General features: G+C 46.7%; 2 protein-coding genes and 1 pseudogene across 2 annotated transcripts; all 3 read right to left on the bottom strand.

Annotated features, from left to right (window-relative positions):
• Positions 1-37,395: 37,395 nt before the first annotated feature.
• Positions 37,396-38,233, bottom strand: LOC121836383 (annotated as a pseudogene).
• Positions 38,234-80,541: 42,308 nt separating this feature from the next.
• On the bottom strand, positions 80,542-127,812 carry LOC8035546 (protein regulator of cytokinesis 1-like). The gene is made up of 8 exons (XM_042291469.1): positions 127,787-127,812; positions 127,206-127,449; positions 98,793-99,023; positions 91,582-91,752; positions 90,971-91,120; positions 84,343-84,476; positions 81,040-81,266; positions 80,542-80,613 (listed from the first exon to the last, which is right to left on the bottom strand). The coding sequence occupies exons 1-8, from the start codon at positions 127,810-127,812 to the stop codon at positions 80,591-80,593; spliced, it is 1,206 nt and encodes a 401-aa protein (XP_042147403.1). The 3' UTR covers positions 80,542-80,590.
• On the bottom strand, positions 88,252-89,091 carry LOC121836382. Its single transcript, XM_042291275.1, has one exon. It carries the CDS (start codon positions 89,089-89,091, stop codon positions 88,252-88,254), a length of 840 nt encoding a protein of 279 aa, XP_042147209.1.
• Positions 127,813-144,179: the final 16,367 nt, after the last annotated feature.

Raw genomic sequence — 144,179 nt, 5'->3', positions numbered from 1 at the left:
ACGGTAGTCAGCCGCGCGACCAGACACACATTATGAAAGCGATTGGTGCGAGCGACCAAGGCGATGAGCGACGTTTTGAGAAGCCCAAGAACCGAGCGGCGCAAGCAGCGAGAGTGAGAAATCTTCGTCGCTCGGCGCCGGCACTCGTAGCTTCTCGCCGTTGCTCGTCTCGTTGATCGCTATATTGCTTACATGCCGTTCAGAAAGGCGCTCTAAGTGCTTATCATTGCATTGGGACCAGCGTCGCATCCAACCGTAACCAGTCTTGACTTTTTTTCAAAGCCGCCGAGGTAGAAGTTAACATCGTACATGCATCGTTTTCAAGCATGGCTCCTCGTTCATTGCTCGATTTATATTTTCCGTAAATGACAAACCGCAATGAAGCACAATTATTCTAGTTCAAAATTGTTACGAACACTTGGCACGCATGCTTACACTGTAGCGCACCTAACGTAATTTAAAAGTAGAACGAAAACGGGACGAGATTCGCTTACCGCTTCACGGAGACGGACGTCTTCGGATCCTAGGCCTCACGGCCGAACTGGGAAGTCGCCTGCGGTCCGGCGATCGGACGAGTCGAGCCGGCCTGACACAGGTTGACCACGCCTGGTTGAACTATGAGAGGCGCCGTCGAGTTGAGAGCCAGAGACGCAGTAGAAACGGACCGTAAAACATCTGTCCCCCAAAACGCAGAACGAGCCAGCGATGCCAAAACCGCCAAAACCACTACGTCGCCATCTCCGCGACGACCGGAAGCGTGGAAGCCGGGAAGTCAGAAAAGGCGCGACAGCGGAAGCCACTGGGCGGAAGCTTTACGTTTCGGTTTCGCTTTTCTCCGACGCCGGGTTTGCGGCTGGTAGCGACGACGCGAGGGGCCACGAAAAGACGCCGAGTTGGCCGAGTACGAGTCACGGCCCACGATATGAGCAACGGGCCGTTTGCCGCTGTCGACCGGTGATGCGGTATCCGCGGCTTGGTGTCACGATCGGTTTGTTGCCGTACACGCTGACTCAAAGCTCGAAGTTACGCAGTTCCGTTCCGGCACCAGCCGCACCACGTTTTCCGGTGCATCGCACGTGGAGCACAGTGGAATCATAACCAGTGGTCCCACTCAAGGCCACTTCCGGTAATCGCGCATACACAGCGCTCCTCAAGCCGGATGGCGACAACTGAAGTTGTCAAACAAAAACAAACAAAAACACAGGGTAAAAAAGAATCGCAATTGACTAAATTGAGTGCGTTAATGTTAGTATTTTTAGAAAACATAATAAGCTAGGTAATAATAATAAACCAACATGGAAAGAAAAAATCGAGCCGTTACCGTTAGCTTCAAAAAGTTCATTGCCCTAACCGAAGCCATGTCGCCGGTCGCGTTGTCGGTGTTGTCGGTGTTGCTGTTCTGCGAATTTCTCTTTCCTAGTACATTTCCCTTTCGGTTGGATCCTCGCTTGGCGTTTTAATGTCACGTGAGTTACCGAATCGCGCTATGAATGTGTTCTAAATGGGCCTGCTCAGGCAAGAAGCCAAAAAGCCGGGGACTCACTTCGCCGTTCGAGATTCCGGGATTCAGCTTCAAGTTCGTTGCTGGTGAGTGCATACATTTTAAAGTGCTCGTGCTGTCCTTCGCGTCAGGCCATGGCACGATCGTCTTTTCTCCAACGCAGTGTATGTGACTCGATTAATTTCTTAGTCGTATGTACGTCGGACGTGACTTGTAAAACGGTCGAACGTAATGAATTGCTTGTTCACGCGCAACCTCCACGTATCGAAACTTTCACACCACTTTACTGGAAAAATATAAATATAGTAGCAAATGACGCGGATCAGGACCGAACCTTGGATTTGCTAATCTGTAAAATCATAAAAGAGAAGTTAGCATCATAGCATAAGATATAAAAAAAAAAACACGTAACATTATAAAAAGTGAATTTACCAGTTGTTATATATTTTCAAACAGGCTAAGCAAGTTGACTGGGCACATTGAACATAATTCTGAATTAACTAATCAGATGGATGTCCCTTGAAGGGAATTAACGGGAAGGCGCCTCTAAAAAAAGTGTTGCTCAAACATGCCAATTTCCTGGACTCACACCTGTCTTCTCTCTCTCGTCAGGATACCCTGTGGGTATGGCAGCATCTGGCACCTGTCGTCCAGCATGCGTCGAGACCCCTCCTCCCCCCGTCAAGCTCCAGACATTATTTATCTCCGCTTGGCACGTCATGCAGTAAGACCCACAGTACTTATCTAATTTAGAAGTATAAGCAGGGACAGATCCAAGGGGGAGATCCAAGGGGGGGCGACAGGGGCGGCCCCCCCCCCCCCCCCCCCCACAAACAAAGTCGACCCCCCCTCCCCCCATCTCGGAGGGCAATTTGACATGGCTGGACCCCCCGGTGCACACAAAAGAAGGGGAGAATAGCATTCTTACAAACTTTCTGCCCCCCCCCCCCCCCCCCCCCCCCCCCCCCCAAACGGAGTTCTGGATCTGCCCCTGAGTATAAGGTGTGTCTCGCTTTGTCCATTCACTGTATACTGTTACTTTCTTGTTCCAGTACGATGGTTCCTCGGAGAATCACAGTGAATACCACGAGGGCGACAAACGTGTGGAGGCAAGCTGCAAGGGCCGGACACCAGAGACAAGGACCATCAGTAACCAGGGGGTGAAGTGAGGAAACTCAAGAGGCAGCTCATCATCTGGGCCACAAGAAGAAAATCGGAGACCGTATGCTGGGAAATTTGTCGACCCTCATCCTTGGGTGGCATGAGCATTTTCTGGTCATATTCGTACGTGAGGTGAACTATTACTGGAACTAGGTTGACTCATCCTTCTGCAGCTTACAGGGCATTACCAAAGCTACGGCACCAACGAGACAATTGGAACATTTGGCTGAGGGACGGGACAACATATTGTGGGAGTATACACCTCCTACGGAGAGCTCTCACAAAACTTGCTTCGTTGCTCTGATTAGCTCCAAAGGGCGGCAGTGCTTTTCTTTGTAAAATTAGGCTGAAACAGATTATAGCTGTAATAGGGCCACCGAAATTGACATTGCGGCATAACATTCCTCATGAGGAATGTTATGAATGTCGCAGCCACAAGTGGTCACTTGACAATAATCTGCAACTTGTCATATAACAAACTGTGTAAATGGTTGGGTAAGTGCAGTAAAGGTAGTTCTGCATATCTGGGAAAAAAACAGTGGCTAGGAGGGCTCTAGCTCTTACTAAAGTGGCGAAGCGGGCGAGTTGGTTCATGATATAAAATTTAAAAGCGCTAAATGTTCAGTTGAGAGTAAGCGCTCGTCCTGTTCGCCTCCCTTTTTGTCCTCGTCTTTGTTAACGCTTTTAAATTTTATCTCTAGCTCTTCCTCATCACAATCTGTCTTGGGGATCAGCACGACAACCACAGCTGGTTGTCATGCCAGTAGACCTCGTTCTGAAGTCACCAGAAGAAAACAATAACCGGTTGCTCCCATCATGTTGTGTTAGCCAGTGGTCAAGAACAAGATTTTTTCTCTTGAGCTTGGACAAAGTGTTCTTCAATTAGTTTTTCCAAAGCCCCTTTGACACGCAATGGCACACATAACCTAGCTCAGTGGACACCCTACCTGTTGGTAGTGTTTCCAGTTCGTGCTAAATCACGAAAAGAGCCCTTGAAGAATAAGGTAGTGTGAAAAAGTAAATTTTTAATTCCTCATGCCGGAGATTCCCATCTGTTGGAGTTTGGATAGAAACAAGATGTGGTCTGCGCTGTTAAAAGCCTTTCTGAAGTCTAACTGGACGATCTCGCACGGAGTTCGGTTGTCGAGGCTGGTGCTGAGTGCATAAGTGAAAGCTGCAAGGGCCGATTCGCAGCTCCTGCCGGGCGGAAACCATATCGGCGGGGGCTCCATTGTTTGGTTTAGCCATCGCAAGCCTTCGGACGGAGAACGTCGTAGCAGTTGTCTGTGTCGCGAACTCAAGCCGAGTTTAGATAAAGTTATATGTGCCGGAACTAGTCCTGGGTACTGCCTCTCCTCAACGTCGGGCCCCGACGTTGAGGAGAGACAGTACCCAGGACTAGTTCGCGACACAGACAACTGCTACAACGTTCTCCGTCCGAAGGCTTGCAATGGCTAAACCGCCCTTTTTTTGCTGTCCCTCTTCTTTGTCCTCTTTTCTTCCCCTGGCCGTGAGGCAAGGATTCTTTGTAATCTGGCGCACGCACAGCACCGAATGAGTCGGTTATACACTCCGTCACAAGTGGATGTTAGACTTGAGGGGGCACCGTGTCCCTTTTTGAGAGGCGTTACTGACTCAACTTTCCAGGGTTTAGGAACAGAGCTGTGGGAGAGAAAATCGTTGAAGAGGCGAGTGAGGACGGGGGAGATACAGCCAGCACAGGATTTAAGCAATGCAGGGTGGAGGCTGTCTCATCTAGGGCGTTGAGAGGAGTTGTCACAGGCGAGGGCTTTGTAGGTTTCATTTTGAAGAATGACTATGGAAGAGAGTGTGATTGCTGGTGTGGCCTTGATTGGCTGAGTTGTGGGTTGGGTGGGACAAAGGTTAGGTGCGGTAGGGTCAAGTAATGCTACAGCCCGAGAAATGTGGTAAGAGAAGAGCTGTGCTATGTCGTCAAGATTAGAATAGGGCCTGCCGTGATGTGTGAAGACCGGCGCGTGGAACATTTTTTTATTATAGTGAAAACATGCCCAAGAGTTTGGGCTGGCGGGTTGCTTTTGCTCTTAGTTGGTAGGTAATAGTTATGGGAGATATGAATGAGATGCTTGACTTCGGTACGTGCCTGGTGGGCTTGGTAAAGATGAGTGGGATTTAGAGGCACTTTTTTGAATAGTCCGTGTTTACGTCTGATTAAGACTGCAATCCCCTTTGTCATCTATTGAAGGCTGCCGTGCCTCCTATTGATCCTTAGGGTGAACACATTTGTGCTGAATTGCTGATATGTTGAGTGAGAGGTCGTCGGCCTCGTCAGCCGATGGGTGATCAAACACGATGAACCAGGGAGCGAGGTGGATGAGCTGATTGAGATGAGGGAAATCGGTTTTTTAGAACTACTGGAACTTCTTGGCTTGATGACCTCGCTTAGGGCAATGGATATTAGTGAGGAGAGCACTGCGATCACTGCCTGGTAGGCTGGATTTCACTGTGCAGCGGTAGGATAAGGTGGGATTATTGGTGCAGACGAGGTCGAGGAATGTAGCGTTGCTGTTTTGAGAAATGTAGAATGAGGCGTCATGAAGTTGGGTGAGGCCAGCAGTTTCCAGTACGTCTTACAGCATGTCATCAAGTGGATCAGATGAACAGTGCAGAGAACTTGCTGGGGTCGACGCGCTCTAGGCTCTTTTGGAGGAGGGCGTACGATTGTTCATGGAGGGAGGGTGGGCAGTAGGTAGACACCAGAAGAAGCTTTCCATGTTTACAAAATGCCTCGACAAAGATGGCTTCTAGACCCGAAGGGGTGAGGTGGTCGAGACGTTGGCAGGGCAGGTGTTATGGCATGGCGAGGATGGACTCCTTCGCCCCAAGGAGGGACAGTTTTGCTGGAATAAAGAGAATTGTGCGAGATTGATCAATTCCCCATTAATTGCCCACCAAAGATAGGCGTCCAGCCATGTCTCGCACACAGCGAATATTGTATTCGGGAAAGATTACTTCAGCGCTTTAAAGTCAGGAAGGTTGTTTTTAAGGAAGCAAATGTTGGAAAACCAAACGGGATTGGAGTCTGTAGACTCCGATCGCGCATTTTTCACACGACAACTATGCCAAACGCGGAGTTGTCATGCGAACGGTGAATGCTGCCGATGTCGCTCGCCGTAGGCGGGTCGGAGAACTACTTGGTAGAGTTGGCGATGATGGTGGGGTACACAGGGGCTCTGTGCTGCTTAGGGGATGGAAAGAGGTCATCGGCCAGGGGTGGGAGCTGGCACGCCGCACAGAGCCACTCGGTTGATAATGAGGAGAGGCGTCTATACAAAGCGAGAGATATATCTTCACATTTCTGGTGGAACCACAAATCATAAATGTCACATTGGAGAGTGGCGACATTGTCGACAGACAGGAAACAGCAGGGGCAGGTGGGACGTGAGCCGGAGTTTGAAGGTACACCCGTGAGCGATATGAAGGTGAACAGCCCTCTTCTTGTTTTTGACGCTCCTGCAAGTTTTGCAACAAGCTATGTTCCAGAAGAAGGCTAGAACGCAAAGTTTACACCCCCAAGCCACATACTATTTGATACGTTGAGAGTCAGTATAGCTTTAGGGAGCCGTAAAACGGGCAAGAATCCAGGTAAGGTGTTCACTTTCATATTGCTGGCGGTTGTGCTTCACCAGTGATCAGCAATAACGAGATTAGGTGAGGTTGGCGAGGGCGATGAGTGAAGAATGCTGAGCCAGGAGGTTGCTTCCATGGATTACAATGTTCAATGGTGATGCTGCAGTCAGAAAGTGGCATTCTAGGTGCTTACGGTTTGTCGATGATAGGTGATATTTTTGTCGAAGGGCCAGTAGCCCCGTTAGGCAGATCAGGAGACGGAGAGTTGTAAAGGCGCGCTGTCATCGAACCTAACAGCTTAAAATTGTGCTGAAAAAATTGACTGGCTAGATCCAACATATCATAGAAAACTGACCAGGGGGGCAATGTTCGACAACAAATGTCTTGTTTCTCCTAAGAAGAAAGGGAAGTGATGGAAGTGACGATATTGCGTCTGATTAGTTAGAGGCTCAAATGACGAAAGCGGGAACTTTCATCATTTGAGCCTCTAACCAATCAGACGCAATATCTTCACTTCCATCACTTCCGTTTCTTTTTAGGAGAAACGAAACATTTGTCGTCGAACATACCCCCCAGGTGTGTTGAACATTCATCTTGGGGGGGGAAAGGACAGGCAGGTCAAATGCACCTCCAAGCACAGCTTTATTCTTTACCACATTAGCCTGTAGTTACTGTTAAAGCAACTGGTTTGTAATCGCACTCGTTGTGTAAAACCGTCGCGTCTGTTCAGATTTTTTTTTTTTTTTTGCATGGTTTATGAATAGCTGTTTTGAAATACCTTTACCGCGACTTTACTTCTACGTGTTTAGACTATGTTTGTTGATCTTGGGTTTATCATTGTTTATGCACATAGCTTGAAGGCTAACATTCAAACTGTTTGTACTACCGTGTATGTTCGATAATACCCGTCAGCAACCGCATCATTGCATGCCCTGTTTGTAACGTTTTATAAATTGTACTATGTAGAGCGAAAATAAACATTTGCCTGCTTGAAATAACTCTTGTGTGAATAAATTACCTGTGATTGTCGTCCAGTGGTGCGCACGTCACAACAAAAGCGCAACGCAAGCGGACGCGAGAACCGGGTACACAAAATGACATGGGGGCCGCCATCTTGAAAAGCAAAACAATAAAAACGAAGCATAAAATGTGGTTAGTTACCCCATCCGTGGTGAGAGGGCGCTTTTACGAGTTTAAATAATTGTTTAAGGAACTTTCGCTCTTTTTAAATTATTAGGTTATCAATATAATTAATATTGTGTGAGTAATATGTAATGAGTTTAGTTCTACAATGTACTTTTATTCACACAAGGCCCTCGATCACGTGGTTTGCGATTACCACAGGCTTATTCTACAGTGGGCAAACTGTGTATGATAAACTGTGACGTGGAGGCCTTTCGACGCATTTAGTGACCGTAAAGATGGTGCCCGTTGTCTTCGGTGCTGTAGAAGAAGTTGCGAGACGGAAGAAGCATCGAAACCAAGGCGTTTAGGACTCCAGGCCGGGCCGCCGGTTCACTCTGAACGAGAGGCGACATGTGTGTGCACGCTTTGAGGAAGCCTCGGTTCGCCGCGCCAGAACTCGCCGATCGCGACCGGACCAACCGGACCCCGAGTCCGAGAGGCTCTTGCGCAGCCGGGAACGGCACCGAGGTAGGAGCTGCTCGTTCTGCGCTACCATGCAGTGCTCAACAGTGCTCGGGGCTCTCGGTGTCGTTCGTGCTTGCACCGATGTCTTTGTGACTCCTTCGGACACGCAAGTCGTACTTCGCAAAGGTTTGGACGGGGCCGCCCACACCGAGCAGCTCCGCTATATTCCGCTTAGTTATGATCACAATAAAAGCTTGCGTTTGTTCTCGGGAAAAAAATTGCGGGACCGCTCTCCGCGCCGCCGACGAGATTGGACGCCTCCATGTTCTCAGCTGTTCACTCGCTCCCGCAGCGAGCGCCTTCCGATAATCCTCCCCGTTCCAAAATGCGATGCGATCTCCGTTTACATGGGCTGAATGAATGCGCACTCGACATCTCGATCCACCTCTGTCTAGCGACTTTAATGCGATGCGCTTTGCGCATTATGCCGTTTACATGACCGCATATGGAATGCGGCAACTGGATTCAATACGACTAAGTCGCATTCATGTAAACGCGGCTTATGTTCTTTTTCGACATGTATGGTGTATGTAACGATACCGGTGGTAAACGATGGACGTTATGTTGGAAGATGGCGGTCGTCTTTCTGCATGTATGATTTGGATATAACGGTGGTGGTGTGGTATAAGCGTTTTTTGTTGGAAAGATTGCGGTCGCCTACGTCATCGGCCGCAAAATCATGCCAGCACACCGAATCATATCGGCAAGCAAACTGGCTGCCAGTATAGACAGACCCGGAGCCATAGCGGTGCCGGTATCTCCAGTTATGCAGAAAGCCGAACCAAAGTAGCTGCATATATAATAACAAGAAATTACGTTGGTGTCATACCCGAACTGTACAAGCAGCAGGTTTGTTTCTTGTACGTTTTTCCAATAGGGATGTGACGTCAATGCAAGGAGCCTATACAAGAAAGAAAGAGGGCGAGGAGGACTTTCCGCCAGGCGGACGAATATTTCTGCAGGTCCTCCTTTAACCATTTACAACTCGTGTTTACCAGGATTGGGCAAAAACCAATATAGAACCCTATTTAAAACGTTTCCAGTGTCCTTGTGCTAGCGACTTGTGTATGCGGAAATCTCAATACTGGTGAGAAGGTAGCATGTTCCATACATCCGAAAAGTGTAGGTACGCACACATTTGCACACCAAGTAAAAGGAGGAGAGGGAAGCTGCTTTTGTAAGAATTTTGAGTGACGGGTTAATCTTCTATAATCTTCTGGGAGGAGAATAGCGACGCCTGTGCAAATCCGGAATGCACAAAGGAGGGTCCTGATAAGAGCGGAGCTCCTTCTCCCCCTCTTCTCTGGAGGGTATCGGAAATGACGTCATGTGCAAGGAGCCTATACGTGGCTTGCATATGACGTCATTTCCGATGCCCTCCAGAGAAAAGGGGAAGAAGGAGCTCCCCTCTAACCAGGAGCCTCCCGGATTTGCACGGGCGTCGCTATTCTCCTCCCAGAAGATTATAGAAGATTAACCTGGCACTCCAAATTCTTACAAAAGCCAGCTTCCCTCTCCTCCTTTTACTTGGTGTTCAAAAGTGTGCGATGTGACGTCAATGCAAGGAGCCTATTGTAACACGGCGAGGCGAGGGGAAAGGTCGCCTTTTGCGCCGGCTTCTTCTGAGAGGATAAGCCGAGAAAATCCCCCTTCTGAGCGACGGGCGATGGGTGCGGCAGCAGCGACATCGTGACTTACTGGTATCTTCAGCTCCTATCGCGTAATCTGCCCTATTTTTTTGGCTCTCGCCAAGCCTAGCCCCTCGGGTGTAGGTTTTACGGAGCCGCAAGGCTGGGCACTCGCGGTCACCGAATTAGAGCTGTCGAAGTTGTTTGGTTTAGCCCGTGGCAAAGTAAACGCATACTTGGGAGCTGCGTTGCATCCCCGCACCCATTGAAGGAACGTTCCAAAGATATTCTGGGTTGACCAAGGAGCTCCAAACACATGCGCGAGATGTGGTGACTTGAATATGTAAAGATGACATACATCTTCACGAAACATTCCATCTTCAAAAAAACAGCTGATCACGCTCAAACCTGCCTCAAATTGGGATCGATGGAAAATAAAACGATGTACCAGGCGCGGGCATCTTGTAGAAGGTCAGTTTTCTAGCAGCGAGCACAAATTATTGTGTGCGTAACTCACACTATATGGTGGCCAACGAATGTAGATGACATTCATATTTACGCATCCCAACAACCACATGAGGTGAGAAGGCAGCAATGCTGTGTGTCCATACTAAAAATTTTAGTGGATCGTCTTTAGCTCTTGGATAACCGTACCCTACAACAATATATAAGCTATAAGCCTATAACCTTTCTGTGAGCATTCTTTATCGAGTGCGGCTATCGAAGCGTGTCGTGTTATAGTTCAACGCTGCTTAAATCGGTGCTATAGCACGTGCTACTCCTTTAAAGTATTGTTGAATCATTAAGAAAAATCAAATGTAGCCGATTTTTTTTTAAACATGAAACGCGTTTGTAATTTGCCATTGCAAACACTTTTTGGGTATACTGCCGCACAGTTAGCACGGACAAACTATCACCGGTCTTTCTCATTTTGTTTTCTTAGAAGTGAATGATGTTTAAAAAACTGTTATGCAACTATCCAACCTAAGTGGCAGAGCTCAGTGCTAGACAATACATGTTGCTGGCAGAAATAGTAAAAAGCGCCAATGTCGCATTCGGGCTAACAGTGCCACGTAATGCACGCATACCACTACAAAATCAGAGCAATTAAGCATATTATGGTAATGGCTTTATTACAAGCCTTGTTTTAATAGATCAAAGGTTTCAAGAAATCGTCACAGCGACTTGATTATCACAGCTGACAACGATTCACACTTATTAACGACTTTGGCTTGCTTTATCAAGTCGTCAAAAGCAGTCATCTCCGTGGTTTCAGAAAAAGTGAGGTTCAGGCTTGATCGGAGATTGCTACGGTTACACTCGTATGCTTTTTTCAATTCTATCTCGTATATACACGCCTTTTGCTCAAATAAGCAGGGGCATCTTACTTTTCGTTCATCTTGGCCTTTAGCGCGACTTTTAGCAAGTTCTGAAACGGACAAAGCAAAAGTGATTTAATTAACTCAGCATTAGAGGTTGTGCGAAATATTTATAAAGTTCGAAGTTCCCCAAAGTCATATTTTGTATTCAAATCCCCCTCCCCTCACCATGACTTCCTTTCCTCCATATAAACAACGTAGATTATAGTATGAACCACAAGTAATAGAGCGTACTCGCAAGATGTATATTTGGCGTAAGAAAGGCCTTTAAATGTTCGAGCAATGAACGGGTCTTCTTACCGTGCGTGAAACAGCAAGCACAAACGAAATATTGACATTTTTACGCAAGGGCCATGCAGAATTTAGTGTATAAGAACAAATTGATGCCTCGTAAGTTGGTGCCCAATGGAAGCAGGCTTTACGGAATCGCTTGTATAAAAATAACTTTTCAACCATAAAAAGCAAACAAAATAACACCACTTTTTGGGGGGGCCACTAAACTTACTGATTCACTCCGTTAGCATTGATTGTGCAGCGGTATGCGTATATTACGCGACACTGTTAGCGCAAACACGACATCAGCGCTTGTTGCTATTTTCCCCAGCAATCTATTGGCTCGCACTAAAATCTACCGATTAGGTTAAATACTCGCATTAACAGTTTACTAAACATCATTCACTTCTAACAAGAAAAAAAAGTGGGAAACACCGCCGATAATTTGTTCGTGCTAACTGCGTGGCGTAGGGCAGCGGCGTAGACTTTCCATTTTCCCGGGGGGCTGGGGGGAGTGCTGCGTGTTAGCTTCTCGCCAGAACTGGAGATTGAAGCTAGCGTAAGCACGCTGGGATTCCATTTCCCATGTATTTTGTCAATAAAGGCAGCGTGGGCGTTATTTTGTTTACATGCCACTACTAGATGCTCGTTAAATGGCGCGAAACAGCATGTCGGTCAGGATCATGGCCCGGGGGGGGGGGCACGAGCCCCGATGCCCCCCCGTAGTCTACGCCTATGGTGTAGGGTACCTAAAAGTTTTTCACAATCTTAAATACAATTCTGTGTCACGTTAAAAAAAACTGTCTGCTTTTGCTTTAGTTTCTTTGAGACACCACAAATACTTCGAAGTGGCGGCCCGTGCTACGGTACCAATACAAGTAACGTTGAACCATAACACGACACGCTAGACTTGCCAAAAAGGGGTTTAATATTGTCTTTTGCGCTCCATAGCCGTACTCAATAACTAATGTAAACAGCGAGTCTAGCTTATATTTCGTTGTGGGGCAGGACCGTACGGTTATCGAAGTGGCTAAAAGCTACCCACTAAAACTTTCTAATATTGAATCCACCCTTGATGCCCTCTTACCTCAGGTGGTTGTTGGGAATGTGTAAATATGAATTTCATAGATTTTGCTGGCCATTATGTTGTGCGAGTTAGGCACACAACAAGGCATTTTAGTAAATCGTTTTCAAGGGCCCGCTGGCACTTCAGGCGCGCGCATTCAGAGAATGCATCGAAGTCGCAGCGCGAGCTCCCGCTAAATATAGCGTGGCCTGAAAACATAGTCTGCTAAAGTTCTTGAATAGTTTGTGCTCACGCTAGAAAATAGAGACCTTCTACAAGATGCCCTAGCCTGGTGCATCGTTTTCTTTTCCATCGATCCCAATTTGAGGAAGGCTTGAGCGTGATAAGCCGTTTTTTTTTTTTTGAAGATGGAATGTTTTGTGAAGATGTAAGTCATCCTTACATATTCAAGTCACCACATCTCGCGCATGTGTGTTGAGATTCTTGATCAACCGAGAATATCTATTAGACGTTCCTTCATTGGATGCGGGGATGCATCGCAGCTCCCAAATATGCGTTTACTTTGCCACGGGCTAAACCAAAGAGCTTTGACAGTTCAAATTCGGTGACTGCGAGGGCGCAGCCTTGCAGCTCCGTAAAACCTACCCTCATGGGGCTACGCTTGGCGAGAGCAAAAAAATAGGGCAGATTACGCGAGAGGAGCTGAAGATACCAGTTAGTCACGAGGTCGCTGCTGCCGCACCCATCGCCCGTCGCTCAGAAAGGGGATTTTCTCGGCTTATCCTCTCAGAAGAAGCCGGCGCAAAAGCGGACCTTTCCCCTCGCCTCGCCGTGTTACAATACAAGAAAGAAAGAGGGCGAGGAGGACTTTCCGCCAGGCGGAAGAATATTTCTGCAGGTCCTCCTTTAAAGCATAAACAGCTGTTACAATTCCTTCATATTATCCGGTACTTGCGCCCACTCTGGGGCCCGCTCTGCGGTAGCATGAATGCTCTTAATCCGGGTGATAATTTCACTTAAATACACATTTACAGGCTGAAGGGTGATGTCTGCATGTCTCAGTGCCATGCGTGATTTTCAAATACGGCGACGACCATAAAAAGGTCGTATGGAATCAATACTTGTTTGTCGACAGGGAGGAAACGAATGGAGTGTGGTGTGATGGGCAGATCTTTTCTTAAACTCCGCTTTAAGATATCCCAAAACAGAATAGCATCCCAACAGTTAATGAAAACACGTTATATACTCTCTGGTTGTTTACACAGCAAACAGTCGACTGACCACGGAACTAACATTCCTTTTTGTTCCATCCAAACCTTGACGGGCAACGTATTAGTGCGTAGCTTAAGAAATAAAGTTTTCACTGCAGGTGGAATATACATTTTTTTTCACTCGACATAGCACATCTTGACCCGGACCAGCACTAAAGAGTGCTCTATAGAGCGGGACCGGGAAAAGTGTCCAAAAGTGCTCTTGTAAGTTCCTTTCTGGTTACACAGGAGACGTATTCTCGTGAAAACCGTGCTGATAAAAAGTTAAACGATCCGAGTACTTCTTTTAGAAAACCTACGGTTGCCATAGGTTTTAAATTAGCGTATGAGACCAGAAATGATGGAAAGTGACAGGCTAATTTAGTTTGTATCATTTTACGCACAAATGGTTGTTCCTGATCCCGTAGAAAGAAAAACCGCGACACAAGTTGTCTAACATACAGGTGTGGTAAGCAGACGCCACCAAATGAAATGCGTCGAAAAAGGTTATCTCGTCTCATCGGCTCTGATCCGGACTTCAAAATAAACAAGGCACACACTCGGAATTTTTTTAAACATTCATGTGGGCACAATGTAGGATTTGCAGCACATACATAATTTTTACCATCAGAAAAATGTTGCAAGGCGTTGCTCTTGCAAAAATAGGCATATCACGAGAAGGCCACCGGAACACACGTTTTTTTTTCTTCAAATCGTTAGTAACATCAGACCAGTAAGACGGGCTGTTGTGAAATTGATGAAGTGGTACACCGAGATATTTATAAGGTTCCTCACTCCAATCGATGCCTTCATATCCTAAGGGCTTCGTCGCCCATAAACCATGCCAACACCCAGTGCATTTTCTCCAGTTCACTGCAGCTCCAGTTTCTTTGCAAAAGTTCTTGGATGAGACAACTGCTGCAGATACACTTTTTTTGTCAGTACAAAATATAGCAATGTCATCAGCGTACGCCAGGACTTTAATTTCTACAGAGTTTAATTTATAACCTCGGACGTTCTCACTTTTAACGATGTTCAAAAAAAAAAAAAAGGTTGCAGATAGAGGGCAAATAATAATGGTGAAGGTGGGCATCCTTGTCGGACAGAAGACAGCATTGGGATACGTGCAGGGAGATTATGGTTTGCAATAAGCTTCATTGCGCATCCTCTATAGGCCATTCTGACTCCATCAAAAATAACTTTTGCCACTCCAACATGTGTCAACATCTGCCAAAAATCCTCATGATTAGCTCTATCAAATGCTTTTTCGAGGTCTATCTGTAGCATGGCAACATGCTCCGTTTCATCTGATTAACATTCCAAAACACTCCTTGCGAAATGAATATTTGACTGCATTGTTCTTTTATGCCACACGTTTGGTGTTCCCCGACAATTTGACAAATTACATGTTAAAGCCTCTTCGTGAGATTTTCGCGAATATCTTATAATCCGTATTACATAATCTAATAGGCCGATAGTTGTTAACACAGCGAAGTTCAAAGGCCCGTTCACACTCTTGCAACCGGGTACGACCGAGAGAGACCGAGAGTTGTTAAAACCTCTTAAAATTTCTTAGGACGAGAGAACACACTTGCACGCTGGCGCCATCTATACGGTGACCCTGGAACTGCATTTCACAAGACCGAAGGTTTTGCGGTGTTTCCGAGGTAAAATGTGCGTAATACCTATAAGAAAGGCTCGTTTATTACGTTGACAAAAGTTTTCGAGCTAAGAAAGAAAGGATAATGCTCGAGAGAAATAGAAAATATGCCGGACCGCCAAGTTTACGCTGCTACCCAATAGATGGCGCCAGTGTATCATCTCGTCGTAAGAGGTTTTAAGGAACCCAGTTTTAAGAGGTCGCAAGATTGTGAACGGGCCTTTACAGTTTTTGACTTTAGAATTAGGATGGTGTGTGTTTTTAAAAAGACGGAGGGATCTCTTTCACGTCGTATGCCTTGCGTAATACGTCAAAAAGTACTGTGCAACTACGGGTTTTTCATGTTTTTTTTAGAATTCCGACATAATTCCATCAGGTCCTGGCGCCTTGTGACTGGTTAGTTCATCAACAGCTTTTTGAATTTCTCCTGGCGTGATTGGTTCTTCAAGCCATTCTGTTATATCGTGTTTCAATTGGGGAACATGGATCAGCAAATTCATCAAGCCCGTTGAGCCAGTATGTGGTGTTTCCGAAAAAGCTCGGTATAGTATTGAACAAAAGACTTTTCGATGCTGCTGGAATCAGTCTTGATCTGATTGTTAATTTAAATTTTATAAATATCCTTTGCTAGTGCATTTTGTTTTTCGGAAACCAAAGATCGTTTGGTAGGTTGCTCCCCAAAAAGAAATTTGTTATTTCGAGAACTTACAACCGCGCCTCCGTAGCGTTCTCATTGCAAAAGTTTCTCCAAGAACCCATGACCGGGGTCCTCACATTCCGTATCGTGAAGTATGCGCAAGTCTTGATTCAGTTGCCTCTCTTTAGCAGTTGCTTTTAACTTTATACTTCTTGATCTTCCAATTGCCACTTGCTTAAATTCCTCCTTAAAGTACTCCCATTTTGTTTGTAAAGAGAGGTAATTTGCTTCAGCATATTTTTCAAATAGTGCGTTTATGCTGGTAAAAAACTGCTAATCTTTTAGAAGCTTGGCATTGAGCTTCCAAAGTTCCCAAGTTAAATTATTTGTTGTACGTGCTCTGCTCCCAAATGTTGCAGTTACCAAGCAATGGTCGGTGAAATGAAGAGACTTCACTTCGTACTTTTGAAAATTACTTATTAAATCAAATGACACGTAAATTATATCAAGACGTGCATGTGTGCAAGCCTGGAAATGCATGTAATGAAGCTGTCCTTTTTTGCATTAATTCCCGCTACATCAATCATATTGTATTCATCTGCTATCTTGCTTAACAGGTTCGCACTACTGTCATTGACATTTCTTTGCATTGGCCTATCTGAAGCGTGGCAGACCCAATTGAAATCTCTAAGGAGGACAAAAATAGGTCACATTCTAAGTATGGGCGGAAATAATTGAAGCAGATTTCTCGTTCTTTCACCTTATTTGGAGCGTAGATACAAATAACTCGCCAGGACAGTTCGGACATAGTAAAATCCCATATAATGAAACGACCCTGATCATGAGAACTTACTGACAAATTCGAAATCGTTAAGGTATTTTTTAGAGAGAGAAAGCACCCTGTGACACACCAACGGCATGGCTGACAGAAACCTCATACCTCAAAAGAAATGGCTGCAATGCTCGCTCAACTTGTTCGTCTTCGGACATTTTTGTCTCTTGGGCTGCCAAAATATCCAGGTGTTCTTTAGCTAACAACCGCTGTTACTGGTACTGCTTTCGGCTGGAATTCAATCCATGGACATTCAAAAACGCAAATCGACAAGGTTCTTGCATCTCAAACATTTATAAGGGGAAAGGTTGCACATATGCGGGATACCTAGCATACTAATATTTTCTTTCCTTTCCCCAATTACTTGCCTAAGTTGATTGTTGTAAAGTGCCATCTGTAGATCAATCCAGCCTTTCATCTGGAATCATTACTGCGAGTTCTGTCGGGTACGAAGCACGCTATAACGACCTTTTTTTTTGTGGTAAACTTTTTCGCTGACTTGATCCTCGGTTTCCGGGATCTCGGGTTGATTTTTCCAGGGATCGCTTGCTAGCCTGACTCGCGTCAGGCATTTCGACGGCAAGTTCAGGGGACTCCTCTGTTGTCGATATGGTATTCCAAACTGCTATTTTCTTGAATTTGAGGCTCTGGTGAGCTTGATACTTCCTTCCCGTCTGTCGTAACAGATGTCTTCTTTATAGCATCTTCATCTTTACCAGCCTTTCGGTCTTGTTCTCCAGGACAAAGATCCCGGCCGTTGCATTCAGGACTCAGGACTGCAGGAGCGGTGCTGGCTGCTGTGCTCTCCGCCTCGTCAGCGTCCATGGTAATTTCATTTACCGGGTCAGTTTCTTGACGTCCGACAGCTGAAGCGTCGGTCCTCACGCAGTCTTCTGTCTCATGTCCGAAGCGAGAACACTTAGAACAACGCAGCACACGGCAGTCTCGTCATATGTGTCTAGTACGCTTGCAGCGCAAACATAACAGTGCGCGTTCAGGGACCAGAATCAAACAGTTTGCGCCCAAAAGCCGTAGCTGGTGCGGTAGGCTGCCGATCGTTGTCCCCTCCTGAAGGGTGATGCGCACAAGCCTTGTCGCATACTCGATGCCTTAGAAATCTTCGGCCATCCAAATGTCCCGTGTTACTTCTGTAATTTTACCGAAAGGCTCCAACGCCTTGGGTACTGCGTCGTTCGACACATGGAATGGGATCCAATGGATATTGACTCTTACTTCACTGTTGCTCGGATCAATGACTAGGCACCGCCTGTCCTTGATTTTGAGCTCCTTTGCAGCGACTAACCTGAGCGTGGCCACTGGCGATCTCAGGGTGACAACCCAGACGTGACTCATCTGGTATGCTCCTATTGAAGCCACTTCTCGAAGGACGTTCAGGCGTTCCAGCTTACGTTTGAAGTCTTCAGTCCTGTACGGGCGGTCCTTGACATCACAGTGCAGAAGTACAGTGTTTAGTGCTAGTGGACCACGAGGTAGTGGTGGCAGTACAACCTGGTTCTACTCGGTAGATGCAGAATCAGAAAATCCGCGGCCAGCAAGGGCCGTTGCAGACGCTCTCACGGAGCTCATGCTTCGAACGTCTTGCGCGTTCGGCGCGTGCGCTCGATCTCCCCGCCACGGGTCCCCCTTATCCTGTCTCGCCTTCCTCGTGACCTCGTTTTTAAGGCGCTTTACAAGTTATTAGACAGTTTTAGCATAGCGTTGCTGGACCTCACGTACGCAATACGCAATAGTATAGCGTACGCTAAAAATGACCTGCTGGGACCGAATTTAGTTGTGCGTTACGTTTTTGAGTGAACACCGCGCATGATCTTGGTTAAATTTGCTAGAGCCGTAGAATTCCGCGTGCTTATAGCGCAACCATGCTCCTGGAAAGAAATATTGAAAAAGAAACAGTGTCCAATCATTTTATTTCAGATTAAACCAAGCAACAGCTGTCTCGTCAAGCGCGCTTTTCTGCGGGGTACAGAGGCTACGAGTACGACTGCGTAGCCAAATTCGATCACGGAGCCTCCGTCAGTCGTCCCGTGGTAACGGCACCTTTTATCAATGCTATCGCGGAATGAAATTCATGACCCTGGTGTCCAGTGCATAGCGAGAACTTCGGCGATTTCTTTTAGAGTCGTTTGTCCGTCGGCAATGAACTGTGGGAATAGGCTTAGCGTTGAGCAGATCGCAGCGTCGACGCACACTGCGAGCGGCGAACATTTCCACTGTGCACTCCTTCAGCTGCAGGGCGTTCTGATTCGACCGCGGTAGGTCCCAGAAAGAATCGCCGAGCTGAACACCTCGCAATTTCCCGTAACACAGAACTTCGAAAACACCACGTCGCCTTTGCTGCGCCAGTCGAGGCAACCGCCATCTTGAAACTGGCGCTCTCGTTGGGTCCGTGATCTCTCGAGAGCGTCCCGCAAGGCCCGCTAGCCAGCAACGCAAAATCCCCAGCGTTGCGTGCGTACGCAATACGCTAGTCCTTCTATTGCGTTCTGCGCATGCGCACTCACGACCCGCAATCCCCTTGCGTACGCAAAGCTATAGCGTACGGTCCACTAAAACTGTCTATTCAGTCTAGTCCTCTGCAGTCGCATGAAGACTGACTTTCACTGAATTGCACTTTTTTTTCCTGCGATAGACAACGCTCTAACAGCCTTTTAGCGACTATATGAAAGTGACTTGTACTGTAATCCTCACACAGGTCTTTTTTTTTTTTTAATGCAAAAGCAATAATTTTTTTTTTTTTTTATGGAACCAAGGCCAAGATTCCGAGACATTCGGGCTAGTTTCAAAACTTCCCACCACGCGGCGCTCAAAGACCAACCTGCAGAATATTTTTCAACCAGAAAATAGTTCCCCTCGCCACACTTCCCATTTCCTCCTCTCCCACAGTTGACTTGACGGCGGGGAGACTCCTTTTGTTGCTGCATCTCGGGGCCAGATAAGCCAAGCTAAGCGCATAATGGGCGATTTGCGGCGGGAGGCACAGCGACCCCTTTCCTCCGGCGATACCAGAGAAGCGCCCGAAACCGAACTCTCCTTTCTGCAGCATTTCAGAGCCTAGCCTCTCGGTTTTGTCTCTGAATTTTTGTTTTGTTTTGCGATAAGCATGCTTGGCTACTCCGAGCATTTGACTGCTTCTGCCGTCCATGTAAAGTGACCCAAGGCCATGTGAGGATGGGCATAGGCCAAGAGCTATCGTCCAAGAACCCTAGAGTTCGAAGGAACTACCGCATTTTCCGGACTATAGCCCGGACCCTGTGCATAGTCCGCAGGGAAATATTTTGCGTCAAAAATAAAAGTGCTTGCTTAGATAGTCCGTACCCGGTACACAATCGGCACCCAGTGCAAAGCCCGCACTTAGCACCTAGTCCGAATGTAAAAAGTATCATACTCAGCAGACCTTGACAAACGCCTACTGTATTAGCTCACGATGAAGCTTTATCGTACGTAAATCAACATTAGTATAGTCCGTTACTCATAAAATCCTTCACGATTGTCATAGCGAAGGATCTAGAAAAATTAAATCATTGTATTGTCCGCACCTGTAGATAGTCCGCATCGGGTGAATTTTCAACTTTTCAACTTGTATAGTCCGGAAAATACGGTACTACAGAGTGTATTGTAACCCTGGGTACTTGAAGAGGAAGTGGCGAGCCTTACAAAAAGTGTTTACGGGACGGGAACTCATGCCAGCGTGCGTACTCTAACATGTCCGGTGCTTTTACCCCAACCCACCTGGTGTTGCCTAAATGGGACACACGTTGAAATAAACAGTGCTGGGGGCTGTCAGACCGTTGTTTTTGTTCTGAAATTTGACCGAAACTCCAAATACTGAGATCTGCAAAAATCCATAATACGAAGCAGAGCCCTTTTTTTTTTTTTCGGTTCCTTGCATTTTTATATTGCGTTTTGAGATCCTACTATAGTGACCAGTGCCGCGTTTAGACGTCATATTGCACGTGGCCACACCGGTGACTAAATTCCACCTTTCCGTAAGCAAAAGTTTAAAGTACAAGTTCACCCGTCAAATTTTGGGAGTATAATTACAATATTGCGTTAATTTTTCTCAACTCAATACCTCTTCTCGAAATGGTTAATCACTTTAGTACAGTCGCCCTCTTGAGATTTCTAGGCGAGAGATGGCAAAAGCATTTTCCAAAACTAACTGTTTTACATTACCGATTCCTTTCTTAAAAATCACTAAATTTAATTATATCACATTACAAATTACTGATTACTAAAACTATGGGCATTCTCTTATTACATTTAATTTTTGCAGGTAGAGTTTGCTTGTCGATAATGAAATATCAGTCTGCTGTTGCAAACAGTGCAATGTAGGCGCAATATAAAATATTACTGTCATGCCGCAACCTTGTTCAGGAAGCCGCCGATGACAACGAGGTTTTACGATGCGCTAGTAACTCCAAAGGATTTGAATCAGTGGTGTCGCCATGCTGTACTACAGCGCAACATATGAGATGAGACCATAACCGTGCTCTCGCAAGCTCGTTTTTAATAAAAAAAGAAGATAATATTTTTTCTTTAATTCTCTTGTGCTTGTAAGTTGCAACACAGCAAGAGCTACTCAAGTCTATTGTAATGTATCACTGATATACGATAAGCTGAGGTGGCGTAACCTGTGCAGCATTAAATGCTTTGACGGAATCTTTTGTTCTTAGGTTCACGCGTGAGGTGCGAGCTAACCTAACCTATACCTACAGCCAAGAATAAAGGCTCCGAGCATTAATTGGAATGCGACGGAGGCACTTCGACTTTCCGGACTGCCGTGACTATATCTGGAATAACTTCTCTAATCGAGGTCTCAGGGGCTCGGGTTTGCGTATAGATTATCATTTGCGCCGATACCCGGTTTTCGCTTTGCTAAAATATTTCAACAACTGCCAGTCTTGAACGGGTCAACGAAAGAACTGATCGTTTTCACGTAGTTGGGTTAAAACTATGTGGTTAGGCTACTGTATGGGTGCACTAATAAAACCAATTATAATGACATCTAAAGCGACAATCACTTTCCTGTGTACTTTATCTTGTAAATAACACTTTTTCGATTGACAAGTACTTTTGCGCGCGTGCACCGTCGGCAAAAGTCGCACCATTAAATGATCTCCCTTCTTTTTCTTTTCTTTTTTTCTGAGCGAGAAAAAAAAAGGGGGGGGGGGGGCGAGAGAAGGTTGTTGAGGGTAAAAAATGTTGGAGATATGTGCTTTGATTGTCATGATTGTGCATTTTTGATCACCCAACCTTTACAGCTCCCACATGAACGCGACGTCCCATGATGTCAACCGCAGAAACAGTTTGATCACTACTCGTACATCAGCCACTGCATTCGGCTTTCAGGTTATTGTGTACCTTCGTGCATGTGTGCGTGCGTGTAACTTTGATATTTGTATCTGATGTTTGCGAGTGCATATCTCGTAATATTTTCTAGATATAGTGTTGATTTTTTTTTTTGTATATCCTTTCCGGAACGGTAAATCATCTAAAAATATTTTTTTACTCGAGTTTATAACTGAAAATATTTACAACGCTTCAAACGTGCTTCAATGTGAAAAGTTCTCCAACTTCAGCGTGCAATTAAAAGAAAACTTCGTTTTTCTTTTTTTTCTCGAGGAAAATATTTTACACTATATCGCGTGGTGTTCCATTAACATGTTGCATTATTTTGTCTCCATGCAAAATGCAGCGCTTCGAAATACACGAACTAGGCCACTTTGAAATTTTTACCCAATATTTGTGAGTTGTTATCTGGCAATGTCTTCAAGATATAGCATTGAACTATTTCTAATGTGTTCTTCCCAAGAGTATCACCTACATGAAAATCATTGCACTAACTAATAACTGGACAAATTTACAGTGCGGCAAACAGCTCCCAGGGCCGAACTCGGTCCCAAGCAATAACAAAAGTTGCAAGTACAAAAAGAAAAACGGTACTGACATTTTCAGTGGCTTTTATTTCTACGCCACATAGTTTTATTGTGTCCAGAGTTTGCGAGCTCAGGCTGAACTCAAGCAGGATTTACCAATGAACCACTCTAAGCGATCCATTATTCGCAAACACAAAGCAGCGTAGTCTGTTACGATCCGTTCTACCTTAAAATGGACCGCAGCGGACGCTACGAGTCATCGGAGCTAAATCAGTTCTGAGTGTGTGACACGTGACATGCGCTGAGTGTGGAAACACGTGGAGCACGAGACCAAATGAAGCGCTCGCAGCGCTGCATTGGCTGGAACAACTTGCAGCGTCCGGTGTGGTCCATCCCTGGGTATACAGAACATAATCTTGTACCAAAGCAGCATGTCTGACTTCCCGGATCACCCCGAAGACATCTCCAAGCAGCTCACAAAAGTGTCATTGTATATTGTCAGAATGTCGAACCGGACAAAATCATTATCACGGAGTACCTTCCGCACAGGACAAGGCGAGGCGTTAAGTGCTCGTTCAAGCGTGGTGAGAGCCTGTCCTTTGAAGACAGGATATAAAGCTACGACCCTCGTGAGCCAATCGGGACATCGGAGCAAAGCACTTGACGATGTACCATTGAAACACGATCCTCCCACGGAGAGCTGTCTCGTGCGTCGCTCCTTTGCTCTGATTGGCAAACGGGGATCGTAGCTTTCGCCGTTTATCAAGTTATGGTGAAACGGAGATACACTCAGTCCGTGTAGCTTTTCTATCTGATCGTTTTTTCTGTTCCACGTATTTTTAAAGTCCAATGTAAGGGTATGAGCGGAGAACGTAACGTGGCTTTTCGAAGCTACTGGAGAATCCAGTGCATGTCTGTTATCTGTTTCAGCGGTCGTTTACTTACAAAAGCAAGCCGGGTGTTCCTGACAGAATAAAGTGCTCCTCGCCGACATTTACGATTCTGCCCCATTCCATAATCAGTTTAAGAAATAATCCAAATCCGAAAGCCCCGTTTCCATACCCCTGCCGCGAACCCCCGCGTTCTGTCACACATCTTCAAGATCCCCGGCTTTTAAAAACCAACGCCCGCTTAACAATTCTCCAAGCTTCTCCCCTTATATTGCTGTCAACGCGTTTCTTCCTACGCATTGTATACATGATTAAGCAAGGGATAGAGTTGACAACGCGACCACTGGGACCGGACATTTCATCGAACGCCGTTTCGTCGAACGCCGTTTTATCGAATGCCGTTTCATCGAACGCCGTTTCATCGAACACCGTTTCATCGAAGCCGTTTCATCGAACGCCGTTTCATCGAACACCGTTTCATCGAAGCCGTTTCATCGAACGCCGTTTTATCGAACGCCGTCTTATCGAACGCCAGGGTGGCATTCCCGCTTCCTGAAGCTGGTCGGAGGTGCCCATCCCGGGTTCTGGAAGTTTTGGACTTGCATCGCCGCAGAACGTCAACTGACAGAAGACAAGCTGGAGGCGATGCTGAGTTCCCAAGAGCCTCCTCGCCAGAAGAAGGCGATAGCGGCAAGAAATGAGAAGGTCTGCCTTTTTTATGAGAACCGACGGATCAGGGCTGTGGGGGACTTGTTGAGAGAAATTTCTCATGATTTGAAACGGTGAATAGCTGTCGCACGAACACATGAATCCCCGAAAGTTTTGAAATAAAATTTGAAGTGACGTACTTATTGTGGACTTCATCGAGTCTTAGAACTAAAAAAAAAGATATATATTTCGTTGTAGTTTCATAAATAGCACCTCAGCTTAAGCTACTGCAAGCTTCGGGCAGTAAAAAAAGTATCAATAGAAAGACATGAGAGGCTAGGAGGTTCACATGGCTAAAGTTGTTGCGCCTGTGCAAAACCTAAGTCGCCTTCTGGCCTCCATGAGTTGGAGTGCGCTCCTACTGGGAGTGTGGCGTTTTATTTATTTGTTACAATACCATCAAGGCCCATCGGGTAATACAGAGGGGGTGAACAGATAAGCACAATGTGCGAAACTAAGATAAAAATCGGTACAAATATCCTCATGGGTTACTTGCATCAAAATAAATTGTAACAGCTACAAGTTTGGAGAGTAAAAACCCTGACGATGAAATGGGGTGAATGACACGAAAATGCACTCGATCCGTGCATAAAAGATCATCTTTCACACTTTTTATATAAAAGACATTCGATGAAACGGCCGTCAGCGATTCGATGATACGGCGTTCGATGAAACGGCGTTCGATGAAACGTCCATTTTTTCGATGAAACGGCGTTCGACGAAACGGCGTTCGATGAAATGTCCGGGAACCCGCGACCACTATTACTACTTTTGTGTACTTGTTTATCGAATGCGCTCTCGTGGCCCGAAGTTGTTATAGAGCGGAAGGTAAATACACTGCCAAAATAGTCTGTACATCTCTAACAAATAATTACTGATAATTAACAGAAACAAAGAAGCAGGTCACGGGCCACCGCAAAAACGTCACTGATGGCATTTCTAATCAAGTTAGGTCATTGATATTAGCAACCAACCAGATGAGGTGGTTTTATCCGTGGACTGAGCAAGGTAGGAAAGATGAACTCGTATTTCAAATTAATGATGGTGATTGGGTCCGGACACTTCATCGAAGGCCGTCTCATCGAAGCCATTTCATCGAACGTTATTGAATCAAACGCCATTTCATAAAAGCCGTTTAATTGAATGCTTTAAAAAAGTATTTGGAGATCGTTTCTCGTTTTCGGAAATAGTTCCTTTTGCATCGAAGGATAACTATATTCTATGTCACATTTTCAATTAAATGTCAGGACCAAGAAAAGAACTGCTTTCTCCGGCAATATAATGGTAGTCGCATGAGGACAAGCACGCGTACACTATGCAGTGCTGACTACCCCGCGACAACCAGAAAGTTTCTGGCTCAGTGACTTGGTGTGCGCCGCCTATTTGTGTCACACTTGTGCTGTTAAGCTTGTCTAAAGTAGGGAACATCCAAGCTCACAATTGTTTTAAAGATGTCATTTACGCACGAGAAAACCAGAAAGTTTTAGATGAGGCGATGAAAGGGATAAAAAAAGGGTACAAATATTTTCGGACATTTCAGTATGCACGTAGTTCGTAGCTCAGGCTCAAATCAATCACGATTTGCACAAGAAGCTGTCTGGTTTTCGAAGCTTTTTCCCAAGCCTCCCCGTTATTTACAGACTTGGGCTTGAAACATTGAACCCAAACGCAAGAAAGAACGTAGTGGAGCCTCCTCTCCCCCCCCCCCCCCCCCCCCTTCCTTCCCCCTCGAGCGCCTCGATACCATGAGACATCGGAGGTGACTCAGTGCTGGGAAAAGTGACACGTGGCATTCGGATTTGGTGCAGCGATGCGCGCCAAAAAGCGACAAGTCATATGCAACTTAGGGAGCCTTCATGTGCGCTTTGCTAATGAAACCCTCACAGCAGTGCATCGCCTGGAACAGCTTGTAGCGTCCGGATGTCCTACTTCCATCAAGCCCCACCTCAGCGACCCGAAGGAATTCCCCAAGCAGGCTCTAAAGCGACCCCCCCCCCCCCCCCCCCCCCTCCATTGTGCGTTTCGAAAACCTTGAACGGGGCAATAACGTTATCACAGAGTTCCTGGTATACTGAACAAAGAAGAATGATAAGTGCACCCCCCCCCCCCCCCCCCCCCCGTCCTCGCTTTCAGCATAAATCACACACACCCCGTTCCAGTATTGCTTCTTTTTTTTTTTAACTCAATATTTCCAAGCGCGGGAGGCATGGGGTAGTGCGAGAGCGCCCTGTTTCAACGACCGCTCTTGTGAAAGTTTGCATAAGTTTTGTTTTTATATATTATTATGAAGCCGCCAGTCGCTGCAGTTATGGCTTAAAGCGCGAAACACATGTACGACGAAACCGTCCGATCCGACGTCCGACCGCGCAATACGACGGTCGGAGGCGAGGGTTTTCCACGCTCTCCGATGCTACGAAAACCCTCTCCCCCCAAGGTCATTCCGGCAGTCCGCACGTCGGATCGGAAGGTTTCGTCGTACATGTGTTTCGCGCTTAAATCTCTGATGAACCGGGATACTTGGCGTTTTACAAATTTAGAAAAATACAAGGAGAGCCAAATGGCTCTGTCTTTATTCGCAAGGTTGTTGGATTGTTCAGACTGGGGATCCGAACAATTCAGTGTAGGACGTTTCGGTGTAGGTCGTTTCGGTGCCGACATTTCGGAGCACGGACTTTTCGGTGCAAGGACTTTTTGCTGCATGGAGATTTTTGTGTAAATAGACGTTTGGAAGTTCAAATAGCTGAGCTTTCCAGCAGGCATTGCGGACATTTGAATGTTCAAATATTGTGGCGGCAGTGGCGCATAAAATATAATGGATGTAATTATCAAGATGTCTTATTTGACTATGTTTTTCCCCCTAATGAAAATATACGATACGTGTAATTAAGCAATTATTTGCCTGTGTGATCCAATGAGGACATGTTCATAAAAGACGTCAGGTACACGGATATTTCGGTGTAAACGGCCCGTCATTTCTGGCAATAGCATGCTTTAATATTCTAAAGGTTAGAATATACGTTTAGGACATCTTTATTAAGATTTGTCATAAATATGTCTGGATGATAGGTATGTAGCGTGCATAAGCATACGCATATGAAGTTATTCGCATGTGTGGCTTGATAATAATATATTCCGTAAAGAATGCCAGTTTCTAGCCCTCCCAAATACTATAACGCCCTCGTATCACAGGTGAGTCGTCGTATACGTAATAAAGTAGGAGTCTGAAGCCAGCTGCCTTCAAAAGAAATATAATCATGCACAAAGGGTAATGTGGACCCCTTTTATTTACAAAACGCTTGTTCTCACTGCTCTGTGACCTAATCGGCGTTGCTAGCAACGCTTCTGAGGAATCGTCGAGCATCATTGCAGTCCCTGATCCCGGCTTCCCAAAAGACGCTACACGGGGGTGCAAGTTTATTCATTGTGGTCGGAGGCGAGAAGACACATGCCCTAACGCCCTTGGGGCGCTGGTGTCTGCCAAAAAGTCGAGCAGAAAGAGAAGATGACATTTTTTTATGAAGTTCGGGCAAACAATAATCGTCAGATAAGGACAAAAGCGACTCTTTGCGTCGCTTTGTGTTCCACGACCATGCAACAAAAACTCCGCACACCGAATATTTCGAGCACCGAAATGTCCTAGCCTCTTCAGACAGCTAGATGAAGCCTAAAACAAACCATTGTACCATACATGGGCTGCACCTACGCCACAAAAGGACGTCGCACGCCGGTGTCGACCATGCTGGTGGTTGAGACGACCGCGATTTGCAACAGAGCTATGGAAGACGGTGGTGCGTTGGGCTGCAGCAAGCGCTCGCGCAACAAAAAAGAAGCGGAAACTACACGGCCAGCTTCTACCGTACTCCGGCGATCGCAACATCGGTGTGCACTGCGACGGAGATGCTGTCCAGAAAAAGAAGGCACGAATGGCATACAGAGGCGGCTTAGGACAGACGTCGATGAGGCGGCCGCTCATTATTGAGTTTGCGGGGCGCATTTATTTGTTAACGGTGTGTGACGCACTTTCATAACGTGTTTGTGAATGCTGTGAGGGCCAATGCGACACCGACGCGCTAAAGTTAGTGGCCCCAGTGATGACTTTCCACTACACCATAAGTTTGTGTGGTAGAGAAAAACAGTCTAGTGAGGTGCACCTTGTGTTGTTGAGCTGCGCTTCGCAAACTTGGAACTCAGAAAATGTGGTTATGGTTGAGTATGAAGTCACTTCCTAATGTACACAACTTCACCATTCGAAATAACATTCAATCTCGGCTCCTGCACCCAGCCGATCGTCAAGTGGTTCTGTGTGCTTTAAGGTGTTTGCGTACAATAAAGCTTCTTTTTCGGACAAGGTAATCAATCTCGTGACATGCGCTCTACTGGTCATGCGCTCTTGTGACGTGCACTCTAATGGGAAGCGCGCTCCTATCGCAGCGCTCTCGAGTCGCGCGTTCTAACGTCGGCGCTCTAGTTCCAGTGAACTAGAATATCGGGGCAGTGGAAAAAGTGTCGGCGGCGTCCCATCGGCCGTGTGAAGCCAGAAGTGCAGACTGCCGCGAGTGGCGCTGTTGTCGAAATCCGGAGGACATGGCTACTGTAACATGGGGTATGGCGTCGCGTACGTTTGGAGAGCGATAACTAAATAAATTCTGGGCCGCTTCAAAAGCACTCGGGCATACGTGTCATAGACCTAGAGGAGATTCCTTATAATGAATTACAGACTGCTGAGCGTCGCCATTGATGGTACAATTGACGGCGCGTATGCCCGAATCTGTGGGAAACGCCCGCTTTTTGGTTGATTTTGGCGTCTGAGGCAACCTTTGGAGAGCGATAACTAAATAAATTCTGGGCCGCTTCAAAAGCACTCGGGCATACGTGTCATAGACCTAGAGGAGATTCCTCATAATGAATTACAGACTGCTGAGCGTCGCCATTGATGGTACAATTGACGGCGCGTATGCCCGAATTTGTGGGAAACGCCCCCTTTTTGGTTGATTTTGGCGTCTGAGGCAACCTTTGGAGAGCGATAACTAAATAAATTCTGGGCCGCTTCAAAAGCACTCGGGCATACGTGTCATAGACCTAGAGGAGATTCCTCATAATGAATTACAGACTGCTGAGCGTCGCCATTGATGGTACAATTGACGGCGCGTATGCCCGAATTTGTGGGAAACGCCCCCTTTTTGGTTGATTTTGGCGTCTGAGGCAACCTTTGGAGAGCGATAACTAAATAAATTCTGGGCCGCTTCAAAAGCACTCGGGCATACGTGTCATAGACCTAGAGGAGATTCCTCATAATGAATTACAGACTGCTGAGCGTCGCCATTGATGGTACAATTGACGGCGCGTATGCCCGAATTTGTGGGAAACGCCCCCTTTTTGGTTGATTTTGGCGTCTGAGGCAACCTTTGGAGAGCGATAACTAAATAAATTCTGGGCCGCTTCAAAAGCACTCGGGCATACGTGTCATAGACCTAGAGGAGATTCCTCATAATGAATTACAGACTGCTGAGCGTCGCCATTGATGGTACAATTGACGGCGCGTATGCCCGAATTTGTGGGAAACGCCCCCTTTTTGGTTGATTTTGGCGTCTGAGGCAACCTTTGGAGAGCGATAACTAAATAAATTCTGGGCCGCTTCAAAAGCACTCGGGCATACGTGTCATAGACCTAGAGGAGATTCCTCATAATGAATTACAGACTGCTGAGCGTCGCCATTGATGGTACAATTGACGGCGCGTATGCCCGAATTTGTGGGAAACGCCCCCTTTTTGGTTGATTTTGGCGTCTGAGGCAACCTTTGGAGAGCGATAACTAAATAAATTCTGGGCCGCTTCAAAAGCACTCGGGCATACGTGTCATAGACCTAGAGGAGATTCCTCATAATGAATTACAGACTGCTGAGCGTCGCCATTGATGGTACAATTGACGGCGCGTATGCCCGAATTTGTGGGAAACGCCCCCTTTTTGGTTGATTTTGGCGTCTGAGGCAACCTTTGGAGAGCGATAACTAAATAAATTCTGGGCCGCTTCAAAAGCACTCGGGCATACGTGTCATAGACCTAGAGGAGATTCCTTATAATGAATTACAGACTGCTGAGCGTCGCCATTGATGGTACAATTGACGGCGCGTATGCCCGAATTTGTGGGAAACGCCCCCTTTTTGGTTGATTTTGGCGTCTGAGGCAACCTTTGGAGAGCGATAACTAAATAAATTCTGGGCCGCTTCAAAAGCACTCGGGCATACGTGTCATAGACCTAGAGGAGATTCCTCATAATGAATTACAGACTGCTGAGCGTCGCCATTGATGGTACAATTGACGGCGCGTATGCCCGAATTTGTGGGAAACGCCCCCTTTTTGGTTGATTTTGGCGTCTGAGGCAACCTTTGGAGAGCGATAACTAAATAAATTCTGGGCCGCTTCAAAAGCACTCGGGCATACGTGTCATAGACCTAGAGGAGATTCCTCATAATGAATTACAGACTGCTGAGCGTCGCCATTGATGGTACAATTGACGGCGCGTATGCCCGAATTTGTGGGAAACGCCCCCTTTTTGGTTGATTTTGGCGTCTGAGGCAACCTTTGGAGAGCGATAACTAAATAAATTCTGGGCCGCTTCAAAAGCACTCGGGCATACGTGTCATAGACCTAGAGGAGATTCCTCATAATGAATTACAGACTGCTGAGCGTCGCCATTGATGGTACAATTGACGGCGCGTATGCCCGAATTTGTGGGAAACGCCCCCTTTTTGGTTGATTTTGGCGTCTGAGGCAACCTTTGGAGAGCGATAACTAAATAAATTCTGGGCCGCTTCAAAAGCACTCGGGCATACGTGTCATAGACCTAGAGGAGATTCCTCATAATGAATTACAGACTGCTGAGCGTCGCCATTGATGGTACAATTGACGGCGCGTATGCCCGAATTTGTGGGAAACGCCCCCTTTTTGGTTGATTTTGGCGTCTGAGGCAACCTTTGGAGAGCGATAACTAAATAAATTCTGGGCCGCTTCAAAAGCACTCGGGCATACGTGTCATAGACCTAGAGGAGATTCCTTATAATGAATTACAGACTGCTGAGCGTCGCCATTGATGGTACAATTGACGGCGCGTATGCCCGTATTTGTGGGAAACGCCCCCTTTTTGGTTGATTTTGGCGTCTGAGGCAACCTTTGGAGAGCGATAACTAAATAAATTCAGGGCCGCTTCAAAAGCACTCGGGCATACGTGTCATAGACCTAGAGGAGATTCCTCATAATGAATTACAGACTGCTGAGCGGCGCCATTGATGGTACAATTGACGGCGCGTATGCCCGAATTTGTGGGAAACGCCCCCTTTTTGGTTGATTTTGGCGTCTGAGGCAACCTTTGGAGAGCGATAACTAAATAAATTCTGGGCCGCTTCAAAAGCACTTGGGCATACGTGTCATAGACCTAGAGGAGATTCCTCATAATGAATTACAGACTGCTGAGCGTCGCCATTGATGGTACAATTGACGGCGCGTATGCCCGAATTTGTGGGAAACGCCCCCTTTTTGGTTGATTTTGGCGTCTGAGGCAACCTTTGGAGAGCGATAACTAAATAAATTCTGGGCCGCTTTAAAAGCACTCGGGCATACGTGTCATAGACCTAGAGGAGATTCCTCATAATGAATTACAGACTGCTGAGCGTCGCCATTGATGGTACAATTGACGGCGCGTATGCCCGAATTTGTGGGAAACGCCCCCTTTTTGGCTGATTTTGGCGTCTGAGGCAACATTTGGAAAGCGATAATTAAATAAATTCTGGGCCGCTTCAAAAGCACTCGGGCATACGTGTCATAGACATAGAGGAGATTCCTTATAATGAATTACAGACTGCTGAGCGTCGCCATTGATGGTACAATTGACGGCGCGTATGCCCGAATTTGTGGGAAACGCCCCCTTTTTGGTTGATTTTGGCGTCTGAGGCAACCTTTGGAGAGCGATAACTAAATAAATTCAGGGCCGCTTCAAAAGCACTCGGGCATACGTGTCATAGACCTAGAGGAGATTCCTCATAATGAATTACAGACTGCTGAGCGTCGCCATTGATGGTACAATTGACGGCGCGTATGCCCGAATTTGTGGGAAACGCCCCCTTTTTGGTTGATTTTGGCGTCTGAGGCAACCTTTGGAGAGCGATAACTAAATAAATTCTGGGCCGCTTCAAAAGCACTTGGGCATACGTGTCATAGACCTAGAGGAGATTCCTCATAATGAATTACAGACTGCTGAGCGTCGCCATTGATGGTACAATTGACGGCGCGTATGCCCGAATTTGTGGGAAACGCCCCCTTTTTGGTTGATTTTGGCGTCTGAGGCAACCTTTGGAGAGCGATAACTAAATAAATTCTGGGCTGCTTTAAAAGCACTCGGGCATACGTGTCATAGACCTAGAGGAGATTCCTCATAATGAATTACAGACTGCTGAGCGTCGCCATTGATGGTACAATTGACGGCGCGTATGCCCGAATTCGTGGGAAACGCCCCCTTTTTGGCTGATTTTGGCGTCTGAGGCAACATTTGGAAAGCGATAATTAAATAAATTCTGGGCCGCTTCAAAAGCACTCGGGCATACGTGTCATAGACATAGAGGAGATTCCTTATAATGAATTACAGACTGCTGAGCGTCGCCATTGATGGTACAATTGACGGCGCGTATGCCCGAATTTGTGGGAAACGCCCCCTTTTTGGTTGATTTTGGCGTCTGAGGCAACCTTTGGAGAGCGATAACTAAATAAATTCTGGGCCGCTTTAAAAGCACTCGGGCATACGTGTCACAGACCTAGAGGAGATTCCTCATAATGAATTACAGACTGCTGAGCGTCGCCATTGATGGTACAATTGACGGCGCGTATGCCCGAATTTGTGGGAAACGCCCCCTTTTTGGCTGATTTTGGCGTCTGAGGCAACATTTGGAAAGCGATAACTAAATAAATTCTGGGCCGCTTCAAAAGCACTCGGGCATACGTGTCATAGACCTAGAGGAGATTCCTTATAATGAATTACAGACTGCTGAGCGTCGCCATTGGTGGTACAATTGACGGCGCGTATGTCCAAAATTGTGGGAAACGCCCCCTTTTGACGGTTGAGGCAAGTTTTGGAGAGCGATAGCTAAATAAATTCTGGGCCGCTTCAAAAGCACTCTGGCATATGCGTCGCAGAACTAGAGGAGATGCATTATTATGGCTTATAGAGTGCTGAGTGTCGCCATTGATGGTACAATTGGCGGCGCGTATGCCAAATTTCTGGGACACGCCCCTTTTTTGCCTGATTTTGACGTCTGAGGTTGTGATGACTTAAGAGATATTGGGCCGTTTCAAAAGCTCTTGGGTCGCACGCGCAGCAAACCTACATAAGATTGATTAATTAGCAGTAACAGCGTGCTAAATGTCGCCATAAATGGTACTTTTCATGTCGCGTTGGCCAAAATGTCCGGACCACGCCCACTCATTTTGGCATTTTTATTTTTAATACCATTCTTGGGGGGGGGGGAGGAAGTGGAATAGCTGGTGAAATGAAATTTGGACACTTTGTAAAATATAGTTCGGATCAAAAAACGTTTTGACTCCTTAATTATTCAGCGCTTTAAGTATAATGTATTTGAGCTAATTACGCGATTAGAACAAAAAAAAAGAAAAAAAAAAAACCTGCATTCAGGTTCTGTGTTTATCAATTAAGAAAATATTCAGTGTAGTTGCCGTTTTGTTATACATTACATATGTTGCTAAAAAATGTATTTAGGAACGCAACAACGTCACTGAATCCTCGAGTCTCTTCACCAACTGCGGATTCTTTTTGGTATTTAAAGTCCTGGGGAACCACTTTAAATTTAAGTAATTTGAAAATAAAAAAATGTTTCCATGGAGCTAGAGACATTGGTTATATATATAACAAAATGCAACTAAATTGATGGTGTGGTTCTCTTAGGGTTTGCATTGAATGTTGAAAAGACGTATGATTTTTCTGCGGTTCGCCATAGGAACCAATGTGTAAAAGTTTGGTTGCATTTTGGCCAGACTTAATATCAACCCAGGACCACGAAATTTCTCGTGGAGGTTGAGGGCAGCGTATTAAAACGTGACAATAAAGTGCAAAGCGATTGAGTGATTAGTTTTCTTTGTATAAAAAAAGATCGCTTTGGTCCATTGAGTTACGGGCGCCGGCGCAACGGCGGCCGCTAGATGGCGTAAGTAGTGGCGGCGCTCGCCTGTCCGAGAATCTTGGGGTTGAAACCGGCGTCATCAGCATTTTAAGCCTCGCCGAACGGCACCTAAACTCCCATACCCAATGGAGCGAAGCTTCTCGTCTGTAGCAGCGATTTGATGGATAGGCTCCCAATGGCTGGCACGCGTCATAGTTTCAAGGAATGAAGCTCCCACTGGCTCTCGCACGGCGTAGTTCCAAGGAAGGCCACAAAAGAAGCCCTCTCCACGGCTGGCCACTTTTATCTTAGGAATCCGCCCATTCCAATATGGTAAAAAGGGGCATCGTGAGTTTGTGCTTTTCGAATACCCTAAAGAAATCCTGCTTCCATCTGTTACAGGCGCTTTGCTGAAGTAAATTAAATTAGAAGGCGGTGAAAATGGGGGAAAACGCTACTAAAGATTAAAGTTGCTGTGGTCCCGTATTTACGTAGAGTTTCCCATGGATTAAAGAAAATAGGAAAGCGGGTAGACGTCACTGTGTTCTTTTCTGCCCCGAACAAGTTGTCTAAGCTTTGCAGAAATGTCACTCAGTCTACCGGTAGGCCTCTGGTGTATACAAAGAAACATTAAAGTCGGTTTGTTTATTGTACAGAAAAAGTTGTTTATTCCATTCCGCTATCCTGTGGTATTGGGGGTTGTGGGGATATTTATACAGCGTGTAGTTGGTCAGCCATTAAAGTTGTGACGAGTCACACGTTGTAGATGAGCAATTTAGCCAGTGGAGTACAACTCGAACCCAGGATCCCTGGGTTCTGCAGCCCGAGCTTTCGCTCCACGCGCGTCGAGCTGGGCGTGCGCTTTAGCCCACTCGGCCACCGATAGTAGTAGTTGGTGGTGAGGGTTGCAGAAAGCCGGAACATGTTGGCCACTCCTTTAGTGGGGGCGAGTTCATGGGCGTCCGCAGAGGGGTGCAAGGGGGGGCAGTTGCCCCCCCTTGGAATTTCGAGGGGGGCGCAGGAAGGGGGGGGGGGGGAGCTGCACCCACACCAGTTAAAGGGTACTCCGGTGGTTTTTTGACTACCCAAACTAACTACATTTTCTGAATAATATGGACTTACTGTTCCCGGCAGGCTATTTTTTATCTAGAAATTCAGAATGGCTATTGAAAAAACGGCAAATCTAAAGGGCAAAAAAAAAAAAGAAAAAAAAAGATAGTGTTAAGGAAGTTTTGACTACGTCGCGAGACCGGCAAAACTTGCTTTTGACGCGTTGTGTCTTTTTTCTGCGGCACCGCGCTTCCGTAAAAATTTCCACGTGTTCTCAACGGCAAGTCTCACGGCTTACGGAGGGTTTTAAAAACTCCTTCAACGAATGATGACGAACGAGTAGAAAATGTGTCTTCAGCACGCTGCCGCTAGCCTCCGCAACGCTCCAAAAACGCGATTTTTCGACATGCAGGATGGCCGCCCAGTGGCTATAATGGTTATAATGGTTATAATCTACGCTAGAGGTTATAATGCACGCTAGAGGTTCAACTGGCTCTAGTGTCTATGCGACTTCCAGGAGGCAAATTGAAGCAGACAGCATCCAGTCTACTTTTGCGGTGCTCCCGTGCATTCCTATGGGAAATCGTGCGTGAATTTTGTCTCTTCGCCAGAAGATAACACGAACAACTTCTGTTATTTTGGTTGTAAAGGATAGTATGTACCTTTAGTAATATTGTAAAAGTGTAATTGCTTTAATTACAGTATTTTTCTTCACCACTGAACGATGTTAAGCTGCTTTATATTTCAGGATTAAACCTCTGTTCCATGGCAGGTATGTTAGAACGAGCGACGATTCTAAGCAAACTAACGATCGAAAGGAGTGGAAAGTGTGTTCAAGCTTCGCTAGCATTCCGGTGGCGCTTATATGTTGCTAATATACCGGTCCTGTCACTCTATGAAAATGACTCCGTCGTGCATCTTTACGATCGGTTAAAAAACTTTCGAATGTAAAAAATAAAGTACGTGGGCTACGAAAGGTGCGTCTTTTTATTATTTCCTATGTCAGACAGTTTTTATCGGGCACTTTTTCTCTGACTTCTCCCTATTTGCGAAGATTTGCAGCGTGCGGTTGATGATTTGAACCCAGAACATGCATGTTGACACATATTCATGACCAGAAAGAATAAAGCAGCACTTATTTATTGCAAATCGAACTATACTACGTGGCTGTCAATTTATTTTGATCGCCTGCATGCACAAGGAGTTACTTATCCAGTGTTACTGCGTAGTTCTTGCCGTCTCTCTTGATTTCCTACATGGACTTCGTTCGTTTGACACGTATATCCCCCATGGTGGAAAGCGCCGACGCCGTGTTCGCGCTAACAGTGTCCGACAGTGCATAAAAGTACATGTACGGAGCGGTTTTAACACCGTTTTTCATGCCACGAATTTTAAGTAAAAACGCTGTAACTGACCAATTATTTCGTCTGCGTGACTGAGAAATGTTCCAGGCTACCTAGTACGTACGAATAATTCGTGATATTTGCTGTTATAATCGAGCGCAGAGAGAAAATGCACTCGCCTTTTCCCATAGAAATGCATTACCGGAAGTCAATTTTCGACTGGTTGCTGTTTGCTTCAATTTGCAGCAGCACTCTAGCGCCAGTTTAACCTCTAGCGTACATTATTATAACTTTATGGTGGCTTCACTCGCGGAAGCGGGAAGCGCGATCCAGCAATTGTCATAGAGATCAACGGGTGTGCAGTCCAAATTCCAGGGCGCGGCCGTGAAAGCAGGTGGAGAGTAACATGGAAACATGCTGAAAATAGCCAACATAGCTAACATCCCCCGGGGGGGGGGGGGGGGGGGGGGATAAGTGTGCACCCCCCTGGAAAAAGTTCTGCGGACGCCCATGGGCGAGTTAGTTCCGGGGAAGGGAAGGGGAGAAAAGGGGAGATCGGAAAAAGTTAAAGAAAGAAGAGAGGCAAAGAAAAAGAACGGATTGAAAAGAGAAGTGAGGATAAATGGGATGAAAAGAGATCAAAAAGAAAAAGGAAAAAAAAAAAGAACAAATGTCAGCAGTTTTTGTGGCTCGGTTGTTGATGTGTTGCCATCGCCCAGTGTATGTCAGACACCGGGGTTAGAGGCGGTCAAATAAACTGGTGTCCTCCAAGAACTTGAGTAGTGCGGCGAATGTTCTCGAGACATCGCGTGCAGAACCTGGGGGAAAAATAATGTCCTGTGTTGTAGCACTTGCTACGCCTGCTTGCCGCAGGCCGTCGAGAAGCGATTTTCTTTTGTCCGCTAGAGTAGGGCAGGTCCAGAGGAGATGGTCCTGGTCCTTGGGAACATCACAGGATGGACAGTTTGGGTTTATTGTTGGGTCCATACGGTGAAGGGCTTTCGCAGTAAAGGCACAACCAGTGCGAAGTCTGTGCAGTAGCGAAGCGGAGGCTCGGGACAGCTTTGGAGGCACGCGTGCGGGTGGCTTCCCGGTAGAGACGCGCGTGTCCGGATGTAGTTCCTCTATTTCTTTGTGAATAATAAGCCTGGCCTCATACATCTTTGGTATAACAAGTGTTGGTACATGAATGTGGTGAGCTGCATTAGCGAGGCGATCGGCTGTCTCATTGCCCGAGATACCGACGTGTGATGGCAGCCATTGGTATGCTATATGCCGTCCTTTAGACTCTAGGTTTCTTGTCATGTGTCCAATGTATCTGGCATATTGTGGGGCGTCTTCAAGGCTACCGAGAAGTTGTAAAGCTATTCTGGAATCTGTGAGGAACACTGCCTTTCCACTGTGAGGGATACTGTCGAGGATGTCAAGGCCTCCAAAGCGCGGCAAGTTCGGCAGTGGTAGATGTAGTGTGAAAGCTCAGTTTCCTTGATTTGGCCATTTTTAGTTCCGGTATAAAAACTGCTGCAGTGGATGATTTGCGGCTATGAAGTACCGAGCCGTCGGTATATACTCGCATCCATCCTAGAAAATCCACCTCAATTCGATATTCTGCGAGAGTCCGGGCGACAACTTGGGCTGTGAAGCGTTTGCTTCTGAGTTCCGGAATAGATTCATTGATGTTCAGCGGCGAGGCGTAAGGTGGTGGTGCCGGGTATATTGTATGTAAGGTGCCCACAATTCCTTCAAAGTCTCTAGCGAGAGATCCAAGGCGAGATTGAGGACAACTTCGAATATGGTTCAAGAGGGACTCTGTTGACCGGCAGGATGTTTGCCTTGCGAAGTGGCGAAGTGTCAGCTCTCTGCCGTGGTTCTCGACAAGGTCGACCCTCGCTTCAACCAGCGTTGGAATGTTCGGGGAGTATCTCGGTAAACCCAGACAGAAGCGAAGTGCAATCTTTTGCAGGGTCTCGATGGCTGCAGATCTGTGCATTGCTCACGTGAATCAGCGGCAAGGCGTATAATAATCTCGAAAGAATGAGGCCTCTGTATAGCTGAAGCATCATGACCTGAGACGTTCCCCACCTGCTGCCCATCATCATTCGAACGGCGTTGAGGTGGCGGCGACATCTGATCAGTGTTGCCTTGACTGCAGGCTTCCAGGAGATGCGGTCATCCAGAAGAAACCCCAGGTGGGAGTACTTTCGGACACGTGCTACATCTGTTCCGTTAATTGTGTAGATTTTGTTGATCGATGCTCTAGCCGTTGGATGGTATTGAAGGGCAGCTGTTTTGGAGGCGGAAAGCGTAAGGCCTAGTCCAGAGATTTCGTCCACAACTATAGTCAATCCGTCCTGGAGGGTTTGTTGCATCTTGCTATATATCTTAGTCGGGGCGGTAGTCCAGAGGGCCACGTCGTCAGCGTATATTGCGATGTTAATGACTGGTCCCGATGACTTCATACGCCGTAGAGCCTCAGGCAGTGCCGCCATAGCAGCGTTAAATAAGAGAGGGCTTATAACACTGCCCTGGGGAACGCCATGGGTTACCGTACGTTGGGAACTTCGAATTCCACCTAGGCGTACGTGCATAGACCTTCCTGTAAGAAAGGCGCGTACGAATGCCAGAGCTCGGCCTGCAACCCCGAGCCTTGTAAGCTGAGCAATTATGGTTTCGTGTGGAATTGCATCGAATGCTTTCTTAATATCGAGAAATATTGCTGTTGTTGCTTGCCTTGTTGCCTTCGATTGTTCCATGTCTGATACGAGGCTGCCGATCGTGTCTGTCGTACAACGTTGTTTGCGGGAGCCAGACAGCTGATTAGGCAGGGCGCCCGATGTTTCGAGCTGCCAGTCAAGGCGCCGTCTGACCATTCGCTCCATCACCTTCCCTAGACAACATGTAAGAGATATCGGTCTGTAGGAGCTGGTGATACCTATTGGTTTTCCTGGTTTATGGATGGGAACAACCTCAGATCTGAGCCAGGCAGAAGGAATATCAGACGAGCGCCAAATATTATTTAAGTATTCCAGAAGGCCAGGAAGCGTCGTATCATCAAGGTTTCGAAGCGCTTGAAAAGTTATCCCATGTGGGCCTGGTGCGGTGCGTTTCCGAGAAGAACGCTGAAGAGCATGCTGTAGTTCACTCAGCGTGAAATCGGAGTTGCTGGCAACCCGCGCTGGCGTGCTGGTAGCAGTGGCTGCGACAAATACCGGTGGCGGAGCGGGAGTAGAGGTGAATTCATCAGCAAGGAGTTCCGCGGCTTGAGGCAACGTGATGTTCTGCGCGATAGCAAGTCCAAGGACCGGTGAGCGGGGAACAGCATGACCCGCCAGGATGCGGGCCATTCGCCATGCTTGCCTTCCGCCACCGGGAGAGTGAAGGGTCTCACATCGCTGTCGCCATTGTTTCCGTTGTAAGCGCTTGGTATGCCTACGAAATGCCGCATCAATCCTTCGATACCGTTGTATATCCTCTTGTCTCGATGTTTTCAAGGCACGTCGTTGTGCTTTGCGGCGCGAGGCACGTAGCCTTAAGTATTTTAGGTCTGGGTTGGGTCTATATATAGGAACCGTAACTCTCCGTGTCGCTTTGCAGAGCGCCTGAGAGATGGCGGTCGTGTGATCAGTAGTGCCAGTAGATATTGTATCTTCGAAGTACACCCGGAAGGCATCCCAGTTTGTTACAGAACAAGTCTTGTGGGTGACAGGTCTTTTTTCTGGGGAAGTAATTATAATAGGGAGATGGTCACTGCCCCAGCTGTCGGGTTCGGCGAGCCAGAGCGCACGTACTGCAGCGGTGGCGAAACTCAGGTCGAGCACACTGTTCTCTACGCCAGGTCTCACAAAGGTTGCAGTGCCGTCATTCAGACATCAGAGGCCAATAGCTGTAGTGGTATCCTCTAGAGACCGGCCACGAGCGGACGTTTGCTTGTCCCCCCAGGCCTCGTTGTGGGCGTTAAAGTCTCCAAGGATCAGCGTGGCCGGCTTACACCGAGAAAGGATCGTGCGTAAGATGGAAGGATTCCAAGGAGAATTGGGCCGAATATATACCGATACGATTGTCATGGCGTCCGAGTTGTCTTTTTGTATCGTGACAGCCACGTATTCTGCGCTTTGGTCGCAGAGATCTGAAAGATCCACTTGGAACTGAGGTAAGTCTCTGTGTACAAATAGAGATGCCTTAGGTGCGTCTGTTGTTGTTGATGTTGTTCGGGGAGTACTAGTGTAGATAACGTAGGGAGATAGTCGGATCGCTCCTGACTTCAAGTTGGTTTCCTGAAGGGCGAGTACCTCGACTTCGTGTCTCCGTAAATGTTGCCGTAAGTCATTTATCTTGTTTCGAAGCCCATTGACATTCCACTGTATTATTGTGGGAAATAAGCTGCTTTTATTGCAGCAAGGAAGTGTGTTCTTTGTATGTTTCGTTTTTTTCACTTTGCGATGTGTTGTTCCCGATGAAGCAGTCTAGTTGCACCAGGAAGTGGCAAGTGGGACAACACTGTCGATAATTGTGATCATTGCTTGAGCGATGGGTGACTGGAGAGAAGTGAGGAAGGAGCGCAACAACGTAACAATTGTGCACAACGCATTACCAAGGCTTTGAGACTTGGGTGTTGCAACTGATCTTGGCTTCTTTTGAGCTGGGTGTTCTCTTGCCCATTTTCTTGGTACTTCTTGGTTCTTAGAAGTATTTTGGGTCGAAACAGCTTCTGCATTCTTGGGTGAAGACTCTGGCTGCTCTGCAGACGGGACCGTTGGCTTCGGCATGATTTCTGATGACAGCGTATCCAACGGAGGAAAATCGGTTTCATTCATCTCTGGGATGATAGCTTTCTTGTCTCCTTTCAAGCTTTGCTTTTGCTTGTGGGGAGTGCGGTGCTTCTCCAGTCCTCGAACCTTTTGTTCATTCGTGATGACAGTTTTGGCAGACGTATAGTCGACATTGTTCGAGCTTCTGTAGTTAGTTATCTGCTTTTCAGCTTTGTAGGCTGGGCAGTTCCGGGACGTGGCATCGTGGCCTCTCTTGCAGTTTATGTACCTTGGTTGCTTCGCTTCGCACTCGCTGACGACATGTTCTCCACCACATCGGCTGCAGCGTTGCGTTTTGGAGCATGTGCTCGCCAGATGTCCGAAGCGGTTACACTTAGGAGACTGCCGCGGTTTTTCGAGGTAGGAAAGGACGCTGTATCGTGTGTGCCCCACAAAGACGTATTCTGGTAAGGTTCTGGTGGAGAAGACAAGCTTTACCGCCTCTGTCTTGCCGAGTCTCCTCACTTGAATGACTGGTGCTTTTTCCCTTATTGATGCCCAGAGGTCCGCGTCTGTGATTTCTGTTGATACGCCGCGAATAACGCCAACATTGGAAGATGGGGGTGCTGGCTCATACGTCTGAACTTGGATTGTGCCAAGCTTCTTCAGTTGAAGGAGGGACTTCGTTGATTCTATATTTCTTGCATCTATGGCCAATAGGTTAAGGCGATAATTTGGTCGAATTTGGATTACTCCGTCTGGTGCCAGGTTTTCTAGCATCTGTTTCAGAGCCAGAGGATTCATGTTAGTGATGATCGTGGTCGGATTAGTAGGTTTGACAATGACCACAAGGTTGTGAGTCGGCTGAGTGATGATCGTCGCCTCACTCGAATTGGATCCGTGGCGTCGTTTCTTTGCTACTTTGGTGATCCATCCACCTTCGTCATCAGACTCCTCCATGACGTTATCGGGGGAGCACTCTGAGATGCTGGATGATTCGGCTGATTGGTCTGCGCTGCATGGTTGTGGCGGTGCGTTTAGATGGCTCATTTTCCTTAATCCCCGTTGGTCGGAGACGGGTCACTGCTTCAAGAGCCGAGGACAGCTGCCCCTCGTTGAAGAACGAGGGGTTGCGGAAGAATTAGTGGCAGATATATATATAAAATTGTCATTTACCTCTAGAGCAATGTAGACAATGGTCCTACCGGACTCGTCGTCGTCGTCGTTTTTTCGGCCACCGATACCCCCCCCCCCCCCCCCTATCCTGTGGTAAACGATACGTAGGCCTGATGGGCAGATGCCTCAGTGATAGGTGAAGAGAACATCGTTACAATGTAAACAGGGTAGTATAAGGACACTTGGCATTCATTGTCGTGACTGTGGTTGTGATGCGGAATTTTTAAAAAAAATGCACTATCATTTGAAGAAGTGCCAATGTACTGACGAGAGAGGTTAGGGAGGCAGAGACGATATCGCGCTTGGGGGATGAGTGTGTCAGCGCCCCGTCGGTTCTTTTGTCGGGTAAAGAATTAGATTTCCTTTCACGACGACAGCATGTGCGATGATAGTGCGGGTTTCAGTGGGGGAGTCATTGGCTGTGTGCTTCCTTTTGTTTGGTCGTGTATATAGGCTGCGCCTTGACGATTACAGCGCCGTTCACACATATGCAACCGAGTAAGACCGAGAGAGGCCAGACCGGTTTTTAAGCCTCTTGCGACGTCTTAGGACCAGCTCCGCTGCAGCGCATTCGGTCGTAAGACGTCGCAAGAGGCTCAAAGACCGGTCTGGTCTCTCTCGGTCGTACTTGGTTGCATATGTGTGAACGGCGCCTTAAAACTTCATTTATAAGTTCAGCGATTGTTTGTCTCCTTTCTTCCGTCCCGTCTGTTTCGCTGTACGTTTTAAATATTCACGCTCATGTTATATAAACAAAATAAAGAAAAAGGCGGACACTGCACAACAACCTCAATGAATGCTTGGTCATACACTTGACCGCTTAATAAAGCCATCTGCAATGCCATTAAGGTTTGTTCTGCGGCTGAGATATTTGTGGACCTGCAGAAGTGCAACATGATTTAAAGGGATACTGAACTGAGATTTGGAGCTTAACAAACAAGGCTGGGCGGATAGGCGGGACGCTGCAAGACCCCAAAACATCACTCATACAGCGATATATGTAACGGATCGCGGAATTGTTTTGAAAGGAAGTGCGCGATTAAAAACGGCCGACGAGGCCGACGAGACAAGTCACGTCACGGCGAGGAGAGAAGCGAGGCCGTTTCCTCTCATTCGCAAATTTTCCAGGCGGAAATGACGTCATAGCCCTCGCTTGATCGCGCCCTTCTTTTCCAAAAGTACGGCTATCCGTTTGAGACATCGACGTATGAGTGATGTTTTGGAGTTCATAGCATCCCGTTCAACGCTTCTGCGGCCTTATTCGCGAAATCCAAATTTCCGTTCAGTGTCCCTTTAAACGGGTCCGAGCACCGCCCTCCCCCCTCCCCCTTCCCCATAGTCTCCGCCTATCGTCGCGGGTTGCTCTGTTTTTCCACTGGCGCTTGACTTTGAGCACGCGGTGACGCACATGCTGAAGCTTTGTGGCGGCGCATTCGACCTGGCGTTTATTAGCCGTTCACACATCTACTCCTGGGCCAAACGGCGTTTAGGGTACAGAGCATGTGCTGTTGACCTCCAAATGCACAGTGAGTCTTTGGCGGATGAAGTGACCGGGAGGAGAGTTCTGCAGCCGTTACAGTGGTAAGTTGTAGTTAAGGCCTCGTTAAATGACGTTGCTCTTTCGACTCAATATAACAAGGCATTTTCTGCACTTCGCTCTCGTATGAGGCGAGACATTTCCCTAGCATCTTTTCTTCTCTGGTCTTAGTGGTGTTCCTTGTCTAACCTGATGTGTCCTGTTTGATCGAGTCTCTACTAAAACTTTGTCACACCGCGTGGCTCAATTGTCTGTGTTTCTTAAATGGGGATAGTCACTGTTTAGATGGAAAATATGTAATCATGCTCACGTATGCTGACAATATAGATGTATTGAGAAAATACGGCGTATACGGAGTAGAAAATTATCACAATGTTACCCCACTCTCTCTCTCTCTCTCTCTCTCTTTTACTATGATGTAGAATACAACCGCTGAAGCAGCAAGTGCGGGATTATCAAATACAATGAGAAACTAATAAAACTCCAGTGGACATTTTTAGGCTGTAACAAAATTTAAAAGAAGATTAATAGCTTTCGTTTTTGATATTTCAAAAATCAGTAGCCCGCACAATCAAACAACATAAAATCCCTCCCCCCCCAAGCCCTAATCATAACTCCGCCCCTGCTCAAATATCAGAATAATACTCGTCTTCGCGTCCGTCTCTGTTTGATCTAACAAGTTCCTGTCCATCATGCACCAACCAGCCCAACAACAGTTCTTGATCTTATTAAGCCGTTGTAAATTTGGTTAACTTCCACCAGTAACTAAGAATTGTACTCCAAGACTTCCTATGTCGTGGTAATCAGAATTGTAATCACCTACTTTCTGAATGATATATTTAATGACGTTACAATAATAACTAGAGTATGATACACACGTTCCGTTTTGTTGATAGAGGCCTGCATGTCAGTGGATAGCCGCAGTAAACTGGCGGATGCGGATAAAAATGAATCAGATTGGTCGGATGGTGGATCGGATGAGGATGCCAGGGGCTGCGCATGCAGATATCCGCGGGTCCGAGTCTACATTTTTGCCGAGGCGGCCCATAAACGTGTGTGACCGCATAGTGTAGAGCGAATAAAGCGCGAGACACATGCGCGTCAAAACTGTCCGATCCGGCGTGCGAACTGTCGGGAAGATGGCTGCTCCGAATCGCCGCACAGGACGGTTCGCGACACATGGTTTCCGACGCGTCGTTGCGTCGCTCCGTTCAGCTCCGCCCAGTTTCGGGCATTTCGGGTGTTCCTCTACCAAATGGATGGATGGATACTAATGGCTATGGTTATAACGGGCGGTAGCTCGCGCCGCCTAGCCTAGAAAACTAAAATACTTCCCTCGCCTCTTGGTTTTTCTGGCTTTAAAACAAACATAATATTTTTATTACCTTCTATTAAACTGTGCGTGTGTGAAGATTTTCCGTGAGGCTATTTTTCTGCTCAACATCACTTAATCGCGAAGGACCGCAGCGGACCTTAGAGCCATCCCAGCGAAACGAGGACTGCGTACAAATCACGTGACTACGTACCGCGCGCATTGCTACGTCTCTCCCGAAGTTCACGTGACACTCACATGACATTGGAATGGCTCGTAGCGTCCACTGCTGTCCATCCTAAGGTGAAACCGAGTATATTCGGGTTTCGACGGTCTCGATCGGTCCCAGAAGGCCGGCTTGCTTTGGCGCGCGAAATCAGCAGCTCGTTTTGTGCGCGCGGGAAACTCGATGGCGTCCGTTTCCTTCACAACGACTCGCCTCGCGTGACGCACCGCGCACCGCCACATCCGCTTCCCCGAACCACGTAGCGCCTCCTCGCCCGATCGGTCCGAAAGCCACTTGACAACATGACCTTCGCCATCCGTGCTCATTGGCTGTGGCCGCTGCGGCCTTCCGAAAATCGGACCGTGCGTGCGGCGATATCTAGCAAGTTGGTCGCATGCCGTCGCCGGACGGAGCCCCCGTCCGACGCTCCGGTGCGACGAAAACCCTCGCCCTCGGACGTCGTTCCGGCGGTTCGCACGTCGGATCGGATGGTTTTTTCGCGCATGTGTCTCGCGCTTAAGTGAGTGATAATATGAAGTACACCCGCCGGCAATATGAAGGTGAACACCGTTCCTGGTTTCTTGCCTGTTTTACGGCTCCCTAAAGCTATATTAACTCTCAACGTCTCAAATGGTACGTGGCTTGGGGTCTAAACTTTGCGTTCTAGCCCTCTTCTGGAACAAAGCTTGTTCCAAAACCTGCAGGAGCGTCAAAAACAAGAAGAGGGCTGTTCCCCTTCATATCCCTCACGGGCGTACATCATTGAATGCGTTGAATGAGAAAACTATTCTCTTCGATAGAAAAGTCTAATTTGGGGAGAGAATTGTTTTTTATGCCAAGAAAGATTTGATTCTCGCCATAGATCGCTTTAGAACATTCTGTCGCGCCAAAAATGCTGTCCCAAGAAAAAGTAAAGAATGCAGGGGCATCACTGACAAGGAAACAGCGCACCCTCAAAACAAGCAGTCTAAACTTTCATGCACACACACAAAAAAAAAAAAAAAAAAAAAGAGAGCCACTTACACAGCGCTGCCTGACAACTCTACGTTATATTTACAATTTTCGTTTTCGTCTTTCTTTGGGACTAGGATTTCTATGGCATAGAATTGCCCTTTTCTTCTTCCTTCTTTTTCCTGTGTTTTTGTAATAGGAAGCTAAACCATAAAATTATTGTATGGCTAAGTACTCTAGTTCTTTGTTGGATAACATTATATGGAAGGAGTGCTGACACATCTCTCCTTTTGCCTGGCAATGTTCTCTGCTTCCATGATTTCTCTTGTCAGCTTGTCATAGTTCCTGCCTAACACTGTGCATTTCTCCAGCTGCGCTGCGCAGCCACAGTCTCGGCAGTGTATTCCTAGGTGTCCGGAGTTTTTGTTGGTGATAGTGCAATTGTGCTCACGAAGGCGATCGTTGACGCACCGTCCGGTTTGTCCTATGTATTCTCGTCCACAGGATAGAGGGAAGGAGTAGACCACCTTTTCGGTACACTGTACGAAGTTGTTTTTATGTTTCTTCGTGCACTTGACTGTGGTTCTTGTGGGTGTGTTTACTCTCTTGCACAGGCTATGAAGTTTGTTAGGGGCTGAGAAGACGACGTCCAGGTTAACTCTATTAGCAACCAACTCGCCCGAACCTCCGTTTTAGCAGGGGCATCAGTCGTCCCGGGAAAGCGTGTTCTTGTTTGGCAGGGAAAGAGCGGAAAACGTTCTTTGGACAAAGAAAACCGAAAACGTACAAGCCACAAGAAAGTAGAAGCCTACAAGTAGATCGAGTAGACTGAATTCGATCCTATGGAGTGGTGGAACTTGAGTCAGCGCGAGTTTCCGCAGTTCTTGTAGTACAGTTCGTGCATGCCACCCCAGCATCAAATGCATCAACGGAGAGAGACTTCTCACTAGCGGGTATTAGTTTAAGAGAGGCGAACTAGTTTGAATCGGTCCACGTTGGCAATATTCTGTTTCCTCTACACAGCAACCTCGACAAGTGAAACATTGCGCGTGTGTTCGTTTTCTTTCTCGCGTCAGTTGACACTGATTATAATGAAATTCATGCAAAGGTGCAAACGAGCTGGGCAAGAATGGCAATAATAATCCCTGGAGGAGAGGATCAAAGGGGAGAAAGAGCAAACACAAATCTCCAACACAGCTAGGTGACTGGTGCATGACCGAAGAAATCCGCCTGGTCCTGGTATCGAACCAGGGACCTCTCCATTTCCAGTGAAGCGCTCTACCAACTCAATGACGTTAACTTTCTCTGCGCAGTATAAAAGCCCCCCCTTTTCCGTTGTACTTTTTCTGTAGAAGTGTTTAAACATACACACATACACCGAAATCGGCAAAAGGGTAGTTTCGCAAGTTAGCTTCACTGCAAGGTTTATTAGCCCTAAAATGCTAATGGCAGGAGGGTCGAACGTGTTTGGGAAGTGAAAGCGTGACGGAGTAAATGAGCTAAAGCATATATTTATTTTTATAAAATAATCGCCATCCTTGGCCGAGTGCCCCTGTGGAAAATCGTGTATGTATAAGAACTTTCTTTGTCCAATAAACGCATATGATCAAATATGAGCTTACAAGAGCCTCATAAGAACAATATAATTGATTATATAAAAAGTTACAAGAACTTGATAATAAGTTTTTTAGAGTTATACCATATATTGTTATTATATGTTCTTATATGGTTCTTGTATGTTATTATGTGATCTTGTTTGATTATATGCGTTTATTAGACAAAAATATTCGTATTCATATAAAATTCTTTACTAGGGTGGTGGTTCGGTGAAGACTAGATGAGGTGATGGGTACCAGATCTTCTGTAATTCATCAGTATTTAAATCGAGGATATCTTTCCTGTGTTCTGATGAGCCTTTGTGTCGGTCCCACTCGTCTAGTGTCCTTGGTCTGTTATCTTTTTGAAAGTGGTGTTGGAGAGGGGCGACGTTCCCCTCTGGGGAAAAAAAATGTCTGCTCCTGCCCTGCCTGTTCTGGCGTTACGCACGCTTTTATTCTTTTTTAAGTGAGGCCACTTGAGTCGGGGTGCATAGTTGAATATATATACTATCTTTTATCCCTCATCTTGTCAGTGTTCTTCGATTTGTCATGTTCTTTTCATCCTGAAGAATGAACCGACTCAATCCTAAAGATTGTTAAAACCAGATTATATCTACAAACGGTAGACCCGCTAGCAGCCCAGTCCGTTAGCTGCTCCACTTTTACAGTGAAGCTGTATATGACTCACGGGTCGGATTGTCACGGGTCAGATGTGTCAACCACTTAGATAAGTGATTGAAGCGAAAAGTCCATATCACGCACACAACGTACAGCACATCATTCGTTTTAATAAAGAACACACACAAAACAAGCATCAGAACCAGATAATTGGCGATAAGGCACTCCTGGTAACAATTCATTCAGTCATTTCATTCATTCGTTTGCTTATTTTCTGTGCTTATGGGCAGCTTGACGCCTTGGTAATGATGCACAAGAAAGTGTTCACAGGTTAGTTACAAAAGTCTTAAAAGCTACGAAATTTGGGTTAAAAACATCAATATCTGCCCCCCTGAGGGTATTGTAGAAGTGTTGAATACGGGTCATGGGACTGGTTTGGATGATGTGATTAACATGAAAAGTTGGAGAAACCCGCAAAACTCGACTCGGAACGTGAATATTAATAGCAGATGTGAGATCTGGGCAATCAATTAATCCATCAATACATTTATACGGGAAAACAAGATCGCGCTCACGCCGTCTGGAACTCAAAGTAGGGCATTTGCATCGTTTCAAGAGTCTAGCATAAGAATAATAAACAGTACGACCAATGTAACGATCGTAAACAATTCGAAAAAAAAACGCTTTTGAACATTTTCAATTATCTCTTGGCTCATAGAACTAATACGATTCCAGACTACAGAGGAAATCTCCAACTTGGTCCGGATTAACGAGAAATATAACCGTAGAATACAGGTTGATGTGGAGAACTCACGCGTGATTCTAGAAGTTACTCTCAGCTTACGCAGAGTCATTTATAATGTTGTTAAGATGCACAGTAAAGTATAACGAAGAATCTATTTGTACACCAAGATCACGCGTGCACTCGACTCTTCGCAGGGGATTATTGCCAATCTGGTAACAGAAGTTTATTTTTTGTACCTTTCTACACAAAGACATAATAACAGTTTTAGAAGGATTGAGCGTTAGCATGTTCTGACGACACCAATTGCACACAGGCCTAACATCCTCCATAAGTATTTCACAGTCTTCCAAGGATATGATATGCATAAACAACTTGACATCGTCTGCATATTGCAAGATGACCGAATTCCAAACAATTGAGCTCAAATCATTAATAAGAACATTGAAAAAGATTGGCCCAAGAGCCTTGCGGCACACCCGAAGAAGAAACATAAGGCCGGAAGTGATGTCCAAGAACACGGACAAAATTGTGTCTATTAGACAAATAATCTAGAAACAGGAAACGAAGGGAGGTATTCACGCCGTAGGATTCTAGTTTCGGAGCGAATGGTTTACCAGATCAAATGCCTTAGAAAGGTCAAAATATACAACGTCTACCTGTCGACGTTGGCACGCAGTAGGCGAAACAAAATAATAAAAAAAAAAGACACCAGATTTGTCTTAACAGACCTTCCGCGCATAAAGCCGTGTTGTGAAGGACTTATCTTACGCTTAAAAAAGTTTGAAATGCGCTCAAACAAAACAATGTTATAAATCTTAGCAAAGGGAGGTAACAACGACACAGGTTTGTAATTTTTTATATCATCCGTTCTGTCATTCTTATGTACTGGCAAAGTAATAGAGTTCGACGGGCGCAAAAATAGAAAAGCATCCTTTAACAATGAAGCTTGGAATGCCGTCAAATGCCACTCATAAGTTTGGCTTTAGTTTCCTGATACCAAGTTCAATATCAGTAATTCCAAAAGATAAAATTGACAGGTGATCACTGGCATTATCACTGACGCCATGCACAGGCAGTCCAGTTTGGCCACAAGAATAAACCGAAGAAAAATAACTCGCGAATGCATTTGATACATCTTCGGGCTCAGACACCATATTACCATACGAGTCAGCTATGTTTATTGATGACGAAGTTGTAGTTGTGCGATCATTTACATATTGCCAGAAAAGCATTGGGTCACGATTTAAGCTACGTTCTACTGACTCACGGTGTAATATTTTATCGCGCTTCAATGTCTTAGCTAGCGCACGCGATTCAGAAAAGTTTAGATACCAAAAAGTGGGATTTGCGACCTTATATTTCCTGTGACAATGCAATTTTTTTCTTAGAAGTGATCTAAGCTCCTTGGAGTACCAGTGCGGATAACGACTTGTGTAAGGACGCTCTTTGGGCACGAAACTTTCAAGTGCACCTACGATATAGTTTATATACAGTTCAACTGCACGATTTACATCGGTCATACTATATATGGAAACCCAATTTGCATTATCTTGATGTTGATAAAGGCCAAAGTAATCGCCGCTTGAGAAAGCAAGAGAATCACGGTTTTTGTGCTTTACTTTCCACACAGAAATCATAAAGGAAACAGAAAAAGGAACGTGCCAAACATCCGGTAAATGCAAAGTACGTAGCGCTCACCGCATACGTTTCACGGTAACGAATACTTTAGCGCAAGCTGCCGCGGCGACGGCTGCTGGCGACAAGGGGAGTGACGTCACTAGCCTTACATATAGACCCTTTTGCGGTCTACAAACATGAACTGCCGCTTGTGTTCCAAGCGACTGCCAGTCGCACCGTCTTTGCAAGCCCGATGAGCTTGCTGTGTCACCAGTGCTGGAAAGCACAAATGCTACACGGACAACAAGGTTGCCTTCGGCTGCACAATATTACATCTTGGAGGAGGCAAGTTGGTTTACAAGAATACTCGAAATATTTTAACAGATTGCGCACTCCTTCATATTTTCGGCGTTCATTTGGACAATTGGTGGTTAAACGTTCATTTCAAGCAGCGGTGTTAAAGGGACACTGACACCCCCCAAAAAATTTTTTTTATTTTTTGCCAGGCACTTCATTATGGTGTCTGAGGACTACCCAATCAATATTTTGCAACAGAGTAGCGTATTTTTTTAATAAAGCCAAAAGACGCAACTGCTCGAAACCGAAACCGAAACCCGACGGAGGTCGGAGAAGTGGAGAGAAGAGAATGAGTGGCGGAAGTCACGTGGCTACACCCGACCGTGCGTTTTTTTTTTTTTTTTCTCCTCTCCGAGGCAGACGACACGACATTCGGCGTGCGATGCGGCGTGCGGGAACTGCTCGCCATGCTATTCTTTTGCAGTTATGTTTGTTCCGTTCGTTGTTCTGTACTCCAAGATGAGTTATTTTGTACATTGAGGAGTTGGAGATGAGTAGTGAGTGCCCGTGGTGAATTTCCATGATCGGCTTCGAAAAGAATGCACCCAAGATGTTGCGTGAAGAGCTGGCTCACATGTCCTGCATCCGAGAAAAAGTGGCATTGTCCGACAGAGTTTCCGAAAGATCAACGGGATCAAGACCAATGGCTGGCTGCAATTCCTGTAGAACATATACGGGCACCTCGGAAAGCGGACGCTACCTGATTTATATGCTCCTTGCATTTTGTGGAAAGTGATTACATTGAGTTCGCAGGTGTCAAAACGGAAATCCCATACCATCTAATTCAGCGAAGTATCGTCCACAACATTTGTTTGTTATTTTTTTGTTTGTTTCTTCAGTGATGATTGCAAAAAAGAAAAAGATATATAAACATCAGAAAATGTTTGAAAAAAAAAAAAAGATTTACGGGGGTTCACACGCGGTCCTACCGCGTGTGAACCGGACGTCTTTCCCACTGAGCTACTGGGACATCTTTTTTTTTTCTTTATTGCGAGCTACTGGGACATCCCTTTCCTGGTGGATCTCTGTCCTTAGTAATAATTCAGCCGGTAACCTGTAAGTTGGAAAGTTTGCTGTCGATTTTTCTCTAGCAAAAGCACTCCCGGGTCGAAGTCGGGAAGCACCACGCTTTGGGGACATTCGCACCTAGTAAAGAAATCGTACGCGTGCATATTCAACTCGAAGTAGACACGTCGTGCTTGACGTTTGCGCGAGCGATGTCTTCAGCCACGAGAAGGGAGCGACGGCTCGGCGACGTCTTCGTGCAAATCGGCTTGGTGGCCGGGCGTGTCGTACGGGATGAATACCAATTCTTTTGATCAGTCCCAAATTTCTCTTTTAACGGTAGACGGAATTCGCCGGTACCGCGAACAACAGTGCTGAAATAGAGGTCCCACGCCCGTCGTTCGCTACCATCGCCGTCCCCGCGAGTCCCACGATACGCGAAACGACGAACGCACAGAATGCTTCCGGTTGTCTGTGGAACTTTTTTTTTTCAAACAACGTATTTACAGCTTTTTAGAAGCCACAAAAAATGGGTTTCATATTTTTTTTTCTATTTCTAATATTCAGTGTGTGCCTTCAGTGACCCACGACTTTGATCAAATTTGGTGGTCGCATCGATACCTTAGAAAACGGCCTGTGACCGCGAAAAAGAGAGTGAGCGAGACTCGAACCGGCCAGTTCTTGATCGGCGGTTTTCGGGCGGAAAGAAACCGAATTTCGAGCCGCAAATTCTGTTCTGGGTAGTTGAGCTCTCATATGTCACGTACAACTAAAAACCTCGGCGAGCATAAATACCCTGTCAGTGTCCCTTTAAGGAGGCCTTTGTTTATTATTTTTTATAAACCGAAGTTCTCTGGGGCGTCAAGGACTGGAGCACCACTTGGTGGCACTTGCCCTAAAAAGGGTCTATATTGCAGTGGGCAATGCAGGGGATACAACAGCTTCGCAGTCCATCGATATTCCCAGAGTGGATTGGAACCTCCTCTCTTTTTACACTCGAACTTGCGTTATGTTTCAACAATGACCTTCAATCCCAGATTTTGTCGAGTCTCAATACGATGGCCGACATAAAAAGAAGATATATAAGAATGAACGTTTTCTTCATATGAAATACCTCAACATGGCTCTGCTGAGGTCAGCTTTGTAAAAGGCTTAGGAGTTTCTAGCTTTTGCTTTTCAGTTTAATCTGTGAGCGAGTACAAAAACAAACACAGAAATTGGTACAGCACACAGGCATATACTGTTTACTTTGCGTTGATCTTCATTCATTTGAGAAGGAGTGATTAAAATGTTCTAATCTCCGTTTTGACATTCAGAAATATCAGGTAGGTTTCTCAAATAGATCTTATCATGTATATTCTCATTACAGTTTTTTTTCTTGCAATTCTTAAATACTTTCACGGCATGTTTCATGTTTGTAATTTGAATAAAACAATGAATGTCGGCCTTGTGCAGTACTCAGTTGCAAGTCCAATACCTAGACGCTACCTTCCCTGTACGGTAAAAACGTCACAATTTTCACGCACCAAAATGAGTCTTTAGTTGTGTTCATTTTTACAGCAGGTATTTTTATGCTTGGGGAATTAATCGGGAATTACTGTAACGCTGATACTAGTAAGTATCAGAAGCTGGCATCTCTCCCGACCGGGGAACGACTGGCCAAAATATTGACACGCATTGAGCCTCAAATCACCCCACGCGAAGTACGAGTAATAAGCTGGGAAGTCCAGCTCTTTGGTTTTGTCTTGGGAATAGCTAATTTGCTAAAGATAACCGGGTAACGGCGCGGATCGAGGCTTGTTTTGCTGGGGTGTAGTGATACCACCGGTGGACCTTGCTTCACTCCAGCAAATACATTGTACCCTAAGGGGGAAACGTGAAAAAGTGAGATTTATCTCCTTTTTATTATACGAAATTTCGACGAAGTTTTCTAGGAATGATGGGAAACGTTTGTGCTGTGATGTTAATACCTCCTACACTGAACCTTTAGGGGGAAAATACTTTTCCTTCCTCCGCTGACATCCTTCCATGCTCCACGAGAAACCAGTGGGAGTCACGCCGTCATGGAAGCAGCCAGAAAGGTTTGGTTCGATGTCATGCTTACTTTTATAATTTTACTGACGCAGGGTTGCAGACTGCGTTTGAAGCATTATTTTTGACTCCAGATCAAACAGACAATGTCTGATGACGAATATATTCTTGCTCGATAAAGTTACTTCTCTTTTCTTAAAACATGATCATAAGAAACTGTTTACGTACTGCGAGTTCTTTTAAGCAAACACTTAGGTTTTGAAGCATGAAGAAGACGATTCAAAAGAGTCGAGAAGAGGAATTCTTCTCGACTCTTTCGGAATGACAGCAGACGAAAGGGACTGCCATGATGTTTGTGTAATTTAATAACCTCAGCAGTTACTGACAACTGCAAAATCTGTCTTACTATTCCTGCGAGACCTCCTAAAGGTTTCTTTAGAAGACATTCCACACAATCTACGAAAAGTTCAATTTTATTCCTTCTTTCCATAGACTTGCATGTATTCCCTGGTGTCAAGCTGTGGCCGCCGGTGGTGCCACTGTCGGGCTCCCGATCCACGATCCAGCCTACTACAATAGAGATCAAGGGTGCCGCTACTCTAAGCGCAGCTTTTTTAGTGGCTCCAGTGGCTTTCTGGCGACGCCTGCGATGACGTCGCCAGAAAGATCATATATGCCGAAACTTGCACGAAATGTTGCCGGCTAGGAGGGAGTTTTGCTAACATAAGTTCCACTGAATATAGTAGGTAGTCTCTGGCAGTTTATTGTATCCCTAAAATTAACGCTGCTTCCGATCAGCCTAGAAAGCAAGAACAGTGTCTATTTTGCACGTGTAGACAACCACTATGGTTAAAAGATATGCGATCGGGGAAATATATTTGCCACGTCCTTTTCAAGTTAAATATCAATTGACTGCGAAAAAAAACAACAAAAAAAAAACTACTCACTTGTGAATAGCGGAAAGAAGAGCAGTAACAGAAGTTGCTGCATGCTTTGAGGCGAACGGCCGCTTATTTTTTGCTAAACAATATATGAAAAGCGCGAGAGAAAGGACGATTTTGACTGCTTTCAAGACAGCTGTTCTCTTTGTTGTGGGAAATAATTCCAAGAATTGTGCTAAACCGAATTTCGCGTTATATATATATATATATAAAAGAAAAAAAAGCTTGGTCGTAAATATATATACATATATTTTTTATTCCGGCATCTTTTTACGATTGGAAAGACCTAAACCTTTTCTTTCATACCGGTGAGTCCGTTACTTAAGAAAAACTGTAATGGATTAAATTAAAGACACCTCGACCCAATTATAATGGATTATCGCCATTAATACTGTCGCTAAAGTGATTAATTATTTCACTTGGTGCGTTGCAAATTACGTTTCAGTTCATTTTTTCAGATACTTATCAATAAGTAAATAAATACAAATTCCATTTATTGCAGTACTAAATCTCATTTTTCACATCAACAAAATTTTTTGTGATGTGTGTAAAAGAAATCGAGAAATGATGAAGGTGTTATATTCTCACCAGTGGTCTTGAGTACTGGTAAAGGCGCGAGTGCCCATATGTTTGCGCAGAGCTTTGGTTGCGGCCATATAAGTTCTACGGCAAATGTCCTACACACTCGTACCCGTGCCTCTCCCCGAACTGCGCACACCTTCTCAGGCGGAATGTGGACGAAAATGACCGCAAAAGAGCGCAGTGCAAAGTAATTCGCACTTTCGACAAGCGCCACGTAAAAGAGCAGAGCGATGCTCATGGTACCCTCTCTAGGGGCCTACGTGACTCTGTCGTCTAATGGTGTGTTTATACTTGCGAGTTCGCGGGCGGATCTGAGCCGGCAGTGAGCGGATTTTGGCGCCAGGTGTCGAAATGCGCAGACCTGCCTGCAAATCCGCAAGTGTAAACGCACCCTTAAAGTTTGCAGAAAAACGGGTTTGTTTGTTTGTGTGTGTGCGTGTGTGTGTGTATGGGGGGTGGGGTAGATAAATAGGAACTCGAAGAGGGCAGCGGGGTTATAATGCGACCATACAGTTTCGCTGATTATAAGGAGTGGAATCCGCTTTTCTAGACAGTATAAAAATATTCGCATCCCCTAAAGTTCGCAAATTTTCCAAGTCACGAAATTGGCAAAAATCAGAGTACATTAGGAGTTTTACAGTATATTAATTTCTGACTGCGCATCCTTGCATGCAAACCAAATCATGACAATGTTTATTTCAGTAATAGTATTGATGGAATGGCGCATGTATTAAAATAGTTACTTATCCTGATTCAGTGTGCGGCTCGTGCCTGTTCACTCGCGCTATTGCTTGCATCCTTCAAAATACACAAATAAGCGTAAACTAAAATATTTTATGAAAAAAAAAAAATACAGCCCCGTAAAGAACACGCGTGTTATGCACGTGATTCTTTTCCTAATGCACGCTCCGATTTCACTTAGTCATATGTTTTTCACGTATTATAGCCGACAACACGGACAAAAATCGCGAGCCGTAAATGGGACCGGCATAATTCTAACAAGGATGAAAAGTGCCAGTAGGGCTGTCTAGAATATTATTGGCATGACCAATTGACTATCGAACATGCGGCACACGGGTGGCGGCGGGGGTTGGGGTGGTGAGAAGATACAAACTGTATGACGGTCGCATGAAAGGGAAGGAATAAATATTGTGAATCATACCATAGCGTCCTATATACTGACAAAGCCTGGCAGATGGCCACGAGAAGCGGCCGCCAAAATGGAAAAGGTGGAGCGGCAGGCAATGAATAAGAGAAGAGCCACGTGACTGGCGCCCCGCTGCGGCGAGACGCCGAAACACACTTTTCCCGAGCGAACAAGTGTGTTTCGGGAACTTTCGGGTCCTCGCCGCTGCAAAAGCTGTGCGCTGACGTCCAGGTTCCCCGAGCAATAGCTCTTTGATGCTCTGTGCTACCAGATCGTCGCGCTCCAAATCTGCGAACGGCACCCTATGGCTCCGTCGTCGAACTGCCAGGCTTTGTGAGTATAGTGGAGGCTATTATCATACAAAACGCTATCGTGGCAAAGACAGTGGTGAAGCATGTAACAGATGTGAGCAAGAATTGCGTCGCGTCGCACCGACGCTATCACATGGCCCAATGCCGTGCAGCCCCATGCGACCGTTGCTATGGTTACGCTGCCCTGCTTAGTGGCGCGATGCGACGCGATTTTTCCTCACATGCAGTTTCAGGCTTTAAAGCAGAGCGTATCGCGTGTCGCTTCTGAGTGATGCTGCGGAGGGGATCTTGATACGGATTTTGTGCCTCGGCGGCACGAACATCGTCGCGCGTAGGAAGAACGCCAAGTTCGCGTCTCTTGCAGTCGCGCACCCCAGTTTCGAGCCTGCTATTTCGCGACTCCCTGCTTCCTCCGAAGCACACGTTTGTTCCTATTCGCTCTCACCTTCTGCACAATCGCCCACCATATGTGCGAGCGCGCTTGTTCGACACCCAAGGACATAACAGGATGACAGAAAAGTTTACCTGCATGGGTATTTTTCTCGGTCGGCTGTTCTGTGCTGGGGGAGAGAGATACGGGGACTAAAAGAGATCTTATACTCTTTAACGGTCGAGTTTTTTCCTTTAAGAGATGTTTCCGAGATATCCGGGTTTGTTTTGCAAAGGAATAGTATAAAGAACGTGTGAATGCACGGTTGTTTTCTTAATTATCGAGCGGGAGCACGCACAGTGCTTGCGAGCTCCTTAGGATAAGAAGCATAAAATTAATATATTGGAGTCGAAAAGTTGTCACCGTTCTTCGATTTGGTCTCATTTTGGCGCATCCGCTTCTGCTACATTCCAGCGGCTTCAAATACCTGACCGGAGGCACTTTACAAACGCGACACTTTAGAAAAGTGTCGGGTTGAGGTTGACAGTGTTGTACACTATATTTTCTCCGGGTAATTTTTTACGTTGAAGCGCGTGACGGTTGATGATACGGATGGCTTTCTTTCGAGAGGAGGAACGGCATTGTTAACATTGTGCGTAGCGAAAAGAAAGAAAAAGGCGCGTTTTCTTTTTTGCTACAGTGAGCTAGCCCACCATATTTCGGCGTCGCGCAGCGTTGTAATCGTGCGTTGTAGCATGGGCAACATCGTGAGCTACTTGGGACAAGACGACGGCGACGCCGGGATGAACCTGTTGATCGGAGACGCCGAAGGGCGGCAGGAACAGCAGAGCACGGATGCCGCTGACAAGGACTTGAGCAGCGACCTCGAAGGCGACAACATGGCTGCCCCGGAGGTTCCACCCATTTGTGGAGGCGGTAAATCGAAGAAAAAGGTGCCAGCTCCGTCCAAGCCGAAGCTGGATGGATCTGCGCCGAGGTTCATCTGGGCCATGTGGATGCTTTCCGCTTTGCCCCCAATATTATCCAGCGATTTTTCGTCGTCCAGAAAAGCGGCCCTGTCTGGAGGAACAGAGGAGCGGCAGATCTTGTCCAGGAGCAACGAGGTGTCGCTGGAGACTACACAGCTGCACGAGGTACGTGTAATGAGATTGTCGTGCTTTCAACATTTATTTGTAGTAAAGATCACTACTTTTTTTTTTTTTTTTGGTTTGGGGGGGGGGGGGGGGGTATTCGCGACTCCAGCGAACTATAGGGGGTGCGCTGGTCAGGCAAAATGGCGGACGAAAGGAGGTCGTTTTCGTCGTTCAGCAGGCGGACCACCATAAATTTCTTGCACTGCAGCGTAAAATCGGTATTACATATAAAGGCAAAGCGACTTTTCGACGGTAAAACCCTTATTCTATCCAGTGCGTAGGAATGACACCGCGGAAGCGTAAAAATAACTACTGGAAACGATGTTTGTTTCTATGCTGCCTACGAGAACCAAGCACCGATAGCAGACGGCAGAGTTGAAACGACCTCGTCTTTTGAGCTTCTCGGCGTTGCCGCTACGCGGCGTCGATTTCGCTGGAGTCGCCACTACCTGGCTGGCACCTGACGTTATCGCACCGTACCGGTGGTCATAATTACTACTTGTTCTTGTCGAGAAAAACAAACTGGTGTTGCAAAATCTAGTGCAGAATGTACGCCCTTTGCAGCAAGGCCCAACGGCCCCTGGTGTGACGTCAGCGTTCGATATTACAAATGACTAAAATCCCAATTTTGAGCAATTCAGCGTTTATTTGAGTTTTAAATGCGTTGAAATGTATTACTCCGGTGCGTGCAACCGTTTGGTTTTAGATTGGACTTTGGACTAGACTGGTTTCGTGAGGCCGTCGCGCGGTTCGTGCCGTGTTCTTTCGTTCCGTTCGTTCGCTATTTTTTTTTTTCTTTTTGTGCTTGCTTTTGTATTGGAAATATTGAGCCGTTCTGTGTTACCCTACAGTTCAGTCACAGCGATAGCTGCGACACGTCACGGTGAACTCGTTGGACATCGGCGTCGCGTTCACGCACCGTGGACAAAAGCGTTCAGAACAAGATAGACATCTGTCCCGTCTATGCTGGAACGCAAACCAAATGATGTAGAAAACTACATCGGGCACTGATTGGCCATTATTTTGGGTCACGTGACATGACGTTGAAACGTAGTTTTTCCCTATACTCGTAAAATGATGCAATCGGCGGTGACGTCAAAATGTCGTCACGATGTACTTCGACGACGCAGCATGAGTGGTCGAGACGAAGGCGGAGAACGTTCTGCATCGTAAAAGATGGCGACCTTAACATATGCATCTCTCCTGTTGGGTTCGCCAGCGGATCGAATTTTTAGAGATCACCGGGATGCTTTGGAGACGAGCGATGCGAGGTTTATGGGCGAATACCGGCTGACCAAAGGGGTGACACGCTGGCTGTGCGACTAGCTTCGCGGAAAGCTCCAGCGGCGTCGCGAAGGGCCCCGTGTGCTAACGGTCGAACAAGTCCTTACAGCTCTACGCTTCTACGCCGTTAGCGGCTTCCAGGGAACCGTCGGGAGCAACAAAAATATTGGTGTTCACCAGCGCTATGTGAGTCGCGTACTTGTTGATGTCACCGACGCTATCATCGATTGCCTCGGATCGAAGTGGCCGTGTTTCCAGCCAACTAAAGCAGAGAAGGCGCTCACGAAAAGGAAGTTTTTCGAGCGATGCAAGTTCAGCGGCGTGATCGATAAATATTCTAAATACTCTTACACGATTCAACACGATAGTATTTTCATTTGAGTGCACACCATATAAGCGCGAAACGCCAAGCAACGGTAACAGGCCTAAGTTGAGCCAGTTGGTATATATATATATATATATATATATATATATATATATATATATATATATATATATATATATATATATATATATATATATATATATATATATATATATATATATATATATATATATATATATATACTTTATTTTAAAGCAACAACTTCAGGTAAGGCCAGCTGAACTAGAATAAATATACGCATAAAGAAAAGACCATACACACCGTGGGACTTACAGCTGATTTTCGTTTTCCTCCTCTTCTACTACGAACCCCACTTAAGGGAAATATTCCCTTTTCTCTCGTGCAGCACGAGAGAAGTTGCACTAACGCATTCAAACAAAGTCAAAAAGTCAAATTTGTCGGTAGTTGGCTGAACATGGCGACATTGTTACCCACTGTAGATAAGCAATTTGGCCAGTGCAGTACGACTGCTAGCCTGGGTTTTTTAACGTGCACCATGCAGTAGTGATACCGAAGAGCACACGCTATATCCAAATCCCGTGCACGGGATTTGGACACACGAGTATTCCAGTGGCCCCTCCAGTGGCCCTTGGGACGGGACGCACGAGTATTCCAATGGCCCTTCCATTCTGCTCGCGTTTTGATGGACGGGCCTTGGGTGTTCAGCTCGTCCACAATTCTGCCCCACAACTCGTCTCGCTCAGGCTTGGTCAGAGGACTGTCAGTGGCGGCCCTCACTAAAACTTGGTTTTCTGTCTAAACGCCGCTCAGAAGGCTAATCTGGTGGACCGACACACGAGGACTTTACTTCCGCTTCTTCGTGTTGTCGGCCATGACTGCCTTCCTGCGCAATGTAAAGGGCTGCAGCTAATGCTAATAGTTTGTGTGTAACTTAAGTATACTAAATATTTCATGCGACAAATTTCAACAAAAAAAAGTTTAATTAAATTGCTCTGCACTGTACGTTTCGTATAGTTAAGAGTATTGCTTTCTGGAACCCTTCACTGCCGAGTTTTGCGATTCTCCTAAATCCATGTATGAAGAAAAAAAAAAAAAAAAAAAAACGATGTAGTGTCAACTCAATCGCCACAGTTCGGCGACGTCACCGGACACGTCACGGTGCAGTTTCTCCACCGCTTTTTCCAGCATAGAGAGACTGTTCCTAAGGCTTTTGTTTTGTTCCATTTTGTTCCGGAGCGCGTGAGTGCGTGTCTCCCGGTGCACGAGCACTTGGCATTGACAGAGCTACGGCGGCATTTTGTTATGAAGGAGCTTGACGACAACTGCATTTTAAATAGCCCAGCATGCGGTTAGCATTGCTTGCAACGTACTCGACAGGAGTAATGCCAAAAAAAAAGGGAATTTACATGGACGCCAAGGTATTTATAAACTGAAACAGATACCAGGGTAATTGTTTATGTAATAAGTGGGACATTAATAGTTAGTGAGTGATACCCTCATTGACTTACATTTATTAGTCTTTAATTCCGTTAGCCAAGTATTGCACCAGTGGGCTATTAAAGGGGCCCTCCGGAGCGTTCTGCGATGGTCTATTTATGGCGGTAACTCAATCTACAGGCCCTAAGGATCCTAAAAATCATAAAATTACGGTCATGCCCGGGGATTTTCCTATTAAAATTGCTATCAAAGTCCCCGGCACGCCCCCCTTTCTGAGATGACCCCGGAAAACGGGAGGGGCATCTCTTTACGCGTCAGCCAATAGCAAGCGAAGGATTCCGGCGTCACTGCGCGTCACCAACGCGGCCGACCGCCGACCCGCGGAGGAATCTCTCGAACACGCGCGGACCGTCGTCAAGGAGCCCGGACTTTGTGCTCGGCAGTCGTCGTTCGTCGCACCGCACCGTCGCGCTGCTACTGCAATACGCAGTCGCATCCCACAGATGACAAAGAAAAGTTGGACTCGTTGACCTGGAAGGATCGCAAAGCTGGCTTCGGAGTCGGGATCCACGGGAAGAAGGAACATGTGTCCTGCAAACGCACGCCTGCAGACGCCCCGGGAAGCAGACGAGCCGACGCGCCGACGCATCACCCCCTAGCAACAAGCTTGCGGGGAGAAAACATAGTTCGCTGGTTTTGGAGCGATATATGTGGACTATGTTTCCCGCACCACAATCAGTTTACGTTTTTCTCAAACTCTAATTTACAACAAGCTTAAAAAGTGTTGCAATAATAACGTTCGCATTCACCGCGAGATGCAGCATTTCCATTGGTCAAGTTTTAGCAACCTTAATAAAACACTCAGTTGGGAAACTCCCATAGAGACAGCTTTGAAAAAGTGGCCCCAATCTGTCTCTGAGCACCGAGCTAATGACGAACACAACGCCACCATTTCTCCCGCAGCGGCCACTCGAGGAACTGCACGTGACTTCTATTTTGGCTTCAAGGACAGATACAGCGGAAGAGGTTACAGGGGTGCCACCCCTGTCTCCCCGGCGGACGCGCCGCGACGAAATACCAAAGTTAAAATGCACCTCGGTCGGGACGCGCTACCTGAAACGACCGCTGAGGCATGGTTGTATAAAAACAATACTAATTGTGCCGCAAAACCCTGCAAACTAAAGATTTTAAAAACATAACGCGCCCCTCGTTTTGTACTAAACTCCAATAAATTTCATACAAAAAGAGTCTTTTCCGTTCGTTTTTACGCAAAAACAGGCTTTCAAAAAGCTCAAGGTGACCACAGTACAGACAAATGACAAAGAGTGGCGCTGTTGTCGCATTTAGCTCGGTCTCGGTGGACGCCAGCGGCCCAGGCTTCGACGGCGAGTTTCCCAACTGGGTGTTTTAGTAACGTTAATTTTTTTGCGATGGGCAGGGAATGGGGGATTGTCTTCCAAGAGAAAATAGTCCCGATATATTTCTTCTGCCATCTGCTTAATAAACGGTTTTGTAATCTAAAACTTTGTATACATATTAACTTGCATCTACTACGCAATATAACAACATAAACAGACGATCGCAGAAAGCTGAAATATTTCCGTCGTGTTCAAAAATGGGTTGAATATGATCGACAATATCCGTAAATGACAATCGCACGTTTCTATTTTGAGCCTGGTGGCTGTATTTTTTGTTATAAACGGCCCACCCTGGCAAGCGCTCGGAGAAGGCCCATCGGAGACTACGTGACATCCAACGCAATCGTGACGTAAGTCGTCTCAGGACGAGCAAAGCTACGGCGAGGCTGACGTCGAGAGGATGGCCTAGTCGTTCCATCTACCGAAGAGGCTGCTTTTGTACGAATTTTGAGTGACGGGTTAATCTTCTGTAATCTTGTAGGGGGACAATAGCGACTTCTGCGACACACAAAAGGCATTCTCAGGAAGAGGGGAGTTCCTCCTGCCCCTCTGCTCTCGTCGTAACCGGAGGCGAGACAACCTCCGGCACTAGCTGTCAAGGTTCCTAGACGGGCATTACAAGCGAGGCGTTAGCGACATCCACCAGGTGCTCTTTGCTAATCGTATAATTCGTTTTAAAATTCCTTTTCGTGACTTTTTTTAACAAGATATTGGTATGTTCGATGTGATGCTGCTCCTTTGAACACATATAGACCAAAAAAACGAGCGCCGAAGTTTCGTTGTAGTATCCCTTTAAGATAAGGTCTCTTTGTAGTTGAGAAGTATCAGACTGATCGGGTATGTTGGAGTATAAAACAGTCTTCGGCGGTCAGGCATATTGATAATGAAAGGTTAGCTACTAGATCGTTAATGTAAATTAGGAACAACGTGGAATCAATTACTGATCCGTGCGGCACTTATGTTTATGCGTATGTTTTCCTGTGTGCTTGCGTTTCCTTGTTTTTTCTGGGGTTCGTATGCACGAGTGTATTTCTACCTTCACGACTTACTATGTACCCCCCTTTCCCGCAATTATGCCTTCAGGCGCTGCGGGATAACCCGAAATAAATAAATATATACAAATATTTGTACTTGGCGTATGCTATAATTTTTTATCGTTGAAAGTGTTGATGTTTTATATCGGATAATGTGAGAAATTCGTACTGTATTTCAACTGCATGTTTAATAAAGAATAAAAATGACAAACAATTGCATCTTTTTGTCTTTATGTGTCTTGTATGTTTGATAGGCTACAGCTGCTTTGCTATCAGTTTTCGCTTTTCAAAGAAACACGGAAACCAGCAACAAACCAACTAAAAGCTAACCTGAAAAAACACATTAAAAAAAACGAATTATTTTTGGGATTGTACTAAATTAATTGGATCGTCGGAAAGTAGCGCCAAGATTCCCGTGTGGTTGCCATTTTGGTTCATGAAATGAGTAATATCTCCTTGACCTCTCTGTTCTTGCTGCGCTCATCTAAATTCCCTGGTGACGGGTAGATTTACAGAGACGTTTCTTGTATACCGATATTTTTATACCATTGGCACCGGCGATACGTACACCTTCGTACCACCGCCACATGCGGTGTCGGTGCTTGGAGGCACTGAACAATACTTTTCCTGTTTTGAAATACGCAAGAAAAACAATATATTTGTAAGAGATCCGTGGAGATAGGCATGGTTGATAAGTTGATTGCATACACAGTGTAAACGATGCTTATATTGCCGAGGAACGCCTTCAGTATGATGATGCTCTATGGTGATTCTGGTAAAATTGGTTTAGAACGACCCTCTCAAAGCTTCGAAGATTTGAAAGGGCCGAAATGCCGGTTGCCATAGCAACGGATACCGATTAGCCAATCGCACTGCGAGACTTTGGTCGTCTGTATGTTAGTATTATTTTGTGCTCGGCTAGCAGGCAGGGAAGGCAATGGGGCTACTTTCCCAGGATCCAGTGACTTTAGCCCGAACCAGTCCCAAACAAGATGGCGCTGCCCTATAGTTTCGATTTCGGCGAGCCTCCATGTTTACTGTAGTACAGCCCTCTGGATACCAGGGAATTCAAAAGGCGCTGCGTACTCGAAGGGTCTACCAGTTGGCGTTCCATGTGCAATCTATAGGAGGTTGCACTCCTCTGCCAATGTCACTGAATCGGCCGAACGATCGCCATTTAGCAGCAGATCCGGTGACGAGCGTCCGCTGGCAATTAGGCCTATCCTTGGAGCAGTCCACGTCCACGCACGCACTCACCCTGTCGGGCGCATGAACGTTCACTATGCATACCAACACGAGAACAGCACACGACACACGGCAGAAACGGCAGGTTCTCCCGCAGAAATGAACGATTCGCAAACGACTGGTCCCAACGTGCTTATCGTGCAATGTTGCCAAGCGTCTCTTGTGAAAGAGAAGCATATTTAAAAAAATACAAAAATAGAAAAAAAAATACAAACAAGAACAATGAACCTGTTTCGTTTCTTGTTCTTGAGAATAAAAAAGTCAAAGCCGTTTACAACTAACTCCCTGTAACGCCGAATTAGAGCGCAGCTCTTGAGGAGGAGTAGGGAATTGGGTACTGAGGGGGGGAGGAGGAGGGAAGGGTATTGAGGGGAGGGTAGACCTCTCCTCCTTCTCCTTCTCCCCTCATTCTTGAATATCCCTCGGAGGGGGGGGGTGGGTCACCTGACCTCGGGGGGGGGGGGGGGGGTCACGTGACCCTAAAAGGGAGGGGTCAAGTGACCGTGGGGGAGTCACGTGACCCTAAAAGGGAGGGGTCAAGTGACCGTGGGGGAGTCACGTGACCCTCAAAGGGAGGGGTCACGCGACCCTAAAAGGGAGGGGTCACGCGACCCTAAAAGGGAGGGGTCACGCGACCCTGAGGGGAGGGGTCACGCGACCTCGGGGGGTCACGCGACCTGGGGGTCACGCGACCTGGGGGGTCACGCGACCTGGGAGTCACGCGACCTGGGAGTCACGCGACCTGGGAGTCACGCGACCTGGGAGTCACGCGACCTGGGGGTCACGCAACCTGGGGGAGTCGCGTGACAGGGGGTCACGCGACCTGGGATGGTCAAGTGACCTCGCGGTTACGCCGACGGCGACGCCGCTCAAGCCGGAAACGGGCCCATAAGAGCTGCGCTCTAAAACTTAGGGAAATAAAAACTTCAGCAGCGCGTTCAACGAGCGCTCTGATGTTCCCGCGCGCTCTCTCCTTCTTCCTCAATTCTCGGCGCATTGCGTCTATTTAACCGCCGGGAGAGAAACACGGATTCGTCAGCGAACCGGTCCAGGTGTAGGAAAACGTTGACTTGTTTTTAAACAGTGTTTGTTCTGTATTCCTGCCCACCACAGGTCGAAGCACCGGCGGCTTGGCGACGGTCGCGCGGACTCTCGTTCTTCGCGACGAGTCTTCTCCTGGCGAGTACCATGCTGTCCCTTGTGTCGACCGTGCTCGGACTGGTCACCTGGAAGCTGCTCCGGGAAGACCTGGACCCCAGCGTCGTCTAAAACGCGTCCGACATAGCGCGAATTACGTTCCACCCCAAAGCTTCGTCGGACTGGGCCCTCACTCCGTTGTCGAAAAGCAGTTCCGCCGCCACAGCTGCTGAAGCCTTGAGGGACGGCGCACAAACTGTTACCGATGCAATTCAGCCATCTTTTTAGATCTGTCTTGTTGATTCACACAGTCTTGTATTACTTCCTCGATTTGTCTTCAGCATTTCTTGCGAAGGAAGTAGTGCCAATTTAGGAGTTAAATCTTACTGCAGGGTTTTTCTTACGCACCAAGGGCAGTTCTGGATATTTTTATCCAGATGTATTTTTTAGGGTGATTATTTGCAAAAAATAATAAAATTTCAGGGCAATTATAGGAACCGGGCAGACGTATTTCAAGCCCCCGACCAGGGCGCCTCTAGCGGTAAATGGGTCGGTTCCATCGGGAAGCTTCTGCCCATTGCCGCCAACTTTAGGGATTTTCCTCTAGACCTAGGAATTTCCGTCATCGTTTAGGGGCAAAGGGAAATTTGTTCAAATCTAGGGATTGTTTTTTAATGTGTTTCAGAGGGCTTTAGAGACACGTTCCTACCCTTTTTCCTCCTGATGCCGGCCGAGTGCAGCGGAAAAGGCTTCTTTGTATAGACCTTTTCTGCGTACTCTCATCCCCAGCCACCTAAAAGGCATATCCGGTATGGGCGACGAAAAAATAATCCAACGTTTCAACCTGCAAATAGTAAAAAAATAAAGGGGAGGCAAACCGAGAAAGTGTGACGGTTACGCTTATATCCTAAATGCCTTCTATTGGCGTGCAAAGGCGAAACAATGTTTTCGCCCATACTGGAAGTGCCGTCAATTCAAGGTGGCGGCGCACTTGCAGAAAAGGTCTATATTGTCGAGGCCAGAGATAATTTCCAGTGGTAAAAACATCGATTTTGTGGGGCCATATACAAGGCCAAAGTAACGAAATTTAATTGTGTAAAAAGGTTTTAACGAAGCAAATTTAACCTTTAAATGGCCACCCAACTACAGGAATCTATCCTTTAAGCTGCTCCATAACGATAACCTCACTATTAACGCAAATTAACGTATTTTCTGAAAATCTAGGAAGATCTAGGGAATGTTTCGATAATCGGGGAAGAAACAACCGCGGAGGTTGGCGGCACTGCTTCTGCCAGTCGCCGCGTTGCTTGTGCGTCGTAGCGGCATTAGTGGGTTAGCGCTGCTATTTCTGAAATGGCTATTTTTTACCAAGAAGTCCACAATTGAATCGTGGTCGGTAGAAAGAGTACGTACAAAAACGAGCACGGCACGACGTTTTACGGCTTCCCCTCAAAGCCGTACGAGGCGGAGCGCCGCGCGACCTGGATGCGACCTGTGCGTCGATGCAAGTAAGTGTAGTTTCTCACCTTGCAGTTCGCATTTTGCTTTAAGCCGCTGACGAAGAATACAGTTAACTTTTTCTAGCGACGATGGAACAACAGACACCTACGGCAAACTCCAAAATATGCAACATATACTTCACCAGGAATGAAAGGCGGAACGAAGTGGCCCACCCAAGCAACCTACCTAGCCAGCATCACGCGCACAGGCAGACGACGTTGGTACATTTGTACGGCAAGTACAAGAGTGTTGGTGAACGACGATGTCTGGCAGCGTTCCGACATGTGTGGCACGCTCAATTCCATTGTTTTGTGGACAAGTTTTGCGACACGAAGAAAGCTCGTCGTACAAATCCTTAGACGGCAATGATTACGTTATCCGCGGTTGGTTAGAGGGATACTTCAACGAAATTTGAAATATATTCGTCGTGTTCACAAATAGGTTGAATATGATCCACAATATCGGTAAATGACAATCGGACGTTTGTATTTTGAGCCCGGTGGCTGTATTTTTTGTTATGAACGGTCCACTCTAGCAAGCGCTCGGAGAAGGCCCGGCTTAGAGCACGTGACATCCGACGCAATCGTGACGTAGGTCGTCTCGGGACGAGGGGATGGCCTAGTCGTTCCAGCCACCGAAGCGGCTGCTTTTGTACGAATTTTGAGTGACGGGTTAATCTTTTATAATCTTGTAGGGGGACCATAGCTACTTCTGGAACACACAAAAGGGATTCTCGGGAAGACGGGAGTTCCTCCTTCCCCTCTTCTTTCGTCGTGGCCGGTCATAGCAGAGAGGGTAATAGAGAGAAAAAATGCCCTCTCCCTCTCACCCCGAATGTCGTCTGCTCCGCCGAGTGGGCAGTACCTGGCATCCGGCTGGCGTGCAAACTCTGTTTAAAATCGCCTCATTTTGGAAATTTCAAGCACAGATGCGCAGATTTCGGCATGCCAGTTGTCGTGTAATACTATGCTGGATAAAAAGACTAACAGGGTCCAATTGTGCTGTTACCTGCGAGCAAATAAAAAAAGAAAAAGGGGGAAAACTGTGTTATGGCGAATTCCACTGGGCGTTTTGGAGCGCGCCGGGATCAGTCGACCCGATCCGGATTGGAGCACAAGATCCGAACGGGATCGCGCCGCCTACGGATCCCCAGTGGAACATGACCACTGCTCCGGGATCGGCGGATGCCTTCCCGTCATTCAACTGCCCGGGAATCCCCTTTTCGCGGCCGCCGCGGTCGTTTCGAAGACATTTTCGCTACGCGGCGCTAACACGTGTTCGACGCACGAGTGGCAGGAATGGCTCAGGCGCTTCTAGCAAAGATTGCCGGAATTCCCGTAGCGCGGCAAATACCTTCTCTTCTCCTTCCTGGAAAACGAACCGGCTGTCGAGCCAATGGGTAAGCAAGCGGTCATTACGAATTCTTCTGATGTCGAGACAATCTAGGAGCCCAGCCCGCCACGTGGTTCTTCTTCTTCTGAGGCGAGATGCCCCACGAGAAAAGAAGTCACGTGTGTGCGCCGAGGGCTGGCCCGGCTGGCTTCCGGTTGAATCCGCCGAAATCGTGGGAGCGACTTTTCTCGTGCCGAATTCCACGGGTCGTTTTGGAGCGCGCCGGGATCGACTTTTCCGGAGCGAGCCTATTTCGCTAGGGCGATCGGGATCGAGACGAACGTGTTCCACTGGTCGTTTTGGATTACCTCCCGCTCCAGATCTCGATCTGGATCCGAGAAAGTCGCTCCCCCGATTTTGGCGGATTCAACCGGAAGCCAGCCGGGTCAGCCCTCGGCGCACACACGTGACTTCCTTTCTCGCGGGCATCTCGCCTGATCTCGCCTCAGAAGAAATGGTAATGGCCGCTTGCTTACCCCTTGGCTCGACAGCCGGTTCGTTTTCCAGGAAGGAGAAGAGAAGGGTTTTGCCGCGCTACGGGCATTCCGGCAATCTTTGCTAGACGCTTCTGGGCCATTCCTGCCGCTCGTGCGTCGAACATGTATTAGCGCCGCGATTGCGAAAACGAATTGGAACTTGGAACCAGCCGCTACCAGACACCTGATTTGTTTCAAAAATACCCAGGACGTTTCGGGGCAATGAATCATCACATAGCAGGCGGTAGACAAGTAGACAGCGTTGAAAAATATTTACTCCACCGATTCTTATGAAGGCCGATGGTGTCGGTGTCGCAGTTTTGAAGCACTGTCAGTTCAGCTCGACACCACGTTACAAAAGACGGTTTGGGGTACTGCCGGTGCTAACGCAATTTCACAGTAGAAATAGGAATTGCATGAAAGAACCGGACAGAAACACTTCATACGGTGGCATAAATGCCGAACATATATCAGCGAAGTCACTTTCCTCGGTTAGGGCTATCTGCTTTGTCAACGAATGATGAACATCTCGGTAAAATAAAGAGCGGAAAATACTCCCCGTGCCAAGTTTTCTAATTACAGCCACTGGTTGATGTCGTACCGTGGTAATTCCCGGCCCTTCGAACGCACTAGCACTTTGTAGAGTCACATTTCCAGCGATTCCGCGCCGCACACGAACGAAGGTAAACAATCAAGATGGCGGAATGTTCCCCGTATTGTCCTCGCCGTCAGTGCGGTGGGACAGCGTTGTCAGATAACAAATCGGGCAACACTGTTGCCGGGCGGCAGCAATATGTTGCCCGACTGTTGTTGCCGCGATGTGACAGGGTCGCCGGCAACACGACTTCCCCGTGTTGCCGGATAGAGTTGTCCATCTGTCTCCTCAGTGTGACAGGGTCTTTACCCCTTGGCTCGACAGCCGGTTCGTTTTTTAGGAAGGAGAAGAGAAGGTTTTGGGGCCGCGCTACGGGCATTCCGGCACTCTTTGCTAGAAGCTCCTGAGCCATTCCTGCCGCTCGTGCGTCGAACACGTGTTATAGCGCCGTGATTGCGAAAACGTGTTCGAAACGACCGCGGCGGCCGCGGAAAGGGGATTCCCCGGCAGTTGAATGACATGAAGGCAAATGCCGATCCCGGAGCAGTGGTCATGTTCCACGGGGGATCCATCGCCGGCGCGACCCCGTTCGGATTGTGAGCTCCATTCCGGATCTGGTGAACTGATCCCGGCGCGCTCCAAAACACCCAGTGGAATTCGCCATCGGATCCAGATCGAGATCTGGAGCGGGAGCTAATCCAAAACGACCAGTGAAACATGTCGGTCTCAATCCCGATCGCCCAGTGAAATAGGCTCGCTCCAGAAAAGTCGATCCCGGCGCGCTCCAAAACGACCAGTGGAATTCGCCATTAGATTGACCGGTCTATCCGGCGAAAAGTTAATGCGGTGGCTGTACCTTTTTTTACTATACAAAGTTCGTACTGGTTTAGCGACCATGAGTGGAAGTCTGAAGTAATAAATAAAACGTGCTCTCCTGCCGCAATACACGCAGTAGTTGAGGGTAGTACTGCCGGCTGACTCAACTGCTTTTTAAGTAACGGAAAAAAATATATGTCAGTTGATCATTTACCGAAGTAGAACAACAGAGAGCTCTAGGCTGATTTTGGAGTATCCATAGCTATTCTAAGAACGCGAACCACTTCACAACGGCAGCCACGAGCGAGAGTTTGATGTTCCGTACAGGCCGCCGGTACAGCCTCGGCCCTCGTGTCCACACCGTGCTCGGCAAAGTTCCATTTCTTTGTTATGCTGTGTTAGTAAACACCGGACTGTGGGGACAATAAGCTCGATAGAGCGCCCCCTATAGTTCGATCTCCTGCCCAATACAGGAACTCTAGGACCGGTTAAAGCCCCTCTATCCTGGGAAAAGTGGCACCATTCATTGTTGTAGAAATGCTCGAGGCACGTGCCGCGCGCCACTTCTGGGGAAATCTATGGCGTCTGAAATCTAGCTCAGTGCTGCGCTGTGCCGCCATGATCTTCCCAACGGCTGCACGTTGCACGTGCCTCGTGCATCGACGAACCTTGCGCTCCTTTTGAAACATGAAGAAGCTTTAGGATTGGTTAAGGACCGGTCCGGCGTTCACCCCCATCGCCGGCGGGTGTACTTACTAAACTATAAGATCCGCAACAAAATAGTTTGAGAGTTTAATTATATTTCAGTGACCTAAAATGAGATTCATGTTTCGCAACTTCCAGTTTATTTAAATCAGAATTATTATATTTACAAAATCATTCCTAGTTTGAACATTAGCACTAAGTGAGCGAACTGCGTCCTCTTGGTGACCAAATGACACAGTGCTTCTGGAGGGTGTGTTCAGATAGGGGTGCCATGCCTATTTTTTGTTTCAAATTACATCATTATAGGAGGTAGCAAAGCATGTCCATACAACAGAATGAATCTTATTTTTCTAGAAACTTCCTTGTTTTAGTAAAAAAATATAATCGCGTCTGAGAGGAAGTGGAACAACGATTTTTCCGAGTTGCGAGTAAACCAAACTTTGAGCACCACAGGAATAAAAAATACAACTTTCTAAAACGCAAATATATTTATGCATATAAAGTATGCCAGTTGGACACATAAAGTAGTTAGGTTTTTTTAACTCAAGTTTGTATTTCAAGTAAATAAAATGGCAAACTTGACCTTTTGCGCAACTCTCGTATTTAGGCATTTTTCGTCGATTTTTAACACCTCTTAGAATGACGTTTTTAGGCTGAATCTTTTTGTGCAATGCATTATATGCTTTTATCATATTTAACGCAAACTTTATTGCTCAACTTTTTTGTTTAGTTTTTTTTCTTATTGCGCCCGGAAATTTTTTTTATATATATCGAAATGACCAAAATTGTAAAATGTTTGCACGGTAATTAAAAAAATAATAATTCTCAATTTTCTTCAAACGTGCCTCGATCAACCGTTGAAAACTAGTAATTCAAAATCCGCAAAAAACATGTTAAATTATACTGTTTTAAATTAGAAAAAAAAAAACATTTATCCTGTCCTATGTTGCAGACAAATCCTTTGGGAGGGTTTCTGTCTCAACGACTAGTACTCGAGCACCGCATCCACAGTAGCCGTACTTGGTCGCATTATTTCCCAAACACGATAAAACACTGACGAAAAGGCAAACAGCGCACAGTAAACGGCGACTATATAAAGGAAGTGCAAACAGGACAAGCGCCGCCCGCACCTCCTTTAGTCCCCGTTTACTGTGCGCTGTTTGCCTTTTCGTCAGTATGAACCAACTAACCCACATCGCCATCCTTATACGATAAAACATTACACACACGCAAAAAAGCAAACAAGTTCTTAAGTTTTCTTTTAGTTTTTTATTAGTGATGTGATTGATATCCTGCGACAGCTTTACTTTGCGACGCATTCGGTCCTTAGGGTGTTGTGTTTAGTCGATAGCGCTGCACTGCGCTACTTTCCCAGAGTAGTATACTTTAATGTCGGTAAACTGCTGACAAAATGAATCGATTCATTTATCTATACATCACTATACTCTGTTTCGAATTACGAAAGACCGTAGCTGGCTTAAGAGCTATCTCAGCCTATTCAGTGTATCAGTGACAACGCGTCATTGCGCCCTTCTCAAAGATCACATGACACTCACATGCATTGGATTGACTTGTATGACTCGTAGCGTCGTCTGTGGTTCATCATACGGTAAACATACGAACAGGAGACGTTAGATTCCGAGTCAAGAGGTCCATCGAGTCAAAAGATCCAACGGGTCAAAAGATCCATTATTGGACCTTCTGACTCGTTGGACCTTTTGACTCGTTGGACCTTTGGACTCGTTGGACCTCTTGACTCGCCGTGGATCTTTTGACTCGTTGGATCTCTTGACTCCTTGGACCTCCTGACCCACATTGGATCTTTTGACTCGTGTCTGGCGAGACAAAAGATCCAACGAGTCAAAAGATCCACTATTGTACCTTTTGACTCGTGGACCTCTTGACTCTTTATGGGAAAGGGGAGGAAGGGCTTTGAAGAAGAGTAGGAAAAAAGAAAAGCAAAACTACGATTAATGAAGGTTTTCTGGTGGCAAGGAGGGGCATGACGGTCATGCACTGCAGCGGGGTGGGATCCCGCGTCTAATAACAAAGCAACAAAAAAGAGGGAGATGGGAGAAGATGATGCGCAGTGGCCTCGGGGATGAGAGGTTTCGGGATCCTGAATGGCTGGCTGTGTCACGGCGTTGGTGCGTTTTCCATTTCAATGGGCTAGTAACCAACGCCATTTCTTCGTCGGCAATGCTTGATTATCGGAGAAATTTCCAGAGAGTTGCGCCTGCTGTACGGTCGCGGGAACGCAGGTTGTTTCTTGAATTTAGAAACCAACGAACAGTTAGTCGGTGACTTAATTACGAGACGTGTACACGCAGCATGAGCTAAACAAGCAGAACATTTATGGCTTTGGATTTGGATAGCATAATGTTTGACAGCCATCCAGAGGGTCAACATGCCTTTTCGCAGTATAGGAGAACCATCATCGGCGTGCGTTCATGTAACGACTACTGCGTGGTGCACATAAAGACCCAAGGCTACACTCCGTTTGACCTAAGGATTGACCGCAGTCTGTGCTAGAAGTCGAGAGCGTCATGGGACATCTCGCTCCGCGCGACGCCGCGCCGAACCGGAAGGTCACGTGACACACTATCGGCGCAGGATCGGATGCGCTGGCTGGTTCACTCACATGCATGAGTCCGACCGTGTGCGCCTGCATCGTTCGCTTCGTTGATCTCTTTTATGGGTAGCTATAGCAACGAAGTTTTAGGCCGCTTACGGCCGCCATTGCTGCCGCGCGGTGTGGTCGTAAGAGGGACTTAAAAACTTGTTCCGTCAGACTTGGTCGTAGTCGGTCGCAACAGTGTGAACCAGCCTTCAGGATGAAACAGAGTACAACGTCGTACGGCCCCGGCTAAACTGCTCATTTGCGGTTTAGAAATATGTCGCCCCTTGGATGGCTGACAAGCATTGCGATGCCTCAATATCCACAAACACCACTGAAATTTGCGTTGACTGCGTACGGTTCATCATCTTCATTTTCTTTCTGTCATTTTTCTTGTGTAATGATAAATTCCAACCGGGGAATCTCGCAGTTGGTTGTACAATGAAACCTTAACAGTGACGAACATGTCTGTCAAATGAAGTGTCTGAGAGAATAGATTCAGACCTCAAACACGCATGACCGTCATTTTTTCCCCCTTTTTTTGCGGCGCTCATTTAATTAGTTTTTCGCAAAAGAGAAACACATTTCGAACAAGTCATACATCACCTACAAGGTGCTCTTTAGTACATATCTCTAGCGAGCGTGAACGCGACACAATCGCGTTTCAAAAAAGTGCGAAGAGCGTCATCTTTTATGGTCGTGGTGGAGCCTTTTTTTTTGTAACGAACAGACAAAATCGATCAAATCATTTTTTCATTAAAAAATATACACGCACTCGGTATCGGCCTTCTTGTACGAACTAGTTTGCAAACAGAAACACACCCTATCACAACCTGTGCCCCCCTACCTCGGGCCCACTTTCCGTCCGCAAACCGGGAAATAGTGAGGAGTTAAACGGCGTGTCAAATTTAAATGTCTTTAACTTCTTTTTGAAACAAAAGTTAAGGCACCTATACCCATTTCCACCCCAAGAAAAAAGCAAGCTTGGCGCATTATTCATACGCGGCGCGAAGTAGTTCTTACGAGATTTGGTTGTCGGAGGGAAAAGCGATGCTTTTGGCGTTTGGAACGTGCAAGTCTTAATAAGATAACATATATCTAATCTACAATTCACCTACTTATATCTTAATTCTCTACATGAATGCGGAAATCAGCAGTGTTCCGCGAGAAGCCGGAATTTTTTTTACTACGTTCCTCGAGGTAAAAACGGGTATAGTCAAAAATTGTTTTCTGAATTTTATTGTACAATGCCTCCTCGCAGGCCACGTCCAGGGCAGGAGTGGTGAAGGGCCTTCCCTAACCCCCTTGCCATATGACGCGGCAGTTCTCGAGTAATTGGACCTTTTTCCCCGCATGCGACCTCTTGACTCGCGTCTGCCGGGTCAAGCGATCCATTATTGGACCTTCTGACTCGTTGGACCTTTTGACTTGTTGGACCTCCTGACTCGCCGTGGATCTTTTGATCGTTGGATCTCTTGACTCGTTGGACCTTTTGACCCACATTGGATCTTTTGACTCGTGTCTGGCGAGTCAAAAGATCCAACGAGTCAAAAGATCCATTATTGGACCTTTTGACTCGTTGGATCTCTTGACCAGAAGCGGGGCCTTCCCTAACCCCCTTGCCATATGACGCGGCAGTTCTCGAGTAATTAAACCTTTTGACCCGCATGCGACCTCTTGACTCGCGTCTGCCGGGTCAAGCGATCCATTATTGGACCTTCTGACTCGTTGGACCTTTTGACTTGTTGGACCTCTTGACTCGCCGTGGATCTTTTGACTCGTTGGATCTCTTGACTCGTTGAACCTTTTGACCCACATTGGATCTTTTGACTCGTGCCTGGCGAGTCAAAAGATCCAACGAGTCAAAAGATCCATTATTGGACCTTTTGACTCGTGGGATCTTTTGACTCGATGGATCTCTTGACCAGAAGCGGAGACGTTAGGGGATCTCATGACCCAACCGATGGCGGGCGTGGCGAGGGTGGTACAATAGCAAGTTGCGTCTAAAAGAAAAGGGGACGAGGTGAAAAGCTAGGTAGCGTCATGGAAGTTTAAACCAGCGTTGCGCCGTCGCACAAGTGATGCCTCTGGTGTTTTTAACACCACTGCACATCGGGTAACATTTACTCCACGCAACTGAAGGCTGAAACCATCCAACACCGGCGTCGGGCGATTTCAGTTAAGACTGAACAGTGGATAAATGCGTGACATTTTTAATTGAGTTTTTTTTTATTTTTACGTTTCATCGCCCAATATATAGTATAAACAAATCCCAAAAAATATTTTTTTTGCATAAAGTTAAAGAAATTATTTGGACACAAAAAGTCGTAGATAATGAAGGTTGTCACTCGCATTTACGGGCACAGCCGGTGTTTTCATGATTGATAGTGTATAGCTGAAGTAATAATATGAAAGAAATGTAGAATATATTAGACAAAGGCTTGCAGTAATAAAAATTTCGTCGTCACCAGTGCGCATGCGCCGAGCCCAAACCGTGTTTTGATTTGGCGCGTACCGAAGACGTCATTTCTTCTCATACGCTCAAATTTGGGTACGTTATTAAAACAATTGCAATTAGGAGAAGTCCATTAATTTTGAGAAACAGTGTCTGAGTACTGGTCAGTTTTCCTAGATAATAGTAGTTCATTACATTACTTATATCTTATAAATATCTCAAATATGGCACTTTGAGCGAGTGTCTGTAAACTGAGGTATTGGCAAGCAAACGTGCCACCAATACAAAAAAAAAAAAAAAAAAATTCTGACGATGTTAAATTTTTTAATTTTTTTTTAACGGCAGTCACTTTGATTCTTTACGCCCACGCTGCATACATGATAGAGGAAGGAGATGCAGCTCCCCTGTGGAGCCCCTTTTTGAGCCTGCACAGATCCTTCCGCTGCGTGGTGCAAAACATACCCGGTGTGCAGTGACGTTAGAAACACCAGAGGCATCATTCGGGCGACGGCTCAACGCTGTAGCGTTTCGCATCTTCGTCCTTTGTCTTTAGTGGGACGCAACCTCTTGGTGTGCCTTCCCCACGCCCAAACTCGGCTGAGGCGTAAAATTCCGTTATGTCTCCTGTGCTCGGTATTTTCATACGACGTGCGAGCGTCACGTGACCTTCGAGTGTGGCGCAATGACGCGTTATCACTTGATACGCTGAAGTGACCGAGGTAGTTCGCAACGTGTGCTTCAGTCCATCGTATTTGGAAATGGAGTACAATGATATCTAGAGAAATCAATCGAACCACTTCTTTTTTTCAGCAGGTTACTCACGTTTAAAAGTACTACCCTGGAAAGGTAGCGCGGTGCAGCGAAATCAACTCTATTGGGACCGAACGGGCTGCAAAGTTCAGTTTGATAGGCAATATCAGCCATATCACTAATAAAAAAAAGTTTTTTTTTTTGTATAATGCTTTACGGTGTTTCGGCGTTAATGCGACCAAGTACGGCCACTGTTAATGCGGTGCTCGCGTACCACCAGTCGTCGGTACAGAAACCCTCCAAAAATAATTTACTGCGACATAGGCCTGGGTAAACGTTTAGTTGTATTAATTTAAAACAATATGATGCAACATGTTTCTGCGGATTTTGAATTAGCGGTTTCCAAGGGTTCATCGAGGAAAGTTTGGCAAAAATAGGGAAGGTTTATAGTTTTGAACGTTATGACGCTCAAAAATATCAAATTTTTTACCTTTACGTTATTTCGAACAATTCCGGGCGAAATGCTAGAAAGTTTTACAATAATTAAGCGATGGCGTTTCTTTGTTACAAGTACACGTATCATGAAACACTCTAAACAAAAAGTGCCAGCTTAAACACGCAACTCTAAGATATGTTAAAAAAATTAATAAGAACGCCTAAATATCAAAGGATTGCGCTAGAGGCCAAGTGTGTCATTGTGTTTTACTACACATATAAACTTAAATAAAATAAGTTTAACATCACGTAAACAAGTTGGCGTGCTTTATACAAATACGTATGTTGTATAAAGCTGTAATTTTTTTTTATTCCTGTGGCCCTCAAAGTTGTGTCTACGCGCACTTGGCAAACGTTAGGTCTGTTCGGTTGTTCAGACATGTTTTGCTACCTCATAAAATTTAATTGAAAAGAAAAAAAAAGCCTGACACCCCTATGACAGTCCTCTGAACACAGCTTGGATCAATATAACACAAGACTGAGCAAGTGGACAGTGAAACGAGTGAGCAACTTTATTATTTACACAACATAGAGGAGCAAGTCTTCCGATCATAAAATTAAAAAAAAAATGCTTCTGCTGTAGAAACCAAGTGCGTGATAATTTTTAAACATAAAATTGATAAAACCATTTGCTTTAAGTGCATGCTTTGAGGAGCATACAAACCATGGACGAAAGCATTCTTAACGGGAAGAAGGAGTAATGGCTGAACCTTTCTTGCAGCATAATATACAACTTCGTTCTTCTAGATAAGCAACAGAAATTAAAACATATCGCGTGTAACCCGTCACAAGCGCACCAATTCTTTATTAAGAGCACATTTTCTGGGGATACGTTTATGTATTATTTTTTGTTTACCAACATCGCGAGAATGATCGAAGAGCTTATGTTCTGAGTGCTGTAAGTCTGGAACAACTCAAGTCCCTTATCTTGTACACGTATATACCAGTAATACCTAAAGCTATCGTTTAATTGCATTACAAATATTGTATTGACGTGTCTTTTGTGCACGCGTTTCCAAGTATTTCAAAAATGTCACATCAAATAATACTCCTAATAAATAAATAAAACATCACCGGGTGTGGAATATTCCGTATGACTTTTTGCAACTTTTACTGTAGTTGGACAAAAACGTTCTGGGAGACCCAGCAGAATTGTTTCAGTTTTCGTCGCAGGATTGACCTTAGAATAGGTTAATCAGATAGGTAAAAATTAAAGCAGAAATACATACATCACTATGTTATGCTGGGAAAGAAAAATTGCATCAAATAAGCTAAAGCAAACTTGCTCTCTTTCAAGAAGCAGTAGTACAACCTCAGCAAGAGCAGCAGGACTTGAAAAACTGTTGAGCTCGTCACATGGCCTTCAGTTTGTAACTATAGTTTGGTTTCACTAAAAAGGAAATATAAAAAATACGCACATGTTTGCCTCGCATTAAAATTGCCAGGCGCATACTTTAAAAACATCGAACAAGGAGCTCTTTGTCTAAGATGCAAGAACTTGACTCAGAAATGATATAATAAAGAGTCTAAAAAAATACCGCCAATGGAAGTACTATGAGCTGGAGGCGTCACCTGAACTTTGTGACCGACAGTTTACTGTGTGTATTGCGTTGAAGTCCGCCACCTCTCGGAGTTCAGTCCAGCATAAGCGGAATGAATCCAGGGGTGGGTCTAGCCGGCGCGTAGCCGGAAGTCTAGGCCACTGTACCGGAAGTACCCGGCCGGAAGACGACTAGTGAGCCAGGTGGACCAGCATGGACGTGTGGGCTGCGGGGAAAGGAGCCCTCCTGGCACTCCTGGTGGGTCTAGACATGTTGCGACGCGGCACCTGAAACAGAAACCAAACTCTATAGTTCGTTTCGCTTAGTTCAGGCGCAGCCGACGCTACGAGCTGATGGGACAAATCAGACTGCGTCAACAGCGCACCATCACAATGTTCTTCATGTTTCTGTAAGTGCTCTATCATCACTGAACCAATCATGAACAGAAAAGGCTCAGTGACCTGCGCTTTTGAGGCTCTTGATTGGTCCCATTAGCTCGTAACCTTGGCTCTGCCTGAACTGCAGCTGAAACAAAGTATAGAGAGGTAAAACTAAAAATGCGAGAAAGTCCAAAACACAGAAAAATGTGTTTTGAGAGCAGTCCTATGCATAGGCGTAGACTTCAGAGTGGGGGTGGGGGGGGGGGGGGGGGGGGGGGGGCATCGGGGCTCGTGCCTCCCCCCCTGGTAAGATCCGGGAGGGGGCCGACTCACCCGGGGTAGCTTCTCCAGGAACTTGCGCTCCCATTCCTGAAGAAGAAGCCGTCCCCCGTGGTTGTTGTAGCGGCCCGGGTCCCTCATCCTGCCCTCCAACTCCAGGAGGCGACCCTTGAGGACGTTGCGGCGCTCTACCTTCCCCAAGGTGGCCGCATTCTGGTCGTGGAACCTCTTGACCACACCAAGCTCCACCTCGAAGATCCGCAGGCACTCCTCCGTGAAGTCTGGGGTAACGACAACAAGCAGCATGCTTAAGGCTGCTCGACGGCAGCCGGTGCCCAAAAGTAATTTGCTGATGTTATAAGATCACCATCAGATATTAAAACGTTCGATCCCAGCATTACCGCATGGGTTCTGAAACTGGGCTGCTATGCCCAGGGCGTATTCAGAGCAGAGTGTCGAACCGAAGTTTGTATCGGTTTCGTTCGGGTTCATGGCTTTCGGTTCTGCACCGGTTCAGCTCCGGGGTGCAAAAATAACGGTTAACAGTTACTAACAAGGGAAGGGTAGGGGTTCAGTCCGGTTCGAACCGTTTCGAACCGGTTTGAACCACTAAAGTGAGAATATATTTTCCGCGTTGCTTACACAATACACTGTTCCTGTCGTGAAACGAGTAAGTATATAGTTTTTATAATTCTAAAGCATTAACGGTCCCATGGAGCGAAGTTCATGCAGCGAATTGAGGCTAGCATTCCCATTGGCTGCGACACGTCATATCAGATACTGCGTCACAAAAGCCGCCGGGGCCGCTCAAGGTCAAGGCGGACGCGCCTAACGAAAAAGATAAGTCAGAACGAAAAGCACAGCAACGCAGATGCATGGTAAGGGAAGCCGTGGAGCCAGGGGGGGGGGGGGGGGGGGCGCCTGCGCAGTGGGGGAGCGCAATGTCACTGCAGGAGCGCGGTGTGAAAAAGGAAGACGTGGCGCGCTGCTTGTAGGAATGGGCTACGTGTAAGAAACGATTTTGGGATTCTTACATGTTAGCAGTCCTAAGTGTATTCTCGAATTTTACTTACCCTATGTCAATCCACTTTCATTTTTAGGTACCAAATACATAAGAAATTGCGCTACTTCCTACGCAACAGTAAAAAAAATCTGGATTAACATACAAAACATTCTGTTCCTGTGACTCAGTATCAATTTGTTTAACTCAGTCACATATTTCACCCGAATAAGAGGGGTACCAAGTAAGGTAGGTCGCCTACAATACCCGTGATTTGTACAAATTTGCGTCGCAGTCCTAAAAGTTGAATCGCAGTTGTGCTCTTGAAGTAAGGCAATAAAAATATAGTTTACGAAATACGTTTCACAATATATATGATGGCGAAGCAACTGAGCTAAAAGCAGTCCTATTTTCAAAATGTGTCGGACGTGTTAGTACAAGCCCTTTCAGACTACCTTTTATAGAAACACTGAGCGGCAATCCCAACGCTTGTTTTCCTAACCTACAGTGATGTAGGCCAAGAAACACCCAAAAAGGAGTCATCAAAGTTGTGCCCTAATCTATTCGCACCTCCGTACTCCGGTTGAAGCTGGCCCAAAATAGCGCGCACCCAAGTGAACATTTTCTTGGAGGGATTAACTGGCATAACCTGGTCTTTAGGGTTTCTTCGTGACAAGATGCCAGCCAATTCAACTTGCAAATAAGCATCCAGCTTGCTAATTGATTTTTTTGTTAAATATAACAAAGTGGTATTTGATGCTCTACTCGACATGGCGGCTACGTAATTGGTCGCTTTTTGGCGTTGTGCATCCATAGTCGTCCTAATTTCGCCACTTGCCCCTGTGTAGTTTGTTTTTGTCTAGCCCACAGACACATAACATTGCTCTTCATCACATAAGAGAAAACAAACTTCTATATGTTTGAAAAGTAATTTATGCGTCAGGAACACGCAGTTATTTAAATAAGCTTCACAATTATAAGAATTTGTTTAAGGCGCTCCCAAGGCAGTGATACACGTGCCTATCGAGGATACAGAGCGCCGGAAAATTATTGCAGAGCATCTCTCAAATAATTTTGGGGCGCATTTCTACATTCTGTCAGGTTGGATAAATTAGACAATAAATTAATGAACTCATCAGTTGAAAATAAATAAGAACATAGCAAACGGTACTCGTAACACTAGCAATTCTCATGATGTTCAATTAAAAAAATAATGACTCGGTATGAGTGTCAAAAGAAACGTTTGCAATAAAACGCAGCATGATGACAAACAATCATAATTACAAGATGCCTGTTTGTCAGACCCTTATTTCTGCGCATAGTACGTAAAACACCCTGCATGCTGGCAACGTTACTGCTGTGGCCCTATACGTTAACAAGAACAAAATGCACAAACAATAACGCGAGAAATGTAGACAGCATTATTAGTTGCATATCTGGGGCAAGCGTTGGTGGGAGCTACCGCAATTCTGGTGCGAGTTCATTGAGAAGACAATAGATTTTCAAGGAACACACACTCTTTAGCCATCCTGTCCGATGGTTATGAGAGAGACTAAAGTCAGAAAAGCGTTTCCTGAAAATTGTACATGAGAATTTTAGAATTCCCCAAGGTGGAAGCGATTTACGCAGGGAGGATTGGAAGCCAGATGTCTGAAAGCCGCTTGTTCCAATTAGAGTCCCTCAATGGTCTCAGAGTACGGAATTCCATTCAGCCCGTTTGCGGGAAGTCAGTTCCGCAGAATCCAGTTCCGATTGGCTGGTTTCGCCCGTGACGGATGTTATCAGTCAATTATTTACAAAATCTAAAAAAAAAACAAAAAAAACGTAGCTAAACGTTTTCGTGTTACCGCGACTAGGGTGGAAAGCACGGGTGAGAGCTCTGGGAATCGATGAAGGAGGACCGAATAAAAGATTAAATAATTTTCTCTGATTTTTTTATTTTCTTTTATTAGGTAGTTGCTAATCTGGTACCCCAAAAAAGATTGCCGGCTCGTTTGCTAACTCCGGTTGCACTGGTGCTGCGTTTCGAACCCTACGCATCAGACTCTAAGCCTAACACTCTCCTTCGACGTGTTTCGAGGCGAGAGAGAGAGACAGACGGGACAGCTAAGAACTAATCACACACCGCTCGAAAAAGAAATTGTGTCGCCACATGCCAGGAACATGAATTGAAGAGCTCACACGACAACCTACGCTCACTGTATACGGGCTTCACTTTGACCGCACAGGGCAGCGCCATATTAGGGATCGCGACTGCTGCGCTGCGGCTCGGTTCTGGAACAAAGCTAGGAAGTTTCGGTACTCTGGGAATATTCGATGACAATAGTTCGAACGATACCGTAGAGACGTCAACCCACCTCCGGTCTCCCACGTCCTTTGCAGACAAGGCTTGCTCTCCGGAAAGCGGCACGTCGCGTACATTGATGACGCGCTGGCGCGCCTGAATGAGCTCCCGCTTTAAAGCTTCATAGCTGGCCAGCTCGCTCTTTAGCTGCAAGAAACGAGGCATAAATGGTGCAAACAGTGAAGAGCGAATTTTCGAATTCTGAGGTTTGATGGTATGAATACCGATATTTTGCATTTGTAGAAAACTACCAGTGATTTATTGCTTTACAAATTGCATACCAAAATAATGTTTCGCAGACATAAGACAAAAACAACAAAAAATATCACAAGCATTTTAAGCCAGGAAACAATTCATATGCACTCTTAGAAAAGCTAGTAATACTCTAGCAACTGCAGCAGTTACTACTTTTTTCTGACCGTTACTATCTTTCACTATTTACTCCTCAAAAGCGCAATAGGTAGTAAAAAGCTAGTAAATTTGCAGCAGTTACTACCTTTTACGGACCGTTACTACTTTTTACCAGCTGTTTACTACCCCGGGCCCGAACGCGCGGAAAAGATGACTGCGTCGGGTGTATCACCGATGGCCAGCGTTAGCGACGCACTTACTGTTTCGAAACGCAGGGGGAAATATCCACACACAATCGTAGCATCAAATATTGTAGGAGGAGGCATGTTTAAAAGCATACTGAACCGAAATTTAGATTTCGCAAAATAAGGCCCCAGAAGCGTTGAACGGGACGCTACGAACTTTGAAACATCATTCATACATCGATATCTCAAACGGACGGCCACACTTTTGGAAAAGAAGGGTGCGATGAAGTGAGGCCTATGACGTCATTGTCCTCCAGGGAAATTCGAGAATGAGGTGAAGCGGCCTCGCTTCTCTCCTCGCTTCGGTTCACCGGCTTGACGGGACATAGCGAGGAGGAGAAGGAATAAGAATCGTGACGTGCCGTGTCTCGTAGGCCTCGTCGGCCGTGTTCAATAGCGCACTTCTACGAAAATGCGGCGTTCTGCTAGATATATCGCTGTATGAGCGATGTTTTATGGTGTCGGAGCGTTCCATCCGTCTAGCGTTGTTTTGTAGGCTCGAAGTTTCGGTTAGTATACCTTGAAGGATTATAGTCGTGGTTTGGGAGAGTTTGTTCATGGTAATCGGAAATAAACAGCGCGCAGAAAATACTGACAAGGACAAGAGGGAACATGCGAACGACACAAGCGCTTATGTCGTTCGCATCGTCCCTCCTTTCCTTGTCTGTATTTTTTGCGCGCTGTTTATTTCCCATTCCCTTTAAGGGTTGGAGCTGACTTTATAGCGATCGTAGCCTCCGTTCCACCAGCACGCCGTGGAAGCCAGAGCAGCCGCGAGCGCAGCCATTGTTGATCCAATGGCCATGCCGCTTCTCACTTTCCATCCCAGTTTGCATTCTTTTGGGAGCGTTTATATGATCATTTTGGTCTTATCTGGAATGAAAATAGCCACGTTGAGTGTGCTAAAACGTTTCCAAATACAAAAAAAGGTTCATTCTATTTCTTTTTTTTTTTAAATTCTTGTATTTTTAAAATCTACATGTTTATCTTTCGCAAGAGACACTTGAGAACATTGTACGACGAGCAGGTTGGGAAAATAAAAAGCAGAAAAAAAAATGGAAGGAATTTTGCCACGATAATTCATTGGGGAGCTTGTTGTTCGAGGACATACAAAACAAAGTATGAGGAAATGGATGCGCGCTGTGTTGCATGCCAAAAGGATTACGAAACAATAGAACATGCGGTGTTATTGGTGTGCAGAGGGCTTTCTACCGCCCTCCCGGAGAGGGGTGACAGATTTTGCCGGTACGCTGGAGTTTGCAGACGAGAATGGAAGAACGAATAGTAAGTGCATTTTAATAACAAAGATTGGAAGACTGATGGAAATTATCTAGGGAGAACTGAATTACGTACAATTAACTGACACAGCAGAGGACAGGAGGGACATAGAAAAATTAGGTCTCCCTCCTGCGTGGCTCCGGCCCAAAGTCTCCACTTTGTTTCCTGGTGGGCCCGGTGCCAGGGTAACGCCGACTAGGTTTGACCAGAGTAAAATTGGCGACTCCCTTCCTTAAAAAGATGTTCTTAGGTGTTTTTTTTTACCCGATTTCTTAAAGCTCATTTTGCTGATATCCCACACCGCCTGGTGATTGTTACGAAATTGCAGAAGATAAGCAAATTGGTGAAGTAAAGAAATCATATTTTTGGTTCTTTATTTTTAGGCTAGGTGGCACAAGCTACCGCCCCTTATAAAGGCTAGAGCCGTTAGCATCCATCCATCCATCCACCTGGGGCCAGCCTGTGTTGCGAGACGCTCATTTCTGCGATCTGAACTTGCCGTTTTTGCCGTGTGCTGTTCTCGTGTTCCTGTGTTGGTGTGCGTAGTTAATGTTCGTCCGCTCGAGTGTACGAGTGTGTGCGTGGACGTGGACTGCTCCTAGGGTAGCTCTAACGAGCCGGTGACGATTGTCCGCTCGTCACCGGATCCGCCGTTCGACGCCGCTCGTTCGGCCGGTTCAGTGGCATGGGTTTCCCCTTCCAACTTCGCTTCGCATCTTCGCTCCTACTCTACACTGTGAATGTCTTTACGGTCTGTGTGTGCTTGGTGTTTGATTGATTCCGATTGAGCTGTCTCCGGTCGTGACAGTGCACTGTCACGACCGTTGATGTGCGTCGTAAATAGTGAATCTACCTTAAGGGCTGAGGAAAAAAAAACACGTTTTGGCATTCTACGAGTGTTTCTGAATTTACTTATATCTTCCCCGGAAACGCGAACATTCGTCAGTGAACTACACACACATTACAATGTGAGCTGCGTGCGGTATTAATTTTGCATGCATTTCTGTCACGCAACGCGCGAAAGGAGCGCAACTTCCGTCGCACTCACCGTCTGCTACAGCCCTCGTTCGCCGCGTGTGACGCCAAGAAAACAATCTCTCGCCTCCGTCGACTGCATTCGTTTTAATTTTCGCTGAGCGTAATGAACGAGAAAGCTGGTTTGCGGCTGCCATGCGGAGAAGTGAAAGCATGGATGCTGAGAACCAGGTGGGGGAGACTGTTTTGTTGACTGTCGCAAATAATTTACGTGTTTGCCTTTCTTTTCTACTAGGAGATAGAAGCCTTGTATCGTTTGAAAGCTTTCTTGAGGAAGGATTTTGGTGCGAAAAGAGCACTATATTTGCAACATTATTCCCCGACGTGGTGACACACGACGACAAGTCTGAGCACTCAAATTGTCAGTATAAAAGACTCATGGGCAGGCAGGGAGGTAGCGATTAGAGTGTTTAGAGTAATCGTGTCACGTGTGTTCGTCGTATTTGTATGTGATGTGTTGAATGCATTGTATCAAATGTGGGCTGACCATTTTTGTGTGCAAGATGTGTATCTAGTTGCAAGTATGGAAGCGTTAAAATAAACTATATATAAACGGTTTCTTTTATTTTATTTTTAATAGTACGGTGACTTGCTGTACCTGAATTAATCCTTTCGAGTTTTAATTTTTGTTGCGCCTGCCATCTGGTGGCAGGCGGTATAACCAGACTCTCCTTTTTTTACCGGAAATCACGTGACCGTTGCGTTTCCGGTCTAGTAGTAGCAGTTAGTGGTGAGGGTAGTGGAAAGCCGGAACATGTTGGCCACTCCTTTAGTGGGGGCGAGTTAGTTCCGGGGAAGGGAGGGAAATGAAAGGGGAGATGAGAAAAAGTTAAAGAAAGAAGAGAGATAAAGAAAAAGAACAGATTGAAAAGAGAAGAGAAGTAAAATGGGATGAAAAGGAATCAGAAAGGAAGGTGAAGAAAGAATAAAAAAAAAAAAAACAATTGGTCAGCAGTTTTTGTGGCTCGGTTGTTGAAGTGTTGCCATCGCCCAGTGTATGTCAGACACCGGGGTTAGAGGCGGTCAAATAAACTGGTGTCCTCCAAGAACTTGAGAACTGCGGCGAATGTTCTCGAGACATCGCGTGCAGAACCTGGGGGGAAAAGAATGTCCTGTGTTGTAGCACTTGCTACGCCTGCTTGCCGCAGGCCGTCGAGAAGCGATTTTCTTTTGTCCGCTAGAGTAGGGCAGGTCCAGAGGAGATGGTCCTGGTCCTCGGGAACATCACAGGATGGACAGTTTGGGTTTATTGTTGGGTCCATACGGTGAAGGGCTTTCGCAGTAAAGGCACAACCAGTGCGAAGTCTGTGCAGTAGAGAAGCGGAGGCTCGGGACAGCTTTGGAGGCACGCTTGCGGGTGGCTTCCCGGTAGAGACGCGCGTGTCCGGATGTAGTTTCTCTATTTCTTTGTGAATAATAAGTCTTGCCTCATACATTTTTGGTATAACAAGTGTTGGTACATGAATGTGGTGAGCTGCATTAGCGAGACGATCGGCTGTCTCATTGCCCGAGATAGCGACGTGTGATGGCAGCCATTGGTATGCTATATGCCATCCTTTAGACTCTAGGTTTCTTGTCATGTGTCCAATGTATCTGGCATATTGTGGGGCGTCTTCGAGGCTACCGAGAAGTTGTAAAGCTATTCTAGAATCTGTGAGGAACACTGCCTTTCCACTGTGAGGGATACTGTCGAGGATGTCAAGGCCTAGCCAAAGCGCGGCAAGTTCGGCAGTGGTAGATGTAGTGTGAAAGCTCAGTTTCCTTGATTTGGCCATTTTTAGTTCTGGTATAAAAACTGCTGCAGTGGATGATTTGCGGCTATGAAGTACCGAGCCGTCGGTATATACACGCATCCATCCTAGAAAATCCACCTCAATTCGGTATTCTGCGAGGGTCCGAGCGACAACTTGGGCTGTGAAGCGTTTGCTTCTGAGTTCCGGAATAGATTCACTGATGTTCAGCGGCGAGGCGTAAGGTGGTGGTGCCGGGTAGATTCTATCTAAGGTGCCCACAATTCCTTCAAAGTCTCTAGCGAGAGATCCAAGGCGAGATTGAGGACAACTTCGAATATGGTTCAAGAGGGACTCTGTTGACCGGCAGGATGTTTGCCTTGCGATTCTGGCGAAGTGTCAGCTCTCTGCCGTGGTTCTCGACAAGGTTGACCCTCGCTTCAACCAGCGTTGGAATGTTCGGGGAGTATCTCGGTAAACCCAGACAGAAGCGAAGTGCAATCCTTTGCAGGGTCTCAATGGCTGCAGACTGTGCATTGCTCAGGTGAATCAGCGGCAAGGCGTATAATACGTTTCCGGTCTTCTGTCGGGAGGTAGTGCGAGTTACTAGTTAGAGGTTAGTGAAATACACGGGTTCTACTTCGAGGCTAGTGACATGCAGTTACTAGCTTCTTGACCTAGTAACCATTTCTAGCTTGACCGTTACTACTTGCGGTGGTTACACGTGCCTAGTAGCATATGACAAGCAGTTACTAGCTTTTACATAGCTTTTTTTAACGAGTGTAGGTCAAGACAAGAGACAATTCCCTATTGAAAAAATCTCATTTGTATGGGAAATTTCTGTCTCCAATAAACACGCGTGAATCATACAAGATATATAAAAACATAAAAACCATATCAGAAATTTATACGTACCAACTTGGCGTACGTACCAACTTGTTTTTGAATGGAGGGGCAAACCAGACCCCCCTCCCCCCCCCCTCCCCCCTCTCCAGGACCGGGGGCGGTGTCCTTGGTGTCCCTTGGGCGCCACCGGCTAGTGTTTGCCCTGCCCAGTGGCGGCTGTTTTACGGGGGGCAAAACACATACCCTTGCCGCCCCCCCCCCACACACACACACTCTCTGAGAACTGGGGGGGGGGGGCAAGGGTATTGGTGCGCCCATGCCTATATGTTCTTATATATATTATATAGTTCTTATATGGTTCTTATATGTTATTGCATGTCTTGTATGATTCATATGTGTTTGTTAGGCAAAAGAAATTTCTCATACAAATTGCTTTTTCACTAATAGGCACTAAAAATACTAGAAATAAAAAAAAAGAAAAACAGAAAACAGTTATTTTCAACGTCACTCTTGTAGCTTCTCTTAACATCTGAAAATTTTGTTTGGTTTTTTTTCTGGCAAACGAGCTTCCCGCTATCGAGTGTTGTACCCCACCTGGACAGAGCTACTATTATTAGACGAGCACGCAAGGGTATACACAATTTTAAGATGGTCAATCTAGCTCAATAAAAGTCTGGGATGCATTAAAACTCGCGCCTCGTGTTGCGATCACGATTCCGCCCAAGAAGGCGCAATCGTGACTCGATAGGAAACGATGTCTAGGGTCTCGGCACAATTATTCTTTATTATTCGATGCCGCCAAGGCGGTCATTCGTCCGTTTGTATCACGCGACTTTTGTTTGGATGCCAACGGCTCGCGGGAATCTCTGTGCTTAGAGCCGCACGAACACGACCTCTGGAGCAGTATAAATACCGCGTCATATTACGGTATTGTATAGCTTTGCTTGAACTGTTTTGGCAAGCGGGCCGACGGAAAACACTTTTTGTACCTTCCATCAGGCACATCGGCAAGAGCTGGTAATAATTGAAAACACTGAATTTACGCAAGGATATATGAAGCGGCGCTACTTTCAAGCACAACTCATTCAGTGGCTCTAAGCGCAGCCATTGATGAAGCCACACAACGCCTAGAATGAAGACAGGACCGGTTATATACCGCTTCGATGGTGTCTTCACCCAGGCCAGAGTGCTTTGAGGTGAAAGCCCTCTGCCGCTCCTGTGGCACAGCCAGCCACATCCAGAGCTGGCAGAGTCTCGCGTACAGCTGCACGTACTCGGCAACCCGTGCGGCATGCAGGGACTTCAGCTGTAACAGATGCAACGAACGCCCACGTCGGAGAAGCATAATCGAAGACAGGAACTTAAACAGCTGGATTGAAGTCAGGAAGCACACTTGACACCAGTACCTATAGGCAATACAATGCAGCAAATTCACTTGTGGGAAGCCACCTACATAATGCACAACGAAGTTAGCAAAATCACGATGCCGACACCTTTTTAAACTTTTAGATTTGATACTGGTCAGTGGAAAACACCGCCTCTACCCTCAAAGCAAAAACTATGCCCATCTTTTTATGCATGGAAAGTGGTGACAACTCAGCGGGGTACAAATGTCAACATCTTCCCTCAATGACGGCCGCGGAGTGGGCAATAACCGTTTACGGATGTGTCACAGCTGCATGCCAGGACTAGAGGAAAGACAATCCACCCCTGTTTTCACCAATATCCCGGAGCGCTGCTATAACATATTGTGCAGGTTCGACTTACGACTCGCAAGTAGTCATCCACAGCAGACAGGTTGCTTGCTGAGAGCCTGAAGGTGGCTGGTGTGCTGTCAATGAGCTCACACTGGAAGGAACTTTGCGGAGTTTCGGAGAGTTCCTCCAACAATGCCAGCACCTCGGAACGCATGCTGTGCAATTGGGTTGCCCGCCGCCCCTGCATGAGAGAAGAGGGCACTGCAACGCATTTTCGATCGCCAGAACTTGTTGAGGCTGAATATCGACGGGTGTGAAACTCTCTGCTTGTATACGCCTTGTTAACCGAGGTGCGTCCCATTTCTTCGAGGATGAATTCCGTTTCTACCTGTGATAAATTGTCCATCAATAACAACAGGGATCTAAACCAGTGGTTAAATAATTATTAGTAGATCTATAATCTTATGTCAAATTTGCATTTGTAAAGTGCACTATCCCAACATAAAACGACACTGCATTTCAGTTCTTCTTCGATACAGTGACAACACGAAAAAAGTCACTTCTACAAATGGAAACAGATTTCACCTTCTTTCATGTGAAATAACAACACGTTTGGTTTCAAGGCACACAACCTAAAAAAAAATGATAGGAAATCCCCTCGCTCTAAGTTCATCATGTCTATCGTTAACCAGCTTGCCTGTCTAGTTGCGTTAACTTCAATATATGATGCATGATAGTCGATCAAATGGAACGGATGAACGAATAAGTTACATGGCAATGAGAAGCCCTTTGGGACCATGACTTGTGGCCACCTTAAAATTGCTTCCGTAGCATATAATTCCCACATTAATGACTAAACACTTTCTGTTGTATCTATTCAGATCTTTCATAAACAACCACAGGTAGTGCTGCTATTGTGCTACAATAATCTTTCACAATGTTCAGACCAAGGCATTGCAAGGTTCAGGCACCGAAAGTTTAGGAGTTGATTGTGTGTGCGAGTCCTTTATGGCGGGGTCCGGACATTATCTTACTTAGATCATCACCTGCGCAACAATTGCATCAACCGCTATACAACCGACAGACCAGTGCAAATATAGCAACAGTGACTTGTCTACAATGCTTTTTTTCGAATTTTCCCTGCAGTACCTTTGCCTTTAGACATAGCATATTTTCATTGTACATCACACCTGTTTACACTACAGATGCAATCAACTGTGAAAATTATTACTGCCAATAACATTTAGCAAAAAGTCCAAACTCTCCTCCAGTTAAAGAACAAAAGTTAGGCCTCCAAATATGCGATCCCTGAAAACCTGGCACGCCAAGAATCGAAGCTCGAAGCCAACACCTTCTATAGACCTTTTCCGCTTACTCTCGCCCCCGACCGCCAAGTAGGCATATCCGGTATGGGCGACGAAAAAATATCAGAACGTTTCAACCTGCAAATAGTAAAAAAATAAAGGGGAAGCAAAAAGAGAATGTGTGACGGTTACGTTTATGTCCTAAATGCCTTCTATTGGCGTGGCGACGGTGACACAATGTTTTCGCCCATACTGGAAGTGACGACAATTCAAGGTGGCGGCGCCCTTGCGGAAAAGGTCTATACTCGTATACACCTCAAAAACCGTAAAAAAAAAAAAAGAAAAAAAGAAAAAAAAAGCGTTTTTTTACTTTCGAAACGTTACTAATTTCCCCCCTTCTCGCGTTGAATTAAGATATAGGCATGTAGGTGCATCTTAAATTAGCTTCCCGTCAGTTTATCAAGACGTACACGTTTCAAAAAAAAAAAAAAAAGAAAAAACCTTGGAGGACGTTTAAGGTTCACCATTTGGAGCGGAACGCGACACATGTGCCTTGCGTGACTTAGAAGCATATCTGGCCCGCAACCGAAGGGTCAGAGGTTCGAATTCCGCCTAAAATTCTTCCAATTTTCCTTTAAGGAAAATGAATTACTTAAAAAGTAAAATTATTTGAGACATGCGGCGGCCTTTCATTTGCATTACGTGCCACGTTTTAATCACTTTAATAGACCGATCTCACCAGCTAGTTTGAGTACGCCACCGCTGCCGATGTGCATCGTGGGAGCTGTAGTCTTTCTGCACGCGCGACAACCATGCTGGAGGTTTGCGCGAGCAGACCACGAGGCAACATGAGCTGTCGCGTGAACTGGCGTCTGCCTCCTACGAACATACAGTTATGGCGGCGTCACCCATGCGTGGAACGCTTGGTGAGATCGGTCTATTATAGCGTGATGTCACGCTTCACGTGAGCCTTGTGGGTTGTTGGAAACGCACGCGTGAGGCTGTGACGTCATGAGCGTATCGACCAATCAAATTTTCGCGTCACACCACCGACGCCGGCCTTTCTGCGACACGAGCTCCTTAACGCTACCACGTTAAAATGGTCGCTTCTTTCTTTGGCAACCAAATCGTCTGAACTACTTCGCGCAGCGCATGAATCATGCGCAAAACGCAAGTTTTTCTGTTTTGTTTTTTCATGTGACAGCAAGCCATAGCGCGGAATTTTCGGCGTTATCTGAAGAAGGCCAACGCGGGCCGCAGATTGGGCACGAGTGCTGACTCAGCGTTTGACCCTCAGCCCAATCAGCCTTCGCTGATGGGGCACAAATGATCGACCGAACATTGATGCTGCACTCGTGTCGAATCTGCTTCCCGCGTTGGCCTTCGTTGGATGAAGCCGAAAATTCTGCGCTACGGCTTTGTTATCTAATATGGTGGGCTAGAAGGGCAGGTGCGGGCATCGCTTGCTTCTCCCAGCGGCCTAGAGCGGTCCCACGATTCATGCACCCTTGTCTCATCTTCGTACGTTCGGTGAGCTGGAAGCAGCGCCAGAACGGCAGGGGCCCGGTAATTCTTTGGAAATTGAGCTCTAAATAAATACGGAGCCGGCAAAAAATATTAAAACATAATAGGGGTCGTGTTCCCATCTACGGATAAAAGGCTCCAGCTGCCCATTTTTGCTATTCTTTTCTTTTTTCATATCCCTGGAGTGCGAGGTACAGCTGCTTCAAGCATACTGAATATGCTGCGCTTTATGGGCATGAATCGCGGGATAGTTCTGGCTTATGCGATAATCACACCGTGCACCTTCTAAGCAACCGAATCCAGAAGCTGTTGTGTGGACTAAAGTAACTTGATCCTAGGGAAGTAGCACCAAGCTCCCCGTATGGTTGCAATTTTGGTTCAAGGAATGAACGTTTTCTCCTGGACCTCTGCACTCTTGGTGATCCGATCTAAATTCGCTGGTGATGGATAGCTTTGATAGCGGCGTTATCTTGTCAACACACCGGCGAAACAAGCGTATATCTTCGAATACATCTTAGCGCTCAAAACACAAGGACACAAAGACAAGATTCAGACACCACAGAGCGCTACTGACAACTGATTTCATTACATGAAACCTCATCTATATACCATCTGTGTTTCTGATATCATCCCGTCACTAGCCAACACGATGCCAGGCCCCGTCATTGAGGAAGGCACTTTCCTTGTCAAGTAGATCAATTGAGGCCACGCTGACACATGCTGCCCCACCCTTCTTAATCTCATCTGCCTCGACGCCTCATCGTTTTTTCCTTGTGCCTCGCCAGAATCTTGCACTTGGGAAACAACGGCACACACATCTTCGTGCCGCCACCATATGCGGCCTCACTGCTTGGAAGCAATGAAAAATAATCTTCCTGTCTTGAAATACGCAAGAAGAGCAATATAATTCTAAGCTATCTGCGGAGATAAGCATGTTTGATAAGTTGATGATATCCAGAGTGCCAAATACACTTATATATACCTATTTTTAAATTTCTCAAACTTCAATGAGAATATGATGAATGTATAGGCCAACGCGCCGCACGGGACAGCCTTCCGTGTATAGGAGATTCGAAATAAATAACCAAAATAAGTCCTCGACAAACGCGCGTGTGAGGGGCCAATTGTTTTAGGTTTTGCTTTAGAGCAGTTACTTCTGCAGACGCTAGCACGTGTGGAGTTAAGAAGATAGAAATCATGCTTATTAATTAAGGTGTTTTCGTTTGTTAGAACTTTCCAGAGTTGCGTCGGCGTTGTTTTATTAGCTTTCTATCTTGGTGTCGGCGCTTTGGAGGGAGCGTTTGCGGGGGCAGAGCGGCCGAGAGGTGGCAGCGGTTCCCCCGCGGTCGTTAAAGGGGCACTCAAGTGGTTTTTGGGGAAGCTACTTTTTGGTGCGATGGCGTTAAGGAAGTGTCAGTGAATGAGTACCTTCAGTTTTAGAAGGCAGAACCGCCTATTAATCACGCAGGAATAAAATACGTGTGGACTCTTTTCTGTTCCTGCGCCGACCAATGAAATTATCGTATGTTTGAAAATTTTGGCGCCCTTTGCAAAGTTTCGCTAAAGAAACAATTTTCAGTTCATTTAGATATGTTGTGCATGATAATTTCACAAGACGTAAAATAGTTCTAGTTCAGAATACGCGATACTGCAATTATCGTTTCACAAACAAGGGACTACGTTTTCTCCTTGCCTTCCTCCGCAGATGTGAATTTACCATTCCCTCGCTCGGGATGCGCGGAAGCGGACGTATCTTGAACTGCAAACATGGCGTCAGTGGTGATCGTCGATGTGGATGGCGTGGTGGAAGCTCATCGTTCCGCGTAAAAGCGCTATCCTTGACTGTGAATTTTCGTCGTGTGTGGCTATGATAACCCAGCACGTACTAGAAGGGAAGATCCACCTACTCGTGCGGCGATGTCGTGGCGGCACTCGCAAGACAGCAGAAACGCCCGTGCCGTCGTGTTTGTTTACTTCGACTACAGTGGTGCTTTCTTAGCATTTGTGTCCTCGAACATCGCCCGGATCTCTTATTCGGCGCGTTTCATGCGTGTGCTCATGTTCAAGGTATTACTGGCGCGTACCGTATAAAGGACGCAAATCTTTACGCATTTTCATCACCGAAAAAAAGTGATTAGTGTTAGCAATCCTGAACGCTCGCAACGTCTATCTGATCACGAAATCATAATTCTGCGTTGCTATATCGATGCTTAGATTACATCGTCTTTTATTATCGTAGAAAAGGCGTGTGGCGATATTAGTACTATTGGCAAAGTCGTGTATTATAGTCATGATCGTCCAAGACGGCGTACTGCATCCTTTTCTGTTTTTTTTTTTCATCCACTGTACTCTGCAAGCCTACCATGAAAAAAAGATAAATAAAGCTTTAGGCTATAGAAAACTGTCTGTCTATATTTTGTTACGGCATTGAGTGGCAGTGCGTTTCCTTCTTAGAGGCGCCGCTGAAACAGCTGACGGCGGCGTAGAAGCGGTCGCCGTGCTGACGACCCGCTACGCTTGTTGCAGTGGTTGCAGGTGTAAAGCGCGAAACACATGTACGACGAAACCGTCCGATCCGACGTCCTACCGCGCAATACGACGGTCGGAGGCGAGGGTATTTAACGCTCTCCGATGCTACGAAAACCCTCTCCCCCCAAGGTCATTCCGGCAGTCCGCACGTCGGATCGGACGGTTTCGTCGTACATGTGTTTCGCGCTTGCGCGAAACACATGTACGACGAAACCGTCCGATCCGACGTCCGACCGCGCAATACGACGGTCGGAGGCGAGGGTTTTCGTAGCATCGGAGAGCGTTGAAAACCCTCGCCTCCGACCGTCGTATTGCGCGGTCGGACGTCGGATCGGACGGTTTCGTCGTACATGTGTTTCGCGCTTAAGTACGCAAGGCGCAGAGCGGTCGTTCCGGTCGCTCCGGTTGCAACGGCAAATATGTCTGAACCAGCCCTCCCCGTCCTCCCGAGGCGAAAGTCAACGTGGTGACGTCGTTTGACATCACGTACCAGAGGTTCGCTGCTATGCCTAACGTTGGTTTGGTTACGACTTGCCCCAACCGCAAATCGAAAAACGCCCGAAAAGGTCTGCGCTTCATCGCCCTCGGAACCCGAACACGACTCCGAAGCGCTGCTATCGTCCACATCGCACGTCGGAGTGGCGTTATAGGAAATTATGCCCAGGTCGGCTGTCCGCCGAAGAATGTCAACCTCTAACGGCGTCAGGTCCTCGAGCGTAGAGAACTCCGCCATGATCGAAGCTCGAATGACAAAAAAGTTTGGCCGGTGCGGCTACCTCGGGATCACTGCGCGACGGAACTTCGTCCAACGCCATTGGCCCGAGATCGTTTTGATATACGTGCGATGAACAATGAGAGTGGTTTCGTTTTCGGATGGATCCGAGGTTCGGCGGCCTTCAATTACATTTTTATTAAAGAAATAATCACCGTATGACAATTTTTTTTTGGTTTTTGGGGATACTTAGGGCGTCTAAATTCAGTTGTTATCATCAAAACACAAACTCAAAAACCACTTGAGTGCCCCCTTTAAGAAACGTTTCGGGAGTCTGCTCGGACAGATCCCTGGGACGGCCCATTCTTGGAGTTCCTTGTGGCTGTTAACCGAGTGTGCCTGTATATAGAGGGTTTCGCCGCTTAGGGTCATATTGTCGCTTTTTGCCCGGTGTAATAATTCAGCTGTTGGCGCCAGCCAGACTGCGAAAAATGCAGGGGACGACCCTACAAGGAATTTGGTTTTGGCGGTTGTAGCGCCAGGTTGACAGCTCGCCGACCATTGGGTGACAGTGTACCACGTGCGAGTGGTGGAATTTGAAGGGATTGGTCGGTCCCTGAGGGTAAAGGAGGCCCCGAGCCTACAAAATGCCGAGAGGATTCTCGTGGATGGAGATTTGGATTTTGGGATTCGATTGACAGAAACTGGGGACGGGGGTCAAGCCTCTACACGAGGCAGGATGGTCTCCCAAGTGGGGACTTGTAACTAGTGTAAATAAATGCACATAGTTCCCTACAAGCAGTGAGTCGACCCGTCACTCAGTGACGTTCGTGCCACCACGCTCCAGACCATCGGAGCGGAACCTGCCTCCCACACATCCGGGAGGACCAACAACTTAATTTGCGGCGTGTAGATTTACATTTAGAGCCTTATCCTTGATGGCGGGGAATTTTGGAATAAGTCTATTGGTGAGGAACGCTTTCACTACAATGATGCTCCATTGCGATCTTGGAGCGACTGGTTCATGACGACCTTTTCGAAGATTTGAATGGACATAAAAAGGCGATTGCCATGACAACTGAAAGAGATCACCGAATCGCCTTGCGAGGTTCGGTCGTATGCATGTTGGTATTTGTTTGTGTCCGACTAGCAAAAAGGAAGGCAATTGCGCTACTTTCCCAGAATCGAGTGACCTTAGTGACGACTACTTACCTCCACGTCCTTCAGCATCTGCACGTGTAGCCCCAGCTCGTGCAGCTCTCTCTCAGTGGGCATCTCGACGTCCAGCCGGTACGGGGGCACTGCCAAATGGGTGCAGAGGCGACGCTCCTGCCCCAACAGGTCCTTCAGCTTCCTCCGCCTGGACACCTGCAGGGCAGTCAGCTCGCGCACCTGGGCGCCCAGGAATTGTTCCGTGTCCAGGAGGGGCAGCTCCTCATCTGGCTGCATTGCGAAAGAACCAAAGTGGGACACGTGCAACCAATACGCAAAGCCAGAACCATACTCGACTTTCGTGTTTAGACAGAGCAAGGTCGACCTACTACAGAGTTATGGCGACACTGGTTGATGGTGTAGATAAGAAATTTAGCCAGCGCAGTGCGATTGCTAGCCTCTGTTCTTTAAGGCGCATTAATCAGTAGTGACACGCTACCGCACGCCGGTACAATGCTCATGCAGGACGAAACGGGAAAAGGGCGGCGATTGAAACCAGATTCCTTGGGTTACTGAGTGCGAGATTTCGTCCACCAGCTCCCAACTGCGGTGCGCTAACACACTCGGCCACCGAACCCCCTGCAATCAATGCAGACCGCAGAATAGCGCGCAGCTCAGCATCTACTCGAGATAAAAGTAGGAATTTTAAGACAGACAAACAAAAAACTAAACGCAGCTTAAAGCGTAAGTAATGTTACACAAAAACTTACACCAGCATGACACATATCTATACCGACGGAAGCATTAGAGAAAACTCGTGCATAGTAGCCTCTGTAATGCCAGACATTGGATTGTTGTTGAAGCGATGTTTATTAGAAAATCGACGTTGTTGTTAGTTACGCTCTGGGCGCACTTGTCACTGTCGATGGGGAAGGGAATTAAGGGAAAAAAGAGATAGAGGAGGAGAGAGGGGGAAGGGGGAAGAGGATTTTTTCAGAGTGTTGAGTTTCTTGCGGCTTTCGGTACAGAATCGCGACTCCTGGAACTCCCATAAACCTCTGGATGTAAGATCTCTAAGAGCCCCAGGAGCCGCAAGCAACCCAGATCTCTTGGAAGTCTTAGAGGACCTCGAGGAGTTCCGCGCTCCTCAGGAAGCTGACTTTACTCTTGAGTGCCTTGTCCGTAGTAGCTCGTGAGGCTCTTGGACGCAGGAGTTCTTCCAAGTTGGTACTAGGTAGCCCTAGGCGGGAAAAAGCATCACGGAGTTTGGTGCGCTCCTCTTCGTGATCACTGCAGTGCAGGAGGAGATGTTCGACGTCGGCCGTTTCCTCGCAGGTCTGGCATATGGGGTCAACATTGGGTCTGAAGCGACTTATCCACGCCGGGGTGAAGGCGCTTCCGGTCCGTAATCTGTGCATTACTGCGGCAGTTTGGCGGTCGAAGCCGCGCGATACCCGAGCTGGGAAGGCACCCGCCACCACTACAGGGTCCGGGTGCCGTAGGGCGATGGCTCTTCTCACAAGAAGCTTGGCGTCTGAGAAGCGGGGAACGGTTGAAAGCGGGCACGCGGGGTCCTTGTGAGCCCGCACCGCTAGAAAATCAACAACTTCATTACCTCTATTGCCACAGTGGCTTGGGAGCCATTGGAAGGCAATGTCGTTGCCTTCTTGCTGCAGCTCGACTGCATCCTGCGCGATTGAACGGGCCAGGGGCGTTGCCCGTTCGAGCCTAGATAGCAGCTCGAGGGCTGATCTTGAGTCGCTCAGGATGACCCAGCGTAAGGCCTGTATGCAGCGTGTCAGAATACCCCAGAGGGTGAGCCGTATGGCTGCTAGCTCTGCCGTGGTGGAGGATGCCTGGTGATCCAGGCGCTCACTGGTACCCACAGCTGCTGCTTCGAAGAAAGCCGCTGCTGTTGCTGTGCCTCCGGAGGGGTCCACTGATCCGTCGGTGTACACTCGGGTCCACCCATCGTACTGGGTAACTAAGTGATCTTCCGTGAGCTGCCTTGCTACGACCACTGCTACGTTCTTTTTGGACCGCAGTTCAGGGATATGAAGGCTGATCCGCAGGGGGTGGGGATCTCTGTGCAGCTCTGGGAGTGGAACGAGTGGTCCTGGTGTGCCAGCTATGCCACCAAGAATGCAGAGGTGCGCTCCTAGTCTTGATTCAGCGCGCTCGGCGATCCTCATTAGGAGTGTGATGGTCGAGTCGCAGTTGCTCATTCGAGTCAAATGACCCAGCGCCCGTTCTTGCATGATGTTCTCTACAGAGTTAATCCTGGATTCTGTGAGCGTATGTCGAGACGAGGCTGTGCGGGGAACTCCGAGGCAAATCCTGAGTGCCACGCGTTGCGCTTGTTCAAGGTTTTTGAGCTGGTGGGCACTGAGTGTTGCGAAAGGTAGGGCGTACAATGGGCGGGCCAGGATGAGCCCCCTATACAGTTGCAGCATCATGTGAGATGAGGTTCCCCAAGTAGTTCCGCCGAGCATCCGGAGGATGTTTGTATGGGTTCGCATCTTTTGAAGCACTTCCCTCAATGCTGGGCCTCAGGATAGCCTCGAGTCCAACGTGACGCCAAGATATGTGGCCGTTTTCGCCAGTTTTACTGGAGTGTCCCCAATGCGTAGTGTGGGCATGAACTTGCTTGGCCTCTTTGGAGCATAGCACAGCGCAATCGTTTTTTCGGCTGATATTGCCAAGCCCAGTTGGTGGAGACGATACACTGCATTTGTCAGGGCTCGCTGGAGAGCGCATATCATACGTTGCCTTCTGTAGCTGGGGGCAGTGGACCAGAGTGCCACGTCGTCTGCATAGACGGCCATGCTGATAGGAAACGCCGGCTCTTCTCCAACCCTTGCCGCCGCTGGGAGTGACGCGATGGCCAGAGCAAAAAGTAACGGGCTAACAACGCTCCCTTGGGGAACTCCTTGGATGATTTTCCGGGGGTTGCTCACCGCGTTGCCTGCCTTTACACACATAGTGCGTTCACGAAGAAACGCACAAATGTATTTCAGTGGACGTCCGTTTACCCCGAAACGGCGTAGAGCTGAAATGACGGCCTTGTGGGGAAGGGCATCAAAGGCTTTGCGGACGTCCAGAAAGACGGCCACCGCAGACCAACCCTGCGCTTTTGCCTCTTCCAGTGAGCTGACGATATCTCCCATTGCATCTACTGTGCTCCGATGGTGCCGGAATCCCGAAAAACAGTCCGGTAAAGCCCTTGCCCCTTCTAGGTGGTAAACAAGACGGCGTAGCACCATACGTTCCATCACTTTCCCGAGGCATGATGTCAAGGAGATAGGCCTGTATGAGCTTAGCTGGTCTTGGGGCTTGCCGGGTTTCAGAAGTGGTATCGTTGTTGCTACCCTCCAGGCGTCTGGCAGCTCAGCTGTCCTCCAAACTTTGTTGATGAGAGCTAGCATTGCTGGGAGTGCCGACTCGTTGACGTTTCTCAGGGCCTGGTTGGTGACTCCATCCGGGCCTGGTGACGCGCGGTGTCTGGGAAGGGAATCAAGGACGTACTGCAGCTCATGCAGAGTAAAGTCGGTGTCCGGTTGTTGCATCAGAGGTGCCGTGGGATGACGGAACTTGTCCCAATTTTCGGGGGGCGGTCCCACTGTCGGTACCAGCGGAACTTTAGTGAAAGTATCCGCGAGGAGTTCTACCATGTCTGTTGGTCGGAGGTTCATGGCCACGGCCATTCCAAGGACTGGGTTTCGGGGAATCGGGCGGCCCGCTAGTGTTCTCGACATCCTCCAAGCCCGGCTTCCTCCGGATGGCCTGTCTAGAGTACTACACTTGAGACGCCATTGTCGGCGCGCCAGTTTCTTTCCGTGTTTCCTGAACCTGGCATCCAGTCGCCTATAGGCCAGGATATCCTCCGGTTTTCCGGTGACCCATGACTTTCGCTGGGCTCGCCGTCTTCTCGCTCGGAGTTTAAGCCATTCGAGGTCAGGGTTAGGACGTGTTAATGGCACGCTGACTTCACGGGTGGCTTCTTTGAGGACGCGCGACAGTGTTTCTGAATTGAAGGGAAATCCCCCCTCTAGTGCTTCTCCAAGCAGTGTCCTGTAGTGGTCCCAGTCGACTACCTGGCAAGTCCTAAGGGGGACTTTCGGCGGTCTTCCAATGACAATTGGAAGGTGATCACTCCCCCAGCTGTCCGCCTGAGGGGTTGCACTGAGCCTCAGGGACCAAGTTGTGAAGGTGAGATCAATCACGCTTCCCGTCACTCCAGGCCGGATAAACGTCTGGCTCCCACTTGTTATGTTCCTTAGGTCAAGTGCTTCAATTGTTGCCAGTAGCTCCCGTCCCCGTGGGGAGTCTTGCTTGTCTCCCCAAGACTGCGAGTGCGCATTGAAGTCTCCGGCTACTATAAGGTCTCCCTTGGATCGGACTCGAATGTCCGCAAGTACATGGGTGTCCCAGGGTGCGTTAGGGGCCACGTATGCCGAGACGATGGTGAGTGGACGTCTTCTCCATTCTACCGTCACCGCCACAAACTCCGCACTCTCAGTGCATAAATCATTGAGGTCCACCTCACTTTGTGGCAACTCTCGACGTACTAGTAGCGCTGCCCGCGGAAACCCTCTTGCCACATGTGTTTTGCTGGCGTACACTACATGATCCGCAATGCGCATGTCGCCGGCTGACATTCTTGGTTCTTGGAGAGCTACTGCATTGTAGGCGTTGTCCAATAGGTGTTTGCGGAGCTCAGGCAGTCGCGTTCTCAATCCGTTACAGTTCCATTGAAAAACCGAGCAGGAGAGGGGTTGAAGATGCTTGGTGGTCCTCTTATTAATGTCTCCCATCGTGGATGAGTTGGTGTGGGCAGGCGAATGGTGGAAAATTGCTGTCCTGCAGCATTGATATCTGTGATTCATACTGGTGTATGAAGTGTTTGTGCCTTAAATTATCTGATGAGAGCGTTTTACGAAGCGTATACCATATAAATTTGTAGAGGGCATGTGATGAACAGGGTTCGTTCCACTCTATTGCAACAGACTCAGTTTCAATATGATCTGGCTCATCTGTTCGATGCCATTTAGCTTTCGAGTTACAGTGAAGAAAATATCTGTACTGACAAGTAAGGCTTTCTTGGAAACGCTCTAGCATAGCATTGCAATAATGGGTTCTAATGTGAGGACGGCTTTGATCACTTGATGAAGTGTTGATGTCTGTGACGTTGTGGCCAGTATCTTGCGAAGAGCAGTGAACATAAGTGGGATTATGGCTTTAAACACAGAGTCAGTCTTTGTTCCACTTTCTTGGTTGGGTCCCGTCATGTGCACGTTGGAGGTCTTATGTGAAGTGATGTTTTTGATGTGTGGTTTGTCCCAAAACGAAGGTTTCCTAGAAACTGGCACTGTAGTGGTTGCGGTACATTTAGCGGTGACCAGATTTACAGGCGTGCTCTCTACGTCTTCGAGAGGGGGGAAGTCTTGAGCAGTCAGAGGCAGAGTAGTGTTAGCGGAGGCGCTAGATTCTTGTATGTTGTTTGAATCCGTTGTTTTGTTTGCCTGTCTTTTTGCATGCACAGCACTTTTTGCCTCACGAAATGTGGTGTTGTGCTCTAACTTGTACCTCGCTACTTCTGCCTCCCTTGCCCTCACTGGGCACTCAGGTGCGTTGGAGGCGTGATTTCCGTGACAGTTGACGCAGCAGGGGTTGGCTTCGCACTTGTCTTTGTGGCATTGTCCACACCGAGAACATAACTGGGTTTCTTCTGCGCAGGCAGCTGCGATGTGGCCGAATTTGTGACACCTGTAGCACTGCAAGGGCGTGCTCGGTAGGGAATTACTTCCGTTCTTACAAGACCGACATTGACATGTTGAGGAGCTACTTTTGTTGCGAACGACACTCGCACGACGAGTGATGTCTTGCCAAGGCGCTTCACTTCCGTTATGCAGGCGGTTGACTGTAATCGCGTTTTTATGTCGGTCTCTGCGCAGTCAGGGTCGATGTCTCGAAGGACGCCATAGCAATTTGTGCGGTCGCTAGGTAGAAAAGCACGCACCGGCAGTGCGCATAGCTTGGTTAGCTTCAGGAGTTCGGCTTTGAGGGCGGGCTTTTTAACGTCAACCGAAACAATATTACGAGCTTTGTTGATACGAACTACACTAACCATGTCTGGTGCGACGTTGTTCAGGTAGTCAGTCAGTTTAAATTTGCTGAGCGATGCAACCTTGCTGGCGTCAGTTGGCATGTACAGTACGGTGAATCCGACTTGTAGGTTGTTTTTTTCTTTAGAATGGGATGCTGAGCTCTGACTTGTCTTTTGTCTTTTCTTGCCATGAACGACCTCGTAGTCACCGTCGTCCGAGTGCAACTCGTCGTTAGTAGACACGATTGTCGATGAGGAACTGCTCATTGTTTCAGCAGTGCGGTGTATGGGCGGAATCTCATAGCCGTCTTTGATGATCGTCGATGTGCTTGCCTGAGCTTCATCCATGTCGATGGACATGAGAGCGTTCGATGACTCGATGTCCGAAGTCATATTTGTTGATGTCCTGGCCTCCCTTCAGGAGGTCCTTTGCGCACGAAGATCCTATGTCGTTCTGGTAGTTGCTAACCACCGAATGTACTGTTTAAACACGCTATTTATCGGCTACGTAAGGAAAATTCAGAGACACGAAAAGGGTTACCAGCAGCAGTGTCGTCGTCGTCTTCTTCCCCCAGACATTGGACTTCACAAAAAAGGACGCATTGATGTCTGCCTCGACTCTACCAATGCACTGCTCGCAGCCATTTGGCTAGCCATCTTGCACAGATTGTAATACAAGAATTCACCCAAAATCGCCATCTTCACAGGCTCTCGTGGTGCTTTATTACAACTCATCTATTTTGAAAAGTCCTGTCCACCGCCCGACTCAACTACACAGCTGAGAAGACGTGCCTCACATGAGGGAACGACTACACAATTCCGATGGATTCCATCGCATATGAGCATACCTGGAAATAAGAGCAAATTCGCTGGTAAAGGAAGTCCACTTGTGTTCTCACCACACCATGTGCGCTCATCCAGACAACGCAGCAATATCTATAATTTCAACAACAATCAGAAGCACATACCCATATTTTGAATTCAACAGAGTACAAATCCCTTTTCTAATTGCACGACAAAATTTTCTCCAGAAACCAACAAGCCCTTTTACACCGGTTACGAGCCAACTGCTCGTCTACTAACAAGCGACTCTATCTGATGAGGAAACTGAAATCGCCACAATGCGAATCATGCGAAACGACCGAAAATAGGCAACGCACCATATGGGACTAGGTGACCACCCGTACCGCGACTCGCGGGACTGTCCCGCACTGAGGGCTCGTGTCCCGCGTCCCGCGAGAAATTCCCGAATCTTCAAAAAGTCCCGCATTTTACACTGTCGTAAAATTCACTTTGCAACTCATGGTTCTGCCGAACAACGGGGCACGGAGAAGCGCGGAGTTTGTTGGTAATCGTGTGAATCGGAATGGTACGCCATTTTCTATACAAGCATTGCGGGAAGCGACCGTCGATCGTTCTTGCGGGAGAACCGGCGCGCACGCGGCGTTGTGACTCTCCCATTGGTGGCAAAATATTGCAAGAGAAAATTGTTCGCCAAAAATTGAAATACAAATTATTGTAATTATTTTCGAATCGCTGTGTCAATGCGAAAGGGTTGCTGTGGAATTTTTTTTTTTTTTTAGTGAAGACAGCCATACAAGGCAAAAAGTCTGCAACTCAGAATGGTCGAAAAAGAACATAATGTTAAATTTTGTGTAGGACCACGTCGATAAAAGTAGTGTTGACAGGAAACAATAAGCCGAAGATTTATTGTTTCTTATTTCCATTTTGATGCATTGATTTCTGCTGCAGTCGATTTTTACGTTTTCAACTACGACACATTTTGTAACATGTTGACTCCGTAAGTGTTACGTCATGGGTCCAAACAAACCGTTGCTAGGGTCGTTGTTATGGACAAATACATGTGGCTAGGATTCGCTACGAAAACCTGACCGTTTAAAAATTTAGGAGTAGGATTTAAACTTCTAAAAATACCAGATATAGAAAGCTTGAATGTCATATATGTTTCGACAGAAGCGTGCCGGTAACCGTTTGTTTCTGAAATATTTTCGACTGCAACTTCGGGTCCTCAAGATGCCTGCAGCAGACGACGAATGCAAGCAGAATGCCGTCTGCCACACGCCCGCCGGCCAAGCAAGCCGGCGCCGGCGTCTGAATCGGGTGAATAAAGACGATATTCTGATATTGCATTTGCTTGAAACATAACGAGTTTCAGACACTTATAAGAATTCATAGTGGGGTGCGGTGCAAAATATGGTTTATTGAAAGTCCGGGCGTCGATTGAGATGATCGTCTGCTAAAAGATCGCAATGCAACCGTTCGCGAGAAAAGCACTCCAGGCGATCGGTAGAGATCCCAAATTTTTTTTGCGGACTCCCGCTATGGAAGGGTGCTTCGTATCTGGTTGTAACCATCGCGTGGAGAAAGATTCTTGTAGTTTCTTCAGATTTCCGCGAAATCCCAAAACGCGAAAGAACTGGATAAAAAACATAAGGTGAGTTTATTACAGATTGTACTCTCATCGCGGGTTCGATGGAGATCTTTACCGAAAGAGCACATCCACTAAATTTAATGTATAAAAAAAAAAAAAAAGCGAAATTGCAATAGAATTGAAATGTTTTAATAACCTGACAACCTCAATAATAATAATATTAATAATAATAATAATAATAATAATAATAATAACAAACGACTTACCTCGACGGCGTACGATTTGTTTCTCATGCTGGCCTGCACCACGCCGGTAACGCACTTCAGGTCGTCGTCGTAACTGACCTGCATGACGTGGTTTGATCTTACGGAATTCGCGCCCCTCTAAACTAAGCTGGGTTCTTCACAGAAAAAAAAAAAAAAAAAACGCACATTGCGGAGGCCTCTGCGGCCATGGCGATGCACTTGCTTGTGTTGCTCGTTTACTGACGCAATTCAGTGAAGACGCCCGCTGCAACGGAGGCCAGCAAATCTATCGTGTCGTCTGCTACTAAAGCAAAGCGGAGTGGAATACTTCAGAAATGGCTTTCATCGTTGCAATACGACGCTGAGATGACAAGAACATCTTCATAATTAGATATCAAGAAGTTAGGTTGCTTACGAAAAATTATTTACGTACTTATAAGCGAAAATCTAACCTCGTGTGGAGTCTCCATGCATTAGTCCATAGCAACGTCCCTAGCAACGGTTTGTTCGGACCCAGACGCCATGTTGTGACGTCATCACTTACGGGGTCAATTTAGCATAAATATATATCACTGGGAGTGAACATTGTTTGAACTTAATTGCTGCTATACAGTTTGCAGGTGTGTAAATAGCACAGGATATTAAATTTGTTAATAGAGTCTTGGTTAATGCTAGTTAATAAATTTATAGAAATGTATTAAATAAATTAATAAAAAGCCTAGCTGTGGTCGGTCTGCCACGATTGGTCGAATGCTGACTACGACGTCAGCAAAAGATTTCTCATCGACTGAAATAAGAGAAATGTAAGAACTTGAATTTTGACGGCGTTGGCATGCAGTGTTGCTTTGGGATCGCAATGATTTAGTTCCAGGCTTCCTTTCCTTTCAACGCTTCTCTCTCTCTCTCTCGCAATGATTTCAAGCTTCCATCATGCCAACTACAAACACCATCGAACTTGGTGTTCGCATGGTAATAGGAAGTTTTAGCAAGTCGTTTCCACGCGAACGGTTTGTCCTCGAACGCATCGGCGACGCCACTGAGCATGCGCGAGTCATTCGGGGCGTCGGGAGCCTCTTCTCGTTCGTTTCTCCAATTCCGGCCGCTGGAGTCGTCACCGCAACGCAGCCAGCACCGTTAACGACTCGGGTGAAAAAAAAGATAGCGGGCGGTTCGGCGACTGACTTCGCCGACCCAGTCGAGCGTTAGGCTTAGGACAGCGGGATTCCTGTTACTCTGCTTCATTCGAGAGTCTGAACCAAATAAAATGGGGGTTTTACGTGCCAAACCTACGACGGGCATCTGGCACGCCCCAGCGGAGGACTGAGGATTAATTTCGACCACCTGGGAATCTTTTGACGTGCAACCGAAAGCTCGGTTACACGGCCCCTTCTCGCAATAAGCCTCCGTCATATTGCGGGCACCTCGGTCGGGATTTGAACCCGCCACCTGGGGATCCGTAGGCCGGCGCTCTCGCCTCGGAGCCACGGAGGCGGCTTCTGAACCAAATCATTTCGAGGACTGCTCACCATGGTAAGCGATCGTGAATGCTGTAAATTGCGCATGCTAGTAAATTTTTGCGATCTGCGGGCACACTAGCTGCCGTGGCGACCACGAGCAGACGAAATAATTTGGTTCGATGGCACCCAACGTGAACGATCGTTCAAGTTTAAGATGACGGAGACACACCACATACTTTTACGCTCGTTCAGATGCTTTTTACTCTATCTAGCTTCGCAGTTCTTGAAATTCCGACCGGCAAATGTTACGTCGGCCGTCTTGTTCACATCAGGCGTACCCCGGAAACACGAGCCGCCACGGACTTACACGTTGCAGAATGTTTCACATGTTTACTGGAAGAAGGCGCCACCGTTAAACACTATCATCATCATCGTTTACAACGTTGCGACAGTCCCACGATTCGCTAAAATATGTCAGATTTCACGTACGGTTTCTCGAAACGGACCAGCTGCACCGTTCGTAATTTCGGAACCGTGTGCTCGAAAAACGACTCGCTAAAACTCCCTGTAGCCTCCGAGCTACAAGACAACAGGAACGACAGCGAGAGCGGTGTGTTTCGGTGCCACGCGATTCGTGACGGGTGCCACGAGGGACTGAGATTCGGGGTGACGTGGTGCACGGACGATCTACGATGGCCGGCTTCTGCATTGCAACTAACAACCGTTGATAAATATTGTAAATATAAATGTAGTTACATAAACCAAGCTTGCTACATTTCTGGTAATCCGGACGTGATGAAGAAATGACGTCCCTCTAGGAAATGTCGGAAAGGCTTTACAGCCAAGTAGGTAGCCAGCAATTCTCTACCAAAAGTGCTGTAGCGTTTTTAGGCGAAACCGCGTGATGGGTGCAAGGGTCCGACGATGTCCACGTGCACCTGCTCGAAAACAACGGCCGAGACGGTCGCCAGAGCTTTTCTATTTACCTGGGTAAGCCGTTTCGGAGTACCTTCCACGGTGACGACCGATCGAGGACGCCAAGTTGAGTCCGCTCTATTTCGTCAACTCACGTCCCTTCTCGACTGCTCCCGTACGCGCACAACAGCTTACCATCCTGCAGCAAATGGCCTCGTGGAACGCCTCCATAGGCAGCTAAAATCAGCACTTGGCACGCAGTCGTCTCCCGATGCTTGTGTCGACAACTTGCCCATTGTGCTGCTTGGGTTGCGTTCAACGCTCAAACCTGACCTAGGGAGTACGGTGGCTGAGCTCGTCTAAGGTGCTCCGCTACGCCTGCCCGCGGACATGATCGAGCCGCCTACCATACCAGACAGCGTGGATCCCCCATCCTACGTCCACAAGTTAAGGCAAGCAATGTCAACGCTTCGCCCAGTTCCATCACGCCAACAAACGCAACCGAAGGTTTTCCAACATCCTGCACTGACTGAGGCTACACACGTTTTGATCAGGATCAGGACGCACCACGGAAGCCTCTGCAAAACCTGTGCGATGGACCATTTCCTGTCCTGGAAAAATCACCAAAATACTATACCCTGTTGCCTCGAGGTAAACGCGAAACTGTCACAATCGACAAACTCAAACCGGCTTTCTTCTCTCCCTTCGATTCACCAACGTCCAAGCATCAGGATAACACACCAATACCCACAGAGCACCGAACAAACTCCACTCAAGTGGCCACAGCCAGTTGTCCAAGAGGGGGCACCTGTAGCCCCCGAGCTACAAGGACAACAGGAACGACAGCGAGAGCGGTGTTTCAGCGCCACGCGATTCGTGACGGGTGCCACGAGGGACTGAGATTCGGGGTGACGTGGTGCACGGACGTTCTACGATGGCCGGCTTCTGCACTGCAACTAACAACCATTTGTAAATGTTGTAAATATAAATGTAGTTACCTAAACCAAGCTCGCTACAACGCCACGAGAGGGAACCATAGGAAAGAGTGACCAAAACATCTCGGTGCTTATACTACAGCGCCCCAGAAGGTGGGTAGCAGTGTTGCGGAGTTGCCACTCCGGAGTTGGAATGATTCCCGGAATCATTCCGCGTTTTCACGACCCCGGAATGGAATGGGAATGGAATGGCGGCAATGTTGAGTGGAATGGAATGGGAATGGAATTAGGTGCCTTTTGCCCGGAATGGAGTGGGAATGAAACGGGAACGGTTCTTCTTTTTTTTTTTTTTTAGTGCTTACGGTTAGTTAAACCGAGCCAGTCAGTGAGTCAGTTGCTCAGAAATAAAATGAGCGGGAAACTGCTAGCCCGCGAGGAGCCCTAACAGACTTATACGCCAACAAAATGCAATACGAAAAACAACCGTCAAAGCAAAGAGCAAAGGGGGAAAGGGGTAACATGGCGCCTTTCACGGACGCGCAGGCGTCGGGCTTCGATGGCGTTACACGAAAGCGAAACAAGAACCCGAGCACCAAGCAAAAGAAAAGGGAGCGGAAAAGAAAGAAACCGCCATGCACAACTCCTCATCGTACTTCTTGTCATGCTTTTTTTGTTGTTGTTGCGACGGTTTGTAGAATGCAAGCGCGCGCACAGGCTGAGATCTGGGAGCGGAAGCGACTCATAACTCGCAGAGCTCTGATAACTCGTTGACTCGGGCGCCGTCGAAAGATGATCAGGTATTATTTTCTTATAGTTCGAGGCGCGTTGTTTAGCAGGCAGCCAACCCTGCTGCCTTCCATGTTCATTCGTGCGCACTCCTTTGAAGTGCGAGATGTGGGTTTGCTTCGGCATTAAAACAAAGCGAGATTCACTTCCCTCTTCTCCTCTTGGGCTTTGCTCCGAGGCTTGCTTTTTGTACTGCATTTGTAGTGTAGGTCCGCCTATTACTTGGTCTTTGTTCCGATGCTTGTTTTCTGTGTTATATGTTTTAGTGGATTGGGGTTACAAGTAAGCTAGCGGATTCCCGCTCATTTCCTTTGACTTTAGTCTCCGCATACTTCGTTTCACCTTGCGATGATCCGCTGCGGACGCTACGAGTCCCCCCAGGCAATCCAGAACCGTGAGCGGGACTGCAGGTTCATGAGACACTAAGAAAGCACTGGATTGGTTTCTATGGCTCTCGTGCTGTCTGTTGAGGTCCATCGTAAGGTGAAGTACACTATCGTCACCGCTCTTGGTGTGACCGAACTGACTAGACCTGCAGAAAGACCGTCCCGCTCCAGACGAAGCGCGACCGTTGCTTTGAAGGCAACTGAGGAGAGCTGGGTGCTAGCTGCCACTGAGGTTTTGGCTTCCGCGCGTCTCGGCTGTCCGGTCTGCATTCGTGCTCCTTGTCCTGGACCCTATTTGAGGTAGTGAGAAGTCAGTTGGACGGTGTTGATGAGGAAACACGGGGAATGTCAATTCGAACGGTGCGGAATTACCCCGTTAATTGTATCTTGATGTGAAGAGCTCTGTCAACGCTGACTTCCCGACCCGTCGCCACTACGCGAACAACCGACACCGGTGTAGAAGAATGAATCGCTTGGTACCGTCTGCTGCCTGCATCCGCCACTCGATCAGCGCAAAGAGGAACATCGCAATTCGGACGAGAAGACAATATATATACATCTATCATGGCATCGTAGAAGAAATTTTTCTACATTAGTCGCGAAGAAAATAAACAAGCTGCAAGCTGAAAGTTCGCGTATAGAAAAAAAGTCGGCGTATATCATCGAACTTTATTCGCCATCTGAAGAGGAAATACGAGAATAAGTATGCGAAGGGTGGAAAAGGGGAGGCGAACCAGCCAAAAATTTAATTGAATATGATAAGAAATATCGAGATTCGTAAAGCAAGCGTGAACTTATGCGTTTTAAAACAGGTTTCGTGACATGGGCTATACGGTCCCTCGTGCTGCGCCGCAGAGGTTGCATTTTGTCAGAGGATGTGTTCTGCCGCTGTGCATGGAGTCGCTTCGAGCAGTGTACTAGCCGTGTTGCTGTGTTTGAAGAATACAGTAGGGTCAGGGGTCAGGTGACCGGGGTCAGGTGATGCAAGGCAGGTGCTTGATTGGTCCGGCGAGCGCGTAACTCCCACAGCACTGTCACGTCAAGTGTCAACAAAGATTGTTTTTATTATAGGGCTTGCGGCGTTGAGCGCCTAGGTATGTATTTTTTATTTTTTTTTTCTTCATTATGCGCCAAGCTAGGCTTGGGCGGCACGGTGTATTTTCGAGAGGGCATAAATGTCACCAACAAATGACGGCGAATCATATGTACTGACGCAAAAGTATCGATAGTGCTATCAATACTATCAATAGTGGAAGCTAAATTTAACCATCGATAGTGAAAAAGACTATCGATAGTGCTCTCGATAATCGACTATCGCAAAACTATCTATAATCGACTATCGAAAAACTATCGATAGTCGACTATCGTAAAACTCAGTAGAATAATATCAATTTTCGACTATCGTGAAATTGTTCATAGTCAAACATCGAGAAACTATCGATATCCAAATATCGTAATGCTATCGATGGGGTTTTATTAGGTCACGGACGAAGAACCTCCTTGAAACGTCGTGTAGCTCGGAGAACAACTCGACTCCAATTAGTGACTTCCGCATAATTATCGAGGAACAATCTAAAACTTATATGAAAACATTCACAAAATGGTAGAAATTATCTTTAGGAACTATACTGATAATAAACTATTAAAATATATATTGTGTACTATTCAAAAGTTATGAATAAAATATATCAACCTGATAGGGTGTCGAAGTTCTTTTTTGCTCTTTTGGACTGCTCTCCGGGTTGTGCCCCGAGTTTTTTTATAAGCTCAATCAGAGAAATGGGTATCCCTGTCGCCCCTGACAAGAAAACTCTATATGTGTTGCATAAATCCGTAACTCTGCTGGAACATAATGTTAGCAATGGTGATCGAATGCTCAAGCATGGGGACATGACTTAACCCGGATGAAAAATTTAATTGTGGCGTTTTTTCGAAACAAACAGGTTGCGGGAAAGAAAGAAAACAATCGCAGTTCGGATCCACTAGCCTTTTTCAACTAAAATAATGCCTCATGGCCAACAATATTGTAAGGTTATCACAATAAATTTTGTTTTTATCATTTATTATTGATCTAGTTAAGGTTATGCTTTCAAAGTTATTGTATTTGAAGAATGGAAAAACTAAAAGCATCTGCAACTATGATTTATTGGGCGGTTCTCATTTGAACCCGTTTTCATTTCTACCTTCTCGTTTTTACCTTCTCATTTCAACCCAGCGCAAAACAACTTTCGCGTTTCTCCCTTTCTCATTTAAACAGTTCTCAAAACAAACTTTCGGGTTTTGACCCTTCTCAAAACGACTTTTCTCATTTTAACCTTTCTCATTTCAAATTTTCTCAAAACATTATTTCTGGTTTTGACCATTGTCAGAAAGACTTTTCTCATTTTAACCTCTCTCATTTCGAACCCAAATTAATCCAACATCATGATCTCTCAATCTTTATGCGGTATTTATGGCGAATTCGGGTAATTAATTGCCTTCGAGCCCTTGCCTGTGGCACCGGCGACCAAAAACGCGCCAGCGGCGCATCACGTGACCCTCTCCACCCGAATGCAAAGCACAAAGAACTGGCGTTTTTATTTGACTGGGTCGCGAGTGAGCTCTGTTAACTTCTTCGATCATTCTATGTTACCATGAGCACGCTGCATACGCCAACAACATAAATTACAACTCTTTGAGATGTGTGTAAACAGAAGCGGCTTCACAAAACTTTTCAAAATATTGGCATTACCGCAATCCGTACAGCTGAGAGAATATTAAGATATAAAGTCAATGAAAGGGCAAATGTATAAATCAGTGTGGTGCTGCCCGCACGCGCGTCAAATTTCAATAAATTTCGTTTGGATTTTCGATTAACTGTTGCCACGGAGGCTTGCCAGCGTCGCTTTCCATATTCTGTTTACTGTTAGTAGAGAGTTTTAGTATATCGTTCCCATGACTCCGATAACGATACCAGATACTCCGCCACCGCCTCCCTTGCGCATGCATAGTATCATTATCGGGGCTATCGGGGGTATCGGAACGATCTACTAAAACTCTCTAGTACCTTTTTTGGAATCCTCAGTCCTCTCATTGCACCCACCCTCCTTGAAATTGTAATGCGTGTTCAAGTTTCAAACTGCATCACTATGCATACTTTTTTTTTCAGCAGTGTAATAACTTGTTATTACAGAGTTGTAAAATAAAGTGATGTATGATGCAGCCCGTGTCTCATAGCAAACATACCTTGCTCAGGCTGGATAAATTCTTCCAAAAATTTTGACTTTCTTTGAAACATAAATTATCTTTCTCTTCGTTGTTTTTGATATCTTGTCTCAGAGCACGAAAGGGTGCCTGTCTCGATGGCTTCATTTGCCACTCGAACCCGCTATTTGCCGCCTCGGCGAGCATTGTTTCGTTTGGTTCCCTATCCCGATTCGGATTTGACGATACCGGATACAGTCTGGCAGACAAGCTGCCCGACCTCTTGGAGCTCGGGAAAACTACTGCTGGTAAATTGCCGGTACACGCCTGAGAAGCGCAACCCGAAAAGCTTGCACCCGCCAGCCTTTGACCACGCGAACGACCTTGCCGAAGATATGGGAAAACTTTTTTTCAGGGAAAGTGACCACCCGAATTGGCCATTACAAGCAATAACACACGACTAGCACAATGATGCATCCGCTCCACACGACGATATCTTAACGACATACAGCGACAGAAGAGAAATGAAGTACCGAATCTGCGCTAGCACTTTTGAAACCACGTCATCATGTGACCACGTAGATACGTCAACAGACTCGGGGTGGCACGCAGGCATAAGGAAAATTGTTTCATGTGCTATGCAAGAGATGGTGCCGCTTCGCTTCATCTTCAACCTTCAACCTCAACCGACTACGGTGTTCAAATGACAACGGGTTCAAATGAGAAAGGGTCGAAACGCGAAAGGTTAAAACGCGAAGGGCGTTTTGCGAATGGATTCAGACGAGAAGGGTTAAAATGAGAATGGGTTGTTTCGAGATACACCCGATTTATTCGTATGAGCTTATTATCTGGTAAATTTCAATTTGAAGTCTGCTCAACAAAGCTCTTGTTAGATTTGTTGATTCAATTATATTTACTTAGATTTTGTGACGGCTTCTGTATTTTGAAGTTGAAGTTTATACCAACAGGCACATATTTCCCCAGCCACCGTTATTAAACTCTGCCAAAATATAACCAAAAAAATATGGCAACATATCATGGCATACAAGCCTAACCGCCGAATTCAGAAACCTCACTCAAACTACACTCAAACTGAAGGGCCCCTCCACTTCCTCGAGGAAGTGGAGGGGCCCTTCAGTTTAAGTGTAGTTGGAGTGAGGTTTCTGGGAATTCGGCGGTAAGTACTTTCGTCAACAGCTAATTTCGCGATTTTCGGAAATTCGCTATAAAGGGTCATAAGGAGAAACAAAAGGTTATGATCCCCAGCAGAGGGCTCATTTTCATTTGTGAGTTGTCGAGATTACGAAAAGGACTATGTGTCAATTGAATAATAAAGGAAACACAAGCGTGAAACAAACTTGTGAAAACCCTGATGCTAAATGTCTTCCAGCGAGTGTTTTCCCCAGCTCCAAGACAAAACAAAGATACAGTAATACTGAATATTTTTACAAATGCGGGCCTACTGGAGTGTAAAGCCCGATATCTGAACCCCATGAATATATATATATACAAAATATGTGCGCAGCAAAACTAACAAACCTCCATTTCTGTTTTACCTCTAAATTCCTTATACGTGAATGCAACTGTATGTTACGTTTCCTTTCAATTTTGTTTTTCCCAATACCACGCGTTGTCTGCCCGAAGGACCCGAACATATCCATCGTCAATCCCTTTTTGGGTGGTGCTTGAATTTTTCTAACACTCAATAATTTTCTGAGAGCCGACTTTCGATAGTATCGATAGTCGACTAAAAGGTAACTAATCACTAGTACTCTCGATAGCACTATCGATTGCAGTGTCACTAATACTATCCATAGTCAACTATCGACAATACTATCAATAGACGATTATTGATAGTCAACTATCGATAGCCAACTATCGAGAATACTATCGATAGCAGATTATTGATAGTCAACTATCGATAGTTTCCGGCACTATCGATAGTCAATTTTTCAATAGTTTTGCACCACTACTCACATGTCATTGTAAGCTGTGAGGATGCCGAGGTGTCTCGGAGAGGCAGAGCAGAGCTTTCATGGTCATGACACTTAGTGATCTTCCATTTTAAGAGTTTGCTTCTTTCGGAAGAGGGTGTCGGGGCAACCTTAGCCGGCAACGCTAAGCTGATGCTCCGAAGCAGTCTCCTCCTTTGACACGTGTATTCTTTTAGGCCAACGTCTGGCATTCTTTTCTTCGAGAACTCATAAAATGAAGGCTCGGAGATTTGAACGTTTGTTGCACTGCAAAGTGTTTTAATTTCGCTGTCACGTAATTTCGTGGATTTCGCGAAGTATAAATTTCGGGAAAGGTTATTGGGCACTAGATTTTACGATTGGACGCGGTTCGCTATGTATTGGCTGCGATGGATTGATGCATTTGCGTCAACAATTTTTGTCATTATTTTTAAGTCGTGAAATTTATTAAAATGAGTCATTCGCAAAAACTAGTTTTAGTATTTGATGCGGTCGATGAAAAAGTAATTAACAATATTTCGTTCTCTAACAAGAAAATGATATAAAAAAAACGTATCTTAAATAGAAAATCTCTGACAAAAAAGAATGGTCGTTCAGTATGTTTGAATCTTGATTTTGACGTATTTTCACTTGCCGATTTCGCAGTAACAATTCTGAATTTCGAGATAATAAATAACATACCGGAAAGGGTAAAGGCCGACTCCAAAAATATAGTTGTTAGGGTAGTTCTAAAAATCGTCGGAGTGCCCCTTTAAGCCCGTGTAACTAGGGTATTCGATCTACAGGTTTTCCCGCTCATAATTATCCAAGTGGCAGATTTTGTAATCCGAGTGTCCCTGGATTTACTCCCGCTTTACACCAATTCAATTTAAGTGTAAATAAATTTAATCATAGTTGTCAAAAGTTGAATCCCAATGCTATTCATTTTAATTCAAGAATCACTCACTTTAATAAGTTCACATCTGAGAATTAACTATGACTGCTGAATGTTACAACCGCTTTAGAAGTGTAAGTTGTTCGCAAGCCATTAATGACTTTTCAATATATAAGTGCGTTGCGTGACTGGTTCTCTCGTGAAGTTTGAGGGATTTCTCAGACCATAATGCGTAAGCGCGAGACTGAATGATGGGGATGTTTGTCGGTTTTAGAATAGTAACGAAAATTTTTAAGAAACTTGACAGTGAAATTGTGTTTGAAAAATTTGTATTTCAATTGGGTGCATGCATTCAAGAACGTGAACATTTTCATTGCAATTCAAGATGCTGATTTAAGGCTGCGTGTATTCCACGCTCGAATATGTGAGTTACATTTTCTCGGTTTGTGGGACAGGCACAATGTATTTGAAATTATTGCGGTCATAGGCTGCGCAATCAACACGTTGAATTTTCTGCATTGCTTCTTGCGTCGCCGTTTGGCGCATCTTTCCATCGGTGTTCTTTTAAGGTGGTCGCTTCAGCCCCCGCAAGTACGGCTACACTATGCTCACCGAGGTAAGCTTTCAGGCCGGATTTGAACTTGTAAAACCTCTCTTCGATCGGGTTGAAGAACGGACTGATGGAGGCTACAAATGGCGACGCAAGAAACAATGTAGGAAATTCAACGTGTTGATTGCGCAGCCCATGACCGCAGATATTTGCGTTCGCATTGTGCCTGTCCCATAAGCCGAGGATATGCAACTCACATATTAAAGTGTGGATTACACGTGGTCGAAAATCGGCATATTGATTTGCAATGAAAATGTTCATGTTATTGAAAGCATGCACCCAATTGAAATACAAATTTTTCGAACACGGTTTTAGTTGTCAAGCCTCTTGGAAATGCTCGCTAATAAAACCGACAAAACATCCCCATCATTCATTCTCGAGCTTAGGCATTATGGTCTAAGAAATCCCTTATAATTCACGAGAAAACCAGTCACGCAACAGGCATATACAGTGAAGAGTCATTTATGACTTGAAAGCTACTTAGACCTCTGAAATTGTTTTAACAATTGCGTTAGTAGTCACAGTTAATTCACAGAAATGAACGGATTAAACTGAGTGACCCTCGATTAATAGGATTGGGATTAAATTGTTGAAACTTGGATTATATTTATTGACACTTGGATTAAATTGGTGTACAGCTAGATTAAATTCAAGTACACTCGGATTAAAAAAGCTGGCGCGTGGATTATAATGAACGGGAAAACCAGGGTGCCTTCATGTGAGCTTTACTTAGGGTGACGACGTCTGACCTTTTCGTTCCAAAGGCTTTTTTTTTTTCCTTCGGGGCTACTGAAAGTGCGATTCCCGGCATGAGCTTTTAGCATGGACATTCTTGTCAATGCCATGCATGTCAATGTATGTTAATGCCTTCATAGAAGCTGCTGCTTCTGTGAAAAAGCATTAGGTTTTGTGTTGAATGGCCGACCGCGAACCGCCTGACTCTGATTTGTGCATGCTGTGCCAAGTCAAATTTGGAGGTTTTACGCGCCAAACCAACGACGGGCATCTGGCACGCCCCTAGCGGAGGACTGAGAATTAATTTCGACCACCCGGGAATCTTTTGACGTGCAACCGAAAGCTCGGTTACACGGCGCCTCCTCCGCAATAAGCCTCCGTCAGACTGCGGGCACCTCGGCCGGGATTCGAACCCGCCACATGGGGTCCGTAGGCCGGCGCTCTCGCCCCGGAGCCACTGAGGGGAGAGCTGTGCATTGAGTCAGTTCCAGACGATGGCATGCTTCCTAAATGCTGCGAGTGCGAGTATGCCTATCACCTGGGTGGTTGTTCAGGCGTTAGCGAAAGCACGTTTAAATCTAGGGCAGAAAACGAAAAGAAAATTTCAAGATGCCCGAACTGTCGTACTTTGAAAGCTCCGGGAGCAGAGGCGCAGAGCAAAGACAAAAGAGAGCCGGACCCTGACTTCCTGAAACTGCTGGTTGAAATGGACTGTAAACTGGGCGATCTCGTAACCATACGGGAAAAGGTGGACTCGTTGACGCCGGTGAAAGATACTGTTTCTAACATTGAAAATAAAGTCCAAGAACTGTCGGATAAGTGTGACAAAGTTATCCCGCAAATGAAGGAGCAGTCTAAAGAGACCTCCGACCTTAAAAAAACGCATTTCGAATGTCGAGACACAGGGCAACGCCGAGGAAGTAAAGAGGTGAAAACAAGTAAACAAACTGAAGCAGTATAGCCAAAGGCAGAAGTTGGTAATGCACGGATTATCACGGAGAGAAAACGAAAATCTGCTACACAAAGTAAATGAATTCGCAAGAAAACTGGAGTTGAGTGAACTGACAGAAAATGATCTGGATGGCCAACACAGGCTGCCGCCCCACGCCAGGAAATATTCCGGTAATTTTGGTACGCTTTTTGTCGCGGATGAGGCGTGACCAGTGACTGGCTAAGTTGGGCGGCTTAAGAGATACCGATCTGAATGTCCGCTTGTTTAATAATTTGACTACCTCCAACAAAAAGCTGCTGCTGTGGATGACGAAGACAAAGGCTCGTGAACAATCGTACACGTTTGCATGGCAAAAAAACAAACAAACGAAAAACGTAAAACGATAAGAGCGTCTGAGAAAAAAGAAAAAGTTCACGGGAAAAGAAAAATACAGCTCGTGCTTTCAGTGTCCTATCAAAACGATAAGAATGCCTCAAATCTTTTTTGATATTTTCTTTTAAAAACCACCAATACATTTCTGCCAGGTTAGCGTCTGAAAGCAACGCGCAAAAACGTAGTAACGAAGAACTGAAACGTGACCGAAAAATATTCGAGCTCGCTCGCCTGAAGCGCTGCTACAGTGGCAACATCCTTTGGGAGGGCAAGCGACGTCTTTTCGGCTGCGGCCACCATTTTAACTCCCACGATGTGCTGACCTCGCATACGTGAGACCAGTGGATCGGCTTGTGCCCATGCCGAATTATGAAGTACTCGCTGAGGCGCCGGGATTAATTATTTCGCGCAGAGGCTTCCTCCCAAACGCCGTCATATGTACGTTGTTTTCACATTATCTTAGAGCCCGTGCCGAAATCAAAGGATAGTTGACAGAACACATGACGTTACATGTTCTTAAAGTTCTATAGCTACCCCTTGCAGTTGACAAATGATATTTTCCGTCATTTCGAGCGTCGATATATCGTTTTCATAGCAAGGACAGTAGTTAAAAGAAGTCCGACTCGTCGCGGAACATCGCTAAATTCCCGCTTTTTGTAGACAATTAAGATATATGTTGGCGCTTTTCAGATTATGTATATGTTACCTTATCAAGACGTACGAGTTTCAAAGGCCAAAAACATCACTTTTTTCTCCGACAACCAAACCTTGTAAGGACTACTTCGCGCAGTGCATGCACAATCCGTAAAACTTCAATTCTCCTTGACATTTTTTTTTTCTCGCAAGTCACGACCTTATTGCCACGTGTAGATTTGATTTAAGAAAATAACAGAGTTATTTTTGGGCGCGCACTTGCGGTTGAACACTTGCACCTTATTAACCGCTTGAACAAATATGCATGCTACCATTTTTCTTTTTTTAAGCTCGATCGCTTTTTAATCATATCAGCCATGACACGATACATGCGCAAGGTACTGCACTCTTAGAAAAAAGGGTCAGTATAGTCCTCCCTAAAGGGAGGAACGCTTTTGACACATATGTTCCTTCAGAAAGGAAGAAACTTTCGTCCCTGAAGCAGGGGAGGAAAAGTTTCTCCGTCGACTGCATCTCATTATGGCGGCCACGAATCGAGCAAATCGAGCTCGATAAGGCTTAGCGAGAACACTAAGCCTATTGCACGAAGCGAGAGGAGCAGGAAATAACGTAACACGAGCTTTCCACGAACTGTATTTATTTCCGAAGTTTCTTTACCCCTGCAGGTAAAGAAACTTACGTTTCGAAAGCATGCAGTCACTCAGTCTTCTCATCGTCAGCACTGCGATGTTCAACCAGCACTGCGATGTTCAACGGAGACAACTGGCACCCAGCTCGCGCACTTTATGTCTTACCTTTGCTATTCCTCGAGCCACAATTCCTTCGTCAACCGTTGCGTCAACCGCACATCACGGACGAGTGAAGATCATTCGCCCGCAAAACCAAAAGCCGCTCTCAAAAAAAAAAAAAGCAAATCCGAAGCAACCTCTTGGCTTATCTAAATCGCTTGCCACTAGATGGCAGGATCAAGCAGAGTAATCGCACGTAGCTAGGCTAGGTGGCGCTAGGTACCGCCCAATTCATGTTTTACAAAAAAATATTTTTATTTCCTTACGCCACAATTGCGTTTCCTTTTCTTCGAGAATCCCTAACACATGTTGACACGTTGCGCACGCTACAAGCATCAGGTGAACATAAATTGAATGCATACACAGGTATCGCACATACAAACATCAATACAACAGCACACTACCCCGATCACTACTCCCGAGCCCCGCATTTCCGTTTTATATACTGGTCGTTTTGAACGTACGGAATTTTTCGGTGACTCCCTAAGCAATAAAAAATATTCCGAACATGTTCATTTTTTTCCAGCAATGTCATACATCTGAGGCTATTTTTAATAGCTCAGGGGATGAATCTCTTATTAAAAAGAAAAAGCTCGATCATGCCATAATTATCTGAAAGCCAATAAATCGAGCCGCTCCAATGTGGTTCCAAGCCATGAGTTTGTTTTCCCGCATGGCCCTTCGTAGCCAGTATTTATATTGTACTGTTTGTTTTTCTATTTGTGCTGTTCGCGCACGGCCGCAATTGCCGTCTTGAATTAATCTTTGTGGAGCGGATATTCACTCAGCTGGAAGTGATGCTTCACGGGCAGAGAAATCGCTTTTCGATCAACTTGAATGCAGTCAAAGCCGCGACTTGCGACAACTGTTAAGTGTACGGAGCTACGCCGTTGCGAGCTCGAAAACCTCTAGCGCTCATCCCAACGCGCCACTTAGAGGGCAGTTTCTACAGGAACCGTAATATATTTAAAGGGCAACTCCGGCCAAAACTCAAAATGAATTAAAGTACTGGTATCGCTTTAGTGACACAAAATACGACCCCAGCCAAAATTTCACGTCCGTGAAACGCCGCATTCTCAACTAATGCCGATAGTAAAAACGCGACCCGCCGCGAGCCGCTGCTCCTTAGCGGGCGGCCAGGGGGTTGCCGATCGCTAAAGCAACATTGGGCCGCGATGTCAACATCGTTCACCTTTTTTCCTCCGCTCCGGACGGGCGCACGGCGCAGCCGTCGCGCGCGCTTCTTTGTGCCGCTACCACCGCTACTTCGGTTTGTAATTGCGTGTTTAGTCGTTGCTTTTACCTGTAGCCCGTGTAGCTTCAGTATAGCCTTTTGTTTATTTGTTTGTGAAGACTCCTAGACTCGTTTTAGCGAGCAACTCGGTGCGCCCAAGACTGCCCAGCTGTTCCTCGAAAGATGCCGAGTACAACTTAAAGCGCTGTGGGCTGCTCAAACAAGCCGCTGCGCGACCCGGAGGTGCTTTTTCACAATTTTCCAACGGATCGTAAATTGTAGAAGGTGTGGGTGAACGCTGTTCAACGAGTGGACTTTGGAAAGCCTTGGACGTCGACCCCCAGATCGAAGCTCTGCTCCGATCATTTTTCGCCGGAGAGTTACGAACGAAACCTACAGGTGTTGGTTGCTTGTGGCTTGTCAGCGAAGGGGTCGAGGCTTAAAAGGATGCCGTGCCGTCGCTCTTTGCCCATCGTACATGTACAGAAAGGTAAACATGATAAAAGTATCCTGATCAATAAATAAAACAGTCATTGTCAAGTGCAGTGTTGAAGATGATGAGCATTCACGCTCCATTGAACGTCTGTTGAATGGGGAATGGTGGGCATGTAGAGTACAACCACTAACTAGCTCCAAACAGTGAAGTTTCTAATGAAAACGAAAACAATGTTGTGCTTTGCGTCACTGCTTGTTTACTACGCAACCTCGTGCGTAGTATTCAGGTCCGTAACAACTACTAGCGAACAGCCGGCGCGTGAAGCTCATGCGATATAAACATTCGCCTCCCAATCGTTCGAACCCGTTACGCAGCAGTATTAATTAACATTGCGCTTGTGAATACCACAAGGGGCTTTAAAGAAATCGCGAAAGTTCGGATTTGTAAGTTACAACTCTCTAATTTGCCCGAGTTCGGCTGGAGGTAAATATAATATTTAAAGATGCAAAAAAAAAAAAAAAAAAAAAAAAACTTCGTGACTGGGACTGACCCGCAGCGCGAAAGCGCCAGCACTGTGCGTCACTGGCAGCGCGGCGTAGGGCAACGCCGCTCCATCCACGGAGCCCCGATGACAATTTAGGCCTAGCGACGAGTGCGGGAGACCGCACGCACTCCGACAGCTGCCGAGTACGGCACCGAACGAGTTCACTCGTTTTCCAGTCGCTAGCTTTTTGGTATACAAGCAACGAGTACGGCACGGCATAGCGCACGCGCGGCGGCGGCCGCCGAGTACGCCACCGAACGAGTTGACGGGTTTTCCAGTCGCTAGCTTTTGGGTATACGCACTAACTCTTGCTACATATGCTGGATAACTACCACGTATACAGAATTAAAACAAAATGAGCTTACCTTCTATCGTTAGACGGCTAGCGCAACAGAGGTAGGTGCCGCTTGGACTGCGTACTCGCTGAACGAGAACGATCTTGGCGTCACGTCCACATAACGGCTGATTTCCAGTGTTGCCGGAACCTCGAGCGGCTAGTTTCGGTTCTGTCGGCCACGCCCCAAACGAAACTTTGAGACGTCGATATCTTTAAAACTACGCACAATAACGAGAAAAAAATTACACCTTGCAATTCAGGGGCGCTAACTGCACTAAAAACAGCCTTAATCGCAAAATCGAAAGTATCGACCGGAGTTGCCCTTTAAACAGTAAAATAAAGGATAGCGTTTTTTTTTCGATTTTACCTTTTTTTTTGTTTTTTTTTATGCTAAACTTCCATTGTAAATATACGTACTTTCCGTCATACTTTCGTACTTTTCAGTCTTTTCCCCAGAGCGCAATCGCTCTCGGGGACCGACAGTCGCAATGGCCACTGTACGATAGGAGCTTACCGTTCAGACCAGCGTTCCAACATGACTATCCACACGTCGATCGACTGCACCTAATCCCTCAAGTGGTTTTAAACTCTTTAATGTAAAGCGGAATGCTATCCTGCGACACCCCGCCCCCTTCGATAACGGCCCGACCAGCGGCATCAATGCCCGACAGTTTACGTCATCTCATCTTGTGGTTACACCACTGATACGCGAACACACGGTCACATCGGCGATAATTCCAGTCTTCTGTTCACAACCCACAACACTGCCATCACGATGTCGCTGACACGCAGAAATACAGAACCACGTTGACGATGTTGCTGACACGCAGAAATACAGAATCACGTTGAGCGCCGGTTGGCACTCGGCACGGGACAACAGAACCGAACTCAGCACGGAAGGCAGCCGGCAGGAAAACCTGCCTGCCTTGGACGCAGTTCCCGCGATTTCCATAACGTCGAAAACGTCGACACAGTTCTTCGTGGTTTCGCCGCTGTAGTTCCGCGTGTGTCCCGCAAATTGGAGACGGCCGTCTTACCCAGTGTATGTAGCGCTGCTGGCACTGCTCCGGAACTTCGCTGTTTCTAGCGGCTTCGTTAGCTCGTTTGATAAAATGAGTGGTAAAAACGTCAATGTAACCGAAATTTTCTGCACGTTTGGACTAGAAGACGGAATTACAGGCAGCCTTCGCTGCCGCTGAAGCTCAATGAACTCAACATTAATTTATTAAACAACGTGCGCGATGTGCTCGACAAACGAAACTGAAAGAAGATAGTCGGGAGGGCGAAAGCTTTCTCCCGTCTGCCTGGAGAAGGAGGAAAACGTCTCGGTGAATAATAAGGACTTTAATTTTCCTTTCATCGGTCTGGGTTTGTTTATGCGTGTTTTGGTAAAAAAAAAAAAAATAATTTACGAAAAAAACAAAAAACCGCTCCTCTGGGGATCGAATTTTTGACCACTTGGTCAGGAGCGCGATGTTTTACCCCTGCGCCAACTGAACAAGGAGGAACTCGCCCCCCTCCTTTCATCTGAACTGCCGTTCCTCCCTTCTCTGGGCAACTTGTCCGCAACAAGGAGGAACAGTCGCTGTTGCTACCTTTCTCCTCCCTTTTTTTCTTAGAGTGTGGGCATGTTCCGTACCTTGATTAGCGCCACTAGTCCGGAGTTGGGTCAACGGTCTAAAGCAGAACTAACTGCTATTTGCTCGGGGTTCGTCCCTGTCTCTCCGGGGACAAAGTGAAATAATTCCAGGATTTCTGTGAACCCTCCAAGTCTTAAACTTCGCTTGAACGTTGTGTCTACCAGCGAGGCGCAGCGGCGGAAAAAAGGGGACTTCGGAGACAACGGCTCTTTGTAGCCTCGACGCCTAACCGGCAATTAAACGCCTGTTCGTGGGACACAACACAGTCATTTTATCTAGCGCGTCAGTTCAACTCTTGCTCAGTAAGGCCAAAGATGTGTTCACCATCAAACGAGAGAAAATGTTCAGACAGTAATTAAAAGAGAAGCAACTGCTGCTTAGCTACAATACGAAGTAAAACGCGTACATTTCTTTCACTCTGTGTTATGAAAAAGTAGTTTGAAAATAATGCCGCCACTTTTTGAAGGTAATTGTAACTAACTAGTTACTTTCTTGTTGCGGTAGCTATAACGCTAACTCCGCCACTTTTTTCGAAAAATAACTAACAGTAACGAATAACTTTTTTTTTTTTTAAATAACCCAAGACTGATAGCGGCACAGCATTGAAATGAGCCGCTAGCCCTCAACTGCCTTGGAAACGAATGGCTCCATTACATCTGCTCGTGCAAATGTCTTGCGTATTCGCACAGCAGTGGTTGTCGGCAGTTGCAAGAAACGTAAAGCGAGAATTTTATCAAGGTGCTTTAACTGTGACCGCACTTCAGCGCCACCGGGTTTAACACCCCTCACAGCGGCCACCTTGAGCACCTCCCCCGGCCAAAATAGCCATTCGGAGGACGCTCCCAGCAAAGCGGAAACCAGAGTCAAGCGACCGTGATTGGGCGCTTCTCAACTCCGGATGGTCCGACCGCAAACTCACCTTTTCTGCATGGACCTGAAGCTCGCGTGTCAGCACGGCGACATGGGCTTCAGTGTCCGAGATGCTCTTCAGCAACCGGTCTCGTATCTCCACCTCCCCTGCGAGGATGTCTCCAAGCGCCTGCACTATGCAGTCCCTAAGCTTGTGGTGGCGACGGAGGACTTCGTCGTCCGGGACGCCGATCTCCTTCCAGAGGACGCCCAGTGCGTGCACAGTTCTTTCCACGTCGTCGGACAAAAGACTCCTGATGCGAAGGCTGCATGATGACCCAGGGCGTCATAAAAGGCAAATATGTGTTGCGAATAATTAAAAACGCCATAAAAATTTGATGAACTGACAATCGCATAACACTCCAGGGGCCCTAATCCGAACACTTAGCGAAAAAGTCGGTGAGAAATTCGGCGGCCTTGATTGTCCGCTGCTAAGGTCAAGGGCAGCGCCGGCCAATCGCGACCGCCGGATTTCTTACCCACTTCCTCGCCGAGTGTCCAGACTAGGGCCCCGAGACGTGCAGGGTGCTGCGGGGAGACCGAAACCCCACGCCAAGATGCCGACGGCACAGCACTAAAGAGTACACGTACTTGTGAAAAGCGACTAAGCCATGCATCTCTTGGGACCACAAGTAGCTTGATTACATTTTCGGTAAGCTTGATGGAATGCTGTACATAGTGTACATTTTGACGAAGTAAGTTCTATATATCGAAACGCGTGAAGGCTGGTTCACAGAGGGGCGTTTTACTACGATTTCTCACCTTAGTTAAGCAAGGAGTCACCGGAACATGTGTGTTTTGTACGCCGCGTGCAAAGCTGCTCCTCGAACGGGTCGCCACGCTTCATTCGAACCGTGGATGTGCCGGTGACTGGCGACGTAAGCGGTCGTTACATAACGTAACGTAGAAAAGCGCCCTTGTGTGAACCCACCTTAAGCCGCGGCGGAGATACACGCGCCAGGCCGTCCTGTGTGAAGTAGAGGTTGATCGGGTAATACCCAAGGGAACAAGAAAGCCATGCCACAGTAGAAGGTATACTATGGAACGAGTCAAACTATAGCGGTTCCATAGTAAGGCGGTTGGCGGTACCGGATTTGAAAAAGTGGGTACTTACATGTGGGAATCCATAGATAATCAAAGTAGGCTAAGTTCAGGCGTTCGTGTGTTTATGCTAACCGCGCAAAGGCTTACCAGCCTGTCCGGGTCAGTGCTTCAATATGATGGTAACTGTCACCTCACGACAACCCACGCCACTTTGCAAACCGTTACGTATACACGCCCTTGGAAGCCTGAAACAAAACTGATTTCACCATTAATATATTTACACTATAATATAAAAAAATGGCTAAATTATATTGTAATACAATGTATATTTTGTCTAAATTTATTCAATTATTTTTTTCTCTCTTTTTAAATTCGCACATGACGCGGCATTAAAGGATAGCGGATACCATATCACCTCAAATAAAACCTTTTCCACAAGGGTGCCGCCATTTTGAATGCCGTCACTTCCAGTATGGGTGAAAACATAGTTTTGTCGTCCCCAAGCGAAAACAATATATTTAGAATATAAGCGTAAAACATCACCCATTCTCGTTTTGCGTCCCTTCTATTTTCTTTGAAACATTTTGCAGGATAAAATGTTTCATTATGTTTTCGTCGCAGGGGGGAGACTGAACCCCCATAAGCCTTGCTCTATCTATGTTATTGCGTGACCGGACCCGCCGGAGTAACTCGGATAGATTCGAGTAAGAACTAAGGGACATACAAAATCGAACAAGCACACTGGAATCATGAGGTCACAACCCACTCACTATACTCGATTGGTTTCGCCGGTGACGGAGCAAGAAGGAAAATATAACGAAAGTCATGACGCAGCGTCTTTGGGGCTGCTAGATTGTAGCGTCGGCTTCGCTTTGCCTGACATCGTTAATTCTTCCAAGCGCGATATCGCAGCGTCATGCTCGTTATTTTTGTTTGCTGCTTGTAAAACCCACGTAAAAGCTTCATGAGTCAAGCCAATAAAATGCAATGGCATGAAGAATGTGCGGACTCGTTTTGCTTTAATAACAAAGAAAAAGAAGCTGGACGGCACGTAAGTGCACAACGTGGTTTATCAACGGCGGCAGTTCTAATCTAGAAGAATCAATTAGCCCTCTGTTTTCGGCGCGCTTTCCGACCTCTGGGGCCCTAATCTGGACACTTGGCGAGAAAGACGGCGAGAAATCTGACTCCGCTGATTGGCCGGCGCCAAGGTCAAGTGCGGCGTCAGCCAATCACAGCCGCCAAATTTCTCGCCCACTTTTTCGCCAAGTGTCCAGATTAGGGCCCCAGATCTCTACTATAGGCCTGTTGCTTCTCAGCCAGGGTGTACGTGCCCATAAGACACGTCTTACGGGCACGTAAGACACGTGAAAGACGTAAGACGCGACCATGTAATGCCTTCGCGGAACATAAAGCGGCACTCCAGCGTTCGATTATGCACGAGTCACTGTCGTTTACGAGCATGTTTCAACATCTGTCTGCGCGCGGTAACAGGACAACTGAGTTAAGCAAAGAAAAAAATGCATCTTGCGCTTTCTGTGTCCTATCTAGACGACAAGTACGCTCTTATTATAGTTCTTTCGTTCTCGGTATTTCCTTCCACGAGACTATATCCACTAATAAATCCTTCCACCTTAGCGTCCGCGAGCAACTTAGAAAAAGCGTAATAGACCCCTCTCGGAAGTCACGTGCCGATTATTAGAAGGGCGGAACCCCAGTACAATGGCGTAACAACTGCATCGAGGAACGTGCAAGCCATTCCATAGATAGCGAACGTCACAACGCGGCCTACACTATAGTCAGTTACAGGTTAAGAAGGTAGCGGCAAATGCCCCTCAAAGGGAATCGGATATCCCTCCGCCACCTCCGCATCCAATAGCGTCCCACCGTTTCCGTGACGTCGCGGCCAACGCGCGAGGAGGGTCTTGCCTTTCTGTACATATTTGCTTTATCTTTCGACTTCGACTTAGCATTGTGGAAGCCACGAGAGGGAGATTAGAATTCCACCCACCGACGGAAACAAATACGACCTTCGGGGATTAGCTTCCCCCCCGATGGATACAAAGGCTGCTTTCAGGGGCTCGGTTCCCTCTCCGATGAATACAAAGGTCGCTTTCTTAAAAAGTGGGATCGGAGACAAGTGGAAATCCATTGAAGCGGAACAAGGAGCGTTTCCAGTGAACTCTTCTTTCGACTGCGGAGAGATTTGAAACGGGCGCATCACACTTGTGGGAGGAGCTTCTCCTACCTTCTTGACTTGCAACCGACTATTAGCCCCGAGAGCGAACACAAGCGTCGCTGCGGTCGCCGCGCCCTGATTGGGTGAGGTGTACCGTGACGTCGGGGGGAGGATTCCGCTCCGCGATCTCGCATCGGCTTGCTTCCCAGCACCGGTTTCCTGGTTTGGCGTTGTGTGCCGCAAGATCTTTGAGGAGCTGGACCTCGTTTACCCGGTGTAAGACGTTAAGTTAGGCCGATATTGACGTGCATCCGTACATTTTATAAGCTTGCTTGTCCCTTTTACCTTTAAAATTGGGTTACAAATCCCGAAAGCTATCAGCGGAGGCAATTCCACCGATGAACCTCCCCGTCCGTCCACACGACACAAGGCAATCTTGCGAGGGGTCGGTGAAGTGGTGGCGCAAGTGTTTCAGACGCTGTAATTCTGTTCCTTGCATGTTCATGATTTAGGACGATATTACATCCCGCCTTCAAGGCATTTGAAGTGGCATTTATATCATGGGCCTTTGGGTGGTCGTCAAATTAGCTCGCGACCCCGACTCTGCGCTGCCACTCTGCATGCGCTGGTTTGCAGATGTTCTAAAGGTCCTGTGTCTGATTATCTTTGAAGTGCTCGTGAAACAGGGTTGTTTTAAGTAAATGTAGCTTCTTCATGAATTAATTATATAGTTTATACACGTATGCAGGCGTAGTTCTTAGAAGATGCACATTTACTGGAAATCAGTTTGTATGCTAGCAGCAAAGACGGCCGAATTGCCCGCAGTTGCCTGTATGATATGTATTGAACTGCCCAAAATATGCACAGCACTAGTATTGCAATTTGGAATGTTTATACTTTTTCCGGACATTGTTTATTCCAGCCTTGGGTATTCGGAAAATACACCGTTTAGTCTGAATTGACATTTCCAATTAAAAGAGACACTGCTGCAGGTCACCAAAAGCTTCCTCAGCCTCCAAACTCCCTACAGCTGGACTCTCTGACAGCAATGGAAAACAGGAGTAAAAGCAAGCATTCGAACGGCTGTCCAGTGTAGGTGCAAAACTAAGAGCAGAAAATGTGGAACCTGTGAAGGGCGACAGTCTGCGCGTGAGAAAAGCCTCTGGTATTTTAGCTTCAGGAATTCGATTTAAGTAAAATCTCAATTTTAAGGCTTAAGAGACTAATAACGAGCTAGACACCTTCGCTTACGTTTGTTATACATTACTTGAGGGTTGATATACACAAGTTCACAGATACCACCCGTGTAGTCCATTGAAATACTATCCGAACCCAGCAAAGGTCAAATGCGAGCAATGTATGTAATAAATGTTCCTTGTTTTTTTACTTTGCCCTGCACTTGTGCTGTCTTACTGGTGATTCTCTCCCCATGGCCCAGACGGTATTTAGTATGTTGCTCGAGCAGCGTGCAGCTTTTCTGCATCGGCGATCTTGTTTAAAAACAGAGATACAAAAAAATAGTATACATAACCTGCCAATTCATTCAGACCATCAGCAGCATGTATTGTGCGAGATGTAAATATATAGTGAAAGCTCCTGCAATTGTGGTGATATTTCTTTATTTTCATATACCAACTGTGATTCATGCGTTGCCTGCCCTGTCAACCATGCTTACAATGTTGGTTGAAGTTTCGCCTGCAGCTACAAGCCATACCTCAATAAATTTATTTATTTATTGAGGTTACCTGCATCGCCTTGGAGGCATTATTGCAGGGAGAGGTTTACAAAGAACATTTCAGCTGAAAACACAGATGGAAACACATTTCCGTTAAGCATGTTCCATTCTAATGCAGTTCGAACAAAATATGATTTACAACAAGAGCTAATGGTTGCAACTTTGTATTGGTGGTCCACTCTTTCCGACACGTAGAAAGGACATCGAATGTAATTTTCTTTACTGATGCAAGTTTTATCATTATAAAGACAGTAGAAAAATTTTAGTCTTAGATTTTTTTCGTCTGTACGACAGCGGTTGCCAGTGTAACTGTTGCTTTATGGCCGTGACGCTCGCTTTGAACCTATAAATATTTTAGACAAATCTAGCGCCGCGATTTTGCACTTGTCCTAATTTATCCGAGAGATGTTTAGTCTGGGGGTCCCAAACTATGCATGCATATTCCAGAACTGAACGTACAAAAGAGAAATATAAAGTTTCCTTCAATTCCTTCGGGCAATTGCAAAAATTGCGACGTAGAAATCCTAACATGCTGCTCGCCTTATTAGTAATGAAATTAATATGACTATTCCATAGTAAGTCGCTTGAGAAAATAACACCAAGATAACGAATATTTTCTTTTCTTTCGAGTTGTTGAGTGTTAACCGTATTGCCCATACTTTCTCTGACTTGATTTTTCCTCGAAAATCTAACCATTTTGCATTTTTTTGCATTAAGCTCCATTCGCCAATCGATACACCAGTTTGACATTCGGTCCAAGTCTAATTGAAGTTTGAGATAATCTTCGTCTTCCTCAATTACTCTATATATGACGCAATCGTCAGCAAAAAGATTAAAGCGCGAAGAAATGTTTGAACAGGTGTCATTAATATATATCAGAAAGAGCAGAGGTCCCAACACCGAACCTTGGGGAACACCAGATGTTACAGTAACGTTATTGGATGAACAACCCTTTAATAGTACACATTGTTTTCTATCATCTAAGTAGTTACCAATCCAGGATAAAACATCGGAATGGATATTAAGACACTCTAACTTTCTCAATAACAGAGAATGATCTACATTGCCAAATGCCTTGGACATATCTAGGAAAACACAATCAACCTCCTTTCTTTACTCAATTGTAAGTGCGATGTCATGATGAAATTCAGCTAACAACGTTACACATGATTCACCGGACCGGAAACCATACTGTTCTTTTGTAAAGTGATTATGATCTTGCAAAGCGTGATTAGGCTGCTATAAACGACATGCTCAAGAATTCTACATATGATCGACGTCAACGAGATAGGTCGATAATTACTAACAACATTTCTGCTACCGCTTTTGTGGATCGGCACAACATTGGCGGTTTTACAATCATCTGGAAGCTTGCGCTCAGTTAAGCTTTTTGTAAAAATAATCTGCAGATAGCACGACGAGATAGATGCGCAGTTTTTAAGCACGACAGCAGGAATGCCGTCAGGTCCGGTTGATTTCGACGTGTCGAGACAAAGCAGCAGTTTTTCAATTCCTTTGTATTGGATGATAAGCGGCGACATTGGATGATAGCCTAAATTTACAAAACGTGACGTGTCTCCAGGTGGTATCTTGGCGTTAAACACAAATTTGAAATACTAATTTAAACAGTTCGCCTTTGCTGTATCATCAGTGACATCAGTTCCCTCGAAAAGGAGTGCCGGTATGGTAGTGTCTGTTTTCTTGTTACTCTTCACGAACCCCCAAACTCTTTTTTGTTGTTGGCAAAGTTGCTATTTAGCGTCTGAGAATATGTGATTTTACTTTTTTCTGCAAGTAACTTGTATTGGACTGACAAGCTCTTTAACCTATTTCTGTTTAGTTCTGACTTATTTTTACAGTATTTACCGAACGCTCTGTTTCGGCGTTTTATTAGTTTTAAAAGTTCTGGAGTAGCCCATGCTTTGTTGACAGCTTTTCCCTCTTTAATGTTAAGGGCCCATATAAAAATTTACACTTCTTACGAAAAACACGCAAAAAAAAATTATATAGAAACGAGCGCGCCGACAGGTAGTGTCGTCACAGCCTCCACGGGGCGACCGGGGCGAGTCGGGGAAAAATTCTCTCCTCGCCGTGACGTCACCCTGGTTCGCCGTAAGGGAGCGCCACGCGAACTTCTCGGGGCTAATAGGAGCAGACGGGGGTACGGGCCGTTCGTCGAAAGACAATTTGTGATAGGGCAACTCGTCGCAGGGCCGTTCGTCGCACAGGGCAATTCGTCATAGGGCAATTCGTCACTAGGACAACTTGTCGAAAAACGGGAGTTTTGAAATAGCGCGTCGTCTATACGGAACCAAAAGCGTCGCCAAAGGTATTATAACCCGACGCTTTTGTTTGGTTCTTGTTTGTTTCTCTTGTTTGGTTCTAAGTTGATAAACACCTTAGTTAACCTTGGAAGCACAATGTATAATGCTTTGAGGATTACTTTGTTATCCACCTTCGAGTTCAGTCTTTCTCTGGTTCCACTAGTGACAATGGTTTTCATTCAGCTTAGCTTACAGGGTTTCGAAGAAGGATCTGGAAATGCGACTTCCAATGACTCATTCGTGAATCGGCGGACTGCTATAAAATGTTGGCTTTCCCGTCAATCTTTGAGGTCGCCATGGAAATCATTCAGACGGAGAGAGGTGGGGAGATGCTGCTTTTTCAGGGATTTTCATACACCGCCAACCGAAGAACTGAAACCAGTGTATACTGGATATGCCGGAAAAGAAAGAGCTGCAAAGCAGAAATAACAACCGATTTTTCCAAGCTTCAAATTTCGAAAGCGACGAACGACCACAGCCACGCTCCAGAACCGACCGAAATGAACTGTCTGAAGGTTCGATCAAAAATGAAGACGAGTGCAGGTGGGGACGCATAAGATTTACTTCGCTTTTCGTGATAGTTCTGATGATAAACTGCATTTGATAACATATGTAATTTATTTTCAGTGGAACGACGTGGCCAAGCTCAGCATATTCTCTTGGACGCGGCTGCAAATATCACCGAGAGCACTGCGTCACAAATGCCCTCTACGTCAACTCTACGTCGAACCATTCGAAAACCGAGGCAAAGGGCAACATTTAATTATGCCCTCCCACCCTGCCGAGAGGACATCAAGCTCCCAAGAGAGTACACGCTGCATACATAAAACATTACGCGGTTGATTTACATGCCATATAACATTACCATTATGCGGTTGATTTACATGCCATATTTGCTTGTAGGTGAACCGCGAGGAAGAGCCGTTCCTCTTGCAGGACAGTGACGAGGGCGATGTCAACCGGCTCATCCTATTTGCAACACAACGCAACCTGGATAGCTAGGTTCGACATTGTACATGTACCTTTTTTTAGTACACGGAAGTGACGTCATCACGTCTGATTGGTTGGAAACAAAAGTGACGTAATTTCCCTAGAAAAATGTGGGCGGAGTCGGCAAAACTGGGCGGAGTCGGCTACCGGACGTGACAACAAAATGACGTTTCGTTTTGTACCGAGTACGTTTCAAAAGGTACTTGCTCGGAACTAGGTGTCATTGGCAGCATGTTTTCGGCGGCGAGGTGTCGCCGTCTCGTCACTTCGACTTTTTCTTTAATAGAGCTTTTTTTTTTCGCCAGAAAGGCTGTATCGGGAACACCGCGATGCATTCGAGCTCCCGGAGGAGATCTTTCGGAAGCAATACCGCCTGCCCAAGATCGTGGTGCGGTGGTTGTGCGACGAACTTCGCGAGGAACCGGAGGTGAGGAGAGTGCGTACCACGTCATGACTGTGGAGCTTCAAGTGTTGTGTGCACTGCGCTTCTACGGCACGGGGAGCTTCCAAGGCATGGTGGCGAGCGACGAACACGTAGCGCGGGAACAAAAGACAGTCAGCGTTGCGGTCCGCGCCGTGTCCGTCGCTATCGTGCGTCGTCTCGGGGTCCAGCGTGGCTGGATCCACTTTCCCGAGACGCCGAGCGAGAGGTTCGACGCGGAGAAGGGCTTCAGGCTGCTCGGCAGGATACCCGGCGTCATCGGTTGCGTGGACGGGACCATGGTCTCCATCGTCGGCCCGTCCAAGAACGACCCCACCGTCACGAAGGCGGCGTACTGGTGCCGCAAGTACTTCTACGCCCTCAACGTGATGGTGGTAAGTACACTCATGTTACGTTGTCAAAACGCGCCCCAAATCTGTAGAAAAAAAAACGTATTGCCGATACGTTTTAAGTATGCCGTTTTATGACTGCGGGCTGTGGGGTCTCACGACTGCGCGAGCGTGTGCTCTACGTAGCATGTGAGCCGTGAGACTCTTCTCCCAAAAATAATACTTGTCTGTTAAAACGTGCAAGCTTCCGTAAAAAAAAAACACATTATTTTTGTTTCAAGGTAGTTAGTTGTACCTTGCATCCAGGAAGGTGTGTTGACATGCATGTGTCAGACAAAATAACTTAAAAGGTTCTGAAATTGCGACTGCTTTGTGAACCATAAGTACAATCTACTACTTGTGGAATCAGGTAATTACATGTCAATATCTCTCTCACTTTCAGGTGTGTGACGCCGACTGCCGGATAATGTGCATCGACCCACGGTATCCCGGGTCGGTGCACGACTCCTTCGTGTGGCAATTTTCCTGGCTCCGAAACCAACTCGAGCAAGGACAGGTGCCACGCGACGGCCGGTTCCTGCATGGTGAGCATACTAAATTCATTCCTTACGCACACGGTGGCTCCCACTGCTTGAAAGCCACAGTACCACACATACTGTGCTTGTTGTGAGGCACACAGACACAGTTGCTGGAACTCCTTGAAGTGAGACAACACCCAAAGTTTGGCCATTAATCTCTGTTTATGTCCACATAACTCTCACACTCTGCAGGCTACGAAAGCCACACTACACCAATCTCACGACAGTGATAGACTATGCAAGGCATGCGACCGCAGTGCGAGTCGCTGTCCGGTTCGGCCCACTCACTGTTACTGTCTGCCTGTACCCTCTTGCTGGTTGGTTTTTGCATGAAGTTGGAGCTCTTTCACTGATACCTGGGGGCTCGCCTGGTCGCTTTGACGGTCGTCAGTTTGTACGGAATGGCATCAATTCCTCCTTGGCCACTTGGGGCTCGCCAAATCTGTCCTCGGGTCGTCTCTGTCCCACACACTGGATTCTTTTCCCTGACCCTTCTTCTTCGGTTTGCTTATATAGCTCCTCCTATTAGACCCTCCGTGTCCCAACAGGACCTGCCTCCTTTCCAATCTAACCACCCCCTCTCTTTTCCCCATCTCCAACTCCACCGAGGATTAGGAAAGAGGTTCGTCGAACTGGCGCCTTATCCCCTTGCTTGCCAAAGACAAGGCCAGCGTGTTCTGCTCTGCCCGTGCCTAAGGTCACGGCCACACTCCCAAAAGCAACAGAGCTTTTATCTGTCGGATGCAAGGGCCTAATTATGCACTTGCATACAACACAGCACCCCTAAGGAATCGTGCACACATCCCATACAACCCACCAGGAAAACACATAGTTACATGAAATAACAGGGAGTTTGCAGTCAAGCTGGTGCTAATTAATCATAATGTAAACTGATACTGTAGTGCAGAAATATTAACACACTTTTAAGTCCCACTTAAGTTACATTATAATTGACATAGTTGCACACAGCTGGGTTCTTGCCTTTTATTTTAAAAAGTAAAGAATGTAATATGTTCCATCCTCTACATGTGCAGGTGACAGCGGCTACCCCTTGGAGTCTTGGCTCATCACCCCTGTCCCCGGGAACCACGCGACCTCCACCGCTTGCGGCCGGTTTAATAAGGCGCATTGCTCGATCAGGTCTGTTGTGGAGCGCTGCATCGGGCTGTTGAAAAACAGATTCCGGTGTCTGCAAAGGCACCGGGCTCTGTATTACCACCCTTCAACAGCCACCGCCATTATTTCGGCATGTGCAGTGCTCCACAACATCTGCCTTGCATCGAGCGAGCCAGAACCGGAGTCAGACTCCGACCCTGAAGAGTCAGAGTTGGAGTCTGAGCCGAGCTCGGACGGTTCTGAGCCGAGCTCGGAGAGGTCAGCGTCGGCTCCCGAGAGGCTGGCTCCTGCCGGCCCTCCGGTCGGCCTTCCGGTCGGCCTCTCGGACAGGGGGAAGGCTCTGAGGCAGCGCCTTGTCGCCCGGTTCGGAACCCGCCGCAGACGTGCCCGTGCGGAGCGAAAAACGCAAGGGGTCCGCCGCCACGACGGTAGTCCCGACCACCAGGGACACCGTCGGGAAGCCCCTCAGCGCCCTCGCTGCGGTGGTGCCCAGCACGGACGCCGCCAGCGACAGGGAACCTCTCGCCACCACGACTGAGGTCCTGACCACCAAGGACCCCGTCACATCCTTGCCCTCAGTGAAGCCCTACGCGTGGAAGCCGTAAAGTGCACACTTCGCTTCCTGCTCCACAGTCATGGCCGTCCACAAGCTACATACTCTCTTCAGCTCCTACACCTTGTGAAGTTCGTCGCACAGCAGGCGTGCTGCCTCCGGATACGTGTCGAGTGCATCGCGGTGAAATCGATACAGCCTTTTTTTTATTCTTATGAGCAGAAGGCACGAGACGCAGTCGACAGTGACAGAAAAGGTTCGGAGGTTTAGTTGCCAGACCAACAAATCATCTGGATTGCCCCTGCAAAGAACTCAGAAGTAATTTAGACTACCTCTAGAAAGAAATGCTTGCTTTTGCAGAGATTGCTTTCTTAGTTGCTGATTGAACCAGGGATATTGTTGTCATGGACATTGTTTCATTTTACAAACGCTTCAAAGCGTCTTGCCTTCTCCTCCATTTTATTCTCTCTTTTATGGTACTTCATCAAAGTTAGGTGTTTGTGTTCTCTCAAGACAGTGCACATGTAGTTTGTTTTGAAAATTGCTTTATTTCTTAAAGAAAAACCTGTGACTTCATGAATAAAAGTGTGATAACATGGAATGTAATATTTCATTCTTGGAAGTAAAACTGAGCATCGACTGGAACCATGTAAGCAATTGGGCAATCTTAAGTGTATATCACAGATATCTTGTTGAACACTCTGGTCTTATTTGAGCACAATAGTTAAATTTCGAAAGGAAAAAAAAATATATATATATTCTCTGACTAGCATACCACCATATAAACACTGGACCACTTTGAAAGAATTATCACAGATGTTGCGCCAAACATTCTTATTTGAGCACAGCAATAGCAAGTTCTCGAAAGATAAAAAAATTGTTTCTGACTAAAGCAGCCGTCACTCGCGCGCTCCCCGTTGGTTCCGCCGACCCCTCCGCTGCCCCCGACACACCCGGCTCCTCGTGGTTCGACATTTTGGTTTGAAGAAGGCGCGTAGCGCACATCCCGCATAATATTGGAACAACTTTCTCTCCAATTAATTCTTAAATGTATTGCAAAAGGGTACAAAAAAGCGGTTTGTTTTAACAACGCCCAAAAGGTTTTGATTGTTTTTCAATACTTTTACCTGTACTAGAACAGATGCGACGGCCAGCGACGCACAGGATTGGTTGCCGTTCCTTCGCTAAACGCAGGAACTGCTCCCCGCGTCGTAGTAAATCCTACCCCGTATCCCGCGCGTAGGGACGCCTCAGGGAATGCGTAGCTACTTCCGCTCGTCGGTGGTTGGCTCCGGACGTCGCTGAAACGGGTGACGGGTGCCAAGTTCGCGATGACGTAGCGGCGTCAAAGTGGGCAGAGCCGCCACGTGAGTGTTGCTAGGATACGCTCCTCCTTTGCATTACGTCACTTCCATGTACCTTTTCTCAAATGTCCAACCTAGCGATCCTGGATCGCTAGGTTGGACATTTGAGAAAAGGTACATGGAAGTGACGTAATGCAAAGGAGGAGCGTATCCTAGCAACACTCACGTGGCGGCTCTGCCCACTTTGACGCCGCTACGTCATCGCAAACTTGACACCCGTCACCCGTTTCAGCGACGTCCGGAGCCAACCACCGACGAGCGGAAGTAGCTATGCATTCCCTGAGGCGTCCCTACGTGCGGGATACGGGGTAGGATTTACTACGACGCGGGGAGCAGTTCCTGCGTTTAGCGAAGGAACGGCAACCAATCCTGTGCGTCGCTGGCCGTCGCATCTGTTCTAGTACAGGTAAAAGTATTGAAAAACAATCAAAACCTTTTGGGCGTTGTTAAAACAAACCGCTTTTTTGTACCCTTTTGCAATACATTTAAGAATTAATTGGAGAGAAAGTTGTTCCAATATTATGCGGGATGTGCGCTACGCGCCTTCTTCAAACCAAAATGTCGAACCACGAGGATACGGGTGTGCCGGGGGCAGCGGAGGGGTCGGCGGAACCAACGGGGAGCGCGCGAGTGACGGCTGCTTTAGTCAGAAACAATTTTTTTATCTTTCGAGAACTTGCTATTGCTGTGCTCAAATAAGAATGTTTGGCGCAACATCTGTGATAATTCTTTCAAAGTGGTCCAGTGTTTATATGGTGGTATGCTAGTCAGAGAATATATTTTTTTTTCTTTCGAAATTTAACTATTGTGCTCAAATAAGACCAGAGTGTTCAACAAGATATCTGTGATATATACTTAAGATTGTCCAATTGCTTACATGGTTCCAGTCGATGCTCAGTTTTACTTGCAAGAATGAAATATTACATTCCATGTTATCACACTTTTATTCATGAAGTCACAGGTTCTTCTTTAAGAAATAAAGCAATTTTCAAAACAAACTACATGTGCACTGTCTTGAGATAACACAATCACCTAACTTTGATGAAGTACCATAAAAGAGATAATAAAATGGAGCAGAAGGCAAGACGCTTTGAAGCATTTGTAAAATGAAACAATGTCCATGACAACAATATCCCTGGTTCAATCAGCAACTAAGAAAGCAATCTCTGCAAAAGCAAGCATTTCTTTCTAAAGGTAGTCTAAATTACTTCTGAGCTCTTTGCAGGGGCAATCCAGATGACCTGTTGGTCTGGCAACTAAACCTCCGAACCTTTTCTGTCACTGTCGACTGCGTCTCGTGCCTTCTGCTCATAAAAATAAAAAAAAAGGCTGTATCGATTTCACCGCGATGCACTCGACACGTATCCGGAGGCAGCACGCTGGCTGTGCGACGAACTTCACAAGGTGTAGGAGCTGAAAAGAGTATGTAGCTTGTGGACGGCCATGACTGTGGAGCAGGAAGCGAAGTGTGCACTTTACGGCTTCCACGGGGAGGGCTTCACTGAGGGCAAGGATGTGACGGGGTCCTTGGTGGTCAGGACCCCAGTCGTGGTGGCGAGAGGTTCCCTGTCGCTGGCGGCGTCCGTGCTGGGCACCACCGCAGCGAGGGCGCTGAGGGGCTTCCCGACGGTGTCCCTAGTGGTCGGGACTACCGTCGTGGCGGCGAACCCCTTGCGTGTGGCGCTCCGCACGGGCACGTCTGCGGCGGGTTCCGAACCGGGCGACAAGGCGCTGCCTCAGAGCCTTCTCCCTGTCCGAGAGGCCGACCGGAAGGCCGACCGGAGGGCCGGCAGGAGCCAGCCTCTCGGGAGCCGACACTGACCTCTCCGAGCTCGGCTCAGAACCGTCCGAGCTCGGCTCAGACTCCAACTCTTAGTCTTCAGGGTCGGAGTCTGACTCCGGTTCTGGCTCGCTCGATGCAAGGCAGATGTTGTGGAGAACTGCACATGCCGAAATAATGGCGGTGGCTGTTGAAGGGTGGTAATACAGAGCCCGGTGCCTTTGCAGACACCGGAATCTGTTTTTCAACAGCCCGATGCAGCGCTCCACAACAGACCTGATCGAGGAATGCGCCTTATTAAACCGGCCGCAAGCGGTGGAGGTCGCGTGGTTCCCGGGGACAGGGGTGATGAGCCAAGGCTCCAAGGAGTAGCCGCTGTCACCTGCACATGTAGAGGATGGAACATATTACATTCTTTACTTTTTAAAATAAAAGGCAAGAAAACAGCTGTGTGCAACTATGTCAATTATAATGTAACTTAAGTGTGACTTAAAAGTGTGTTAATATTTCTGCACTACAGTATCAGTTTACATTATGATTAATTAGCACCAGCTTGCCTGCAAACTCCCTGTTATTTCATGTAACTATGTGTTTTCCTGGTGGGTTGTATGGGATGTGTGCACGATTCCTTAGGGGTGCTGTGTTGTATGCAAGTGCATTATTAGGCCCTTGCATCCGACAGATAAAAGCTCTGTTGCTTTTGGGAGTGTGGCCGTGACCTTAGACACGGGCAGAGCAGAACACGCTGGCTTTGTCTTTGGCAAGCAAGGGGATAAGGCGCCAGTTCGACGAACCTCTTTCCTAATCCTCGGTGGAGTTGGAGATGGGGAAAAGAGAGGGGGTGGTTAGATTGGAAAGGAGTCAGGTCCTGTTGGGACACGGAGGGTCTAATAGGAGGAGCTATATAGGCAGACCGAAGAAGAAGGGTCAGGGAAAAGAATCCAGTGTGTGGGACAGAGACGACCCGAGGACAGATTTGGCGAGCCCCAAGTGGCCAAGGAGGAATTGATCCCATTCCGTACAAACTGACGACCGTCAAAGCGACCAGGCGAGCCCCCAGGTATCAGTGAAAGAGCTCCAACTTCATGCAAAAACCAACCACCAATAGGGTACAGGCAGACAGTAACAGTGAGTGGGCCGAACCGGACAGCGACTCGCACTGCGGTCGCATGCCTTGCATAGTCTATCACTGTCGTGAGATTGGTGTAGTGTGGTTTTCGTAGCCTGCAGAGTGTGAGAGTTATGTGGACATAAACAGAGATTAATGGCCAAACTTTGGGTGTTGTCTCACTTCAAGGAGTTCCAGCAACTGTGTCTGTGTGCCTCACAACAAGCACAGTACGTGTGGTACTGTGGCTTTCAAGCAGTGGGAGCCACCGTGTACGTAAGGAATGAATTTAGTATGCTCACCAAGCAGGAACCGGCCGTCGCGTAACACCTGCCCTTGCTCGAGTTGGTTTCGGAGCCAGGAAAATCGCCACACGAAGGAGTCGTGCACCGACCCGGGATGCCGTGGGTCGATGCACATTATCCGGTAGTCGGCGTCACACACCTGAAAGTGAGAGAGATATTGACATGTAATTACCTGAATCCACAAGTAGTAGATTGTACTTATGGTTCACAAAGCAGTCGCAATTTCAGAACCTTTGAAGTTATTTTGTCTGACACATGCATGTCAACACACCTTCCTGGATGCAAGGTACAACTTACTACCTTGAAACAAAAATAATGTTTTTTTTTTTTTTTTACGGAAGCTTGCACGTTTTAACAGACAAGTATTATTTTTGGGAGAAGAGTCTCACGGCTCACATGCTACGTAGAGCACACGCTCGCGCAGTCGTGAGACCCCACAGCCCGCACTCATAAAACGGCATACTTAAACCATATCGGCAATACGTTTTTTTTTTTTTTTTTTCTACAGATTTGGGGCGCGTTTTGACAACGTAACATGAGTGTACTTACCACCATCACGTTGAGGGCGTAGAAGTACTTGCGGCACCAGTACGCCGCCTTCGTGACGGTGGGGTCGTTCTTGGACGGGCCGACGATGGAGACCATGGTCCCATCCACGCAACCGATGACGCCGGGTATCCTGCCGAGCAGCCTGAAGCCCTTCTCCGCGTCGAACCTCTCGCTCGGCGTCTCGGGGAAGTGGATCCAGCCATGCTGGACCCCGAGACGACGCACGATAGCGACGGACAAGGCGCGGACCGCAACGCTGACTGTCTTTTGGTCCCGCGCTACGTGTTCGTCGCTCGCCACCATGCCTTGGAAGCTCCCCGTGCCGTAGAAGCGCAGTGCACACAACACTTGAAGCTCCACAGTCATGACCGTCCACGAGGTACGCACTCTCCCCACCTCCGGTTCCTCGCGAAGTTCGTCGCACAACCACCGCACCACGATCTTGGGCAGGCGGTATTGCTTCCAAAAGATCTCCTCCGCGAGCTCGAATGCATCGCGGTGTTCCCGATACAGCCTTTCTGGCGAAAAAAAAAAGCTCTGTTAAAGAAAAAGACGAATTGACGAGACGGCGACGCCTCGCCCGCCTCG

Source organism: Ixodes scapularis, unplaced genomic scaffold (genome assembly GCF_016920785.2).
Source record: "Ixodes scapularis isolate PalLabHiFi unplaced genomic scaffold, ASM1692078v2 PGA_scaffold2__306_contigs__length_199485367, whole genome shotgun sequence".
Taxonomy (NCBI): domain Eukaryota; kingdom Metazoa; phylum Arthropoda; class Arachnida; order Ixodida; family Ixodidae; genus Ixodes; species Ixodes scapularis.
This window is presented reverse-complemented; position numbering and strand designations above follow the sequence as displayed.

Bases quoted from the DNA above. Each gene is read 5' to 3' on its own strand.
- LOC121836382 (XM_042291275.1), bottom strand. From the start codon at position 89,091: ATGCGTGTATATACCGACGGCTCGGTACTTCATAGCCGCAAATCATCC.
- LOC8035546 (XM_042291469.1), bottom strand. From the start codon at position 127,812: ATGCATGGCTTAGTCGCTTTTCACAA. The intron at 91,753-98,792 runs GTAAGTAGTCGT...TCTCTCATGCAG, and splicing joins AGATGCTGAAGGACGTGGAG to GGGCGGCGGGCAACCCAATT. The intron at 84,477-90,970 runs GTATATAACCGG...CGTTTCTTGCAG, and splicing joins GTGAAGACACCATCGAAGCG to CTAAAGAGCGAGCTGGCCAG.